Source organism: Pyrgilauda ruficollis, unplaced genomic scaffold, assembly GCF_017590135.1.
Source record: "Pyrgilauda ruficollis isolate IOZ18807 unplaced genomic scaffold, ASM1759013v1 scaffold8, whole genome shotgun sequence".
NCBI classification, from domain to species: domain Eukaryota; kingdom Metazoa; phylum Chordata; class Aves; order Passeriformes; family Passeridae; genus Pyrgilauda; species Pyrgilauda ruficollis.
In genome coordinates, this window is record NW_024529932.1 from 13,043,526 (window position 1) to 13,187,704 (window position 144,179).

Below are 144,179 nucleotides of genomic sequence, written 5' to 3' on the forward strand. Positions count from 1 at the left end.
GTAGCCAGAGTATAATTTGTGTTCAGATAGACCTAGCAGAGCATCTCTTCTAACAAGGGGGATTTAAGCAGACCAAAAAAAATTTACTGAAAATGGCCCTTAAAGATTTCAGGGTTAGCTTTTAATTTAAAAACTGAAAAATGTGAGAAGCTGGGTATTGTACTCCATCTGGCCTTGTTCTGAACCAACAGAAACAACATGAGTTGAATTCATGATTTCTAAGAGATGCTGTATATGCTATTCAGAAAATGAAGACTGTGGTAAACAAATGTTTGGTGTCTGCAATATTCTCATCATAAAGTAATTTTGCTTTGATGGATGGATGTCTAGAATTTAACTAGACGTGCACATTAAAGCAAATCCTTTTATTCTTACCAAAAAGAAACAAAATGCAGATGACAAAATCACTAATTTCTATCAAATTACAGTATCTCCCATGTGTTTTGAATATTCATTGGTCACCACTGGTTACTCACATGCTAGATATAACTTTTGGAGCATATTAGAAAAATCTCTCTAAGCTCATAACAAACCTGCTCCCAGAAGAATTTTTAGTAGTAGCAAGTAGTAGAAACAAAGAATTTTCCATTGGGTAGGATGTGAAATAAAGATGTATCATGTCCTTAATATCTCTTCAATGTCTACACAGGAATTAGTGAGTCAAGTCCTGAGATGCAATGACAAGGTAGAAGGAATGAACACTCAACTCAATACACCTTTTAAAGATCTGTCAATTATAGATTTTCCTGAACAAAGTTTGGCATTGTTAGAAACAAAGTAGAATATTGCACAAATGCTTGACACAAATATTGTAATTAGTGTGTCAGTTCCTTAAATCAATAACCTGCAGATAGCCTACTGCGAATGCTTTTATAAAATAAATTTGATGATAATAACTCACTCATATGGCTTATTTTTTTAATGAAAGTTTGGAGGAGTATTTGGAATACACATAAATGTAACAATTGAAAATGGATGCTTTCCCCACTGGAAATTCTTCATCGTAGATAAATTAATTAATGATGTATGTCTGAAGATGACTGAAGTTTACGAGAAGCTTCAGAAGACTGCATTTCTCTTGAGTAGACAAAAAAAAAAAATCAAATTACTTTATCCTATATTCTCCATTAAAAAAAAAAAAAGAAGCTTCAGAAGACTGCATTTCTCTTGAGTTAAAAAAAAAAAAGAAATCAAATTACTTTCTCCTATATTCTCCATTAAAAAAAAAAAAAAAAGTTGTTGTAGAAGAGCAGCAGCTGGAAACTTTATTACTTAAGTCAAATCAGCCATAGATATAGGTAGTTCTGACGAAGAAATACTGTCAGGAAAGAAAAAATACTGGAAAGCAACTAGCGTAACAGGTTAAGGTGGGGAGGTTAATGGTTAATCTCCAGGCGTTCCAGCTGTCCAGCTCTGCTGAACTCTTCACACCCATCCCTGTTTGCAGTCTTTGCCGATTAGTTACGGCTCAGGCCTTGCAGGGCCACATCCAAAGCCGGGCTCCCCAGCCCTGCCGAGGGGCACGGCTTTATGGGGCACCACAGCTGGGGCCGCAGCAAAGTCTGGAGCATCCCTAAGGATGACAACGATGTCACGGTTAAGGAGCGTCTGCACAGTGCTCTGAGTCACGCGCTTTAGCTTTGCGTGCTCCTACGTGCAGCAGGGCGTTGAAGATCCTTATGGGTCCCTTCCAAGTTGACATACTCCAGGATTCTATGGGCGGGAGCAGCCGCGGGGCCGCTGCCGGGGCAGGACGCCGAGGAAGGCGGCGGGCCCGCAGCAGGAGCCGGCACCGCCTCCCTCAGCCCGCGCAGGGCCCGCCTGCCCGCCGCCCTCCATGGTTCGCGCCCGCCGGGCGCATGCGCCGCGCCGGCCGGCTCCACATCGGCGGAAGGGCGAGCGGAGCCCGGTGGGGCGATGGCCGGCGCGGGCAGGGAGGAGCTGGGTGAGGCGACCCGAGCCGTGCTGCTCGGCGGCGGCGGGATGGCGGCTGGCTGCGGGGCGGGGAGGAGGGGGCGTGAGTGCCGGGACCGGCCGGCCGGTCCCTACTCCCCCTCCGCTTCAGGAGAGGTGGTTCGGCCCAGCGGGGATGCGCTGCGGTGCTCGGCGCACCGAGGCGGGCGGGATGAACCATGCCACCTGGAGTGGGGGTGGGCGCTGTGCTGCGGTGTCTCCGCCTCGCCGGGGCCGCGGAGGCGGAGGCGAGGGCTGGGTGTCCGGGGCCGGGTCCGCGGCAGCGGGGCCGGGCGGGCTGAGGGCAGCGCAGCCGGGGGCTCTGCGGGGCGGCAGGGGCCGCTCCCCCGGGGCTTCAGTCGCACCTGGCTGGCGCTCGGTTTCTTGGTGAAGTCACGAGCTCCGTAGGAGGAAATAGGTTCTCTTTGCATCGCTAGGTGATGCATTTATCTGCCATGGAGGACTGGGTTGGGGTTTCCCGGGGTGTATGTGTGTTCCTGTGTTAGCGGTATTGTATTTATCGCGTTTACAGCATATTAGTCTTTCTACGTAGATGTTCATCTCTTAGTTTTTCTGCCCATGGGTGGACGAGTTAGCACGTAGTAGGTTTAGTTATAAAGTGCAGTTGTGGCTGGGCTGGACACATGGAAAATCTCATCCCAGAACTGTGTTTCCAGAATCACAGGGTGGGTCAGGGTGGAAGGGACCACAGTGGGTTCATGTGGTCCAGCCTCCCTGCTCAAGCAGGGCTGTTCTACAGCTCATGGCACAGGATTGCCTCTGAATGGTTTTTGAGTGTTTCTAGAGAGGAGCAATCCACAGACTCTCTGGGGCACAGTCACCCACTCTATAAAGAAACTCTTCCTTGTGTTCAGCGGGATCTTCCTGTGCATCAGTTTCTGCCCATTGACTCGTGTGCTGGTGGTTGGCACCACTGAGCAGAGCCTCCATCCTCTTTAAATACTTACCTGTATTGGTGAGGTCTCCTCTAAGCTGCCTCTTCTTGAGGCTGGACAAGCCCAGCTCCCACAGCCTTTCTTCAGAATAAAGATGCTTCAGTCCCCCAGTCATCGTTGTTCCCAGTGCTGAGGGAATCTGAGGATTACAGTTCCACTGTAATCTGCAGATTTTATCCTGTCCAGTGGCAATGATAGGTCTTGGAAGACGTGCTTAAAATTTTGTTGTCCCCAAGGCTGATCCATCTTTGCATCAAGAGATTATTACTTTGGAGTAAACGTTACTGAAAGAAATTTTAGAGCTTTTTTTTCCCCCAGAAGTTCACACATGGGACAGTTTTTCCTGTCAGAACCCATAGAAACTGTATTTTCTGTGGTATTAACTGTTTATAAGTGCAGTTCCACACCTGATATGAATTCCAAAATCTTTTGCATGGTTCAGTGCTATTGAATACATAATGAAGCTGAAGTCTTGCCAATGCTTTGTCATTTAAGAGCATATTAATTGTAGATATGCGTGGCTTGGTCTAGATAGGGTAGTGCATTATTTAAGACCAGTGTCTGTCCAGAGAAATGACCCATTGTGTGTTGGGGTAAAATTGCTCCTCTGTAAGGGTGCAGTAGCTATGCAGACCTGTGTGCATTTGGTTTAATAACTGCAAGTGTGCCCATTTTATGAGCCTTCTGGATCCGACAGTTACGACACAAAAGCAAACAGTTCCTCCTGCTTATTGTGAGGTGTTGTTGACTTTCAACATTTGCTTAAAAATAACCATTCTCAAGATTAATACAGTCTACCACAAAGCTGAATAAATCTACTTTATTAAGCTGCAGTCTGTAATGGAGAGAAATAAATGATCGGAGATTTATTTTCCAAAGAGAAATAAAAAGGGATGCAAATAAGTGCACGAAACATAGCTTGGAGTTCTTGACAAACACAACAAAAGCTGATGCTCACTTTTACTATTTTAGAAAATGTAATTATTAGTATTTAGTAGTAATTTTTAAACCAGATGAGATTTTCCTTTTCAATTTTCAAACTGAATAATATATTTTCTTTTGAGCGTTTTCTTTGTTTATTTTTATGTCTCATATTCAACAGGAGTAGCTGTAGTGGAAAGTAAAAAAGGAGCTGGCTTGTGTATGGTTTAATGGGGTTATGTTACTTCCCCCTTGAGCTAGGAAAATTTACAAAGATTTATCCATCTGGGCTAGCATGCCTCTGGCAGTGCCATTCATAGTCACTTTGTCTTGCTCTGTAATTTCTTTGGAGGTGGTGGGAGCATGTGACTTATCTGATCATGTGTGCTTTGTGGACAAAGCTGTACTGTACAGTTAGATTTCTTCTGGAGAAGTGTTGGGAGGGTTATTTGTAGGCTAAAGTACCTAAATATCTGAACAGCTATTTCCTTCTGTGGTTGAGGGAGTAACTGAGCATTACTTTGAAAATAATTAGTCACAATGTTTTCTTTGTAATTAAATTTATCTTGAGTGCCCTGGTTCTGAATGCTGAATTGAAAGGCTTCTCCTCAGCACAGAGGTCATGCGTGGATCATCTGGCAACTGAATGCAGTTGCTGGGAACACTGAGCCTCTCCTGTTGTCACAGGTGTGCCTGCTGCCAGATATAAATGTTTCTTCTGTGTTAACAGTGCGCTGAAGGCTCCTTGAATGTGTCTGCTTGTTCATAATTCAGTCACTAACTTTGTCCCATAAGAGCAGCCAGCCCTGGTGACAGAAGCTCTGGGTATGCCCCCAGGATCATGAATATGACTTTTCATACCCTGTGGGAAGATATTAGCATAAACCTGCATTTTAGGCTGGTGTAAAGATGATGCGGTGCTGATTTTCTCTTTTATGGAGCAGTCAAAACAGCTGCTTGCTAAATTGAATCTTTATCCCAATTACAGTGGCATTGGATCACCCTCAGTTTAATAAACACAGTTCACAGTTTGTGAATCTTGGGCAGTGTTTCTGGCCCTGTGGGCATGTTCTTGTGTAGAGGCTGACTGAGCAGTGAAGTATGTGCAAGACCTCCTCTGCCCACTGCTTTTTGCTGAGCACTTAATATACGTGTGAAGTGTTGCTCCAACAAGACTTGTGTGTTCCCTCTCCCATAAATGAGTAAAACCAGCTGATGCAAACAATGGTATGCTATGTCCTGTCCCCCAAATCTTTATATGCTTGCATGTCAAATCCAGTTCATTCCATTTGCTGACACTGACTTCAAAAACCTGAAGGGAAAAAAAAAAACCCCAAGCAAATGAAAATCAGACCATAGTACTAAAACTGGATTTGGAAAAGGGGTTTTAGACATGAATTTGTCTGGGGCGTGACCTTCTCCAAAGGAACATTAGAAGATTGTACTTGGCTTTTATTTTTAATATCTCCTTTAGCTTGCTATGCCTGCCTGGCAAACTGCTTTTGTCACTGTTTCTTCCATAAAACGAAAATGATGGAGATCAGTTTTATCCCCTGTGGTGCTGAGTGGTTCAATTAAATTTGGCAGAGTTAATTGCTTGAGCAATATAGAAAAATTAACGAAAGTTCTTGGTGAAAATTAATTTCTTTGGTGGACTTTTGAACCAGAGGATTTCTTCAGTGTACTCGAAAAGCTTGAGAATTAAGTAAATTTAGTAGCAGTTCATAGCTTTCTTGGCAGTATGTCCATAAGTGTTGGCAAGATGCTGGCAAATTCTAGGGGATAGAGAAGTACATGTAAAGACACAAAATTGGGAATAGTACTTGTAACAATTTTAACACTAGGGATTTAATCTGTGTGTGTTACTTGGGGCCGATTAATGATTGAAATTTGGGTCTTTGAGGATACAGTGTTGACATTTATGCATGATTATAGTGTGATGTGTGGCTGTAATGAATCTCTCCAGTGGCTTAAGGAATTAGTTTCACCATTGCAGTGATAATGCTGGGAGAAGATGAAATGGAATTTGTGTTGCCTTAGTTGATAGTAGCAGTACCTGCAGAGCTTTTTGGCACCCTGCTTGCATGGGTGTTCACAGAAGAAAGTAGAAACAATGTCAGTTTAATTAACTGTTAAAGACAATCAGAAGACAGCATTTGATCTGAAAAGATTTTAGTGGTGGAACAAGGAAAAAAGAAATTCATATTGGGTGATGGAAGGACAGGGCTAAAAATTGGCTGGTGCTTTGTCTAAGTGAAAACAAAAGGGTGTGCAGAAATGAATTTCCTTATTTTTAGTTGTGCTGAATGATGATAATGCAAAATTTTCAGGGAGTTCCATGGCTGTGCAGTGGGTTGGATTATTCATAGTGTGTTTGGGTGCAGCCAGGACAGTTTGGTGGAGCATGGACCTAATGTTGGCTGAGGTGTGCTGTGTACCATGTGCTTTGTGAGAGCAATAAGACAACTTCATCTCTGTCTTCAGGTATGACATGCATGTGCTGTTCTGGTGCTGCAGTTTGAGATTTTATTTAAATTGCACATACTGGACCTTTGTAGGAAGGAATCAAAGTAAATGTGGGGGTATTCAGTGTCAGTTTTCTGGCAGTGACTGTGGATGTTCCAGAATAATTAATTTCAAGCTAGATCCAAGTATGAAAAACTCAAGCTTTTTCATCTCATGTGCTGTAGACTACAAGTTTGGACCCATTAGATGTGGGTGTTACACAAACCTGGATGTCACTGTGGGTATGGACTGTGGGACACAGCCGCAGTATTCCAACAGTAGAGATCGATTATCAAATGAAAACTCATGCTTAGAAAGTCGAGTGATCCAAACCTCCCATTAATATCTCAGTACCACTACTGTTAATGGGTTCACGTATTTAGGCCAAAACTGTACAGCAGTCATGGGATGAAGGAGGAATGGTGAGGAAAAGAAGCAATTCAGTAGCATTTTTATGGCTAGGATAGAGACCAGATAGCATTCTTGGAATGTTTTATATAATGCAGTATTTCAGAGGAACCTGTATAGTTATATAATGTGAATTGATGATGTTGCTGTAGCCTGTGTTTTAAAATTTCTAATGGAATTTATTCTCAAATGCATTATTACATTAGAATAGGAACAGTGAACTCCCAGCCTTACTGTGCATATTGGAAATGGATATTCTTGAGTCTAATTTAAGCCATTTCTTAGAAAGTGGGTGAATGGGGCAGTGGCACAGTGATAGCAGTAATCCTAGATGAGATGACTAGATGGCTTTAAGCATGGAGACATGACTTGTCAGAAGAAAAATAGCTTGTGTTGGGAAAAAAAAAAATTACTTGAAAGATGAGGGGAATGCTTCAGTATATCTGAATCTATTCTTAAAGGACTACCTTTGTGATCTGATGGTGTGCCACTTTAAAGAGAGAAAATATCCTGTGCAAAAATAATCTTTGTATTTAGGAACATGTTAAAACCTTGTCATATGGGAAGTTTGAATCATGTCTTACTTCAGAACTGTAAGCTTCTTTCTAATGCTAATGTAGTGTTAACTCTGTTGTACAGGCATGGAAGTAATGAAGCCTTTAATTGATGAAGAAGACTCAGATGGCATCTCAGATGAAGAGCATGAAAATACTTTCCTGCCAGTTAAGGCACACTACCAGCTTGATAATGAAGAAGGCATTACGTATGTGTAATCTTAAGCATCAGCTTGTTCAGATTTCTTGCCTCTGGCTTGTTTCTTATGAGCAGTTTTCTGAACTCTGAAAGGGTGTCCTTGCACGTGCAGAACAATTTTGTGGTTATACATAAGGACTTCGCATAATTCTCTCAAAAAGCAGCCCATTTTGTGTAGGTTTTCACTTCTTTTGAAGCTGACAATGTAGTGGCTGTAAAATATTTCAGGGTTCCTATTTGTAAAGTGATTCAGCTGCTCCAAGTCCATGCACTATTTAAAAAAGACTTCAAGAGACTTTGGAGATATATCTGTTTTGAAAGTTTAATTAGAAAAGCTTGTAAATGTTTTGGGTTTTTTTTTCCTTTGGATAAAGCTTTGGCTGACAGAATTGTGATTTGCAGCTGATGATTGTTTTGAATGTTACAGGTTTTAAAATAACATTGATAAAACTTAGTAATTTTGACTCTGAGGCAAAAAAACTATGAAATTGCTGTGAAATTAACATCTCACAAGCTGGAGTAAAGAACTGAAGATCAGACTTGAGTGTTCTATTGGAGGGTGCTCATGTGTAAGGATGAATAAAAACATTATTTGAATGTGTTGCACTTCCTTTAAAGTAGCTGGACCAATATAAATTTTAACTTGAAACTTACCATTTTATTATAGAGAAAAGGTGAGGTTTTGTTTTTGCCCTCTACCCCATCCATGTGTACTTCTAATGTGACATTTTATCCTCAGGTTTGTACAAACACTGACTCACCTCCTCAAGGGGAACATCGGAACTGGGCTTCTTGGTCTTCCTCTTGCAATAAAAAACGCTGGCATTGTGGTAAGAATTCTTTTTTCATAGACTAGAAAAATAATCTAGAATAATTTACAGATATATGTCCTGAAAAACTCAATGCTTCTTATTTGACATTGCCAAAATTTTTGTATCTCCTGTGTCATCCCTTTTTTTTTTTCCATACCAGGTTGGACCAATCAGCCTTGTGTTGATAGGAGTTATATCTGTTCACTGTATGCACATCTTGGTACGTTGCAGCCACTCTCTATGTCAGAGGTAAATGTGGAACTACTTATTCAGTTGCTGAGTTTGAAGTAATTTTTTTAAATTCCTCTTTTTTTTGTGATTTTTGGTCTAAAAAATACTCTGGTCCTGTAGCAGTTTCTTCTGTCAGTTTAGAATCTTCTTCTCAAATTCTTAGTGTGTGCCTAGTAATGATAGCTATGCTCTGAATTGGGGCAGCTTGATTCTTTGAATTTGTAGTGCTGAAGGAATGTGTTAAAATGATGCTATTGAGCAGATAAATATTCCTCCAAGTGAGACGTGCAGTACTGTGGGCAAGCAGTTACTCAGATTTGACTGACACAGTATTTTGATTAATAGTGACTTTCATTAAACATTTTTATTGTACTGTCAAGTGTTAAAGAGAAGCAGTGGGAGGGTCTCATGTTTCAGAATGCAATGAACTTTTGAACTGAGTAGAATCACAAAACTGTTCATGTCCCTGTAGCTGGGAAATCTATTTTACCAGATTAATATGATATTGTACTATGAACTGTCATTCCTGAATTTTTCCTGTGTAGTTTTGAATGGTCTTTAAAGTTGATGACTGAAATGACATCATTGAATCAATTGTGATTAACTGTTTATGCAACAAGAGTTGAATTCTGTTTAAGTTCTTTGTGACTTTTAGATTTGAAATTAATTTCTTAAGCTCGTATAATAAGAATATGATTTTAGAGTAGCTTATCAGAAAAAACCCTTGTTTTTTAAGAAATGCATTTAATACTGTCGAACTGTGGGGAAGCAACACTGCGTTTCTCCTGTTGCAGAGTGCTAAATAGCCCTTCCTGCAGTAAAGGAGCCCAAACCGTACCTCTGAAATTCAGCAGCAGTGTGGTACCACAGGTGACAACCTGTTATAATCATGGAAGACCAACAGTATTGTCAAAGTAGGGTTCTGGGTCATCATAGTTTCTGGTAACTCTATTATTTCTTCACTTTTTTATTTCAGGATGAAGAAGTCCTCCCTAGGATATAGTGATACAGTCAGCTGTGCAATGGAAGTGGGGCCCCTGACTGCTCTTCAGAAACGAGCTTCTTGGGGCCGGTAAGTTTCAACTAGAATTTAATTGAGTAAATTAATTTTTAAAAGTTAATGGCTACACTTGGAATGATTAGGAGATGTCTATTTTACTAAGATTTTACCTTCCTTAAAAATGCTCTTATGCAGTGTTATTTGTTATTTCCTCCTGCCAGCTGGTAGTAGTGAGATGGGATGTCTGACTTTATTAGGTATATCAATTTTCAGTTTTACAAGAGCTCTGAAGAAAATGAATTCTGTTTAGTAATATATGAAGAAATGTGTTATAACCAGAAATGCATTCTGTGTTGTCTAATGCAGTGAAGTAGTTTAAGTTTTCATACTCTTTTCCCAACATTTCTCTGCATTGCAGGTTGACACTGCAAGTGATAATTACTTTAATGTATGTATTCTGAGAGGTAGCAAAACAATTCTTTGGTTCCTGTTTAAATACAACATACAAATAATGAAGAAATATTTACTGTTTTTGCAAGAATGACATGACGATATAAATGGCTTGTTGTGTCTGTTAAATATTTTATCCCTCTTTTACAAAAAAAGCACATTTTTTTTCTTTGCCATCTGTTGCTGTTTGTAGAGATTATGGTGTGACTGCACAGTAGTGAAATTGTGAATCTGAAACACACATGTTGCTCAGCCTTAATTTAAAATGGTTTTTACCTCACTTTTGGAAGAATTTTTTATATTCCTGTTACTTTCAAGGATGCAGCATCTTGCTAGTGGGCTGGTGTTTTAGGATGTATTGTGATGACTTCATAGGGATGGAGTAGAGCTCAATTAGAGGGAAACTTGGTTTGTTCTGATATATGATTATATATAATTCTGATAGATTTTTTAAATATTCTGATATATAATTTTTTATTGCACCAAAGAGTTACAAGCCTCAAATGGGGTCTCCAGAGACTCTGTGCTGCCACAAATCCATTCTCTGGGACAGATCTCTGCTCTGTTCTTGACTCTAGCAGAATTTCATTACAGTCTGTCTTCAGGCCACCATTGTGTATCACTTTTTTCAAAAACAGTCTGAGCCACAGTGTTCTTTCAGTGATCACCACCCTGTTTTGACAGAGGAGGAACCTGCGCTGCACTGCTTGTGAGATTGATGTGGCATTTGAGTCTAGCATTTGACTACTCTAAAAAGGAGCAGCAATATTAGGTAGCAATGGGATAATTGTTTGGATCTTAAATATAATGTATGTTTTGCTTTATCTTCCTCAGGTATATTGTGGACTTTTTCCTAGTGATAACACAGCTGGGATTTTGTGGCGTTTATGTTGTGTTCTTGGCAGAAAACGTGAAACAAGTGAGTAATGCTGCCATATGAAAGCACTTATGGGTTTAGATTCATTTTCCCTCACTTTTATTTCCTATAAAGGTTTTGGTTAAAAGGGGCAGTGGGCAAGGTAAACTAAATTCAGCTCTTGTGAAAGTGTTTATTTCCTTCTGACTTGTTTGTTGAGTTTAAAAATTAATTGTGGAAATGATGGAAAATAAGGCATAAAATGGTATAGGAGCCAGTTGTCCCAGAAATATTTTTTTTGCTAGGCTTTCTGCTGACTCCCTTTTTTTTCTCTCCAAACCCCTGGGCATATTTTATCCTTTTCGCATAACTGGAATTTTTTTTTGGTTCTTGTTTAGTCCCTTCTATTCACAGAATCCACTGTATCTAAATGAATCCTGATTTTTGTTCCAAAAAATGCCTGACATTGACATTTCTACAGCTTCCTCAGTAGTCACTTCCAATGCTTTCTTTATCTGTTAGACAGCTGCTTCTTTATAGAAGCTTCAGATTTCTTACTGATATTGTAAGTTCTTTTTTTTTTCGTGTTCTAGCTATAAGTAATTTATTCTTTTCTATTTGTGGACACCTTTTATATTTTTAAATATTTTTATCCTCTCTCCCCTCTATCTAAGAGAGGGGAGACATGATGTAATCTTAAAATTGTTTTTGCTCTTCTGTGAATGCTTTGCATTTGATCACATCTCTTTCTTTCAAGTTTTATGCCTGAAGTTGCTGAAGTCAACTAAACATTGCAAATGGATCCCCACAACCACAAACACCTTTACACATTGTAAGCAACCCCAAACCTTTTAATAAAACCCAGCTACCCCTTTTCTTCCCTACTGCCATCCACTGACAAAAGCAAACAAAACCGTGCCTGGCGCTTTTGTGACACTGCTCCTGCTTTCATTTACCTTCTTTGTCTCTTGCCCTCCAGTCCTTCCAGGCTCTTTCTCATAGGGGAATCCTGTTGATGGGGTCCTGCTGGGTGTTGGTCCTTCCTCGGGGCACACTTGGCAGTTGCAGTCAGCAGTTTGTGTGTCTGAGCTCATGGTCCATGGAGGGTCAGCTAGCACAGGATGGATGCTCAAACACAAGCATGTTGAGCTTGTGGTGCTCTCTCTTCTTTTTACACTTCCAGGACACTACCAATGTGCTCTGCTGTGTTTCCTGCTCAGGAAACTATGGTTAGTCAGTTGTCATAAAGCTTAATGAGTCTGAATCTGGGCCTGTATCCATAAAAGCACTTGTGAGTCAGCACCTTGAGTTCTGTGTCCAGGTCTGGGCCCCTCACTTCAAGAAAGACATTGAGATGCTGGAGTGAGTCCAGGCAAGGGCAGCGAAGCTGTGGAAGAGACTAGAGAGTAAGTCATATGAGGAGGGACTGAGGGAGCTGGGGGTGTTAAACATGGAGAGAAGGAGGCTCAGGAATGACCTCATTACTCACTGCAACTGCCTGACAGGAGGGTGTAGCCAGGTGGGGGTTGTTTTCTCTCAGTCAGCCAGTGACAGGATGAAAGGACACAGCCTGAAGTTGTGCCAGGGAAGGTTCAGGTTGGACATCAGGTAGAATTTCTTCATGCAATGGTTTGTTAAGCATTGGAACAGACTAGGTGGGGTGGTGGTGAAGTCCTGGAGGGGTTCAAGAAACAACTGGACAAGGCACACAGTGCCATGGTGTAGTTGACAAGGTGATGATTGGTCAAAGGTTGGACTCGGTGATCTTGGGGAGTCTTTTCCAACCCAAACTTTTCTGTAGCTCTCTGATTCTATGTATGCTCCTGTGAGTAGTGAAGTGAGGAATAAGGTGTGGTAGGTTTCTGAGTATTAATTGTCCATATGGATTCTTACTCTACCCTAAGGTAGGCAAAAGGTGTCTTGGCATAGCTTACCTTAATTTAATTGGGAAGAAGGGTGTCCCCTTTGGCAGTTAGCACATAGAAGATAGTTTGGGTTTTTCATCCCCTTGTGCATGAGTATTTATATAGTGTTTAAGAAGTGTTCCAAGTACTGTGGATGAAGATCTGTCAGAATTAGGCAAATTTGTGTATTTGGAAGTTGGATACTCTGTAATTTGTATGTTGTGAGGGGCAAAAAACCAACAGCCTTTAAAACTACACTCCTACCTTCAGAATCTGTCTCTAAAGCTAAAAATATTATCTGATGTCATTTTGCTGGCCTTCTGAAATGAGATCTTTAATGCATGCTTTGTAATGTAAGTTTAAATTAAAGCCTTTCTTATCAAATACTTACCTGATCAGCTGGTTATGTATATGCTGTGGCCTTAGGTGAAAGATGAGACAGAATACTTGCTGACCTTGGCTTTTGTAGATTTGGGAAAAAAACCCTGAAATGTTTTTCAGGAAACTTTTTGCTTTCCTAAGGAAAAATTTAAAAGCTGTTACAGGACATCTGCTGCAAAAGCAGCAGCTGCAGAGACCTATAACATGGACCCGATGGATGGGTGAATTAAAGTCATTAGCAATTCTGAAGTTCCACTTCCAAATGTACTTGATTTGGACTGCCCTGTGCTTGCTCTTCTGTGAGGGAGAACTCTGGTTTGTTTCTTCCTGGCAACGTTCTATTGCAGAAATCAGTCCTGTAGAGGGCACCAAAGAACAAAAATTGGTACAGCCTAAGTCTCTAATGATTTGGGATAGGGAAAGGATGGGGAAGGTGGACAGAGGGAGTGGGGGAGCAGAAAGGGGAGAACTGAGATAAAGGAAAAGCATAGTAAAAATAGTACTAATAGCACACCTTGACCAATACATCTGCGTTATAATCTGTACTTTGCTGATCATATTTGCAAGTTGGTGTGTGCAAATTAAGCCCATTGAAACTGGTGGAAACTTATACTGAGATTTTACATTAGCATTTCCCAGACACTGTGCTGCAAGATCCTATTTTCAGTTATATTGAATAGCAAATCAAGATTTCCCTAAGGAAAAATATTTTTCAGGAGCACCAAAGAAATTCAGACTGGTAACAAAAGTTCTGGTTAACTCTGTCAGGATGTAATAAGAGGCTTATGGGTAAAAGTGTTTCAGACTGGAGAAGAACAGTAAAGCTGGAACAAAAATCTTGATGGCTGACTGCAGGAAGGCTAGGGAAGGAACACACAGGAATAGAAAAAAGAACCTGTGCTCAAAAAAACATGGTCCCCTTTCATGCCATAGTTGCTTTGCATTTCCTGCTTGGACAGCAGAAGACCCTGTGTCAAGAGTCTTGGCATTTCATAGAGTCATGGAAATATGGAGGTTGGTTTTGCAAAGATTTTTATCGAGATCAACCAATACTACCATGTTCATCAATAAACCATGTTCCCAATTGCCACATCTACACATTTCTTGAACACTTAAAAGGGTGGTGATTCCAAGACTTTCCTGGAGAACTTCTTCCTATGCCTGACCACCCTTTTTAGTGAAAGAGAATTTATCAGCTTTCTCATGAATGTTTGCTGAGTTCTCTGCAAAAAGTGTCCTCTTTCATTATTTGCTGATAAAGCTAAGAAATGAAAACACATTCTTGCTTTTTGTGAGCATTTTTTTAGATCTTTAGCACCCTAAAGATGACCCATCAGTAGCATACAATGCTACTGATGGAATGCTGGGGTTTTTTCCATTTTTTAGGGAAAAACCTCACAAAACTTTGAAAATTGTGCTTAGTCATAAAACTGGATGTGTTAAAAATGCTGAAAAGTATGGTATTAAGTTGCAGGGAAGTGCCAGAACTCAATTAGCTGTGCAACATTTATCTGGCCTGTTCATGCAAAATTACAGGATTATAGTACAATCTTTATCTCTGTGATAACGTGTTGATTTTGTCCCAGATCTGGCCTTGTGTGTTGCACTGGCTGTTGCTCTGAGCTAAGTAAGGAAGAAATTAGGAGGAACCAGTGAGTTCAAGGACTGCTGTTTTGAGGTCACTAGATGTTGAAAAGTCCGTAAAATTGCGTGACAGAGTGTGGTTTGGGATACAGGCAAGGAAGCACTGGTCTCAGTTGAAGAGACTAAGGACGTGGAATTATTTCTTGCTTCTGAGATAGTTCCTGTCAGAAGGAAGCATTTCATTGTTTCAACTAAATTTTTTGCAACCTCTAATTGTGCATCAGTTTTCTGAGTGGAGAAGGAACTTGATATCTATATTTGCACAATGTTTGATCTTGTATTCAGCTGAAGTTGGTAAATGCTATGCTTGGGCTGTGTAAATGAGTGAAAAAAACTTTTTTGGACATCACACCAGCATGGTAAATTAATGCTTGAGTAACTGAAGTAACTCCTGATGAAATCTTTTGTCTGGGGGCATCACTGTGCTTAGTGACTTCAGTGTCTATGTGCTTCCTTTCTAAAACCATAATGATATTTCCTTATGTGGTTTGGGGAAATGTTTGACACCAGATCACGTTGCTTTGTTCAGGACAAAGACAGTTACATGGAGTATTGGCTGTTCTTGGCTCAGCATGACTGCCATATGCAGTAATGCACTAGCAGAGAGCAGCAGAGGATTGAAAGTGATTATTGTCCAGAATAGGAATCTGAGGTAATATTAATTCTAATATTTAGGGGACTAGGTTAGATAGGAACTGTGTCATAGTCCATCCTAACACAATCAGCAGTAGATTTGCATGGATCTAAACAGCACGTGAAAAAGTTTAAAAATCAAAAATTCTTCCTGCTGTTTTGTATTTTGGTACTTTTGGAACAGTTTTAAGTGTTGTCTGATCAATTTCTCAAAGCAAAATTTAGGAAAGTACTTTCAAAGTCATGATGATGTTAGCCTGAAAAAGTCAGTATAATCTCATGTTCATTAGAGTTTTCCTTTGCTTTTCCTTTGCTACTCTGTTGTCAGATCTCCCACAGCCATTGCTCCATTTTAAGAGAGAGAGTAGTGATCCTTACTTTCTATAGCTTTGCATTTTGCTTTCCAACTCAACTTTCTTCTACCTGTCAGTGCCTTGTGCCTATTTGTTTAGTGCTTCCATAAGATTAACCCTTGCTGGATCTTATCTGATGTGTGTCTCTTCTGAGTTAATGTATAGGATCCCTATTTTGTCACATCTCAAAATGCACCTTTGCAGGATATTTTCTCTGGTGTTGCCTAAACCCATAAGTGGTACTGCTCTGACTGGTGGTGTTAAAGCTGCTCTCTTGATACAAAGTTGATTTAAAGGTATATATGTCCACAAAAGGGAATAAACTGTGTCCTCCTGTGCATTTTTATCAGTATAACTGTCCATGAGTCTGAATTTGTACATGATGCAAAAGCACTAGATGCCACTTTGAATTTAGCAAGTTTTTCCAGGCTGTCTCTGACAATATCCTTGTATCCAAGTAAGGTTGTTATGGGATGGATGGATGGATGAACGGACAACTAGCTGCAGTGGGGGAAATACAGCTGTTTGTGTGGTCAGATTCAGGGGGTAGTGGTCATGATGAAGAGCCAGCAATGCGCCCTGAAAGCAACAGCACTCTGGGTTGTATGAACAGAAGAATTGCTGGTAGATGGAGAGAAGTGATTGTCATCCTTTACTACCCATTTGTTAGACCATATCTGCTGAGTTTTGGTATCCTTAATACTGGAATGCTATTGACAGACTGAAGTGGGTTTAGGAGAGCCTGCTGAAATGATTGGGGCTGAGGCACTTATCCTGGGAGGGCTGGGGAAACTGGGCTTGTTCAGCTTGGAAAAGAAATGGATTTTGGAGGTCTTGGGGGCAGCCGGGACTGCAGAAGGTTTGTCTAGAAAATGAAGTCAAGTTCTGTACTTGGTAAGATCAAATGGGAGGACAAGAGAAAGTTGTAAAAAAAAACATAGAAGAAGTAGGTGCAGTTCCTATCTCAGACTACAGACAGCTGTGACTGCAAATCTGGTTAATGCAGAATAGTAATCTGTACTGAGGAGTTCAGAATTTCATCATTTGTATCTTTTTAATTTTTTTCCTCTCCCACCTAGACTGTCTTTGATACCCTGACTTCTTTCTTTAAACTGCATTTCAAGAAACAGTTCCTGCTACAGGCTCCTGCAAGTCATGAAGTTTTTGAGAATCTGTTTGGCCTCCATTTCCTTTTCCAGGGAATTCTGGAGCAGGGAACAATGTAGGGAGAAGGGTTACCACACTTACTGTACTGTAAAGCAGGTTATAGTGTTGTGATTTATTGCAGGAATATAACTCGTTCTGAAAGGTGCAAATGGGAGGTTGGAAGGTAGGGCCAGGGAGGCACAGTCTGAGAATTTTAGTTAGCTCTGTTTTGCTGATTGTGCATCAGTATCCATTCACCTGATGGAGGTTGTGGAGAGTTTGTGTGTAGCTGTAGTATGTTCTTTCTCTGTGCTTCCCTCAGTACTCTTGTGAAAGTAAAAGGCAGATAATTACACAAAGGCTATTTTGTATGACCACAGTTACCTAACACAACGTAGAGATGTGATTTCATCACACACATCATCAGGGTGGCTTATCACAGTAGGCCAAAATTTGAATATAATTTTATAGAGTATTGTATACTGCATTTACCAACGGTATGAGCCAGTAAAATCCAGCTGAATGTTTAGTTGGAATTTGTGGTGGTAATAAGAAAAAAATATTTCTGACTTCAGGCACTTTCTAATGGGGTTTATGTGTACTGAGGGAATGCCTCTGTCTTTAAGAGAAGACTGAAGTGTTTGAATGCTTGAAATTGTTTGAGTAGAAGCTGATTTATATTGTGGTATTGTAAAAATGTATTTTAGAACCTGAACTGTATCTTGCCTGCTAGTTTTTTGTTTGGTTTGGGTTTTTTGAGGAATAAATGTTTTATTAATTTTTTCTAATAGCTCATCAGGCTACAGTTATTTGTAAAAATTGAAGACATGCTGGGCTAAATATTTATTGTAGCAGAGGGTTTATGTGCTCAAATCACTCTGTGATTCTTAGAAGCTCTTTTATGTGTCCTTGTGTGCAGAGCAGCTCTGGCTACCTGCATGTGCATGCAAGCAAGTAAACACACAAGACCTGTTAAAGTGAAAGGCCTAAAGTGCTTGTTCTGCATTTCTGTTTTAAGTATGGTGGGAAAGCAGGAAACTTCCACAGAGAGCTTTACTTCATGTGGCATTAGGGAAGTAATTTGGTTAAGTGTTTGACTTACTGCTTGGCAAAGTCAAGTTATTGTAGCTGTGTGAGTTCAATTCTAAATGTAATTAGAACTACTTTGTAGCTTTCTAAAAACAGGATCTTAATGAAAACTACCAGATGTTAAACGTCTTGCAAGTGACACTTTAGATTCTTGCAAGGTAGAAACCATCAGTGTTTCCATAATGACCAGTGATGTTTTCATATAAAGTGAGATTTCTGGGAAGCATGCAGTTGCAGAATTGTATCATTCAGCTTTTCCTTTTTTACTGCGGGAGAAAAAAAAAAGTACAGTGCTTTTGGTTACAGACAGAATAGTTTTAAGTTAATCCCCTCTTTCTGAATTTGTGGATTGTTTGAAACAATGGAAATCAAGCAAGTTATTTCAGTTATATATCAGTTTAGCATTTTTGTTTCTCTCTGTGCTATAAGATTTTTTTTTTCACTGTCTAGGTATATTTTTGTAGCCATCAAGCCAAAGGCTTTATGCAGGATGAGCAGATTAAATACAGTCATAGGCTAATTTGTAAGATGGTGAATGTAATGGTAGAGAAGAAAAGGATACCTAAGGGAAACCTAAGCATGATGAGATCTAAAACAAATTGAACTGTTCTTGTTTTGCAACAAGCAGAATAACCACCAGCTCTGTATGTTTTGATTGTAGTGTGCACAGCACAGATGGCTGTGTAAATTTCCACAAAACAAATTTTTGGCAATTGCAGCCACACTGACTTTTTCCCAAAAGAAGCAGTGATAGTCATGAATAGTTCCAAACTCAGTCTTCTGATTTGCACTACATGCAGCTATTGTAATGTTATGTTCAAAAAAAACCTGATGTACCTTCACATTGTGTACTACTTTTAATATATAGGCATTAATTTGTATCAGTTTATTAGATACAGGACTCAGAATTCTCTCTGAGTTCATGGTTTTTAAAGTTGAGTTAATGTTCATTAATAAAAAAGTGAAGAGTGAAAAAAAATTCATTTTAATTAAATGGAAGACAGGCATGTTCATATTCTAACATTATTTTGTATGTATGCTGCTCTGATGTGCATGGTGAAGGCATCAGGTTGTTAGGCACTGAACTCAGGTGCAATAGCATTTTATCATCTAACCCACTTACTCTCCCTAGGAAAATTCAAACTCCTAAGATTTCGGCCCAGATCTGTCTGGCTTGATTCCAGTTTACCAAACTCTCCCTTTCTGAAAGGACTCTGATCTAAACTGCGTGTGTGAATTTCCTCTTTAGTCAGTGGTGAGGTAATGATGCTTTCAAGCCCTCATCTCATCATTTGCCTTAAGTATGAAACACTTGCTGGAAGTGTCTTGTCTTCCCCTCTGCACTGAGTACCGGGATCTCAAAATTCCTGTCACTCACCAGGTGGAGCAGAGAGACAAACTTCCCTGTAGGAAAACAGCAATGTGACCCTTTCCTCACTGCTACCACTGTTTAACATGTTTGTTTTGTTTGTTTGTTTTAATAAAGGTCCATGAAGGGTTCTTGGAAAGCAAAATTGCTCCCATGAACGTTAGTGTCACTAGCAGCTCCTCTGAGAAAAGGAATACTGATTTACGAATATACATGCTGTGCTTCCTGCCATTCCTGGTCCTCCTGGTCTTCATTCGTGACCTTAAGAGCCTGTCCTTGCTTTCGCTGCTTGCCAATCTGTCCATGGCTGTCAGCCTGGTGATTATTTACCAGTATATTGTTAGAGTGAGTATAAAAAAAGTTTATTATCTGTTTTTTTTTCAGTGTGGCAAGTAATGTTTGTTGAATGTGGCAGTTGGTTTCTGATAGATAGATACTGACTGACAATTTCTGAAAGGCAGCCTTATCTCATATTTGAGGCATCTTAATTTAAGATAATGAAAATATATATTTTGATGAATGGGAAGTGGAGCATGGGGAGAAAGGCAATAAGAGTATAGACTGGGCAAGGAAGCAGGAAAAATTATGAAAAAAAACTGGTTAAGATAGTAATTAATTGTTCTGCAGAACTTTGGCTTGTATTAAAGAGATGTTTTTTTAATGTCCCTTATGGTTATGAAGAATATCTGTGCAGTATGAAAGCAGGTTAGAAAGAGCAGTACACTAAGAAGTTTGCAGAAGATAAAATTTGAGATGTGCATTTTCCCTTCTGTTTTAATTCATACTCCCTGATACACACCAGTGTGATACTTTAAATGTGATGACAGTGATAGAACCTAGAATAAATACATCTGCAAGTTTCTGTGTGGGAAGGTGGCTATAAATGTGTATAAAGGACTAGGTTTGGCAGGAAAACTAGGAATTGTAAATAGCAACATATACACCACTGTCAACATGTAGTGAGTTTTCTTTATAATGCATCAGTCAAAATTGTAGGAAGAGCTAATGCACTGTTTTGCTTTGTTTTCTTCAGGATCTAGCGGATCCTCGGAAACTGCCACCTGTGGTTGGCTGGAAGAAATACCCACTGTTCTTTGGGACTGCAGTATTTGCTTTTGAAGGAATTGGTGTGGTAAGTGCTTTTCACTGACTCTTCAAAATCACTGGTTTTGTGCTGGGGATACAGGCAGTTTTACTCCTGTTGGTATTTTGTTGGTTTTGTTGAAGCACTAATCTCCTGTGTTGGTATGAAGAGGATTAGTTTGTCTGGTCAAATAAAGTGAAAGTTGTGGACACAACATCCCCATGGCATGGGTGCTTAACCCTGTCCCAAACTGCAAAAATGCCTTTAGTCCCAAATAGTTACTGACAGGAAAATCCACAAAAACACGTGGTTTGTTTCCAAAAACGAGACAGAGTCCTGTAACGTCACTTAAATAAAGGGAGAGTCCTCTGGGGTCACACACCTGCGGGGTTTTCTCTCTCGAGGTTTTGGAGGCCACAGCTTCCTTTTATCACAAACTCCCTGCTGCATGTTGCCCTCTTCCTTTCCCCATTGCTGAGGTGCTTGGAGGGTACACCTGAACTGCCTACCACATATTCCCCCCTTGAACGTACCATTTTACCCCAAAGTTTAGAAGTTCAGGCTTGTGCAGTCCCACTTTGTTGTTTCAGGAGTCAAGCTGCCGAGGCTCTGTAATGAGCCTGTTGCCTACAGTCAGTAGAGGCATTAAGACCATTTCAAAGATGTTAACACCCATACTTTCACCCGTCAAATGATTTGCAAAGACATTGGCTTTCCTCTTATTAGTTAACCACTTGTGTTCCACGTGATATATTTTAAAAGGTAGCTAAAGAGGCTTCTGGGAATGGTTAGGTCATAAATTGTTGGGGAAATTACTGTATATACTTTGTTATATATTTACATATTTAAGCAAGTGATATGGTTAAAGTGTATGCTTAAAATTCAAAAACAGTCAACCAACCCCTCCTTCTGTCCCCACACCATCGCTCAAAAAAACCCCAAAGAAACCCAAACTAAGCCAACTCCAAAGCAGCATACAGTTAATCTGAAATGATTGTCTGTCACTCATATAACACAGATTTTCAAGTCTGTTTTCTTTTTTGGATTTGTCAGCTCTGACTTAAACCAGATTATTTTACCTTGCTGCTGTGTTATCAGTGGCAGAAGAGCTGAATAGGAAAACCTTTTAATTTATGTTACAAAATAATGTTTTCAAACTATTTTCCACTGTTTCTCACTTATGAACTGATTGATCCAGAGGTTTAGCTACCATATATCTGAGTGTATCTGAACTTCTTTTGTCATCTGGAAGTTTCATTATAGGAAATCAGCTGTTTGTCTGAGATTATTTGATGCCTGCAGGTCTTGGGCAAAAAAACATCCCCAGGCTCAGAGAATAGACTGGACAGCACTAAGCTTGTTACTTTTAGGTTATATAGTGTGCCTGGAACAGACTACACTTGCTCTGTGTGTCATGCCCAGTAGATCTGGTGCACGTCCCAGTTTTATCAGGTTTGCTCACGTACTGCATAGCGCACAGGGAATCCCAAGTGAGAGCTCTGTAAGCTTTGGGAAGGTGGTGAAGGCTTATCACTTGGTAACAGTAGTTTATTGAATTATAGGTAGGGAATTGGTTTATGGTAATTATTTTCTGGCACATTACATCCCAAATTAGACAGCTCTTAAATTCACATCAGTAGTGGCAGCACTGACTTCTGGTGTAAACCTCTTAAAGAACTGCCCAGAGCATTTGCTTGTTTGACTCCCTGGTTGTTACTAAGGATATCTTTAAGAACACCCAATTTTTTTTCTCTCTTTTGTTAAAGAGCTTAATGATACAGGGTTTATTCTATTTGTACTTTTAAAATGTAAAAATGCTACTTTATATTATTAGATATTAGTGCTATGTATGTATTGCATGTATTTCTGCACAGGCTGTCTCTATTTTTTACTTGGTCATAATTTACTCCCTCTTCAAAGCAAATGGGAAGCATGCTTAAGTTTTCACCTTGTTATTAGTGTTTACAAACTAATTAAATGTTTATTTGTGTACTTTGTGTGTGTGCTTACATTACACAAAACCATTAATATAACATGGCTACCTTCACAAATGGAAATGAAAGTGAAAATCTATAGCTTAATGTCTGTTCATCATATGCAGAATGATACTAAGATGTCCCTGCCTCTTGGGGATATTTTGGGCATGAAGAATATTTGCTGTGCGTTCTTATGCTGTATTTGCATTCACTATAGAGAAGATCAGAAGAAAAAATTTTTTCATATATTTGAATAATCAGAACTAAACAAAGTTGTTGAAGCATGAAATAAAAAAAAAGGTAAGTGAAGCAAAGCAAGACAAGACATTTCTTCTTTATATAATTAGAATTTCATGTAATTCTTGGTGAATGATTTAATTGATAACTAGTTATTACAGCTCAGGAAGTTACCATCATAAACCTGTTGTGTAGCTGGTGTGTGGTAACTTTGTTACTCCCTGTCTTACTGTCCTTCCTATATCCATGTGGTTGAGTTGTTCTGGTAAGGAAAAAAAAAAGCTCCATTTAATTAGATTGGCTCCTTAGTCTACTCTTGTCTGACTGCAGGCACGTAAAATGGATTTACGTAATCTTGGTCTTGTTTTTAGAGACTTGATTTTAGGTTTTGTTCTGGAATGTCTTGCAAATATATTACTGTGAGGCTGTCTGAACATGGCATTATAAACAGAAGCCTTAAAGTCTTAATTCTCAGAAAAGTTGATTTTGATCGCTTAATTTTATACAATAAGTTGGCATCACAGTTATAAGGTCTCATTTTTCCTTTTCCTTGAATCTGAATGTGTTATGCCAGTTCTCATCTTGAGAGCTGCCAGATTACTGGGTGTTATGAAAAAGAACAATGAAATTTTGAGATTTTGGGCTGGTGCAGTCATCTTAAGCAGAATCTGACAAGAGAGGAAAACTGCTCTCAGTGTGTTTGTTTGGGTTTTTTTTCATCCCCTTGTTCCAAAATACATATTTCTTAATTTTTTTTTCTTTTGGTTTAGCACTTGTCATCACTTAAAATATGACTGTAGTTCATTAGTAACTAATAAAAATTAATGACACTAATAAAACAGAGGACCTGGTCACTAAGTGGAACACGTTTCAGAGAGCTGCAATGATTCAGCAGATTCCTACTAGAATTTTCTTCTTGATCTTGAGAGACCATATTTGTCTTACAGATGATGAGTGTATGAACATGGGTTTTAGTTAAAATCTGGCATTAGCTTAGGACTGATTAGCTGTCATAGCATTGTAAGAAAATTAGCAGTATGGATTTTGGAATATTGTTGCTTTGGCTATAGTCAATCCCTAAATAAATATTCTTGAAGAACCTCAATTTTACTGACTTGAGTCTGTAATAACTTAAACGTGGGCTATTTATAATGGAAATACAGGATCTCAAAGAAACCAAGGTAGTGCCTAGGAAGTAACACTTGGGTGGTACTAAGAGCTAGTTTAAACATTTCATCAGCCAGTATTATAAAACTATTGTGAGATATATTTCATTAAAATAAAAACAATTAATATGATGAATTGATGATGTTAATGTGATGAATTGAGCTGTTCATATCTGCCTGTGAGATCCGTCTAGACTCTTAACTTTATGGCAGGTTTGAGCAATTTTGGCAATTTGCTAAGGTCTAGGCAAGTTGTTTTTTTTTGTTGCTACAATTGCTGTAGCAGCAATAAGGTTAGTGCTGTTGAAGAGCTGATTAATGTTAATTCATGCTGCACTCTGAGTGATGCTTGTAACAGGATTAAGAAGTGCTGCAGTCAGTTGCTTGTGCTGTTCATTTAGTTGCTGCCACTTAGAGATGTCTGTAAAAACGGGGTTGCTCCAGATTGGTGTAAGGTTGCTGCTGCAAATGGTGGCTGTCTTGGCAGCTGGGTGGGGATCATGACTGTGTGGGAACAGGAGAAGGTGGCAGCAGGGACACCTAGTGACCCCGAGCTAGCAAACAGCAACCGAGAGCTCAGTACTGTCAGTCTTGGCATTACCATTCATAGTGCTGAGAGTTGCTTTGGGATTTCGTCACTTTTAAGTTTAGATTTTAACATAACCAGGATATCACCTTACGAAAATCCTACTGACTGGTGACATTGGTTCAGCCTGTGGAGCAGCAGTGGCAGCAGAAATGCAATGCTCTTAATTGGATGCAACAAACCACATAAGATGCTCGGTTTTAAGCCTTCAGGTGAAGCTTTTGGTTCAAGGGGCAGAATGTTGATTTTGAAGTGGAGAAAATGTATCTTCAGCCCTCAGTGAACCTTATTGAGTACAGGACTGTGCTGGGTCTGGGAGATTTGGCAGCTGCTGCTTTCCCTCTGTGGTTTGGTTCTCTCTGGCTGTGGGTTCCCTGTGACAAATGATGCTGCCTGGCAAAGCACGGGGCTGTTCTTCAGGCCACAGAACAGAAGAGAGTATCAATGCTACTCCTTGAAAACAGGAGCTGTGGGTGATGTAGTAGAGTGAAGGTGTCTTTCACAGAACATGGAACAATATTTTGTAAGAACCATGTTAGAGTGCCTCTTTCGTATTCCACAGGTGAGTAGACCTGATTTTAAAATTAATGTGAGATTTTGTTACTGAATTAAAAGTAACTTCAGACTAAGTTTGTCCAAAATGAAATTAAGAGTCTTGAATGCCCTTCTTAGAAAGGTGTAAACCAACGCCTTCAGGCTTGGCTCTGTCTGTAGCATTGCCATGTGCAGGTAATGGCTTTGCATAATGTTGTATTTATGTAATACCTGTTACACTTAATGAATATTTTGCATCAAAAGTCTGCTTGGGTTTCTTGTTCTAGATATAAAAAAAAAACCAAAAAAAAAAACAAATGCCAAAGTGATATTTTATAATAAGCTTCAGGAGGAAGAAGGATGCAATAGTATCATAATATTTAAACAAGAAATATAATTTTCCTTCGCCATTACATATAAATATGCTAAATTAACTGCAGTTTTTATGGTTGAGTATGATTTTTTTCCCTCCTGTTGAGTGCTGCAGACGGATTAGCTTAGTGAAGAGAAAAACATTACTTTCCAACATTAATTTCAGGTTTGGAAAATAAGACTTCTTATATTTTGGCCTATTACTTGAAGATGTCTATTCAAACTGCTTTTGAACTTGGATATCACAGCTTTGCAGCTGAAGATAGGGTGGTATTTGTATACCAGAAGACAGGCTCTGGAATCACATTAGGCAGCAGCTAACCAATTCCAGAAGATTTAGAAAGAGAAAACTAAGTGGATTATCATTTTAAAATGTCATTATTTGGATTTTGAAAGTAATGCAGATGAGCTTGTTAGGCTTGTGGCTTTGAGATAAAAGCCTCTCATTGTCAAAAACTCTTTTGACAGATTAGTATTGTCCCTTAAAAAAAAAAAAGAAACCCAATGGCATGCTTCCCTTGTCCTTAAGACCAGACTGTATTTATCAGAAGCAGACATTTAACAGGTAACCTGACATCATCTAAATCTACTTGTGGCATCAGCTCTTTGGACCAAGATTTCTCAATTCCATAGGTGTTCTTTTTGATGATGCAAAGGCTTGTATCCTCAAAATGTGAAAGGTGGGAGTTCTCGGAGGATGTTTTTGTATTTGGACAAGCATGTTTTTATATTTGGACTAGATTTGATGACTGTGGACATGACCTACTACTAAATGTACATGATAAATGTGGACTTGAGATGTTTTGTCAGCAAGAAGTGTGTTGTAGCTACTGTGCAAAATCAGGAAATGATTACGAGCACATGTGTTACAAACAGAGAATGTTGTTAGATACAGCAGATAGAAAGATGTTATGTCAGAAACTGTTAAAAATATACATCTGCCCAGTTCAGATGAATGTTGATAAAGTATCAGACAACTTGATATCATCTCTTTACCAAGTTAAATATTCCTTACCAGTAATCTGCACTTCCTGAGAATGGAGAAACTTGCTTTCACCCTGGAGAACCATTGTTTCTTACATATTGTATTTTTATTGCTTCTTATTTTAAAGGCAGTTCTTAATAACACAAACAGAAGACCCCTAGGATAACATTCTTTCAGGCAGCATCCCACACACATGCTTGCAACATTCAAGTGTTTCTTTTTCTTTAGAAAACCTATGATACACATACATTTACACAATCACAGAACAAAGGCATTTTAAGTTTACTGCTTACTTGCCTGAAACTTTTCTTAATCATTATGTGCTTGGTGACTTTGAAGAAGGGGGCAAAGAGCAAGTGTCAGAGTGCCAAGTTGTCGTGCTCTGCCTTGCCAGCTTATGGCAGGTGGGTTTTGGGGTCTGAGACACAGTGTCAGTGAGGTACAGAAGCTAATTTTCCTTTTAGATCTGATGCTGTCTTAGATGGAAGACTTGCCTGCCTTAATTATACATGCAGTAGAGGCAGAGTGATGCACACACTACTTATGCTGATGTTACGTATAATTAAGAGGCATAGTTAAATAATTTCAGGTAGGACTATTAATCCAGTTTATTTTGCTTTTTTGGAGCCAGATTTTTTTTTCCCCTGGCCCATCATTCTGTAAGTCTTCTAAACTGCAGCTTTTTTGAACTTAGTTGTGACGGTTGAATAGGATTTTCCTTTCCTTTTCTTTCTGTTATGTTCTGAGTGAGCACTTACCTGCAGTGTATGGAATTCTCCAAGTAGTGTTTAAAATGTAAGTCTTCATGATGTGAGAAAGGTTTTGAATAGAACACTGAAGATGGAGAAATGTTAATGACTTTTCCTGGAGAGAGCAGCTAGCTAAAATAAATACTTGCATCCTTGGTTTTATACTTTAATGTCTGTGATTTAATCAGCAGCATCTTAACTTTACCATCTATAATAGGCTTTGTGCAGGCTTTTCATTGATGAAAGTAGCATTGCAGTGTGTGCACATGCTGGTGTCTATATGTAACAATGAATAAAGTTTAAGGTCTCGTTTGCCTCTTAAATATTTTGCCAACATATTTATTTTTTGAGTTAAATCTGATGTAAACCATTAATAATTTACATTTATTGATTACAGGATGATGGAGACAACAGCTGGAAAAAAAGGTTGTTTTATTGTATGGCTGAAAATACTAAGTATTAATAAACCTATCATTTTGTCAAAGGAATTTTTAACTCAGTAATGTTCTTGAATGTTCACTGAGGAATACCTTTCCTAAACCTAAAATTTTTTAGTAATACATGTTCTCCCAGAGTTGAGAGCCCTAATAATGTACAGCTGAACACTTCTGCAGGCATCAGTAATGGCTCCCTAATAAACATTGTGGTTGAAAAATTATACTGATTTCTCAGGAGAAGCAGAAGAAAGAATCCTAAAAGAAATGGGAGAGGTGGAAAGGGAAAATGTTGTAATGGTGAAGGTATTTGGAGTGAGAAGGTTATAGCAGGAAGTCATGTGGTGTGTGTTCTTCAGCTTGTCTTTGTGTATTCTTTGCCTTGTGTTGTGCTTGAGCTGTGTGGGTGTGTCATGGCTAAGGTGATGAGTAGTGCAGCTGTGAAGGTGGCTGCTCTCAGGGCAAGCTGAATTGTAAGGAACTGTTCTAAGGAAAGTGAAATCATCAGTGTCTTCTCTTCCTTCTGTTTGGATTGATTGGGGTTTCTTTTCAGAATTGGATGGTTATTTCTTTCAGTGATGGATGTGTAAAATGTAAGATGTGACGTGCAAAACATTTCCTGTGTTGGCGTCCTGTTGTTTTTTAACTGTTGATCCAGCAGCGTATATATTTGTATTTTCAAGGCTCCTTATCCCAGGGCAGAGAAATTTCTGTATTGAGTTGTAAAATTTTGTAGGTCCTTAATCCCATTTATTTCCTGTCATACTCATTAATCCTCAGTGGAAATCATTGTAATTTATTTTTTCACTTCTGCAGTAATGAAATTTGTACAGCCCCATGCAGGACCTTGCAATATATGTATACTTTGTTCTGTGTCCTCTTAGAAACTAAAGCAACATGTGGGTGGAGGAGCATTTCAGGTAAAAGATAAAAGACCTTTTGGGAAGACATTTTATTTTAAACCATTTGCATTGAAACAGATTGAAGGTTGTAAATTTTTTCTCTTGCCTACCAAGAAGCAGGTAGGGATAGGTGAGAACTTAGTAATCATTATAACTTATTTTGAGGGGACTTAAATTCGATGTGGGTTTGATCATTGGCTGGCATAAAAAGTTAATTGCCGTTGCAGCTTTGGGAAGTTTTATTTTTACCTCCTGAGCCAGAAAGAGTCCAGAAATACACAATCATATTCTACATCTTTATGTATTGTTGCAGTAGATCGAAATATACCAGCAACACTTGCATTTCTAAGAATTTTTTTATTTTATCACTTACCTTGTGGAAATTTTGAGTCTAGCATAACTTATACGGAAAATGTTGGACCATAGTACTGTGTTGTCTGTAGGCTGCATGGGGGCTGGAACTGTCTGATAAATTAGAAATGTAATTTTTTATTAGCATTTATCTTTTGCTCAATAAAACTACATACTATTGTAAAGACCAGCAAAGAATATAACACTTCAGTGATTTTGACAGGACAGATATTTAAAAATATTTTAAAATATTGATGACTGAACAAAAATGCTGCTTTATCATTTTCAGTTTTCATTGGAGAGAAATTTCTTGGATTTGGTTCACAAAGTCACATAGGACGCGATAATACACAAACTTGCAGAACTTCTCTTAAGTTTCAGAGCAAGCTAAAGATTAAATAAATGTAATAATAAAGTGATAAATGAACTCTTGAACATAATAAAAGAAAAAACCCCTGGAGAGTGCAAAGTTTGGACAGCAAGCTAGGTAAGATTTACACAATTCCTTCAAGCATTGTTAAATCAAGGCCGTCAGAACAGGGTGGTAGATTGGGTTTGGTTTTTTTTGTGTAGGCGAGTAATTCTTTTTCCTGGTGAAAAAAGTGGAAAGGGGCTTTACTGGAGTCTGAGGATATTGGTTTTTGGAGTGATTGGAATTGCTCAGCAGATTTCAGAAGGTACTGTGTTCTGTAGTGAGAACTTGTCTTCTGGATTTATTTATTTCATGTAAAACTTTTACTATAAAAATTGATGTACAGTCACCATTTGGCTTGCATTTTTCCTTGGGTAATAGTAGCTGCCCTTTTGTTTGCAGTCATGAGGGATCTGTTAAGGAAAATTGGATTGTTCATTGTACGTGTTCTAAATAGTGATGTTCTGTAGCTTAGTAAAGAGAGTGAGCTTTAAAAATGTATCTAAAAGTGATGGAATAGAAGCCTGTTGCTCAAAATATTGCATGACCTTTTTCTGTGCAGTGGAAGAGGAGATGCACTAGGACAGGCAAGCAAACATGCTAATATAATAATGACGTATGTTGTTATTATTATTTTATTTGAGGTAACTGTACTTTTTCGGCAGACAGTTCCCCCATAGGCTGTGTGGTTGTAAATCCACCTTTCAGTGAGCAGATGAATTCATTGGTACCTTCTGCAGACAAGAAGGAATGGGCCAGGCTTGCACTGCATTTATCTGCTGAGGATTTAATATTTTGTCTTTGGAGGTTAGGTAGTAGAATTTAGGTTTTGCATATCTTGAATACCTTTGATGTCATCTCTTTTGCTTTGACTGAGCAGGGCTTTATTTTGCTGCTGTAGGGCATGTTTAGAGATTTTTTTTTTCCCCATGAGTAAATTGATAAATATATTGGTTTTAATTTTCCAAAATTCTTAAGCTGTCTCTAGCTTAAGCCAGTCAAAACTTCTATATAGCTGTCTACTTGGTATACTTACTTTAAAAGTGCAGGGGATAAAGGATGGCCATTTTAGTGGGATTTCCTGAGAAATGGAAAGGTGACTGTATGTATCTCAACATTAAGCATGTCTGCTCTTAAGCTATCCGTTTCAAGATTAGCTTTCAGTGGCTATGAAAATGAAATAAAAGTTTATCTGATTGTCTGCAGGTCGAATTCTCTTGTGGGTTTTTTTTGGGTGCAGTTATATGCAAAGTACAGTAGAGATTTCTGATTAAAATTGGGCAGTCCCCTGCAGCTTATTTGCAGGAAGACTGTGAGTGTAGCAGGATATTCAAGGCAAAGGATGAGGAGGCAATGGTATTACTGGGAATGTTTATACCTACTTCAAGCAGCTTGAAATGAAGGGGAAAGCACTTTGGATAATGGATGATATCAGATTAGCCAGGTTATTTCAAACATTCAGTTATGATTCTTTGCCAGTTAATTATGGGTAGTTTTGAATTTACTTGGTGGATGAAAGCAAGATGTACTGTGCTTGTTTTGCAATTTTAAGAAGAAGAAGAAACCAAAGGTTGATTGTAACTAAAAGAACCTAGTATTAAGTTTCAAGGAGTATAATAGTATAATAGTGATGTGTGCAAATGTCTCAAAAAATGTAGGAAAAACTCTGTGAAGCAGCTGCCAGAGAAAAATGATAGTTTACTCAGCGAGGGGAAGAAAAAAAAGCATGGAAATTAAGAAATTATGAAAAGAATATGCTTAGTCTAAAATATCTGATTGCATAGGTGTTTAGGGCTGTGACAGGGACTAGCGTGAAGTGAAGGGGAAAGAGCTTGAAGGAAGCATAGCATGGAAATCAGAAGCACAGAAAAGAGTAATTAAATAAAAAAGTTAAAAAAAAGTATCTTTGAAACTGAATCTTATCTCACCTCCTGGTTCCAGAAAGGAAGCAGTAAAACCAGTTCTAAAAAGCATTTGTGAAAAGAACCTTGTCTCTTGCATTCAGATGAAATGTTAGGTTTTCTGAAGTCATTGCAAGAGGAGCTGTGCAGGGCGTGGAAAGAAATTTTACAGTGAAGATCTATCCAGTAGCTGCCCACCAGTGAATCAGTGTCAGACCAAGCACTGGCTCACATCATATCTCCTGGCAGCCTCTGTCTCCTTGTGAACACTCCACTGATCTTTTGGATCCTGATGAGTTTCAGCAGCTTAGGGAGCTGGGTGATTTTGGTAATATACGTGTAATTGGTTGTTACTCGGTCATGCTAATCCTGTGAGTTACAGAACTTTTTAGCTTGTCTGGAGTGGGTGATACTGAATACTCTATAAAACCTGGCTCAAGTTCTTTGCATAATTTCTTTGGGGATCAGTTTTACTGAGGGAACCGTCTCCTGCAATGACAACAATGAGACTGCTGCTGCTGCTCAGAGAGGGTGCTTGAACCTGGGAAGGCTCCTGTGCTGAGCTGGGGCACTTTCACCTGGACTGAGTGATGCACGAAAGGCTGCATTAGCATTCTCATCTCTTCAGCCTGGAGGCACTGATACTAACTCAAGGATAAGCTGGGAGGAATTAGCATTTTTAAACAAAATTTCACGGTCTACATATGTTAATATGTCTCTCACCTGCAGTCTTATTATCCTGTATTTCTTTTAGTGTCACATTTTCTTAAACTCAGCAAAAATGAAAGTTGTAACATTAAAGAGAGGATGATGATATGAGAACATGAGTTTAAATGGGTATGTTTTATTCTAATTTACTCATAAGTATACAGGAAATTACATCATTGCATTTAATGAGTAAACTTGGTTTTGTGGATAGTTAAAAAGCCAGAGTGTGTATGCTTAAGAGCATTGTCCTATAATGGTTTTAAATTGCTTTAAAATTTTTTACAGTTTTTGTTTTCTTGGAGAAACATGGGTCTTCTGGGTTTAAATGCTAAACTGGTTGGGTTTAAATGCTAAAGATAAAAAAAATTCTGTATAGTTAGAAATTTAAAAAGCAAATTTCAATGCTTCCTTTGGACTCAAGAACATTGAACACAGTGTGTGCCACTAGTCCTTTACTTCATTTATGATTTTCAGATAGACAATTCTATGATAATCTTGTTGGCCTGTGAAAACAACTTTCTTAAAATATAAAAAGATTTAAAAAGCAGATATCCTGGTCAGAGTCTGTTACAGACCACGTCTCTTTCTGTATTCTTCCTGCTGCTCAACACTCATTTAAAAATGGATTTAATTTTTGAAACTCTTCTTTGTTTAAATTTTGCGTTCCCCACCAGGTCAAGTTACAGTCCAAACTCAGGCTCTTTTCTGGAGAAACAACATCAGCAGCAGAGGCTCTGAAATATATAAAGAAATTAACTTGTATAATGCGTTTTAATTGAATAGGAATGAAAATTGCCTCTAATTGTGCACCTTCATAGGGACCTCTTGGTTCCCAAGTGTAAAATTACTTTTTGGGATTTGAAATATAGGAGAAATAGGGCCATGTGGTATAGACTGGCAGTGGTGATATGCTACTGCAAGTCAGGAAGTAAATGTCAGTGGTGACTAGGAGGAAAGGAGTAATTGCTGTATAGAAAATAATATGCCAACAATTCAGAGATATCAATTTGTTAGTTAATTAGTGGATGAAATCTGATTTTTTCATAACTCGTATTGCTTAAATAGTAAATATTCAGTCAATTAAAAAGCAATTTTGTATGATGAACACTAGCTTTTACAGGGCAACCCTATTGCACTGAGACTGTTTGTCTGTATTAGCTATGACATAAGTGCTAACCAGGGATGACAAGCTTTTTTAATTAACTGTGCATCGTCAAATATAACCTGCATGTCTACTGAAAGATAAGCTGAACTGCGAACTTTATTCCACTGTCTGTATTGCCTAGATCTTCATTAGCTAATTTCATCACAGTGATGCCTTTTTGGGACTAGCTAAAAACAAAGGCCAGACAAAATGAAGAGAATTAAAAGTGGTTATATTTATTAAAGGTCCTTCAGGTGCATTTAGGGCAGATGAAGCCCCCAAGGAACTACACCCAAAAATGGATGATGTGTCATGGGTTTCCATACTTTTATAAGTTTGATCCATTTGCATATTGGGGATTAATCTTCCAATTACAGCTTCAGGTAATGAAGTAATTTTACTCCCAAGTTTGCTGCCCCCCAACTTACTTTTGTTTACATCTCTCAGGGCTGAGGTGGTAAGTCCTTGCTTCCCAGGCCTAAAGAGGAATTGTTTTGTCTGACCAAAATGGGAAAACTAAAAGTGGTTATATTTATTAAAGGTCCTTCAGGTGCATTTAGGGCAGATGAAGCCCCCAAGGAACTACACCCAAAAATGGATGATGTGTCATGGGTTTCCATACTTTTATAAGTTTGATCCATTTGCATATTGGGGATTAATCTTCCAATTACAGCTTCAGGTAATGAAGTAATTTTACTCCCAAGTTTGCTGCCCCCCAACTCACTTTTGTTTACATCTCTCAGGGCTGAGGTGGTAAGTCCTTGCTTCCCAGGCCTAAAGAGGAATTGTTTTGTCTGACCAAAATGGGAAAACAGTAGCTAACACTGTATATGGAGTTTAGAGTATACACTAAAGAATTGCAGGATTACAAATGTATGAAAAATAGGAAAGCTAAAATCCTAAGGCATCAGTAGAAGCTTGGATGTTTCACTTAGATGCAGACTTACAGTATTATGTATCTTAATCTTGGACTGTATCCCATATTCAGTATTTGAGATGACTGTACGGCTCTCCTGAAAGAGGTGGGGGAAGTGCATGTCTAGGAGTATCCATGTACCTTCGGCTGTACCTTCAGCTGATGTTTTAATGATCTGTTTTGCTGGTGAAATTGAAGGTGGGGAGAGCAATATGTGAGCTTGTCACTTGGTTTTACTGCCTTGCCTGGCAATTTTGTCTGTGTGTTTAAAAACTTCAGTTGGAGCTTACTGAGTGTATTTTGCTGAATGCTGTAGAGTAGATGTAGAAGGCAATCCCCAGCAAACTTCATGCAGTAATGGTTGGAATGCCTGTGTCTTCACTTTGAAGTGATGGCAGGTCCAGTGAGGTGACTTGACTATGTGGGGCTCAAAGCACTACGTTTAGGGAAAGCAGGGCTTAGTCTGCTTGGCCCTGTTTCTGTCAGAGAGATGAGAAAGAGCATGGGACTGCGTTCTGGTAGTCATGGACTCCAGATTCCTTACTGGGAGGACTGAGGCTGTGTGCTGAAGCTGAGCTTGTGTGTCAGTATGTTTGTCTGTAATGGGGACTGACAGTGCAGGCATACCTGACAGGAACAGGAGAAATATCCTTGGATTCTGAAAAGTTTTGTTGCCAAAAAAAATTCATTTTACTCTCATTATGTATTTTCATCTGGACACCATAAGTTTCTCTTGGCAGTTTTTCTGACCTATAAATATTGTTTTATGATTCCACATTGAAGCTTTTTTCCAGCTAAAATATGTGCTTTTCAATAACTGAGTTTTTCTGTTGGGTACAGGGAACATTGTGACCATCCAGGTGGTAAAACATTATTGTAGAATAATCTTACTTATCTATAAAATAACCTGAATTTTGGAAGTTGGCACTGAAAGAGGGGATACAAGTAGTTTTACTCTGAGAACGTAAATATGATTGAGTCTCCCTGTATTTCCAGGTACTGCCATTGGAAAACAGAATGAAGGACAGCACACGTTTCCCTCAGGCACTGAACGTTGGGATGGCAATAGTCATGGCACTGTACATCTCACTGGCCACCCTAGGCTATATGCGCTTTGGGGATGAAGTCAAAGGCAGCATAACTTTAAACCTGCCCCAGGATAAGTGGTAAGTGCCTCTGTGATGGAAAAGCATTAATCTAGAAGGCAGAAATGTTGGAAAGGTTGTCCCATGCCTCAGTGCCATCAGGGTGCTCAGACTTTTAATGTATCCACAAAAGAGCTGTGGTCTTAGCCAGTCATTTCTTCCATATTAAAAGGACTTGCATATGGAGGGTGATCAATGATGTTATAAATGCTGATCAGTTATATTATAAATCATTCCATCTCTAGAAGGAGCTATTTCCAGGACTGTTGAAGGAGGAAGTATGCAGTTTGCAAGAAACTGTCCTGCAGTTCTGAAACCAGCTACTTTTACCATGGATATCCTGGTAATATAGAGCCCCTTTTTAGTGTAATCACTGAGTTTAGCAGGTGGCCAAATGGAATAGAAGACATCAAAGATGAATAGGCTTGTAGTTCAAGTGCAAGTCCATGGATAGTGTATATGATGAGCTCCTGTCAGGAGAATGAAGCTTACATTTGCCAGTGTCTCGGGGATACTACAGTTTTTTATTTAGCTGTTTTTTTTAATGTTATGAGGGCGGCACATGGCCCATGCTGAAGATGCACTGAAGATGATTTCAACTGCTGTATAGTTAGTTTTGTATCTGTTTGTGGATGTATATACTCTAACTATTCTCTAATATAATTTAGTTTTTAAATACTTTTGTCTAATAGGCTTAAAATTAGCTACATCAACAGTGCAAAAGTGCTAAAACTGAAAACTATTTTAATGTTTTCATTCTGATCAAGTAATGTTTTACAGGTTATATACTTGCATCTACTTCTTCAGTGTCTGTTGTAGTAGCTTATTAAAGTAGTGAAATCTCAAATTACTGGGAAAAAAAACCCCTGCTTAGATGATATGAGTGCTGACTTTTTATTTGAAAAAGAGGAGAACACATGTAAAGAATGTTCTCAGTTTTTAAATGTTACTTTTTCACTTTCTTTTCTTCCTTTTCATTCCTTCGAGTCAATGTGAACGATGCATTTTTAATATTCTTAAAAAGTTTTGTTTAATTGCCAGACTGATTCCAATGTTTAATACATGAGAGTATAAAAAATGTGTCTTGAAGGATGAATGATTTTTCATTGCTAGAACTTTCATCTATTTCTTACTGGTTGTTTGCTTGCTTTGTTTTTATACTGCTGTTGTAACAACTGAGATTTGGGCCCCTTCCTTCCTTCCTTCCTACCTGCCTGCCTTCCCTCCCATTCTGATATTTGGGGATATTGCTCATGATATATATTTATATCCTTTCATGTACATACACACACACAAGAAGTTTAGCAAGGGAGGGCAATCCCAAGCACAGGTACAGGCTGAGTAGAGAGTGGATTGAGAGCAGCTCTGGGGAGAAAGTCTTGGGAGTGTGGGTGGATGAAAAGCTCATCATGACCTGGCAATGAGCACTCACAGCCCAGAAATCCACACGTGTCCTGGCTGCAGCCAGAGCAGAGTGGGCAGCAGAGCCAGGGTGGGAATTCTGCCCCTCTGCTCTGCTCTGGAGACACCCCACCTGCAGTGCTGCATCCAACTCTGGAACCCCCAACACAAGAAAGATATTGACCTGTTGGAACATGTCTAGAGGACAACCCGAGATGATCAGAGGGCTGGAGCACCTCTCCTATGTCAGGCTGAGAAAGCTAGGGGATTTTCATCCTGGAGAAGAGAAGGCATTGGGAAGACCTTACAGCACCTTCCAGTACCTAAAGGAGGCTTACAAGAAATCTGGAGAGGGACTTTTTACAAGGGCATTTAGTGATAGGACAAGAGGGAATGCCCGTAAGTTAAAGGAGGGCAGGTTTCGGTTACAAATTAGAAAAAAATTCCATAGTGTGAGAGTGGTGAGGCGCTGGAACAGGTTGCCCAGAGAGGTTGTGGACTCCCCATCCCTGGAAGTGTTAAAGACCAAGCTGAATGGGGTTCTGAGTAACCTGATCTAGTGAAAGGTACTACCCATGGCAGGAGAGTTTGAACTGGATGATCTTTGAGGTTCCTTTCAACCCAAGCCATTCTGGGATTGTCTGACGTTAAAAAAAAATAAAAACCAGAAATCTGCAAATGTTTACTGTATCTATTCTGTGTAATGCAGCTGAAAGAAAAAATTCTTCTATTTCTAATGTAACATGGCAGTTCTTGTTGTTTATAAGATTAGTGAAAAGCTTGTTATAAATGGTAGCTTTGGGTTTATTTGTGCCTTAAGAGAAGTGTTTTTGAAAAACAGGGAATGAGAGGAATGTGGAATAAGCTAAGGTTGCTACTCACTGTTACTTTTTATTGTGCTCATGCAAGCAGCAGAATGAACTTTATTCTGCATCCCTGCTGTCTAACAGAGCTGTTCACATAGGAGTTTTCAAATAGCTCTTGGCTACAGTGCAGATGTGATGATGATGATATTTGTGCTGATGGCTTTGCAGGCCTAATGCAAGGAAACAGATAATAAAAGAGATGGAAACTGGTGCTCTATAGGGTTGGAAATTGGCATTACAAGTGTAATAACTCCAAAGCTACTCAGGGCACATATCCACAGTTAACAAAGTCATCTGTTTTTGTCCTACCCTGGAGAGTACCCCAGAGCACCAAACAAAATTAGGAGAAGCAGCCAGTGGTGTGCTCAGGGATTGTGATGTACGATGCTGCTGCTGTGGAGGACTGTGGGTCTACCTGATGCAGTACTGAGGGACAAATGGTTGCAATTAACTGGGCTAGCAAAACAAATTTCCAGTGAACTGCAGGACAGTATTTTGCTATTTGGTCCTCACATAAAAAGCCAGTAAGTTGCCAGTCTGAACCAGAGAAATTGCAAGGAGCAGAGGAATTTTTTCATAAGAAGACAGACAGGCGAAAGACCTGGAATGTATCTAAGCAGTGAGACTTGGCTTATGTGCTTAATTCCAGCTGGACAACCCTTGTTTAAAAATAAGCTTTTTCTGATTAAGAAAATTAAATTAAAATTCTGCCACTTTCTGAGTTTTATTTGATGTTACCACAGATGAATTGACCAGAAGGCATGCACAGGCCCTAGACTAGTCAAGTTCTTAAGTTTAATTTAAATAGAGGACTACTTGTATTAAAAAAATCCTGCTAGATTGAGGCTTTTGGATAAATGACTTGGTGATGTTCTATTTTAGATGGTGTTTGGAAGTACAAATTGTCACTCAGCATAATATATGACTTAGAATATGTTGAAAATTGACTTAAAGAGTAGATTTCAGTATTTGCAGATGTAAATTATAGAAAATTCTGCATTAGTACTTGTTAGTACCCTTGGTTTGGGTCTCGTAGATTCATAAAATGGTTTCAGTTGGAGAGGACCTTTAAAGATCATTTGTTCTGATCCCTGTGCCATGAGCAGAGAAATCTTTCATAAGACCACGTTGCTGCCAGCTCCATCCAGCCTAGCCATGAACACTTCCAGGGGTGGGGCATCCGCAGCTTCAGTATCCTCATTGTCAAAAATTTCTTCTTAGTTCTCGTTTGGGTGCTTGTCTTCTTGAGGCTGAATATGAAGGTTCTTTCCATCACCTGTTCTTTGTTAAGACATAAGTGAGTCTGTGTGCAACAGTTCCCTTACTGTGAATCCCAAAGGTTGCTGACCATACAAACATTGGTGTATTGAAGTTCGACAAGACTTCACATGGGACTAGTTCAAGTGAAGGCTTCACATAATTATTGCTCTGTTTGGTCTGGCTGTGCTGTTCTGCAGGTTTCGTTGCACTGCTTGCCAATGTTTCTACCCTTCAGATGGATATAATGAAATCTAAAATGATGAATTGAAAAGAGGTTTAGCACATATGAATTATTTAGATTTTTATTAAAAGGTAGCCTAAGGAGTCATCTTTTTCTGATTGGAATATAATATTAAATTACTAGTAAAATCACCTCAGTCATATAAAATTATTTTTTTAATTTGGAAAGTTTTAATCCTCATAGAGCTGTAGAAAAATAGTGTAGTGGAGATGCTTACTAATCCTGTTTTTGAATATATTTTAGAAATTACTTTTGTAAAGGCTTGGGGTAGTCTGAAGCCTGAGGAGTAGAGGTGAATTCTGGGTATCTGGTCAGCTAAAATTTAACCAGCTAAAATATATCTAAACTTCTGGAATAAGGACAGTCCTGCAGAACTCTTGTTCCCTCTAAATTTCTAAAAGCTGCTCAGCAGTCAAAAAGATGTGTGTCACAAAAGCAGCAGCTTCTAAACTAGCTACACCATTATGTCAGCATGTAAATTGATGCAATAGCTTTTTTGTCCATATGAATGTGCCTTTGGCGATTCCCTGAGTTGTGTATAGTGATGGCCAGACCTTTGATACAGATAATATCAGACTTATTAGTCAAAGTGTATTTTTAGTTGAATCTTATTTTTCTTTTCTTCCTCATATCCTAGAATCATAGAAAGTATGGTGGAAAAGGGCTGAACTGTACAGATAAAAGTTTTGGCATGCCGTGCCATTTGGCTACAGGATAAGGGACCAAAAGCAGTCCTGGCTGGATTTTATTTACTAATGCAGATACAGACTGTGGTACTGGAAGAGAGAATGCTTTAAGTGACCCCTACCAGGCTTTGAGAGATAGAGAGATCAAGGTCCTATTTGTTCTTTCCCTACTCTTGCTGCTGTTTTTTTATTTTCTTACTTATGGATGTTGGCTTTGCTTCAGTTGAACATCTTTTTAAGGACTGAAGCATTGAACCAAGCCCTCATCCAAGATTTTTATAATGTCCATAGAAAGAAAATCATACAAAGACTCAATTTCTGTCAGTTTGCTGCAAGTAATGACAAATGCTTGGAATTAATGCAGCACAAATTAAAAATATATCTAAATTTTAACCTGTTGGAGGCATGGATAGCTCTTTGTAATTTGTTTACTCAGCCACAAGTAACAGTGGTAAAGATGTCTGCCCTTTATTGGAAGATTTACTCTAGTTGGCTTATCTTCTGCAATTTCTTAGGCAGTTAAAATATATTTGTGTTTGCTGGGGAAAAAAAAAATCATATATACATATATATGTATCTCCTTAGGGCCATTATCAAGTGAATTTTTTTTATGAAGAATTTGCAACTTATTTACTTACATGACTGTAAATGTTTTCAACAGGTTGTATCAGTCTGTAAAAATTTTGTACTCCTTTGGGATTTTTGTGACATACTCGATTCAGTTCTACGTCCCTGCAGAGATTCTCATTCCAGTTGTCACCTCCAGAGTGAGACAGAAGTGGAAGCTACTCAGTGAGCTTGTGGCAAGAGCACTATTAGTCTGCTCAACCTGTAAGTATGTGCAGAACATCCATTAAAAAACTTGCTATTACATTTTGTTGGGACCTGCTTATTTAAATACATGTTTTGTTGTTTATTTTTCTGGAGGCTAGAAAACCTGACATTTTGTTTCAATACTTCACTACATTTTGACTTTTACGAACAAAAATGAAACTAATGTACTATTTGTATTTTAACCACATTTGTTTTAGTAGGTATGACCAATTATTTGACAACAATATATTTTTCTGGTAATACCCTAAAGCTGCCAACTGGAAAATAAACCTTTCTCAAAATTTTTGAAGTGAGATACACATTGCTAAGATTTGTCAGCATTTATCTATGTGATCTTCAGTACATGCTTGTCATGGAGAAATAATTTCTGTTTTGTTGATCTGAGGATTAAGCCTAAAGATGTGCTGGGTATCCATAAAGTAGCATTGGCAAACTTGGATGCCTGGTCACGGAGTTCATGAAGTGACACTTATTTTAGGATAATGCTTCAAAGTAGTTTTACATCTCTACCTTCACTGCCTGTTACTCCTGTTGTTTTTCTTGCTTGTCCCCTAATCTTCCCTCCTACCGTGTCCCTGCTTTCTCACAGCTGCTTGAGATGTGCTAGTAGGAGTCAGCAGAGCTGACATTGAATGGTGAGCGTGGTCTCATCCAGGAATCAATACTCCTGAAGATAACGAACTCTGGTGGAAGTTCAGCTTTGCCTTTACAGCTCCCAGCCAAAGTGTTCAATAACATAGCAACCTTTTCTCAAAGACATTATTAAAATAATTGTTTCTAGTACAAAGCTGGCTTCTTGACTTGACCATTTGTATTGAAATATTCTGTTAATATCTTAAAAACGATCAAAGCTGATAAATAAGCAAAAAAATAAGGCACTAAACCTGGTATTTTAGGGGAAAGTATTGATGAAAGAGAAGATATTAAGTTTATTGTCTCCATTCCCTTGATGAATGCAGTAGCTAATGTACTGGATGACACCTAAGGATTGTTGTAAAAGAAAACTTTAACATCCATTGAGACCTTCTTAAGGTCAAGCCTGTTGAAAAAAACAGTTTAATGTCAGTGCAATTTAATTACTACAGTAAGCAAAGGGAAATACCATCAATCTAATAACTTGCAGCTCTGAAAAGACATCTGCTTTGTGAAACTAACAAAATAAAAAGAAAACCCAGATTTTTCTTGAATGATGAAGTACATGTCTGCTGAAGCATCACATAGCCTATGTTCTATTTCAGGTGATCAAGGCATTAACATTTTAAGTTTGAGGATATACGAGTAGCTCTTGTAATGCTTGAGAGACGTCTAGATCAAAATGCTTCAAGGTTCAAAACACTTCTTAGTGTCTCTTCAGGACACTAAAAAGTCATCAGTTAGATCTCCAGTCCTAACTACACCTTGCTGTCATGATACCCTTGACTTCTGCTCAATCTCTGTTGCCCTTTATATGCCCCTTATCACTTGCCCTGGTAATGATATCACAATAGATTTGAAAAGCTAAAAACATTGTGTATCCAAACTGTTGCTTACAGCCAAAGGCTTCAAGGCTTTACAGGTGAAGGATAGTTCCATGTATGTGTCTGATGAGAAGAGTCAGTGGTGAACAGGCTTAAAGGCGTATTTCCCTGATTGACTTGGGAAAATTATAAATGACTTCATAATATTCAGACATAGGTTCTTTCCTTAATTTTATCATTAACCTTTGTAGTTTCTAGGTAGTCTGAAAAGGGAAAACTGGGAAACAATGTCCAAGAAAAGAAAGCAGAAAAAGAAAGGAAATTAGCTATATATATATATGTAAAGATACATATATACAAAAGATATAGCTATATATAAAGATGTAGCGTTAAATGCTCTGCCTTTATGTTTTTGAAAAAAATATGTATAGTAAAATTGTACCTAGTGTATGCCATTACAACTTACCTGTGATATGAATCTCTAAAATGGAACTGCTGAAGTGTTATGGGTGTTACTGAGATATTTGAGGATATTAACTTGTTTGCTGCAAGGCACAAAAAAGTAACAGTAAAAGTTTGCTCTTAAAAGTTTGATATTTGCCAAATTGTTGTCTGATGTGTTTTGTTAACCTAATGGAATTTCAGGTTTTTTCCAAGTGGTTTCTACAACTTGTATGCATGTAGTAGCTGTAATACTTTTTCACCAACAATTGTGTAAGCTCTCATGCTTACATTCATCTTCATTTTTCATTGAAGCACTGGTTTTAAACAGAATTAATTTAAATAGCATCACTTTTCACTTAGCTGCACTTTGTCTAACTGTAGAACATGGCTCCAAAAATTATTCAGAAAGTGTTTCTTTAATAGAAAGTAAAAATCCAAAACCTTTTAAATTGAATTTTAGAAATTAAATGGTTTTGATATCAGTGACGGAGTATGCTGTAATGTCTGGACCATTCAGAGGTCATACACTGATGAAAAGAATCTGCTTGCTTGAAAATCGTTCTTTGAAAAGAGGAACTTCAGCTGTGGTGCTAGTAGCACATTAGCTTTTTAAGAGAAGACATGAAAAATCACTTATTACTAATTCTTGGGGCTTTTGCATTACTCAAAAATTGTGTCATTGTTTTATTGTTGGAGTATATGAGAAACATTTTTTGGAAGAAGCAGACCAGAAGCCTTTTTTTTTTTTTTTGTCATTTTTTTTCTGGTCTGATAAGGTTTGTTTTCAGTAATGACTTAACAACTGACTGTTTTGGGATCTAACACACACCCAAAAGCCATCTGTGTTGCTTAGGGTTTTTCATTACTTACTTGCTCACTTTTGGACACTTAGCACTGCAGAATGATCACAATAATCTTATGCATTTTTAGATTTCCGTGTTCTGCTTCCTCTGCTTTTTTCTCTATTTTGTTTGCAAACATCTCTTCATCTTTGCTTGGATTTCACTGTAGATGGTGTAGCAAGTTGGAAGATCCCACCATGCTTCATAAATCCTGACATCAGCCATTGTTTTACAAACTAGGTGAGCTTAGTGGAGGGGTGAACTAAGCTTGTGCTAAAAGTCCAGCCTAGAGCTGGAGCCTGGGTTTGATGGATGCTGAAAGCAGGTGGGAGCTGGATGTCTAGCTAGCTCAGCAGAAATAGGATTGAAAGTTGGATTAAGCATCACTATGGTGGGCTAAGTTAGAAATTAGGAACACAGGAAAATAGAAGGAGTAGGACAAGAGTCCCCGTGGGATTTGGAAAATGCTAGAAGAGATACGCAGGTGCAATTTTGCGTGGATACTGCCTTGGTATTTATGGTATTTGAATGTCAGATAACCTCAGTGCTTTGAAATATTTGCCAGGGTGAAATTTTAATAAAGTTGAAAGTATTTACCCTGATTTTACATGTTTAAAATACCTGTCAACAGATATAGTTAGGATCTGTGTTTGCAGCATCTACTTGGGTGAAGGTTGGGCATCATGCCCAAGGTTCAGCTCTTAGCCAAGCCTGTTACATGGTAGGATCGTATGTCCAGCACATTGGGATTAACTGTTACAGTGTGAAGCTTTTTTAGTTTGCTTCTGAAGGAACTGGACCATCCTGGATGAATTTTTAAAAGATCATTTAATATTTTTATGTAGAAAGAGGTAAGATTTATCTTTCCAGAGGTCAGCTTGTCTCGGAGAGCAAGAATAAAACCCTTTTTACTCAAATCAGTTCTGTTATGCCCAGTGCTTAAATAAACTGCTGTTATATCATGAGTGTTTACTCTCTCTTGCTTACTTGGCACTAAGATCGTGGTGATTCTGGAGGGGAAAATCTGGGGAGGTTTTGTTCAGCATAAGCAATTAATTCTTCCTGTATTAAAATCTTCAAAATATGCTGAGAACTTGGAGATTGAGTGATGATCTGCTAAGCTTTAGTCAGTGTTGACGTGAAATGGCATCAGACATATTAAATTCTGATGCCTTACAGTAAGGCATCAGAATTGAATAAGGTAAAAAATTTAGGATGGGGCAAGACTATTCTGTTTCCACTAGAATGAAAATGTTAATATCTCACTGTCTAGCAAAGGCCTCCTCATGCCTTCAGACTGAAGGACGCTGAAATTAAATCTGCTTGCTGAATGTGTTGGAAGAAGTATGGGAAAAAAAAAAAAAGTAGTATTGAGAAAATATTTTATCTGAAAAGGTGGCAGCAAATCCGTGAAGTAAGGGAATCAAATAGAAAGGAACAATTCTAGCATTACTTTCATTTTTAAAGAATAAGTTGTGTTTGATTTATTAAAGATGGTAGTGAAAGAATTTTTTTTTTCTGTGAATTGGTAAAAGCTGCTGAAGAATATCTGCAGATATAGTGAAGAAAACTGGAGTTGAGCATTAATAGTATCTTTCATCCACACAAGAAGTTTAGAATATTATTCTTTTAATAGCTTAATTTAGGGCTGTGTTCCTGTAGCCACGGTTTTCCTGTTAAAAGGTAAATTAAGAAATACTGTATTTGCATGAGGATGTGGAGATATCACTTGAATTGTCAGCTGTTTTGATTATTACCTTGAAATGAAAGAAATTTAATTGAAGGGCTGATCCAGCTGAGCATGAACAGAGCTGTTACTGAGCTGCTTGCCATTAAGTCTGAGCTTAGTGTGTAATTTTACCAAGAGGAGAATAAATGCATTATTCAGTTGAGCTTATCAGTTACTTTTTCTAAATATTTCCCTATTTGAACTGTATCTGGTTTTAGGAAAGAACAGTTCTTCATGCTGAACAATTAGACACAAGATAAAATTATGTTTGCCACATGTCTTACGCTGTTTATTGACATTGTGCCAATAAAATACTTGCTTAGAGTATCTGCAGGAGAGGTAACATGAAGGAGTTTTAAGATCCAATAATACATACTCTTAGGATAAAGTAATAATAATTTATATAGAAGAGGCTTATGTATCAGTTATTAGCTTTGTTTTTAGTAAGAGTTTGTTAATTTCAGAGAGTAATATTAATGACAGAAAAGTGGAATAATTAAATTAGTGATTTAGGAAAATTCCAGATGGGATATAAAATATTTATATCTGGACTACTAACAGGTCCATCAAAGTGGGCTTTAACACAGAATAATGGTTTATGAATTGTCAAAGGAATAAAATCAAATATTTGATTAATTCAGTTAATTTTTCCCCACTGTATTGCGGTTTTATCTGAAGCTTTTTTTGGATATGGGGAGCTGTGAGCATAATTCTTGCTTCAAGGTAGAAGATCCTGTACTGTGGTTTTAAGTTGAGAGATGATCATTGGATGGTTTTTTGACATATGCTTAGGCATGAGAAATAGATATATGAAATCAGATTTTTTCAACCTTTTTGAGTATCTTCGCAAGAAGAATAAAGCTCTTCATTTGAAGGTTAATATAGCCTGATTATGAGTCCTTTCTATTGATGTGCCATTACGAATTGTCTTATGAGTTGCCATTGGTATAGGCATCAATTTATGGACGTATAGTAACATACATGTTTTTTAAAAGTGCAAACATTAGAATCTTTACCCAACTTTAATATATGGATACCAGATACATGTGGTTTATGACTAACAGTTAAATGTTATGGTTTATTTGAATGAACCATAGAAGTGTTTCTTACTGCTTATTGTTGTAGAGACATTAATGTGTGAGTACATTTTCCAAATAAAGCCATAGGGACTAGCAGAATGGTCTAATGTTAGTATTCATCATTGCAAAATTTTATATTTTAAAAGCCATATATAGAAAGTTCAGGCTGTAAAGTAAATTCCTGAAAAGCTGAAACAAGTCCTGCTTTATCTGTTTGGTTTTTTTTTAAATTACTTTGGTGTATGTTGGACTTCTTCTGTTCAGGCGTTAGTTAGGATTCTGAATGAATTTTGATTTTGTACTTCAGATTTTGGAGCACAGTTCTTTTCCAACAGTATTTTATGGGAAATAAAGAAAAGTATGAGCTTGAATATTGGGCAATCGATATTTTCAAGAACTGACTGGACACAGTCCTGTGCCATGCGCTCTGGGATGGCCCTGCTTGAGCAGGGAGGTTTGACCAGATGACCCACTGTGATCCTTTCCAACCTTACTCATTCTGTGACTCTCTGATTCTGTGATTTGTGATTGAGGTGAAAAATGGAAAATTTGGAAAGATTTATAATAAGAAAATTAAAATGTAATTTAGGGCTTGTCGTGAAATTTGCTTGCTATTTGTTCTGTGACATTTGTTCCATAATTTACAAAACAAAGGAAGAACAAATAGTTTAGCAACTCATTCATGTATTCTGAAGCAGTTGATCATATTCTGGAGCAATAATTATTTGAATTCTTAAATTATTTGCATTAACTTTTAATTACTAATATTTTTAAAAGCAATTTGTGATGCCTTTTTGAAGACTCCTTTGTAAATTGTATTCACTTATGGTGAAGTGCAAGTAGAAGATTCCTAATACTATTTACAGTGTAAACCAACCTGTCAGTCGCTGCTCTGGAGATTTGAGGTCACGCCTGGCATGAATTGCAAAATGCTCCATGCATTTAGACTTTTCTAATTCAGCATGGAGAAGTCTGTTGTGTGCAGCTCTACAGCTGCAGTGGTTATCCAGGCTAGACTCCTTGGAAGCAAGAGAGAGAAGCAGGTGCTTGGAATGGCCTAATTTTGTCTGATCTGGTTTACATACTTGCTTCTGGACAAGTTGAACTGGACCACAGAAGTGCTTATTCCCTTCTTTGGCATGTTTGAAGGAATATAGGTAGGAAATATATCCAGCATTTGGTATGATGAATTCTTCTCAGGAGGAGTGAGAAGTGATGCTGAATATCATGCTCAGTTGCCTGCAGTTAAATCCCATTTTCCTGTTCTAACAATAATTTTAAAACTAATCAAGCCTGCTTTTATTTTTTAGTTCCACTTTCTATTTTCCATCTGTGTGCTTACAAATATACTGAAGTGGTGATGTGAAAATTCTTTGCCCAAATAACAAAAACAAAATAAAAATATTCTCTAGCTCATAGAAAGTGAACTTTATTTGTAATATTTCAATAATTCATGAATTTGTGTTTCTCCATTATTTTAGCCCATTATATTTCTATGCATGAACTGACTTAGAAGAGAAGGTCATTTATCAGGTTTCTTCTTAAATGTCATACACGAGCCAGTGATTTTCTGTCATGTTTATTGAGTGGAGCAGCTATTTTTGTATGTACCCCTTATGCATTTTATGTCTACTCATTGCTTCATAGACTTGAAATTTCCTTTAAGATCCAGAGTTTCCTAAGGGGAAGGTAAAGGATTCAGCAGATGGAAAAACATCAGTTTCTTAGCGCACAGTTAAGAGGAAATAGATAACAGTGCTTGGCATTTTAAAAATCTCACCATTTTTTTCCAGGACATTGGCATATATCTTCCTTCCAACACAGAATTGAAAAGTATATTGAGTTCATGGACAAACCAAAAGTAATAGCATGTGGTGCTTTGCTTAGTTGGTTAATCTGAGTTGAGTAGTGTTGAATATTAATCGGTACATTTTCACTTGATAAGGTCCCTCAGTGTAGATGTTGTGATAATTAGCAATATTAATTTACTACTGCAGAAAGTCTAAGGAGCCTCTAGCACAAATGACATCCCATTCACTTTTTAATCCTTTTGTTTTCAACATCATGTTCAAAAGATTCAGTAGTTTTCTCCTTCCTGTTGTACCCTGCAAATCTTATTCTGTCTAGATTTTTTTTTAAACCTGGAAGTTTTCTTAGAGCTGACTTGCAGTGTTGCCCCAGACCTTTGTCCTGGCACAAACAAAAAAGAGTTTAGGAGATGAGGGGAGAAAGAAGAATACTTTTACAATATATTTTTATGATATGTGAGTCAAATTAACATCTTACTGCTTACAAATATAGAATGTCTTCTCTCTTGTCTTTGGGTTTTTTTGTCCCACCACAGCACATAATTCCATATTCTTCATTATGCTAGCTCTAGCATTCAGTCAGAAAAGAGCAGATTGGCTTCACTGATCAGCACAACCCCCCTGTTCTCTGTTTAATTATTTTGTGTATTTTTTCCTTCAGCAAGCAATGGAACATACTGTGTTTTGACTTGCAGTAATGCTCACTGATAAAACTCTTCTGTTGTCACAATAATGTTGCTTTGATGTCAAAAATTCTCTGTCTTGTTCTTTGAGGTTGAATGATGTTCTTATTTAACATGTGGTGTTGTGGTAAGGTTATCTCAGCTATAGTTCTTCCTTCAGTAAAAGATACCTTGAATCATGTCCTGCTAAACTGGTATGAACCTCCTTACTGAAGACTCCTTTGTTCAAAGTCAGATCTTCAAAGGACTTAGGTGTATACAGTTAGTCCATCAACATTTCTCCCCACAAGTGGCTTTGTCTTTGCTGGAATATGATCAGATGCCATATTTTTGTTCTTACTGCGTTTTTATTCCTCTCACTGGTACATCACCATGATCTTACTGGTTGCATCTTCTGTGACCTTTCAGATTTCAACTTCTATTTCTGCTCTTTTTGTCAAGTCTCTCACTCTCGTGTTCTGTGTTTATCCACTACTTATTCAGTAACCATAAACTTTATATTTTGTAACCTTGCTGCATTTATTTTTCCACTTTTATTTCTATGCCTTTCCCTTTATTTTGTGTTGTAATTGTTGGACATAATTAATCTGTGATATCAGACAAGAAGCCAGAGAATTATTAGTATAAATGCATCAAATGAGCCATTACTATCATGTGACAAGCAACTTGACACGACGTATTCCAGATCTAAAGTCTTAATGGTGAAGGAAGCTTTTATGTGGTTTATGCAATTATGTGGTTTATGTTTACTTTAATTATCCCTATTTCATAGCTACACACTATATTTCTTGCTGGAAGGCAGAATTATTGCAAATGCTTGCTGCAAAGTGCACCACTGAGAATATGGCATGAGTTTAATTTTAAGACCTGGTACTTAAGCATATAGACTAGGCTAGAATAATTTACTGTTCAGTTAAATGTACATTGAGTGTATGTGGAGTGTGATTTAACATTTTGATCCTGTTTCAAGGTGGCCATCTAGAAGTTACTTACTTTGTGGAAGCGTCCAGTGGAATTAGGATGCAGCTCAGAGACATGAATGACTTTAGATTACAGAAGCACAGATTCTAAATTTATTACTTTTAGAAAAAAGAGGTAGTAATTTTGGACTTCACTGCATTAATTAAAGTCCTGTCTGTTCAGTTAGCTAATTTTTAACAAATTCAAGTCAAAATAATGTTTAATGAGCTAGAAAGAAATTGCAAGGCAGCTAGCTGAGGTTAAGGAAAGGTGAAAGTATCATGAAAATCATGAATGAAAACTAAAATTATTCATTTTTGTGGGTCTGTTGAGCTGGATATCTAAGATATAATTCTTATTCATCTTTGTGCCAAATAAACTGTGGAGTAGTGATAAATTAACCTGCCTTTCGAGGATATGAGAGTCTGTTGTGGAATTAGAAGAAACTGAATTATTTGGCAGTGTTAACATTTATTCAGTAGGAGAAAAGTAACCAGAATCCTTTATGTTTTGGGTTATCCCAGGTACATTTCCATGAGTCACTGTTTTAGAAACGACTTTATATCTTTTTTTAATTGCTGGAAGGAACTACTGTGCCATGTAGCTCTGGTGGTGTCTACTTCAAAGCAGAGAAGAGTACCTGAAGTGTTGGGCATATCCATCTTGATTGTAAAGATGAATCCAGTAAGTCACTGTCCTTCCTCTTTTATATGTGTATTTAAAATTTGCCTTTTTCTGTGTTGCATTTATCAAGCTGGAGCTTTTAGGTGCCGTTCTTTTGTCTGCTAGTTTTAAGGATCCTTTCCTACGCATATTTTGTTCCACCTGTTAATACAAGCAGGCCGTAATAAACTTGCAGTTATTGTACTCTTTCATAAACTAGAAAGACTGATTTTAGGAGGCATTGGAAGTATTTTCCATTACTTCATGTTTAAGGTAATCTTTTTATACCCGGTATAAAAGAATGTTAACATTCATACAATCTCTTTCACATCTGTTTAGGTTGGAAGGGACCTTAAGGATCATTCAGTTCCAACCTCCCTGCAATGAGCAGGGGATACCTTACACTAGACCAGGTTTCTGAAAGCCATGTCCTGCCTGACCTTGAGCACTTCCAGAGACGGGGCATTCACAACTTCTCTGGGCAACTTGTAGTGCTTCATTATGCTCTTGAAGAATTTCTTCCTAATATCTAGTCTAAATCTACCTTGTTTTAGTTGATAACCATTACCACTTGTTCTGTCACTCCAGACACTTCAGGAAAGTCCCTGTCTAGATTTCTTGTAAGTCCCTTTTAGGTACTGGAAGATGCTATGTCTCTCTTCTCTTATCTATCAAAGGGAAAGTAATGTAAATTGTGCTTACAATAGAGCTGGGCTCAGAAGTACGCATTAAAATTAGGAAAGGTATCTTGGAGTCACTGACCAGAGATTTCTGAAGCCATGAACTCAGTATCCACTGGCAACTAAAAGGACAGTGAAATTGTCAGAAAACAAGGTAAAGGCATAGTTTTGCTGCCATGGAAAACTTGGCTTTCTATGGTTTAAGTGTCAGTGCAGTTCTGGACTCTATTTTGACAAGGACGTACTGGGGTAAGAGAAAGTATATTGAGAAAAAGAAGTGTTCTTTGACTTCAGCCCACATTCAGCCATTCAGCTCTGGGGGAGTCAGTTTCTTATTAACACATGCTGGTAAATATATATGTCTTTAAAAGCCATTCCTTGCCAAAAGAAAAAAAAAATCTGATAGTTCAATGCAAAAATAAATAATACAGTAGCTATTTTCCCCTGTTACTCTTAAAATTTTTATTGGCAATTATCAGAGGAGTAAGAAGATAACTTACTATTTTCTTTTACTTTTTCATTCTATGCATAGTTGTTGTGTTTTGTTTTTTCATCAGTAGTTGGTTGAACCCTATGGAAAAGAACAGCTTAGTTATTAAATGGTGCATATGCATAACGTAGAGTGCTCTACTCTTGCCATGAGGGAGCTGGAATGACAATAATCACAATAAAAATAAACACACATATTGTTCTGAGCAATTGTTTTAGCTCAAATAACTGTCATTCTATATAACATGAAATTACAGGGGATAAGCACAATAGAAATAATGCCTATAATTAAATACAAAAAAAAAGTGCTTGATAGCAAAATATAAGGCAAGAATACAGTATTACTGATTCAGTTACCAAAGTGCAGGGTAACATTTTAAATTCACCAGGGATAATCAGTCTTTAACTAGTTTGCAGCAAAGGACTGTTTATAATAAAAAACATGAGAAGTTTTCTCAAAAGAATCTTGGGTCCTGTCGTTCTTGATTTTCCAACTTAAATCTAAAGGCCATGAACGTAGAGCAAGTTCATGGAGCAAGTTCAAAACCAATTGTCAGTGCTGAATATTGCCTCTGTCACTTGCCAGCACATGGAACATAGTAACAAGTTACATCCTTAGGCAGTCAAGGTTTCATTTCTACTTGTTATTGAAGGTTCTTTCTTAGATAAAAGGGAACAAAGAGAAGTTATGGCTAGCTTTTTTGTAACTTATTTATTCAGCTCTGTCACTTGGAAGAGCTACACTTTGCAAATGAAGATCCTAGAAAAACTGGTATGGTTATTTTCAGAATAGTTCATCTAAAGCTGGTTTTCTGTGTGTTATGTTTGCAAACACTAGATGTGCTGAACCTCCTTTGAAGCTTTAGAGAAGACTGGAGAAAGAGTTTTGATGTAGAATATCATTAATATTTGCTGTTCTGTGTTTTGGAAGGGCTTAGCATTTCTATAAAGCTGCCTGCTGGTTTATGTACAGCTATAAAGTTTTCCCACAAGCTGAGAATCAAAATAATTTTATCTAGTAATATTACAGAAAAAACATTGCAAAATGCATTTTGCAACAAAATGGACTATTATGTATATTCAGATATATGCTTTTGTATTTCTTAATGCAGACCACAAAACATCAGAAAATTTATGAGGCAGACCCTAACCTCTTGGTATAAAGTCAGGTTCATTGAGTCTCACACAGCAGTAGAGGGTAGGTGAGCATTCTTTATACTATAGGCTATAATGTATGGAAGAAGACTAGAAATCACTGAAATAATAGCTGGGATCAAAAAACATTCATAATAGCTAAAATCCTAGTTAGCCTTTTTCCCTGAGTGGTGGTGAGTTGCACAGCAGCTTTTCAGGCACTAAAGCACTGAGGCACTTTCTGCATTTCTCTTCCAGTAAATGTATTTCTCCTACCTGCAGACCACTTTCCTGTGACCTGTTTGAAATATCTATTGTATTTATATCAATACATTTCAAGAAAACCACTTGCTAGATGCCTCTAACAATATTTTTATCCGACACTGGAGAATTTGGATGGTGTCTGTACTAATATTATCTATGTATGTAAGAGAAAAATGTGAAGTTAGATAGTAGGGAGTAAAGACATCAAACATATTTGAAGTCATGAACAAAACCCCATGTAATTTCAGTTTTGTCACTGGCATCTTGAAGGAATGACCCATAGCTTTTCTTTTTTTCAACGGAAGGCAGTTTGGCATACCTCTGTCCTTCCACAAATTTTTTGTACTTGAAAATGGTACAGCATGAATGGATATTGGGCAGTGGGTACTGGACTGGGTAAGTTAAAGGAAAAATCGTAAATAGCAAAATACTGGCTCAAATAAGTTAATACTGTATTTTACTAACTGAGGGGCTTGTAGCTTAGTCAGTTCATTGAGAAATTCCTAGTTATTGGGCATGTAGATGATGCAGGAAATATTTTGTGGAAAATTGGCTGAGAAGTTTATGTTCTGCTTCTTTAGTCTTTACAATTCAGAGTGCAGCTCTGCTGCAGGCCGGTGGCAGGTGACAGAGCTTCTGCAAAGGTGATGTATGAAGTTAAAGTGAAATTCTAAAATTGACTTGAAAAAATCTGCAAGTGACAGAGTCCTGATACTTATGCTTATGGACAGAGTCCATAACATACATTCCTTGCTAGGATCAATTCCTTAGCTCAGTTAGGAAAGTCATGATACCTTGTTTCTCACTGATACACTTCAGGTAACTACAAAATTAGAGGACCTTGAAGAGACTTCATAGAAGCCAGTGGGTGACGGTATTACCAAAGAGGCATATGCATATTTTGGAGAGTTGGATAATGCACAAGGTGTCAATAACTGCTTCAAGAATCACTTCACTCTTCTTGGTTTGTGAAAGCATAAATCCTGCAAGGGATACTGAACATTAGGAAAATATTACCTGGGTTTTGATGCAATTCACTGGACCACAGGAAATGAAAATATAAGAATTATCTATTGCTGTTCTTCTTCTGCATGAAAACACTTGCTTTTTTAAAAAAAAAAAGCTTTTATGCTTTCATTGTCTTGTGTTTGGAACTCATGCTGTGATCTTCAGTATTGCCTGGGCTATTTAAAATTTCAACTGACTACTTGTATGTGTTGAGAGGGCCTGAGAGAGATTGTGCTTGTATGTCCTTTCAAAGTCTCTTTTTATTACTAATTTCCCAGTGTATTTTGCAATTTTCTCATCACAAAGTTAATTTGTTTGGAATCCCTACACTGTGCAGCCGTATTAAATATTTAATTTCTTTCCTGTGCATAGAACCATGGAAAATTGGAGTTTCACAGAAATGAAATAGTTTCCTAAGGTAAAATTTCAGTTTCCTAATATAAAAAAATCAGAGTTTTTGAAAATACTCTGTCATAAATACTGTTAAAATAAAGCATAGGAGAAAGTAATTTTGAAGGAGAAAGACTTTTAATATTTATAAGGATTTCACTTGCAGAAATATTAACTGAATTATTGGTAATAATAATGCATTTTGAGAGCATAAGAATTTGTAAAAACGGACATAATTTTAAGTTTTTATATCTGAGCAATTCTTCCAACCTCAGTACCAGTAGGTTTACAAAACAAAACTTAGCTCTTTTTCGCTTTTCTCCATTTTGATAGAAGTTTTTCTGTGCTGATTTACTCCTGCATTGGAGTACTTTTGAGCATGGTGTAGTGTTTAAATTTTGGAGCAAAGGAATTTATTAGAGTGTTTAAGCTGTTATTTCTATGAATGTGAACTTTTTGAGGTTGAAGATTTCATTATCTAGTTAGTTACTTTTTGAACCCCAAAGTTGCACTAGAATCTTGAGACTTGTTCAAAGACCAGTGAGTTATTTAAAATGTAATTTAGTTTGACCTTAAATTGATCTGGTATGTACAATGAAGTAATTTACTACAGCTCATGATTTAGAATTGAATTTCTTAAATGGCAGCTTTTAAAAATAACAGTATTGGGTAATTGAGTATATAATTGTAGTTCCCTTAATTTCATAATCCCATAGCCTTTTCAGAAGTTTGCAATTTGGTTTTCATTGCAGCTTTTTTAATCAGTGTAGCACTGTAATGGTGCAAACTATGACGCAAAGGAGCGAGGTATTATTTGCTCTCCAGTGGTGGGTGCTGGTGTTGGCTGCAGCACCACTGCAGAGAGCTGCAGAGTAGGTGATGTGTCTGCCTGTCCTCTAACTCTGTAAGGAGGGATGATGTCAAAGCTTGAAAAAATCCACTGGGGATCTGGGAGTTCCTGGAGCTCATGCAGGAAAGGCATGTTTTGCACAAAGGGAAATGTTGCACAAAGTAGGGCCAAACAGCTGAATGGTAGGAGAAAGATCATACCATCATTTTTTCCTGGAGACCCATTGCCTTCAGGAATGAGAGTGTGCTGATGGTGCTGGAAATGTTTCTTTCTGATCCCAAGGAAGTTCCAATCAACAGCATTCACACAGATGGAGAGACTAGAGCAGTTTGATATAGCTGTTAGCAGTTTGTGTGCTAAGCTGGTCAATGCATGCACTGATTATCTCAGATGGATTTAGCTTCTTTCTTTACAGGTTCAAATATTTCGTTGTTCTAAACAAAAATTGATTTTTGTGTGTGCTTCTACATTCCAAATTTTAATTGCATTGTCTCCTATGTTTATTTGGAAATTAAGAGACAAATTGCACAATATGTTTCAATGTTGTGCTTATGCTTTTGGGAACAAACAAATTCAGATCTTTAGTTTTGCAATTGTATATCTCATTGAGAAGTGTAGCAGTCAGGATCTGACATTTCCATAAGTAGGAAACAAATATTTTACAGCAGTGTGAATAGTGAGTAAACTTCTGTGATCTCTTCCTATAACTTGTTTTACAGATACAGGCAATAGCTTCTCATCCTTCCAAGAGGCAGCAGAGAATTCAAAACCAAGCAAAGCTTTTCCCTTTAACAGGCATTTGAATTGATTTTTCAATTGTTCATGTTGGGAATGTGATTAGATGTCTTTTCCAAAGCATTTAAAGCAGAGGCTTTCTGCTATCAGAGTCATCAAGTCCCATCCATTCCAGGATTTTCATGGGGTATGTGTGGTGATTTTCAACCTGGATTTTGAAATGTCAGGCACTGCTGTAGTGTTGTACTAAAGGCACTCCGTGTATTTCTAGGGAATGACTCCCAGCCATTATGGTCCTCCGCAGTATTGTTCGCATCTCCATCTTTTTCATGGGTGGATTTGCTCTCTCCTGAAGTTTGTCTGTAAGTGGTGTGGTACTCCTACAATCCAGGACACGGGAGAATTTTTTTTTAAATGATAAGGAGATAATCTTTTTGCAAAAAGTATATTGCAGTATGAAATGCAGAGTCCTGTTAAAGAGAGTGCCTTCACAGCACAGAAAGAAGGCAGAGACCCTAGTCAAGACCAGGCTAACACTGCACATGGCTGGGAGTGGCAGACATGCTGCAGCATCTCAATTAAGTCTCCCTGCTATATAATCAGGTAGTAATTAAGTCTCCCTGCTATATAATCAGGTAGCAATTCTGTCTTATGGATCAAATTGCAATTATTTCTCAATTTCCGTTTTATTCCAGTGACCTTCATGTGAGAAAGCTGAAAACTCTAATGTAATTGTAGGAATATTTCTGTTCTATAAATGCTGATGCTTATCAATCAATATATAGTAAAAAAACACGTTAAATAACTGAAAATTTTAATTAGATGTTTAGTAAATAAAAAAAAAAGAAAAATTTTCCTAGCCACTGACCCGATCCCAAGCCTGTGAACTAAGTGTTTGGGACTGAGCTTTCAAATGTGTGGTTTTTGTAGATCCTGAAGGATAAGATGCGTGAACAAATCTGGGATCTGTAGCACTTTCCTGAAAATGAATGGGAAATGATGAATCCTTGTTTTAGAGAAGTGAAAGACATTCATGGTTATGAAGGGAGAAGAGACATAGTGTATGTGGGATGGCGTGTCAGGAAGAAAAATGTTTAACAGCTACGAGGGGAGGTGTGGAAGTGGATTAGTCCAAATGACAAAATACTGTTGATGAAAATCAAATAATCTGATGGTTTCTTCTGAAATTGGCAGTATTGTAACTTTATTAAAGAAACATACAATGTATTAAGGCTGAAGTTTTATGATCAACATCTTCTTCATTGTGATACAAGAAGAGAGCACATAAGAATACATATGTTTGGCTAAAATCTCAATTACAACTTTTTCCTAAGTTTGTTGTTTGGGTTTTTTTTTTATACAGAATTTTGCTATGGGCTAAGACAGAACACATTACACAGATGCAAGGTTTTATTAATAAAACCTAATACTATGTGAGAATAATTCAAGTACAATGCAGTTGTTAGTAGTCCAGTTACAATTACACTAACACTCATTGCCCAAGTTAATTATGGTAGAAAAGCTATATGCAATGTGAATTTGCTGTACAAAATGGAAGGTTGCTCAGTGGGTATGGGAACTTAATAGATTGTTAACATGTACTGTAGTCTCAGAACTAAGGTAGAAAAAGTTAGGGAAAAGAGAGTTTTAGTGTTTGACAGCATCTTTTCTCCCTGAAATAGCAATGCTAGTGTGTATGTTTTGTCTTGTGGAGCTGTAAAGCATGGTACTTACACTGTCTGCATGATGCCTTGTCTTCTCTGTAGAGGATGGCCACTGAGCTTGTGATGCATACACATGCTAGGATAATTAGATGTTCTTTTGTTACCATCTTATGTTCTTGCCACCTACTTGCTTGTCCAAGTGCTCTCAAGAGATGTCCTAATCATTGGGTACTTCTGAGTTCTGGAGAATCGGTGCCATTTAGCACATATGTGACTCATTGCAAATACTTTGGTTTTGTGTGGTGTTCCCACAATGCAGTTAATGACCTGGGAAGGTTCAGGCTCTAGAGAAAAAGAAACACTCTTTGATCATTTACAAAGAGTCTCAGTATCGAGATAATTAGACACAGGGTATCTAGGACAGTGTAAAATACAGACCTCTGTGTTGTTAAAAATGCTGGTATTCACAGTGCCTGTCTTTGAGAATTGCACATAATTTACAATCATACAAGCTTGGAAAGTCTTCTAGTTCTTCTTGTGTGGTATAAAATCCATGACATTAATGGATTAAATTGGATCACTGTTTATTTTATATTAAAAATCAGATTAGTGAAAATATGCAGTCCCTTAAACGTTCATTAGCTATAATGTCACACTCAAAAAGGTAACTTTTTTATTACCAAGTTCATGCAAGTACTTACTCAGTTTAGACTTGATGAAGACAACCTTTATTCTGTCTTACTTTATGCTTGGTATTGCCACTTAAATTAGTCATGTTCTTTCAATCTCTCCATGCAACTCTGTGTCCTTAATGTGGTCAAATTTTGTTTATTTATACAGTTTATCAGCTTAAAATAAAAAACACTTAAAAACAGATTTATGTTTTTATTTGAAGCTGATACTGTTTTCTTTTACTTTTGAAAAATACTGAACTTTTGAGTTGTTCATATATCTGCGTATACTGTATGTGTGTTATTTTATTCACCTTTCCAGGCATTACTTCCAATAACAACAACAACAAAACCTGGAAAAAATTAGATAAATAACACCTGTATATAAGCACTTCCATTATACAAATAAAAACCAAAACAGTCTTTTCATGAAGACATGAAAGCAAATGTAGCGTCATAGGACAGTGGAGGTAGGAAGGAAGGCACCCTGGAGGAGTTTGTGAGCCCTGTTGTCGTGCTCAGGGGTTTTTGAGTACCTCCAAGGATGGAGACTACACAGCCCCTTTGGGTGACTAACTCTGGTGTTGACCACTGTCGCAGTGAAGCTGTTGTTTCTCATGTTCAGGAAGAGATTCTTGTATTTCAGTTGTGCCTGCTGCCTCTTGTCCTCTGACTGTGATACTTCTGGCTCTGTATGCTTTGCTTGCTCCCATGAGGTAAGTGTACACAATGACAAGGTCATCCTGAGACATCTCTTCTCCACTCTGAGCAGTGTCTCTCAGCTCTCTCATGAATAATACTCAATCCTTGAGTCATCTTTGTGGCTCTTAGTCAAACATGCATCAACCAGTATGTTCGTGAGCTATGCAGGTGTATGTCCTTTGAGTCTAAAAATACAATTTTAAAATGCATTTAAGCATTTTAAGAGCAAACTTTCTTTAGATCTCAGTTCTCCTTGTTCTTAAAGCTAATGCAATACTTTGAAAATTCAGCCTAACTCTTGGAGACTTTTGAAATAAAGAAGAGGATGGGTTCAGAAGAGTAAATATGAGATTTAGTTGAAAAAGCAGTACATTTTAAAATCCCAGTATTTCCTATATAAGATTATGAGTCACAACTCAGTGGAACATTTGATAGATAGACTGACATAGAAGCCCTTAAGACATCTTTATTAGTGAAAGAGGTGTAGGACACAAGATAGCCAGTTCCTTAAAACTCCTCATATAAACATAAGGGGGGTTTATATTTATGGCCAGTCAAATAGTAAGGTATATATGGTAGAATGTGACTAAATTATAAATTCTCCTTATTTATTGGCCAGGTTTGTAAGATGACAGCATTTTAAGGAATGAAAGGCTGCAATTAATATAGCCTAGATCTAGACAATTATCTCATTTTCTGAAGTGCTGAGCCACACAACAAATGTAACTGAAGAAAAGTGGTGATTGCTTGGTGATTGACATTTCTGACATCCAGTAGATGTTTGAATATTGTTTTCACAGTTTAGTTCCTGATACCTGTCAGTGAGGAACATTACTACTGTGAGGTTATTCAGCAAATTTGAAGCATCCAGCTATAGTTAACAAGACAGATTTGATCCTTCAGCTTCGCAGTAATTTGGAAGTGTTTTCAAAATCAATACATGCACTGAACAGCAGAGGTAATAAAAGGATTTAGCTCTCACAGGGTGCTTGCAGGTGTTGGACTCATGTCTGTCATGCTTTACAAGTGCTTGTAGTTTCTGAGTGGCTCCTGCTAGTGAAGAGTAGGTACACACTGCTTGTACATTCCTGTGCCATTAGATCTGGAGCTCCATAGCACTGTCTGCTCTAGGCTGCTCTTTCTCTTTCTCCCGGCCTCTTAAAGAGGATAATGCTTTTCCCTTCCCATAGCATATTTTTCCTTTAACTGCTGGTTCCTGTTGCCTTGAGACCTCCATAGGCAAAAATGAGTTCTGGAGCTGAATCCATTCGTTCCTATTTATGTAGGCAGTAGAGATGCTGTTGCAAGAGGAAACTAGGAATATTTTGCTACCAGAAAATGTTACAGCTTCCTGATGAGTTGCTTGTTATCTCTCAGAAAAGATTCAAAATTGCATACATAAAAACTTCTAAAATCTGCTGTTTTGGTATATGTTAGAACTCCACAACATTTTAGCTTAATTTTTTCTGAGTCACACAGATCTACCCTATGTAGCTTAAATCACAAGACCAGACTCATTCAGTTCAACATTAGATACTTCCCTGTTGTGCTAAAATAAGGAGCATCTCTGCCATCAGCATCCTTTGGAGGGGACAAATGCAATTTCAGATCATAGAGGAGCTCAACTCTGCTTTGAGGGATGTGACCTCTCACACAGGCAAAGCAGTCGTTGCAGCAGAAAGTTGGAGAAACAAGATAATAATTACTAAAGTGAAATACATGACTGCAAATAGAAAAGTACACAAACATTTCATTTTAAAAATACACCTAAAACATTCTCAAGGTTGTTTTGTTTACATAAGCATATTTCATATATATCTTGATGATGACGCAAATGGTATGTAGAGGTGCTTCTTGTGAGTGAATCAGTCTTCCAAATTCAGCCCACTTAAACTTGGTACAGGAGTGTACTCTCAGGCATATGAAAACTCCTTTCATTTTCTAGTGGTGTAGCTAGATCTTAATGTGGTCTGCTTTTCATTACATGAAGAGCCAATTCTGCTATTTTCTTCGCTTTTCTGGTAAAGTGTCTGGATTTTAATTCTTTTAACAGTTACTGCGTTTTGTCAGATGGCCATGACAAACAACAAGAGGATAGTTGGTCTTGTTAAAATGGTGAGGGTTGAAGTGCCTCAGTCACAGATTACTGAGTTCTCTCCACTTTTGCAATACTGTAATGAAATTACATTACAATTACAATTTTACAAAGGCAATTCCAGTGTGAAAAATTGATGCTTGTGCTTCACATGCGTCATGATTGTAGAGCACCTTGCAAACATGAGTTAGATAAACATCACTTTTACAATAGATGAAAGATTTGTAAAATACTATTGGGTTTGCAAATTAGCCTGCTCTCAGAAAATAGCAGCAACAAATTTCTTTAACCCAAAATAATTTACAGTACATTGTTTAGTAGTTAGGAGAACAAAACATGACGCAAGAATCTAAGTATGGTGATGATTTACATCTGATTGCTCAATTTGTAGGAACACAAAGAGGAGAAGCCACAGAAGCGAGGTGTCCATAGTGTGCTGAAGCAGAGCTGTAGTGTGAGTTTTAGGAGCAGAGTGAATTATCAATAGAAGTTCTCTGGGGAGAGATTTTCAGCAATTCTGTGAAACTGTTCATTTCAAACCCTTGTTCTCCAAATGGTTTTGTACTATCTCATACTGTGATTTTTTTTAATGACGTGAAAATCTTCATTGGCATCACTTATGCCATACACAAGTTAGAAAAGACATTTATTACAGAATATTTGTGAGATCTTTCATTGCACTCAAGTTAGGAATTCTTCAAGAAACATATGATGTACTGAGATCTATGGCATCATTGCTGCATGTTTTAATTCAGCTTCTTAAACAAATAAATGAAACTGAAAATCTTCCCAGGGATTTCTTACTCATAATCAATCATGATTTCTAAGCATATCTAGTTTAGCTGATAAAGGATACTTTGGACATTGAAATAATCATGGGCAGATCTTTCCTGCGCAAAAATAAATAAAATATAATTGAAACTAAATAATTTTCCTACCTTATCCTATTCCAGGGGAGCTAAAAAACTCATTCTGTGAAGTTCTGTGTCTTGTTAGATGAAATAAGCAAATAAAAGGATGAGAGAGAAACAGGTGATATGTATCTACCCCAGTCCTTACTAACTATAATGCTTCTGAAAGCAGAGACATTTCTCGAGGTGCTTTTGTAAAAAAAACTTAGTGATAAACATAAATAGATTTAGTATGCTTTCTATCCATCACATTCCTGTTGAGAGAAGACCCCAGAACTGCGGCATCCTGAGGGAACAGGTGTGTATAATTTGTGTATTAATTATCACTTCATTGATTTAAATTGAGTTATTTGAGAGGCTCTCATTTACATTGGAAAATGTGCTGGAAACTTATTCTTCTTGTACTCAGATGGGAAAGAAAGCTGTGATTGCCCTTAGCACTGGCTTTTCAAAGTACCCATGGAAGGCAGAACTTAGTGCAAATACCTGTGGAGGACTAAACTTTTCTAAGGTTGATAAGGAAGTTATTTAAAGCTAGTGTGAGTAGTGTAGTGATGGGAACTGTCAGTATAGATGCTTCCTTAAATTGGAAATGGGGCATGGTATTTTAGTTTTTTTTAATTGAAGCAAATGGGAAGGAAAGTGATAAATATGCTACACTTCAGTGTTTTATATTTTAATCAAATCCTGCAGCTAGAAAATGAGCATTTACCAAATTGCTCTCAAATAAAACTTAGGAATCATGATTTTTCTTAGTGTTTCTTCCAGCTTTTTTTTTCCTGTTGATTAAATACATTTTTGTCAGTATGTTAGTGTGAATGCTGAAAAATTGCATGGATTTTGACCTGGAAAATTTGGTATTATATGAAAACAGTCAAGCACATTCAATGTGCAGCATGCAGTTTTGTATTCAAGTCTGGTCTCAAATTGTGTTATTTTGTATTCTGTAGTTTTGCTATGAAGCTTTGACATTATGAAATCATGAAATCAAAATTGTCTGTACAGTCTTGATCCTTCCTGTTATCAAAAGAGCAAATTATATTCTATTATACAAATATGTATATTGCCTACATACTCTTCTGGTTGTCAAAGATTTGTGAAAAGCACTTATGTTAAAGATGGAATGTAAGAGTTCCCACTCTCACAAATGGACCACTAAGGCATGAGTTTGTCCATATTATGATTTCACGACCAGGCCCTTAAACATTCATCTATACAATAAGGATGCAGAATGCATTCCTTGCTTTATTTTGAACTTCTGCTGTTTGGAGTCCTCTCATCTGTCCCTGGTGCAGCTAACATAGGAAGGGGGGTTTGTCTTCCTATAAAAATATTGCAGATTTATTGAAATACCTTGCATGGAATGGGACTAATACCTTAACCCAAGTCAAAATCACAAAAGTCTGTTGGAGTAAGAAGCAATACTCTTTCATTTTAAGCAAATGCTTATGAGCCAAAATAAATAGGCTTATCAAGCTTTATTTTTCATTTCCTGCCCGAGTCTGTCAGGATTTTAGTCATTGAATTTTTGAAACATCATCCTCCAGAAAATCTAACTGTATTTCTACATTTTCTTTTCTCCTAGTGCAGACTAATCACTTTTCATAATGTTCTCATCACCTGTCTGCTCTGCATGTTAATTAACTGTTGTTTAAATGTTCACTATCTCTACTCAGCATTTCAAGGTTTGACTTCATTACTGCTGAATGGAGCATTCCAGTTCCTGCAATTGTCTACTCAGCCAAAGATTCAACATTCTAGAATTGGGAAAATATACCTTCCAATTTGATCTCCATAAGTAGGCCAAATATAAAAATTTCAAATATTAAACATACAATTGAGAAAGTTTAGATGTGTATGAGACAGTTTTTTTTTTTTTTGTAGTGCTTTTCTCTTGCTATCCTTGGATATTGCAGATCTTGGAGGATTTATTTTTGTTCTTCAAGTCATGCTGCTCTGTGTCTGACACTTATGTTAAATGCTGTCATTCAGACACTTGTCATGAATTATCCTTGTGCTGATACATGTAAGTCATCTTTAATTGCAGTTTATCCATAGGAAGCAATTTAAGGCTTGCTGAGGTGCCTAAGGGGTGTTTAGCTTTGACTGTATGAAAACAGCGATGTTCACATTTACACAGCCTGATACTTCGGTGCAGCATGCCAACGAGGTTTTTCTCATTAGTTTGTCTTATACAACTGCAGGTGGTCAGGCTCTGAGGAAAGCAGTCAGATTATTTAGATGCCATAACACACAGATACAATACTGAGGAGGTTTAATGCTGACTGTTTTTGAAGACCTGTGTTGGAAAATTTGGCCACAGCAAATCAGTTGGATAAAATTCTGTTGCCCTGATTTCAGTCTTTCTGCAGTTGAGTATACATCTGAACCAGCTGTGAAGTAGCTTTAATCCAATTTATTTGAAAGTTCCTAGTATTTATTATTTTTTTTTTTAATTTAAATGATCCATTAAAACAATTATCAGTGCAAACTGCTATGTTCTAAGGTCATACTATAATGCTGTTGATTTTGTCCTGCACTTTGGGGTTTTTTGTTAGCAAAACTGAGTAAGGTCAACCATAAGTACTCCAATCTGCAGGATAATGTGGTAACATGAAACTAGGTAAAGTTTAGACTATTTAATATCCAGTACCATAAAGTATTTGGTTAATTACAGAGCATCAAGAGAACATAATGAATACATGATTATGAAGGGCCACAGCCTCTAAGTTTATTTGAATTATTTTTGTTTATTTGATATAGATGAAAGTATTTGATAAAAACAGCTACAAAGTTTTTATGACTTTTGAATATGAACCTGTTGAGAAAACAAACAGATTGTGTCTCTTAATATTCAGAAAGATTTCTCTGTTGGATGTGTGTGACAGTGTTAGGGATATTGGCAGTTGTGCTTAGGCAGACTTCTTTTAAGGTACAGACTAGATAGCTGAAATTTCAACTTGAGTTGAAATTCAGTGTGATCTATGAGGGAACAGAAGAAGCAGGATGTGTCTCATCCTTAATATTATTCTCAAGCTGATAACTAAATATTAAATTGGATTTTGAAGAAAATCAAACAAGCTCATTGAGCTTTACGTTTTTTTCTGTCTTTAACATATTAAAAGCTTGAAAGATGACCAGAACTTCCAAGTTCTATTCCACTATCTTTACAAAGAGTTACTGTGTCAGCACTTAGGTTGTTGTTATTAAGTGTGCTTATTTGGAGAGTGTTTGACTGGGAGCGTTCTGCAGCTGCTACATCACACATTGCATAGTCAAGCCTCAACTAAGCAGTGCTGCAAAGTTGATTGCAGCTTGTCAAATATTGCAGGATGCTCCTCTGTACTTATTGAAGTAGATATTTTCTAAATGTAGGGGTTTCCAGCAACACCACTAGATTTCAGAGGTTTCTATTTTATACAATTTTAAACTGTATTATTATAAAGGAAAAGCCTTTCTTTAAATTGAATTTTGTTTTCTTGAATGGAGAAGTGAAATAATTTTGGATCATTTTCGATATAATTTCTAAAAGGCTTCACTTTTAGTGTACAATTTTATAGGCAGTTGAACAATAATGTAGAGTAGGCTGCCTTTTTATTTCTGACACTATATTTTGTTAGACTTGTACTATAAAAACAGTTTGTGTTGAAGTAGGCAGCCATTTTTTGTCCTGATGTGCAAATACTGCCTCTTATATGTAGCTTTTTGTTTGATTATAAATTCTGCATGGCAGAGACTTCTGGTATAAAGGAACCTGTGCAAAAACACAATTCTGCATCAATTTTATTGTATGGTAGAATTAAAAATAAAATTATGTCTTTCTCACAGTATTTCCATGTTTCTGTGTTGATACCTATTTATACTAAAACTGTCTGAAGTCAGAAATGAGATTTTTGTTCACTGAAGGCATGAGAAATTTTCTGTAAGGAAATAGACCTGTGTGAAATAAAATTGAAATTTTTTTTTTTTTTTTTGCATTTATCACAATGAACTCTTTCCACAACTATATTTTAGATGTCCAAATATTTATCATCACAGTATCTTACCTTATTACATTTATCGTCACTCTGGCATTTTCCTTCCTTGAGAATAATTTTCCTTTTGTTTCACCTCTTTCCATCTCCATTTCTTTTAATGTAGCTAATTCAGGGCTTTCAGAAGAGCGTTAGTATGGCAACAACCGAATCAGCTGATGTGCTGTTTTCAACTACTCATCCTGATGCAGCTTTGTAACTGTTTGACACTCAGTACATTGAATTGAAAGTGACAAGCCTGCCAGTAATAAAAGTGTCTGTTGAGATCAAAAAGTGAGCTGTGTTTCTCTCAGGAAGCCATTTAAACTGCAGTAGGACTACATGATCCAGTGCTCTTGATGGCCTCCATCTGGGTACACACACTTGAATGGTTTGGGTTGGAAGGGACCTGAAAGACCATCTAGTTCCAATCCCTTGCCATGGGCAGGGCCACTTTCCATTAGAACAGGTTGCTCAGAGCCCCATCCGGCCTGGCCTTGAACACTTCCAGGCGTGGAACCTGTGCCAGTGTCTCACCACCCTCACATTAAAGAATTTATTCTTAGTATCTAATATAAACCCACTCTCATTCCATTTAAAACCGTTACTCCTCGTTCTTGTCCTTGTTCACTACATGCCATTGTGAAAAGTCCCTCTCCAGCTCTTTTGTAAGCCCCTTTTAGGCATGGGAAGGTGCTAGAAGGTCTTCTCAGAGCCTTCTCTTCTCTAGGCTGAGCAACCCCAACCAATGTCTAGGCTTTTCCTCATAGGAGAGGTGTTCCATCCTTGTGATCATCTCTGTGGACCTCCCTTGGGCTTGTTCAAATAGGCCCACAGCCTTCTTACATAGGGGGTTCCAGAGCTGATGCAGCACTGCAGGTGGGGTCTCTCCAGAGCAGAGCAGAGGGTCAGAATCCCCTCCCTGGCCCTGCTGCCCACGCTGCTCTGGATGCAGCCCAGGACACGTGTGGCTTTCTGTGCTGTGAGTGCCTATGGCTGGGTCATGTCCAGCCTCTCATCCACCAGCATTCCCAAGTCCTGGGCAGGGCTGTTCTGATCTCTTCATCCCCCAGCCTGTGTTGGTACCAGAGATTGCCCCAAAACAGATGCAGCACCCTTAAAAAGACCTCCTGAGGTTTCTGTGGACCCATTTTTTGAGCTTTTCCGGGTCCCTCTGGATGGCATCCCATCCTTCAGGAGTGTCAGCTGTACCACTCGGCTTGGTGTCATCTGTAGACTTCCTGAGCATGTGTTCAATCCCTTTGTCAATGTCATCATCAATTAAAAAAAAATCTTAAACATTGTAGGAAAGATTAAAGCTATTCTGGGACAAAACCTTTTTTGTGGTGTTCAGCAGAGCACATAGTTCAGGAATAAGTTGTGCCAAACTGATTTTGGTATGGAAGTTAAAGATGGAAAAAAATGTAGTTTTCTGATGGAGAGGTTTTGATGTAAATTGAACTAAATTCGAATTAAGTATAGAATGACCACAACAACAGAGGTAAAACCAATAAAAGAATAAAAGAATTCTTTTCTAAAGATAAAGCTATGATAGTTGTACTATAATTTACATAGTGGTCTTTTAGTGGTGTCTTAGTGCAGCAGCCAGCTGAAGTGATTGCTTTTATCATGCCCAACAGGCAGGTTGGGTTTGGGATTGCATTGTTACTAATTTTCAGTGTATTCGTATTCCATTGTCCTTTCAGTGATAGGTTACAGCTTGCACTTCAGAAATTCTTAAAAATCATTTATTCTTCCTGATCTCTTGCTTTTCTAGCTTAATCCTAGCCTACACAGCTCAGGATAAACTCTAATCAATGGTGAATTCGTAACGTAAAAATGAAACTGAACTACTTGCAGGGCAGGGGTGAGTCAGCAAAGAGAAAACAAACTTCTGAAAGTATTGTACAGACAGTGTCTGATGGCCTAGGGAAATGAAGTCTCCCTAACATTTGAAAACCAGATTAGATGGCTTCTGTGAAGAGCAGGGAGCTGGGACTCGATGATCCATATGGATCCTTTCCAACTTGACATATTTTGTGATTCTGTAACTCAAAACAGATTTTCACAGAATGTGCCTGTCTTTTTGTGGAAGCCATTTTACAGCAGAAGAACAAATGGGTCCGTTACCCAGGGGATGATCTCTGCATCACTGAGTTTGCAGCACTGAATAAATAAGCCTACTTATGTGAGGCATCTCATGAAAGAAAACGTACATTTCTGAAGTTTATATTTATTTCTTTATATTTCTCTGCATAGCAGAAAATGAAGTCTGAAGAATTTACTCAATAAAATCTTGGAAATTTTAGGCATTAGAACTCTGTCTCAGGCTGTTGTATCTTGTAACCTTTACTCTGTCCCATGGTTGTGTTGCTGAATTGATCTTTATTTCTTACAAGTATGGGTTAAGGAAAGGCCCTATATATAGGTGAATTTTCATACAACTGCCTAATTTTATTAGCAGTTGTCTGAAAATTAGCACAAATTTTTTTTCCTTTTTTTAAAGTTCTGTCTGGATCTTCAGTAGCATCAATCAGCCCAGAGTGATGTGAGTGTTTGGTCAAGTGGTCTTCCCTGTGACTGTGGCTTAAAAGAAGAGTGGGATAGTCAGTTAATCAATCCCTCTATTGATTTTGCTCTTTGCAGGCAGGATATTTATGTTGCCAGTAAAGATAAGCAGGCTAATTAGTAAGTTGGGAGATGCTGAACACTGTCCTCTCCAGAGGAGCCAGTTCAGTAAAAATTTTAGTTAGGGAGTGGTGCAGCTTTGGGAAAAACAGATACAAAAACGTTGAGCAAAACCAGCTAAGCACTATTTGCTCAATGATATTCCTCTGACTAATTGTCAGTGAAGTCTGAGTACTTAATGGGGAGACTTAAAATCTTACTTAGAATATTTTTGAAAGTAATTCAGATACAATTCCAAGTCATTTTCAGATACACACTATATAATTAAGACCTATCAAGCATTCTGCTGAGCAAGGCAGTGAATGTGACTGGGGAGCTAGGTAATCTTATGAGAAAAGGAAGCTGAAAGTTATTGTCAAGTTCCCTTCAGGAGCGTATATAAAATATGGAGCAAAATGCTGAGAGATGTTGTAACCAGTCAGATTGTTACAGTCTTTGCAACTTAAACACACAAGCCATTTCTCCCTTGGAGTATGACTTTCTAACTCAAACTACGAAACAAGACAAAAAGAGAACCCTGGCTCAGCCGTGGCCTATGGGATTTAATTTCTCTTTGGATATGCTGTGCTCACAATAAGCTAGTAGAGGAAAATGGTCTGGCTATTTCAGCTAACTGGTCAGGGAAGTGTTTAAAGCAATGATGTGCAGACTTTCATGTTTTAGCCACAAATGCAGCACACAGAAAGATTTGACTGCTGAGCAAGAAGGAAATAATTCAGCTAAACATCTCCAGGTACATTTTATGTTTACACATTGCAGACATTTTGTTTTGATTTTCTGGTGGTAATTATTTTAATACCTCTAAGTAGACCAGCAAGATACTGGCTCTAGTGACAAACTGTGGTCCAGTGAATTCCCTGCTAAGGACTCTGTCCATGTGGAGAATACACTGGAGAACTGACACGTACTATGTGCTATATTTATGGCACTCTGGAGATCACTCAACTGACAGAGGGCATTTAGGTATGATTTTTTGTAAATTTAAGAGTGATAGGAAGTCTGGTTACATTTCTGTAGCAGCACTTGTTGAAGAGCAACCTCTACTTTTTCAGGAAAGGTAGGGGAAATGCAGTCAGCAACAAAAGGTATGAGCTGATGTAAAACTGAGAAAACTGAGCATACCCATCTACATTTCTAGGTTAGCATGAGAGAGCATTTAAAATTTGAATAGCTAAATACCATATTTAATGTACAGTGAGTGAAAAAAAAAAAAAATTGATTCTAAGTCTCTTAAAATGACGTCCAGCAGAACACTGCTGCAAAGTTGGCTTGCAACTTATTTTAAAAATACTTTCGTAATTTATTGATGAGGAAATACATTTTTCCTCAAGCATAGATAGATTGCTGTGCAGAGAGCCAAATGTACAGAGTTCTTTCAAAATGCCACAAATGATAAGCAGGTTGCAAGTAAGCATTTTGAAAACTGCAATGTAGCAAAAGTATTCCTTGAAAATGTTTGAGAGGTTTTCACTGCATATTGAAAATCGAAATAAATACTCAGGGCTATCAAAGTATAACTTTTGTGCTGGTTTGTATACCTGCATCCTAGTGCCTCTTTTTCTTTTCAATAAGGGTGAAACATTGCTTTGCTTTCAATTGTCTCTTAAAAAATTACTTCATAGCTGGAATTAGTCACTCCAGGCATTTTCTTTGCTAGGGTTTCAAATAAGCATAAAAGCTAGAATATTAATGATGCCTGAGTGTTACTCATGATTTGTGGCTTGATAAGCTGATCTCACAAAGGTTTTCAAAATTCTGCCTTGTTTTTAAAGGATTGGAGAGAGGTTTCTGAGTGGTAGCAGCTTGTTGTGCTTTCTGAACTGCATTTGGTCAAAACTAGCAATTTTTTAATCTTTGTTTTGTATCATCCACCCTTATCATGTGTAATAAGCAGCAAACTCTGAGTCTTGAGAAACCAATGGAGCTGTATGAGAATTAAGTCCTCTGTGGATTGATTATAATGACTGCACCAGACTGCAGAGCTAGGACTTCAAAGATTGCTTGTCATAATAAAGGCAGCTTTAAAGCGTTAGAGAAGAATAAGGAAAAATTCATAGCATATTTAAATTAATTAAATCCTTGTAGTGTTATGGTTTTGGCATTATTGCTTTATTTTGGTTTTTTATGTGTTTTTACTCCCTGTGGCTTACTGAAATACTGCAACTCACTCCAAAGAGGAGGATGCTTAGAAATGGCTGTATGACCTGCTTGTATGGATATACTTGTAAACTCATGCCGTGAAAAGGAGGGATGGATAAAACCTTGTCATTTTCTCTTTCTTCTTGTTGAAGGACTTTCTTTTTTACACTGTAATTATTGAGTGATTTGTGTCATCCAAAAAGAATCCCTTTTCTTGACAGTGTATGAAATACCTTGTGATAACAAAAGCAAGGGATAGAATCAGAATGTTCCTTAGCACAAAAACTGTTCTTCATTTCATTTGTTATAGATCCTTCAAGGTCTTTGGGAAGGGATCTCATAGACCTCTTCCTAATCTGTCAACACTTGGTGCTGTTAAATACAGAATTTCTTCCTTTACGTTTTGGTTTTTTATACAGTATCTGAAGTACTATTTTTATAATGAACTGTAATCAATATTATATAATGTATGAAAATTACATAACAACATTTTATAAAATTAAACTGTTAAAAATTATTTTGCTAATTAAGTATAATTAGTCAGTAAACATACTGAGTCTTTCCATCCATGAGGTAAAACACTAAACTTGCATTAAAACAAACATGGAGCATTACCACCGAGGTATGGATATTTTTTCGTGACACTGAGAGCAAAATTTTGACCTGCTGTGTTGTCTGACCATGTTAACAGTTCTTCAGATTCTCCATGGTGTTCAGCTGTGCCTAACCTATAAAATAGGGTTTCTTTCTGTGACTTCGTGTTAACATTCCAGATGATCCAACCATTAGTTTTTGTTTATGCCCAGAAACCAACAGTCAATACTAATCTACATTATCATAAGCCCCTTTTACTTAAATGCAGTTCTACTATAGTTTTTTGTCCTTTTATTTACGTTGGAAATCCTCCTAGTCCATTCTGATAGCATTTGATGATACTCCTGTGAGTATTTTCATGGTTCCTTTTTCTTGTTTCTTTCATCACTTTTTTTTCCAGAGGGAAACTAATTAAATTTTTGCTCATCTGATTTATAAACAGCAGTATTATCTCTTCTAATTGAAAAAACTTGTGGCAATTTTGTGTTTCACTTGTTTTCTAAATTGATTCTTACAGTGAAAATGGTAGATCAATATTCTAACTCCATGGTTATAATCACATCCTTAAATCAATATTTGCAAAGCTATTGGCAAGGAATAAAGTGGTTTAGGTTTAGGTGTGTTTAGGTTGAGAGTAAAATATTGCTCCAACATTCAGATCAGTGTTTTGGGAACACCAAAGTAATGTAAGATCTTTCCTATACTTACCCCTCAAGGTGAATTTTGTTTTACAAAATTACTCTATATTTGAATATTACATTATAAATAACAGTGTGGTCCAGAGCTAACAATTAAATCATTACAGGAATTTTTTTTGACAGTAAAAAGTTAGGGGCTTGATGAATTTCAAACATACTGGAATTTACCTTTTTTCTTTGCTAGTTTACAAGTAATTTTTGTTAAACTAGTTTACAACTAATTGCAAATAATTTTTTAGTAATATGAGGATCACAGACAGCAAATATACATAATAATTTCCACAAGAATGTTCCAATAAATTTTAATTAAGGGCAGTATTTGTATTCAAAGTATGGAGGCAGTATTACATGCTGTGAAGATTTTTTTTTTTTGGTTTGCTTTATTAATTGATATGGTGGCTATAATGTCTGCTAGTTAAAAAATGACATTATTACAAAGTAATATCTTATGCTTGATATTTGGTATTGCCTTTTATTCTGCAGGAGCTCATACTGCTTTATAAAGTATATTTACATATAATAATTTCATTGGCCACTTAAAAGCATTACCAAAGATAGAGTTGGTATGGGAAAAAAAACCACCCCTAAAACAGAATGCAAAGCATTTGAGGATAGCCAGAAAAAAAGTTCCTGCTCACACAACACAAGCCCAGTTTCTTATTTAGAAAAAAATAATTGAGAGGTCATTTTGTAGGTGAAAACCCAGTATTTGGGACTTAAACCTCAGTCCTTTGAGGAGCATGTCCAACCTGAGTTCCCCTATTCCTGTGTAACTGCTGTAAGCACTAGGTTATTATTTCTCATTTCCAAGGTGTAAAGATAATGGTGAGCTCTTTGAAAATAACAGATAAAGGATAATATGTGTTGGTACAGGCTTCAGATACGCAATCACGCATTTTTGTTGGGTAATGATTTACTTGGGTCACAAAAAACTACGAAAGAATGCCTAGGAGGGTGCCCCTTCCATGGGCATGCCTAGCACGCAGTGAGTGTTCTCAGACACGTGGCAAAGTGTGATCCCTGCAGGGAGCCCCAGCCTGCAGCGAGCCTGGCCGATGGGATGCTAGGAGAGGACAGGAGCTGTGCCTGGATTTCCCTCTGCTGAGCCGGAGGTGAGTTCACCCATGTGATGAAACAAGCCGCTCTCTTTGAACTTCATTTTGTGAGGTGAAATACCAACAAATTAAGCCTAAAAACATCTGCAGATGACTGCATTTTTTGATGGATTTGGACTGCAGTCCATAATTCAGTACTGTCAACACAGGGAGCTGAACCTCAACCAGCTACTGCACGTGATCCTCCCCAGGAAGCCAAGGCTCTTGGCAGCTTCTTGCTTCTGTGTCATCAATCAGCACAGCAGGCTTTAACTAGCCCGTGCCTGTGACACCAGCTGTTGCAAAGTATTGTTTTGGAAATGCATTGTTCATCCCACTGCAGTGTGGTTGTTAGTGATATTATCTTTTTAAGGGCATTATTTTTTAATTTACTTTTGATGCGTTGCGGCAAGCTCGCAAGTTATTTATTACTATGTCAGTAATAATAGAGTACATGCCGTATGCTATAGCTGCTAATCATACCCAAAAACTTTGCTTTTCACAGCTCAAAATAAGTAGGCCAATTCAGATATTTAAAAACAGCATGAGAATCCATGTATTTGCCTTTTATGAAAAACTTTTAACATTGTGTGAAATCAGAGTGTGGCTTCCCATTTGAAAATGGCTAAAATTTCTCTGTGGAATAAAGCATTTTGTCTTGTAAGGTACTTGGCACTGCTGTTATTTAAATAATGTGATGTGTAATCCAAAGTTATCAATAAGCAGGAATTAATATATTTTCAGCCATTTTCATGAAAGTACTGTGAAATATCACTGTTAAAATATCAAGTTTAATCTGGTTTTGAATCAGGATTAAAAATTAATGATGTAAATTAATGTTTACTTAAATGTGATGTCAGCTCACTTTCAACCCTGGTACTTTGTGATAGTGACATATTTAGATATTAGTGTTGTAGTGGCATTATAATTTTCTAGATTTAGAGAACATAATTCATGTCATCTTAAGTGATCATTTAGTGTTTTTATCAGTTACAGGAAGCTTTTACTTTCCCTGCTAGCTGTAGGATTTTTACCAGCCTCCAGGTAGAGCACAACCCATTAACAACTATTGTTTGGTCCATTGAGGTTTTTTACTTACCTGTTTTCCCTCCATTCAGACACAAGAATATTGTGGTAGACAGTGTCAAAGACCTTCCTAAAACTGAGGTAAAGGACATCTACTGCTCTCCCCTCATCCATAAATCCAGACATTGTATCAAAGGCTATCAGGATGGTCAGACATGACTTCTCCCACATAAATCCATTAATTTTCTGTTCCCAGATACCCTTTTCTCCTTCATGTGCCCTGAAATATGCTCCAAGATGACTTTGCTCCATGATTTTTCCAAGAACCAAAGTAAATATGACTTGCCTGTATTTTCCTCTATTATTCTTTTGGCCTTTCATGACAACATTTAATTTCCCTTGTCACCAGGGATTTCCCCCAAGTTCCATGACTTGTAAAAGACAATACAGAGTAGTGTTAGAAGGACATTGACCAGTTCTCTTCAGCACTCTTGAATGCAACCCTTCATGTTCTGTATATCCTTATGGTTTGAGTTGTCTAAATAATCCCTGATTTAATCTTCATCTCCTAATGGAAATTTTTCTTATTGAGGGCTTTCACTGACACCAGGGGCTGGGGGGCTGACTGAGGCCAAGGCAGCACTGGATACCTGAGCCTTTGCTGGGTGTGCTGTCACTAAATCCCACACTCCATCCAGGAGCATCCAGAAGCACTTTCTTCCTTCCAGCCTTTTGTTATCGGTGTGGTTGTAAAAGCTTTTCTTACTGCCTGTAGCATCCCTTAAATGTGTCTGTTTAGTAGAATTTCCTGAGACCATCCAGACTTCTCCATGTGATGTTTCTAAATGCCTCTTTTACAGTATGTCCTCACTTAAATCTCCTCTTTGTGGTTTTTCTTAGTACCGAGCTCTGTCATGAATTCTCAGATTAAGCAGACTGGTCTGGTGCACTTCCTTGTTTGGAAATTCTGCAAATTAATGTGTTCCTGCTGGTGGAAGCTGTAGCACATATAAACAACCCCTGCTCCCCAAAAACATGGGTTAGAGACTCAGAAGTTTCTTAAAGGCTATTTAGAGCATTATCTCCTTGTTATGTTGTTTTTTTAACATTTGGTGAGAGGAGGGAGGGCTAACTTACTCTGTTACTTAATATATTATTTAGTCCTGAGATGGTGATTAGAGAAGATAATTTACCTGGCATGATTGTTACAATTTATGGCATCCTGATTCATTCTATTACTACAAAAGGATTCCAAAATAACAGATGCTTCTTGTCATCTTAATCATCTGTTTCTTCAATTATCTTTATTAGAGAAATGTAAAATTTTATTATGAAACAGGAAAAGAAGCCTGAAGGATAAAGATAAGTAAATTTTACTATTCCTAAAGGTGTCTTTGGCAATGTTTCTCCTTCATATTTATGTATTTATGGAGCAAAGTATATTAGCTTGAGATTAAAGCTAAGTATATTCAATTTAATCTTCACCACATTATTTCTTGCTTTATGTAGTAATCAAAAGGTATATAATTTCATTTTCAGGGATAATGGCAAGACAAACTTTTTAATATAAAAAATTTAATACAAAATTATTTGAATTTATTATTATTTTTGTTATGAAACAACAAAGTAGCAGCCATGTATCCCTGCTTACTTTCCTGTGGGATAGCTTGATATATACAGTGCAGCCAAAAGAAAGATTGGGGAGTATGAGTGGTGATGGTGAATATTGGGAAATACCACTCTTCAGCATCATTGGAAGCAGCATGGCTGGCTCTTCAAGGCTTAAACACTCCTCCTGACTCTTTTCTTCACCTCTGCTCTCTGTAGCAAAAACAGTCTTGTCCTTGGATAAGCAAACATGAATTTTCGCTTGCGTGGTTCAAAACCTTTCAGCTGTCTCAGAGCCACAAATTATTTTGAGAGAGTGAGACAAAGAGGACAAAAGTTCAATTGTGGACTCATTTCTGGTGAGCCTGTAGAATCAGAAGGAGACTGCCAGTGGGAAGTGTCAGAACTATTAAGGTCTAGGATCATCCATTTGGAGCTCAGTATTACTGAGTTGTGGTGTATGCTTTGCATTCATTCCTTGAATCCAGAAATGAATGTTAACAGCTGGCTGCATTATTTCACTGGGGAATGTCTAAAAAGATTTTTTATGATAAAGTATTAGCAGCAAAGCTCGAATAAATTTACTGCAGAGACAAATTAATAAATAAAATGCTTCAGATCTGACAGGCTGAAACAGGTGCCATTTCTGACCACATGGATTGTAGTTAACTAAATGGTCAAATACATTTACACCTAATCTGGTGTGTGCTGTGCCACGCCTGTCTGCTTGCTGGTTTTATGAAGATCACTTGGTACTGCAGCTCTGGACAGACTGCAGCGTGAGGACATTCCTTGGCCTCTCACAGCCTGGTTTTCTTGGTGTGTCGCCATCCAAGGGGGTTCTTAGTAAAAACACATTAATTCTGAAGATCTGATGGGGACAGCCAGAACAGGATGAGGAGGCTAAGCTATCATTAACTACCACTTGGACATTTGGCTCAGAGAGAGAAGTCAGTCTGGGTGGTCCCAAGGAGGAGAGTAGGGGAAGAATTGCATCGTAGCTGTGTCACTGCTGCTTCATCCCTGTCCCTGTAAAGCCACACCTGCTCACACAGCCTCCTCCTGCACTGGATTGTTGTGACAATGGATTTTGCTGAAAATGGGTGCAGGTTGTGGAAGGTGAAATCTGAGCTAACTTCACTGCCTGAATTTTGGAGTTGTATAAAACACAGACAGCTTAAGGGGAGTGATTTTATTAGTGGATCAAGAGGGGAATGCTGCCTTGAAACAGGTGTCTCATACCAGTGCTAAGTGCCAGTCCTTTGCCCTGGCTGTAGGTATTTTAATTAACCTGGTAAGAAGAGTGGACTCAATGCTGCTATTAAATTGGTTTTTGGTTGGGTGTCATTCTTCATGTATCTTTCTGCTTAAGGAATAAAAATAATAAAAACCCTTCTGATAACAGTTTTGAAATCTTGGATGCAAAGTGCTGTAGAAACTGAATTTATTTACATGTTTGAGAAAAGTTGGGGGTCTGGGGAAGGGATGGATCTGCCCATTACCTGCTGTGTGTCAGGGCAGTGTCCTGTGTCACCTCTCCTTGTGAAGGGAGGATATAGAAACCATCTTCTCCTGTGTGAGTCTGGTCTTCCCTACTAGCACAGGACAAAGCAATCAAAAATGTGGTGGTGTAGTGTGAGTGCAAGTGGTGTGAAGTACTTTATGTTTCTGTCTCTCATACTGTGTGTTACAGGAAGATAGTGATGAAGGAGTTTTTCATTCCAAAGGGAACAAAGCCAAACTAATGATGTGTGTGGTTGTCCTGTGTGCAAGCTGTCCCTCTTTCTCTCCAATGTGCAAGTAGAATTTGTCACCTGGTAGGATAACTGCAATGTGTCTTCTGCTTTGTTCCTTTTCCCATTTAGTTTTGGTGTTGAGATTGAGCAAATTTAAAAGTATGCTTTTTAGAAAATTGGATGAAGAAAATTATTTTTTGTGAAGCCAATCTACATAGATTTTTTAAAAATTATCTTCTATATGTATCTTGTAGTCTTAATGTCTCAACAGCTGAGACAAACACCACCTAAAACCGTTTGTTAATTTTCATTTTTTAGCAAAAAATAAAGTAAAATTATACCAGAATCTTTAACTAAAAACCTTCTTTTAAGCTGCATGTATCAACACGTAAATTATTCACAAATGTTCTGAAGTTATTATTTGCATTGGTTTATCTGCAGATAGGTAACAGTTTCTACTTGGTCTCATATTCCTTTGTAAGTATGTATCAAAACAGTTTGGTTTCCACTGTGGAAGGCATTCTTTTTTATTAATTTATATGAGCAAGTACTCATGGAAACATTAGATTTTTTTAGACTTTGACATTTTTTTTTAAAAGGTGAATAGTTTTAATTGTGATGTAGGACTTGAGAAGATGATTTTATCTTGACTTGCCAGTTGTCCAGCCTGCACGTGTCTGCTCCTTACATCCAAACTGGCTGAGCCTTCTGGGGCAGACCATATCAGAGAAATGTTTTTCCATTCTCACAGGAGATAAAAGACAAAAAACTTGGGCAATGTGGAGGGAAGTGTTGCAGAAGAGGAGGAGGGAGTTGGAAGAAAATATGCAGGTGCTGCATTAAGGAAGGGGATCCAGGAAACACTGCAGTAGGGGGAAGGGAAGAAAAGGATGCCAGATTGAGTGGCTGAGCACTGCTGCGGTAAAGAAGGATGGACAGAGAGGGCAGCCTGGGATATTAGATTAGGAAAGAGTATTCAGGCTAATATTTTGAATTGCTATTTTACCTACAGGCAGAATTCTTGGCAATTTTAACTCCCAGAAGGGACTCTTGCCTTGCCATATCATAGACATCTGTGTGCTAAGAATACAATTTTGTTTTGTTTTTGTAAGGTCATATGGATGTCAGACACCCATCTTTAACACATCAATGTTATAGTCTGCTCTCTGGTCCTGGAAAAGTGGTACAAATAGAAAGTTTGGTGTATGCTGGCTTCCTGCAGGACAGGGGCCTCCTCAGCACTGTCACTGCCTTTGAAGAGAACTGGTTGTATGTCACTTAAGAGAATTATTTTGCTTTTCAACTACGTGAAGTTACCACTCCCTGGTAATATCCAACATTTTTTGTACTTAAGAAGCACCCAATCTTTTTGACTATGCCTGTTTATAAAACCTGCTGTTAGGACAATGTGTTTGGTCCATGCTACTGATCTGGTAGTGTATGTACTACTTCTTTTTTTTCAGATGCAACATTTGAATACCACTGACCTGTTTGGGGTTTTTTTTGGTCAGAATTATGTTTGAATACCTAGATAAAATCTAAAATGTGGTATTATCAGAAAAATAATTTATTTTAATAAGGAAATATTAAACAGCTTTATTATTGAACAAAAGGAAAATATAGCAGAAATTATTATTAGCATTTTAAATTTCAGAATTGGTTTCTCGCTTCCTAAATATGCTTATAATTTAATTAGTTCCTTCTAGAAATATGGGAATAAAGGCTTTTTTAAGTGAGCTCTGTGATTAAAGTGTCTTGATGAAGTCATAAATATGCTTTGCTTTTGAAGTATCTATGGATAGGTCCAAAGTTATATTCAGTCTTTACTTAGATCCTGATTACAGCTGTGTCCATCCTGCTCAAGGATTTAGCATGGCATATGCATTACTTTCTGATAAAAATAAGGTAGCTCAATATTTGATTACTGAAGGAAGGAAGTATTGGGATATGGCAATCACTTATTTGACTTCATTATACCTTCATCAGCAGGTATAATGCATTTTGGTTGGGTGGAGATGGCAAAACTTTGTTTCTCCCCAGCAATCTCACTGGAATTGCCTCCCAACAAGCAAGTCTAGGGAGTAACATGCTGATTCTGTAACAAAGAGAAGAAGTTGTAAAAGAAGCAGCACTACAAAATAAAGAGAATAAAATTAGGAGTATCTTTCCACTGGGGTGTTATGTCCCTTAAGAAAATCTAAACATTGTATTATAGCATTCCTCCCCTCAAAAAGTCTCAGCTGACCCAAATGTGGAACTACATAGCTGACAGAGGCTGGAGAAGCCATGAGTTGTAGTTTTTGAGATTAGGCTGCAGAGTTTAAGGTAGAAGCAATATGATTATACCTCTTGTTATCTCTGCAGAATGCTTTGTTCATATGGCCCCCACTCTTTTATTCAAGCCTAAAGACAATTTAACTGTTGACCAAAAAAAAAAGTCTTACTACTAATACAAAACTTAGATCTTCAGCTGAGCTTCCAAACCAGAAGATATAATGACTGCTGATTAAGGGTCAGAATTTCTTCTTTACGTTGTATTTTTGAAACCTACAAATGGCTGGGAAAATCGGGCTTCCTGCCTGTAGGAATGCTCCTTGTTTGCTTCTGGAAAAAGGAGCCCTTTCTTAAGTCTTGAATACATTCTTTGGTAGGTAATAAACATGCATTGTATTTCTCTTGGCTTGTTAGGGAATAAATAAGACACTAATTAAAACCTTCAAACACTTTTCCAAACCTCCTCCCACAGCAATATCCAGATTCATACAAATTTGTATGAGTCAGACAAACGTTTGATGAGATTCAAATCAACACACTGCATTTTGTTTTTCTGTAACTTGAAGCAATTACAAACTACAGTTGGATTTTTTTCCAATTAAAAGATATGAAACATAGACTCATTATTTTAATAAAGCAGAGTGTTGGAATCAAAACTATGAACTATAAATTAATGAGTGCCTTCTAAACTCTGGACACATGTGGAACTGAAAGAGGTCTATTACAGAAGTTGAAAATCTATATTTAATGAATACACCCACTACATCTATTGAATTGGCAAGATAATAAGTGTGCAGCCCTCTCTTCTACTTTAGAACAACATATTCAACATAGTCATTAGCTGAGAGTTTTACCAGACACTGCAGTACACTTCAGCTGCACTTTTCAATTACTTTTGGACTCTGTATGGCTGTGTAAGTATCACCCTTAGCAATCTGGTCTGAGTGCTCATCTTTGTTTGTACATTTGTGGTGCCTACTCTTGTGGCTTGAACATTTCTGGCTGCAAAAGTTACTGTGGTGGGTATTTGGTGACTTTCACTAACTTTGGCATAATTCCTTTCGCACTTCATTCAGCTTTGTCCTGGATAATGCATAAACATGTGACATTTCCAGTCTTCAAATGTCACATCATGTAACAGAAGAAATTGTTCGGCAATGAGTAGGTCCATCCTAACAGTGGGATAAAAAAAACCTGTCTTACCTTTTCGTGTGTGCCAGGGTGTTTCTAAGGTTTCCACTTCTGTCTCTGCCCAGTTTTTCTGTGGCTAAACAGTGCCTCTCATATCTCTGTGGAATCCGAAAGCGTTAATAAACTATAGTCATCTCAAGCAGGAGCAAGTTAATTGATTTTTTTTTTCTGGCAGATCTGTGCATGATGTGTTCCTTTCAAATAGGATGAGCCAGTGAATCCACTCTCCCTCTGCAGGTTTATTCCTTTTAGTCTTAGCTTTTTATGTGAGAACTCTATAGTTAACAGGTTTCATTAAGATGTGTAGCAAACAGTTGCCAGGTAGCAGTGGACAACTGTTGTGTTCTGTAAGTGAATTTTGAGTGTATTTTCCAGTGCAGTTTTCCCAAAGTTATTCTCAATGGAGAACATGAACAGGAACATCATTTGAGTATGCTGCCTTTCATAATCACAGTGTGTCAGAATTTCATGCAGCTGGTGCCATTCAGCCCACAGCAAAAGCACTCTGCAAATAGAAAGCACAACTTCATGGTTATGCATTATAAAGCTAATACACACCTTTTGGTTTTCATCCTCACATATTTTGTGGAGACTTCCTTCCTGCTTGTTCTATTTGTTCATTACCATAAACACTGAATAACATATGGTCAGTGAAATTGCTCTAAAACCAAACATGCTTTTATTTTGGCATCAGAGTGACGAAGGGAGTTATGGAAAAGCCAAAACATATTACATGGTATTTTTGTGTGTGCTGGTGGCATTTACACCTCTTTTCCCCTTCCCCTTTATTTATGATTGCTTCTTCATCTTGATGAGGTGTGGTGGAAAGGTGCAAACAGGCTGATGCTGTGGATGTTTACACTAATGTCTGATAGTTAAAAGGCAGTATATTCATGGAAGGGAATAAAGACATTTCTACCACATACAGGGCTCATATAGAGGCTTTTGAAAGCTGTTTTCTAATCCAGGACTGAAAACGTGACACTGAGTTAATACTAGGGGACCTTGCCAGCCAAAGCAGTTAAAACCAGGAGTGTTTCTGGTCCAACATGACGGATTCTGTTTCTGTAACTGTTGTAGTTTAAGGAGGTGACACTGGCCAAGCTTAAAAGGCTTAGTGGGCCTTGTGTTCAGACTCCTCTTGGCAGGGCCGAGTTCTCATTTAGTTAACTGGGCAGTTTACAGACTGAGTGCAGTTGTACAAACCAAGATTGTTCAAGTTTGTAGGTAAATATCACTTAAATGACTGTGTGACTGCTAAGTCATCAACAAGCGTTGTTAATTTTGAATAATTTTATGTGATTTTTAGATTATTAGTTATATAAATCAATAGACAGTAATATATTTTTGCCCACTGTCTCCTGAGCAGCATGCAACAACCCCTTCTACTCTTCCTCAGCTTTTATTCTTTCATCCTAAAAATCTATCGATAACCAAAAAAAGTAAAACATTTCCTTGCCATTTTATATCGTTCATTTCTCTATGATTTGCAGGCCAAATCTCTTTACCCTGTAAGTACAAGAACACTTTAACTTGATGCTCTGCCAGCTCATGCAGAAATTCAGAAATGAAACTATCTCTGAGATGAGCATGAAGATGTGGGTTACTGACAAATATGTGCACTCATCTGTATAGTGCACACCACATGGAGCTGGAAAAATACTGAATGATGGAGCTTTGTAAAAAGCCTGAACCACTCGGTTATGTGTTTGCTGCAGGGTTGTTTCTCATGAGGACAGTGAATCTGAAGCCTCCATTTCTCCTGTTGTGCTTTAGGTGCTGTAGCAGTTCTGATCCCTCGCCTTGACCTGGTGATTTCTTTCGTCGGAGCCGTCAGCAGCAGCACTCTGGGACTGATTCTGCCACCTCTGGTTGAAATCCTCACATTCTACAAGGAAAACCTAAGTTTATGGACAATATTTAAAGATGTTTTTATAGCTGTTGTTGGATTTGTTGGATTTTTAACAGGGACATATGTGACTGTTGAAGAAATAATTTATCCTGCATCCACAGTTCTTGCTAATGCAACAGGGAGCTTTCCTGCAGATGTAAATGCTACAGACTTGGTGGTTGGGTTAAAGTAATTAACCAGGCACTGTGAAGTACTTTGTTCCTTAACAAGAAATTCTTAACTCAGGACCTGCTTTCAACTACTGGTACTGTGTAAAGAGGTACAGTTTGTAAGATGTAGGATATACATGTGAAAATACATTATTTTTTTAGAAAGTAATTATATATCTATTCTGGACTTTGAATGAAAAGTTACAAGATTTTGTTTTGTTTATCAAAGCAATATTACTTTCATGCAAAAACATTCAACATCACACATGATAAGCAGTTTATTTTTGTACATTTTGGTAACTGTTACCCTGACCCATTTTTTTACACAATTTCTTTATCCTTGATTTCAACTATACAAAAGTATGAAATGTTGTATTTTTTATTGCCTGTGGCTTGAAGTCTGTAGACTACATATCTATATTTCTATTGGAACATATAATAATTATTTTTGCATTCTTATGTTCTGCCTTAAATAGTACCTAACATGCTCTTTACATGTTTTTGCTTCTTTTGTCTTTTTTGGAAGAAAAAAATAGTAAGTTGATAAGTTGGTATCTGGGTAGAAATTCGTTTTGTTTAGCAAGCGTGCATACTGAGTCCCTGTGTACAATCCTGATTTTCAGGGTTCATATTTGACTTTCTGTCTCACACTTCATAGATGACTTTCACTCCAAATGTTGAAGCACTATTTTTGGTCTTGTTTTCTAAAAGCCCTATAGTTTGTGCAATAACATAACTATTTATCATACTCATTCCTGTTATGAAGAAACAAATTTTTCTAAGGAATATTTTTAATCATAACATTCCCCCAAGAAATATGTTATGCCAGAACCTCTCCGCTGTAGTCATACAAATTAAGATGGAAATATATGTAATATTTTGCCTGCCTTCAGTGTATTCCTCAGAAATTTACCATTTGGTCATCTACCATTTGGCATTACAGTGCTAGAGTAATATACTGCTAAATATATCTATATTTATATTTTCTCTTAAGAATATTTCCACTGTCATCTACCATCTGGTGATTGTAATGAGCACTTTTATCTCCATGTGGATGAGGGCATTTCTGATAGGGATTTGTTACAGCATGTAGTTTAAGCTGCATGTATTTGTTCAAGCAATAGTTGTGAGTAATGCTCTAATTCTGATTTTAGCATGGACAAAGTTAAATACTTGGCAGGCACTTGGAAGGGATGAGTCTGCCTGTGTGATACCACAGATCAGCCTTTCTTATGGAAGTGCCACAGTGGAGCAAACATAGGTAGTTAGCAGAGAAGAAAAACGTAACTTCAGCTTTTCATCTTGAAGGTTTTTTAGTCTTTAAGCTGTTTTAAAAGACAGTAAATCTCAGTGTTTCCATCTGTTTCATAGTGAATCTGTTACTTACCTGACCCAAACACTACACACATATAGAATGTATTTCTGTGCAGCATGTTTTACTTGACATGAAATACTTGTGCAAGAAACATCTTTAGTAGGGACTGAGAGGATTTAAATGCAAGTTACTTTTCCTCTTGGTTTTTCATCTTTCTACTTGTGTATTGGGAGAATAAAGGGCTTTGAAGTCCTTTCATATCTGTTCTGCTTCAGTTGTGTCCTGGTGAGCAGCTCTGAGAAGGTGCTTCTACCAGGGTGCAGAAGGACTGGTCCGGTTCAGAGTTTGATGGTGATTTTGTCAGGTGCAAGTGAATACTGCCACGGTTCTGTCAATGAATATTTGCTGAGCTGGATACCTGCAGCCTACAGAGGTGGCCCTGGTACCCAGTGAATGAAACATATCCTTGTGAAAGTCAGCTAACTTGTTCAGAAGCTTGATAGGTTTGAGGGTTCTGATCTTAGCCATCAGACCTTGGAAAGGCTGGCCCAAATACAAAGGCGTGCACATCTTCCTGCTCTGACTGCAGTGCAGCCTGTCCAGGCACAGGTTTCCAGAGCAGTGAATGGCCACGACTGACCAGGTATGAAGTAGTGTTTTTATGCAGTTGGCCAGTGTAGCCAAGCCTAACAATGTTCTATCTTTTGAATCTTTAAAATGTTTATTAATGTATTTTGCACAGTGTCAATTTTCTCCTACAGTGTAGGATTTTTATAATTTTAACACTCATACATTTGCATGGCCTGCTCTTTCAGACAGAAGGAGTCAGGAATCAGAGTGTCCTGCTTTGGATAAGATTAAAATGTCATGTGGTAAAAAACTAAGTCTGACTAATGAGAGTGTCCTGTAAAGCATTGCCAAAGATTTAAGAGAAAGGAAATTCTGACAGAAACCTCTTCTGAATAAGAGTGTTCATTCAGCTTTTAAAGTGCTGTAATATTAGTTGCAAGTTAAGAGGCGGGGAATGAAACAGAGAGATTTCATAGGTATGGTTTACATTAAGGTATATATTTAAGACGGAAATGTACTTTAGCACAAGCTAAATTAAACTGCAAAATGTATGATTAGCTTATGTTCCTGACAAGGAGCAGAAAGCCTTTGTATTTATATACTGTATATAAACTTATATTTTACAATATAATATTGTTAACAGTTTTAATCTAATTTAATCATTAGCTGCACTGCAGGTAACTGGATAATTTTCATGTCTGTAACTGTTCATCCTCAAGTATTGGGCAAATAAGAGGATGGGTTTGCCTGATGTTCTGTAAAACTTTAATCTTCTGTATCAATAAAACTACAAATTACCCTGCAAACTCAGTGTTATCCTGCCTGTCTCCACTACTGCATCACTAGAAGAAACAGCTGTCCTAATGCAGAATTTATCTTTGAAGTTGTCCAAGGAATGGTGACTGACATGAGACTCAGATGCAAGATCTAGAGCTGATTTTTCATTGATAACAAATCTCATTTTAAAGTCATGTAGGCAGTCCTGAAAAATCTCACCCTCTCTCCAAGGGTTTTCACCCTCTTTTCAAGGGTTTTCTCTGAGGACAGAGTTAAATTTAGGCTTCTGCATCTTTTTAGAGGTGCTGTAGTAAATAGAGGTGCTGTAGTAAATAAGTTAATTTATAAATGTAAAAAGAGATGCAGGTGTTCCCACTGAAATTCCAGTTCCTATTTAGAAAACCACAAAGAAAAATCCAGACATTTTAAAATTGGGCAAGCCTGTATACATTTGCTGTGGACTTGACCTTATCTGTAAGGATGGAGTGCTGTCTCAACATGTTGACAGAGAAGGAAAGTGATAACTTGGAAAACTCTTGACTAGAAGTGAGGAATGAGATTAGTTAATGGACAACCTAAGAGATTCCACTCAGTTCATCTCAGGGAGAGTAAAAGGCAAGACAGACATAGTAGAAAAGTGATTATTTTATTAATTCTGCATTAAAATCTTTCCTGATGAAGGACTAGAGAAGCTGTATACATCACTCACTACCATTCTATAATTGCTGGAATGTATTATGAGCCTTGTCAGACCTCCCATTCTTCTGCTTTAATTTATTTGGGTCTGTATGGATTACTCAGTATTTCTGCTGCTTAGAGATTTCTCCAGTGACAAAGTGTTCTCTGGTAGAAAACAAGCAATACAGCTAACACCAGCTGAAGTTCATTTTTCACATGCTGTCCATGGGAGAAATGACTGCAACGTCTTGATGGGGTTTCAGGAAGGGAGGAGAAGTCTCCATGGTTTTGTGTGTTATCTACAGATGTTCTGGTCATCCTGGACCATCTGAACATGACATGAGAAGTCTGAATCTTGCCCACAGTTAGCTGAGTTATCCTCCAGACTCTCACATAGTTCTTATTAGTGTAATGTAGGTCTGTGAGCTGACTACATGCCTGGACATACATACTGAGACTGGTCTAAATATTAGTTTGTACTCAGTATTAGCAGCTCAGTGGTTTCATCTACAAGTTCTAGAATGCTTGGATGAGTAGCATCTGATAGCAGTATTTTTTATTTTTTACTCTTGGTTTAATTTATTTTTTCCTAAAATGCTTTTATTAACAGTTAAGAATTTATCTCAATTTATAGTTCCATAGATTCAGTCCAAGCAGGCAGTAGGTGGGGTGTAGAAAGCAACATCAAAGTAGAGTTTCAGCAAATTTCTCTTCAGTTTGAGTTTCTCTTCAGTTCTCTTCAGTTTTCTATTCAGTTTGAGTTCAGCAAAAGTTTCTCTGCATGCAAAAGGAGGTGCCTCTCAAATTACACAAAAACAATCTGCAAGATTATGTGGCAAAGCACTCATCTCCACGGACACAAAGGAGCACAGAGGCTCAAAAAGAGACTCACTGTGAGTGGATGAGCCCCACTTCAAATAAATTCACCTGGTTTTCTGTTCTTACAGAATAAGGGTTAATTTCAGAGGAGCAAGTTTCACAGGTTGCACCAAATGATTAGGAGCCTGTCTTGTAGCATGGCAAAGAAAGGGAAGAGGTGCCACTGGTGTGGCTAAAGACCAATATCTGTCAATGCAAAGAAATGGGAGAACCTCATGAATATCCTCATCAGAGAAATGGAGCCCTAACCTGGCTTCTTCTAGGGTTTTCACAGCACAGCAATCAGCCCATGGTCCAGGTGGGAAAATCATCAAAGAGGGTTGACTGGGGAGCATCTCTCAGGATAACTATAAACTGAGAGTGTTACTGCTTAGAGGGGCAAGGGAACACCCTGTAGGACATATGGGAAGTGCATTTTGGGCATGTACAGGACTTGTAATGGAAATTTGTAGTAGCAACCAAAAGTGGGAGAAGTGATGAATCAAAGTGTACTGGGAAAAATGGAATTTTATGATTCTGGGAATGTAGAGATAAAAGGGTCCAGTCAATCCCATGAGAGCAGGGAATGATCAATACAGGTGTCAGTCTGTCCATGCCCTGTGCCTGACCAGTGCAGTCTCTCTTGCCTTCTCACTAAACTAGGACTAAATCCAGCTGTGCCTGGGCTCCTCTCTCTGAGAAGGAGTTTAGAAAGCAAAGGGGTCCTTTCTGCACCTTGTGACTCAATGGTAGGGCTTCTTTAGTAAACTTCTTCTGAAACCTCTGCTCCCATCCATGACAATGTCCCAGTACCTCCCCTGGAGGGCAGTTTCCACACCTGAGCCAGTTGTGTAAGGGAGAACATTGGCATGAGAAAAATCATTATCCCACCTCACAGATCCACTTCTTATTGGCGTCTTCCCTTACCTGGCTCAAACCCTGCCTGGGGTGTGTTATACACAGGGTCATGTGCTTATCAGGAATATGTGCCCAGCCTCAGTGTGTGCTGGACATGGAGCTGTGGCAACCTCACTTCCTTCCTGCTACCAGCTTTGGCATTCCTGGCAGCACCCCCTCATATTTCCTGAGAAAACTGGTTTCTCTGGGGCTCAGCAGCATTGCCTCGTACTGCTGAGCTTTGGGCTTTCTGTCATCTTGCAGGTAAAAGGTACATGTGCCCCCCAGCACTCCTTTTACATAGGTAAGAGTTTCTTTAGTGAGTTTTAAACAGCTCAATTGCTTCTTAGAATTTGTGGATGTGGCATTTTGTGAGGTGTTTTTCGTGATGTCTCTGGATAATTTATGCTGTACACTATTTCTCTTGACCTGATGGATTTATTTGACTTTGAATGAGTGAGCTCAAACTACTGAAGCCAGTGAGGTCCTTTCAGTTTTGTTCTTACATATGCACTCAGAAACTAAATTTTGTTCTGGGAGCATTCCCATTTGTATCTTAGATACTTAGGGAGAATTGAGTGTTCTATATTTTAGTTTTCAGCAACTTTCCAAAATTCAAATAATCTTTAATGTATCCAGCCCTCTAAATGTTGACATATAAATGCCATTGGAAGTTTCAGAGTTTGTTGATTTTTTTGGACCATCTTCATACCTAATATAATCTCTTTGTAGAACACAACTTTTTTTTTTGCTGATTTCAGTTGCCAGTCCTGAGAGACCAAAGTCCTGGGAAACCAAGCCCAATTCTCTTTTTTCGTACTTCTCCAAGGTTAATAAAATCATTGTGAGGATTTGTTAGTCTTTCAGCATAATTTGTGCTACACCATCTCCTCCAAAGCCTATGACATTGTTACTGTTAATGGATTCAAATTGAATAATAAATTATTGGAGCAATTCTTGCCCACAAGATAGAGAATCCGTTTGTTCCTACTGCTGGGTAGGCTCCAGAGCGTGTCAGCCTAAGGCTCAGCAAAGTTATTATTACTAAATATGACCCAACTATATACAGGAATAAGTCTGTCAATGGGAACTTAACTCTTTCACCTTGTCAGCCTTACAAGCTACCCTTCAAAGAGGACAGACTTTTACAACACAGGTACTACTTTACTTTCATCTCCAAAACTTTGCTGAGACTATTTGCATGGATAGTTGGATCACATTCATCTCCTTGGCAACTCTTTGTTGTTTCCAGTTTCTGTTAGAACCCATGGTGCATATGCTACCTCTGCAGGGTTATTGCATCTGAGTGCTCCCTCTCCTGAGTCTGATCAGTCCATGGATAATTTTGTGTCTTCCCAACCTGATGTTTCATCCTATCTGTCACTGGGGGATTCCTTACTTTTCTATTTTTTAGTGAATTCTCAGCCATTTAAAGTTATATATTTCTATCTTAATTGCTGAACTCATGTCAGCTTGCTTGAAAGGACCTTTTTATATAGAAAAAGAAATACATGTCATACACATTTTTATTAAAATTACCCATTCTCTTCCTACCTAAGCTATTTTTGTGGAAGTCACTGCTATGCCTTGCATCCAGTGATCTTTCCTGGCTCAGAATGCAAGGCTATCTCTGTCCCTGGCTCTCAGTTTTAGACAAAGCCATGCTACTCATCATCGTGCTGTGAGCTGTTGTTTATGCTCTGCCTTGTTCATTCAAAACACCTGTATATCATCAATGCATATCTGAATTATATTTATTGTGAATCTCAAATTTCTGTTTGTTTTATTGAACCCAGGTGTCACAGCTGATTTTAAAAGGTGAAAATACGGGGAAGTTCAAGGATTCACTTGGCAATGATTCTAATAAACAAATGTGCCTGTGTCCAGTGGAATTACCCAAGAACTCAACTCCATGAAAGAAGCCTCTCAGGTCTGCCCTTGATAAAATCTCCTTAAAATAGCCATGGTGTTGTGAGTGCAGCTAGAGCCTCAGGTAAGCTCCAAAGGTTGCTCACGAGGTCACTCGGGCTGTATCTCAAATATCTGGAGGTGCCCTCCAGTCTCCAGTCACTCAGTTCAAAGACCTGGCCAGGGTGGGCCTTGGCTCTCTTCTGGAAAGCACGCCGTTTGGGCTGGGGTGGTGGGATGAGAGCAGCCCTGGTGTGGACCACGTCTGAACAGAAATGCAGCTGAAAAAAAGCTGAGATGAAGATCCAGGCTGGAAGCTGGGGCACCCTTCTGGACACAGTCCATGTGCATGGGGGCAGCCCAGGGAGATTATAGCTAACAAGACCTGATCTGCTGTTGAGAAAATCACCAGCAGCAAGCAGTGGCCTCAGCTCTTTCCTCAGGCCTTTATAAGCTACTCTGGGACTCAATATCAGTCCTGCCTATTTTCCACAGCCTCAGACTACACACTGAAAGTGTGCTTTGTTGACAAAAATCTGCACCAGTCAAGCTTTGTTCTTCCAGATATTTCCTTCCCCCTCTGTGCAGCAGACAGTTTCTGTTTCTATCAGATTCAGCCAGCTCAGCTGATCATCTTTCCTCTTTGCAATCACATTTCTGCCATGTTACATTTTATTTCAGTAAGATGCCTCGCCTGGCACTGTCACATGCAGTGCCAGTTGTTATCAGTTTCTATGGTTTTGTCCTGTAAATGTTGGCATCTTCTTCTGGAGGGAAAGCTATAGTTCGAAAGAAGCTTGTCAAACATTTTGTAACAGAGCTTTTTTCCTTTGTTAAATCATAAGTGCTACACTTCTTAATTAAAATGGAGCAGAGTGACCCTTCTCAATGTCCTAAATTATAATGCTCTCTTTTTATATAGAACAGGGCTATGGATCTTGTGACTGCCAGAGGCCAGGCTGGCATCACAACTCTCCTACAACAGTCATGTTGTTCAATTCGATGACAAATGATCCCTTACAGACACTGCAATGCCAGCAAAATTTGCTGCAACAACGTTATTTTCCCAGTGCAGTTTGTTTCTTTTGGGGCTTAGGGGAAGAAATGTACGGTTTGTCCTGCAGTGAGGTCAGCTACCCTGTGGCAGCAAACAAGTCTCTGGCTTGCCTGGAGATTTCAAACTGTGTAACTTCTGGCTTTGCAGTGGTTGTTGACTGCCATTTTTCAGCCCTTACTCTCACATCTCTGTATTTGTGAGAGAAATTGGGGGGTTTAAAATTTTTTTGTTGGGACAGTATGGTTTATCTCTCCCTTTCCATGTTATTTTAGAGTTAGCTCAAGTGATATGGCAAGAGCAGTAGTGATCAATAAAAAAAGTATGAATCAAAAGAGAGAAATGCATAAAGCCATCACAGTATTCTGAAATCAAACAGAAAGTTCTTACTAGCACTGAAGACAAGGTGCTGGGCTCGACAAGCAAACATAACAAATAAATCTATTTCCCTCAAGAATGTACCTGCCGTGAAGTCTGCAGTGTTCTCACTTACAGACAGCTCTAGCTCACTGTGAATTGCCTTGGGAGCATCTCTGTAAAATAATCTCCAGTGTGCTGAGCTTTGAGGAAACCGTTCAGATTTGTATCAGCATCAGCAAGGGTTTAGCTCACCATGGTAGTTAAGCAGGTGAGAATAAGCAAATGTACCTCTTTTTCTGTTTTCTTTCTTCTTTGCTGCTGAAGGATGAAACTTCAAGAGCAATAATACAATGCATTCCTATCAAAAGATCAGAACTGGAGGGGCAGTTACCCAGAACTGTCTGCAATACAAGTTATTGTTTTGCAATATCTCAAGTCAGGCATGCAGGTGAGATTCCCATGTCTGATAGCTACTTTGGAGAATCTTGGCTTATATAATTCATACTTAGAAAGGCACCATCCATCAGGGAGTTATGGCAGATGTTCAGTGCTCTGCACAGATCATGGATATGGGTGGCTCACTTTGGGCAATGTCTGCTGAAAGTTACAGGTATTTATTAGCTGCTGCCTTACCCATGCAACACATGCTCCCCTACAGAATAGCATATAAGAAGTTATGAGGGTATTGTCATCTCATGTTCAATTACCTCCATCAAAGTTTGGCACAAAACAGGATTTTCTTTTTGATTGATCCATGTCATGAACAAATGTTATTTCTCTGCATTATTAAACATCTCCCCCTAGCATTTATTTTTATCTTCCTCTTTAGTGTTTGGGATTTATTGGTTTGGGTTTTGGTTTTTGGTTTATTTTTGTTGGTTTGGTTTGGTTTTTGTTTGGTTCTTTGTTGTTGTTGTTATTTTGTTATGTTGGTTTGTTTGTTTGTTTTGTTTTGGTTCTTTTAATAGAAAATTACAACATCATAGAAACTTTTGGTAAGACTCTCCTAATTTTTTCCTAAACTCTGTTACTGATATGGGGTCACTCTGCCATTAGGAGTCTGAAAGATTTATAACTAGCAAAGAACAGTGTGCATCTCAAACCTCTGTGTCTCTTTGTCTATATCATCTACAAGTGTAGCTTCACTCTTCCTTTGCTTAATTCATGAATAATCCCTGCTCCTGCAGCCATGTGAGGAGCTCTGGGATTCTAAGAGCAGAGATTTCTAAGAGCGCCTCAACTTGTGCAGCAAAACCAGTGCCATGCAACAAAAAAGGCTCCATGCACAGCCCTCAGCTCTATTGGGCAAACACCTGCAGCTCTTGTCCTGTCATTTCCTCTTTCTTGCTTCCCAAAAGAGCATGGCAGGCACACATACATGCATTAGGAAACCAATCTTTCTGCCAGAGCATCTCAAGGAGCCATCACCTACTTGCTTGTCTCAAACATCCCATTCCAATGGCTCTTGCTTTTTATAATCCAGCTATGAGTCTCAGAATTTTCATTCTTGTTTTATTGCACTGGATGGAGATAATAGAAGAAGATATCTGTTTCTAGCTATGGGTAGATGAATAAGTAGCTACCAACTTTATATGATACAGGCTTCAAAACATTTTAATTTAAAGAATTTCTCCTTTCGCACATTGCAGGACACTCCAGACCCTGATGTACTGGCCAAATGCTGAAACACTTTAAAATGTAGACTTTGTAATGTCTCATTTCTTGGTCTTTCTGTTCTGGAGAGACATGGGAATAAGAATCTGAAACTGAAAAGTGAGATATAATGATAGAAAAGACTAAATTTCCACAGTCAGTTGTAGTGTATATTCAACACACAAAGGAACAAATTATGACTTATACCTGACTTTTTTCTATTTTCTTCCTCCTTTCTCATAAATATTTATGGTCTTCTTGGCTATTAATTTTGAGAAAGGTAAATTTATTACCTCAGGGTGAGTTTAATTTTCATTTATTTTGCAGTTATCTATGAGTAATACCTGTGTAAATGCATTCACCAGGTTCTCAAATGCTGACTTTCCATGAGGTTGCTCCTGGCAAGCAGCAAACACCTTTACATTTTCCCCCACATCATCAAATGCCTCCAACAAGATCAGCACAGCTCTGCTCCCGAGGTACTGGATCCACACCCTCTCTGGGCAGCCTGTGCCACCAGTGCCTCACCACCCTCACAGTGAACAGTGCCCTGTTTCTGTTAAAGCCACCCCCCCTCCCTTGTTCTATCACTAGACACCCTGCTAAAAAAAGTTTGTCCCCATCCTATAAGTCCCCTTTAGGTACTGGACGGTGCTATGAGGTCTCCCTGGAGCCTTCTCTTTTCCATGCTTGGAAGCTGTTACCCAGTCCAGTACCCCTTTCTGTCAGCAGATCCTGATTAAGGGTGGTTAATTGTTCATTGGGAATATATTTCTCTTTTGAGCTGAACTTTCTTTGCCCCTTCTCATCTTGTGAATCTCCTGCAGCCTCGCTGAACACTGCAGTTATCAAGTGCCTTTTAAAATGGTGTTTTTAATTGGACCCTGATAAAGGTAAATGAGTTCCAACTTTCCTGTAATAACTGCATTGCCTATAGCTCACAAATCTGAGAATTTAATTTTTTTTTTCCTATTAAATCGATTTTTATTGGACCTATAATATATAGAGAGACAAAATAAATGTCTACAAGAAATCATGCAGTTTGGGATAATGACATGCTGCTGAAAAGCCTCACAGGCAACAGAAGAAGAAACTAGCAGAATATATTTTGCAAAATGCTGTGTAAATATACAAAAAATATACTTCTGCATTGCTGGTCTCATTTTATACTTCACAGTGCTTAACTGGCATTTGGAAAAAAATATGAAGACATATATAGCCCAGGAGTATAAGTCTGGGACTAAGGCCTTCTTCAGCTTCCTCTCCTCCTCCAGCTGTTGGAACAGAAATGGATATGTGTTAATAAAACATGGACTGATTCTAGTTAGGCTAGGCAAAATATTTTATATTCCTTCTCAATTTGGCTAGAAACTGAAACAAAAAAAGGAACAGCTGTGGAAATGTAAAGATAATATTAATATATATTTGTAGAGCTTAGAAATGAAAAAGGGCATGGGGAGATCACCAAACCTGAGCCAAATGCATTACAGATGGTTACTTTACATCCAAAATCTCAGCCCTGACACAAAAAGTCATCAGGTCATTATGCAACAACATCAAGAGGCTGAAAATCCAACATTTTCTCTGGTGTTTTGCTCAGGAGTTTAGTCTCCCTCACTGCTAGAATTTTGTTTGTAGTTTCTATTTTAGATTCCTTTTTAGTTCCAGACATCTTGTTGAATTTTTGGTTTTATTCCCCACCAGATTAGAGCCCCATTCAAGACATAGAGCACTGTGTTTTCTCCCATAAAACATTCCATCATTTGAATGACATAATTGATTATCTTTGAAAACGAATTAAACTCCATTCTCTCACTGAAAAATAATCTTTTGTCATCTTTTTCTAGTCTTTCCTGACAGTTCTGCAGTGTGTGCTCACTGGTCAATATAACCCTTATTTTACTGTTGATGAAATCCCTTGATGCATAAATATTGCATTTCTTTTCCCCGGGAATATGAATTTTCACTTATTTCAATGAAATAATCTCCTCAACACCAGCCAGCACTTAATAATGTTCTGTCTCTGGTACTATTTTTCTCTCCGCTCTTTTTTGCAACATCAGCTCTACAAAACTTTTCTGCAGTTATTTTATTTTTACTCCTAGTTCATTGATGAAAATGTTAAACAGTGTCAGGTCTTGCATTTATCTCATTGGTCTCAGCTCCAACAGCTAAACCATTTTCAAGCAGACAAGGCAGTGAGCTCTGAATTGTTTGGTTGAAGGTCCAGGCCAGGAGATTTTTGGGGTGCATGTGAAGATGCTGGTGGGAGACAGTCTGGGGCAGTGTTACTTGGCAATGCTGCTACCAGAAAAGTATCTTTGTGAAAGTACTTATTACCGTTTCAAAGCTTATATAGGGACTTCACCTTCTTAGCACCTCATCTACTCTGATTGCTGCATCAGTTGCTGGTTTAAAGTTGCTCCTCACTTCTTAAAAATTGCATTTTGTTTCCAGTTTTATAGACTAGATTTAGTCTACAATCTTCGTGCCTTTTTATGGCATTTATCTGTTACAGAGGGAATCCTTTTCAGCCACTCCTCAAGGAGGTGTGAAACAATCACCCCTGAATTATCACTTCATTTTCTCTTTGGTAGAAAAACATGTCAAGTTTCTGTTCTCTCCCTGCAAAGCAGATTGCATGTGGATCTCACTGCTTCCCCTTGGTGACATTTTATCCTGGAAAATTTGAGATTTTTAGCCTGATTTGCCAAGGCAGTGCATTATGTAGTTGCATATTGGGATCTTTGCCTGTCATATCACCTTTTAATGACCTCGACACATTCAGGGCTATTCACCAGTCTGGCAGAGGGCATAGATATCACCTTGAAAATATTGTCAAAGATACTCTTTAAAGTTTTCTCAAAACTGTGACTTGGGGAAATGCATTCAAATGAACCCTGTGGAGCTGTCAGCTCCTCTGATTATCACACTTGCTCATGGAGCTGCTGCTCCAGCAGCAGCACTCCCAACCCTTGCAGGCAACCACAGCTTGCACCAGCTTTTAGTCCTTCAGTTTCTAGGAAATGGATGGGGAATTTTGCTACAGAAGGAAAGGAAACAAGAGGCTGTAAGCATCATTAAGCAGAGATCTGTGTGATTCATTAGATTTATTCTTCATGGAGGAACCTGTTTACACAGGGGACACTCTGTATTTTATTTGATTTGAGTTTGGAAGACTTCTTTGTAGTTTTGAAGTCTAAAAGCCATTCACAGTTCGAGGAGGAGGATTCAGAAGACCTGTGATGGCTGGTTAAAATGGAAGAAAAAGTACCAGGTATGATATCAACTTCTGATTCCATTGAGTATAAACTAACAGTCAGCTATTACTGGGTACATTTTGCCCTCCTACATGACCTACATGGCACCAAAGTGTGGATCATGTTTTGAGTCAGGTTTGTATTGCTGAAACCTGATCTTGCTCATGTTCCTCATTTCAGTGATTTCCCCCGGGACAACAACTCATCCTGAGTCTGTGAAGGACAAAGTACAGAAGGATAAAAAATGCTATTTTATGTGTTAGCACAAGTAATATAACCACAGCTGAAGTGTAGAACTTTTCAATAATGTAAGGAGAAGGAAGAAAAAATTAGTTCATGTCATGGAGCTGTTTACCTGTATTTGCTTCATTATTTGCTGTTTTCCTTATTTGCTCACAGTATCTGAGATCTTAAGTTACAGTGACATGTTTTTCCTCATAATATGCCTGCAAGATAGAGAAGCTGTATTTGCATTTCATGGACAGTGGGAATGGAGAAACTTTAGTGGTTTTAAATTTGTTAGTACTTCTGGGTGTCTAACAAGCAAAGGCGTCTGCGTGCTTTCAAATGAGATCCAAGGTGTCTCAAAATGAGCAGGCAGCTCCAAACCAAGAAAAAGTCTATATGATCTTTTTGAAAATTTTAGTTAAGGTCAGTATCCAGAACTCCTTGCCTCTAAAGAAGAGAAATAAATTCTGATAAAGTGTCTAGTGCGAAGCTGGCATAATGTTATTTACTTTTATGGAGGTTTTCCAGCTTAGCAGAGAGATAGATAACCAGTCTACTGGTGAAAAGGACTTGGTCCTCAGAAGCATGAGGAAAAGAAATGTCTATAAAGAATAAATCTTGCCAGATTTTTTTTCATAGAATAGCTAAGACAGTCATTGAAAGCAAAGCAGTTGATCTAGTTTATTATGCTTTTGGATTAGAACACATCATTTCCTTAAGCAGTGAGAAGGAACTGCAGTGGTTGAAAAACTCACATTCAGAAAGAATTCAGATGAGCCTGAATACAAGTTCTCCTGGGACTGAAAATGAAATTAAGAATATATAAGGTTAGCATTAAGAGTAATATTTTTGGCAGAGTGAGGTGGCAAACCAGGGATCTTTGTAATTACTGTTGTCAAGTAGTTTCTTCAGTAATGATGCAGAAGAAAAAGAAGATTGTGTGTTAATGAAGTTGAATGCCCTACACTGAGAGGAGTCAGGCAAAGACAGAGATGTTGGGGGTGGCAGTAGAGCAGAAGGAATACTAGGGACATATTGTGGAGGAGGAGGAGGAAAGGGAGAAAAAGCAACACTGGAAATAAAAACTACTCAATGTTAAAGATCCAGTGTGAGGTGGCTTGGGACATCCAAATCCAACTGCTAAAATATAAAGAAACATAAAAAATGGAACTAGAGAGACTAAAAAAACAAATATTTGGCTTAAATTTGCTATCTACAGAGGCCATCTGCCAGTCTGAACAAGCTCTTGATTATCCTTGAGGCATAAAGTAGCAAGTTTTGGTGTTTTGGGAAAATCCATTGCGAAAATACGGATTTAGGAATACTGGAGTTTCTCTGGAACTTACAGGTGAGAAGTATCCAGTAAAAATCCAGGTATTAACAGGAGGCATCTCAAAAGGAGAACTCTAGTGAAGATGTGTAAAACTTTAATATGAAGATGTGTAAAACTTTTAGAATATGGGGTAAAACTTTAAAAACGGTGTTCATAATCCACAGATAATTTTACAGTAGGAACATTAAAAAAAATGCCTCAAATCAAATTGTAACTGAAGTATCTAGTAAATTGTGAATCTTTCCCATTTGCTCTCAATGTTTGGGAGGGGTTTTTTTTTGATAGATCTTAATAAATTGATGTTTACTTAAGGGAATTTTAAATATGAGCTCTTATCTGCATGAATTCTGACTTGTCATCTCTCAATGTGTCAGTGATCTGTGATCTGAATACAGGAAAAAAGAAACAGGGTGCCATGATGTGTGCCAGTCACTGCAAGATCCTGAGAAGGAACACGAAATATCCACTCCCAAAACTACAGAGAGACTTCTGGAGGGATAAAAGAGCATGAGCAGTCCTGCCTGTGGGGAGGAAGGAGCAGCAAAGGCAGTGTGTGACAAACTCACTGCAGCACCATTCCCCATCCCCCTGTGCCACTGTGGGAGATGAGGCAGAGAAATCACCAGTGAAGCAGAGCCCAAGAAGGGAGGGCTGAGTGGAACATGTGTTTTTAGTTTTGTTCTTATTTCTCATTATCCCACTCTGATTTGAAATAAATTAAACTATTTTCCCCAAGGCAAGCCTGTTTTGCCTATGATGGTAACTGGTGAGTGATCTCCCTTGCCCTTATCTCAGCCCACGAGCCTTTTGTTATTTTTCTCTCCCCTGGCCAGCTGAGGGGAGTGATGGTGCAGCTTTGGTGGGCACCTGGCATGCAGTCAGGGCAAGGACCTGGTACACATGCACGTGTTCCCCAGTCTGCCCTCTACCATTTTGCAAAAGAACAGAGTTCTCCTGAAAACCCACAAAGGCTGTTATAAGCATTCCCTCTTTTTCCTAATTTATTTTCTATTTCTTCCTTTTTTTCCCTCTTGTTTTTCTAGACCCTTAAAATTTGAAGTTTATCACTGACAGAATTTTCTCTCCTAGTTTCAAGGCATCATCAATTCTTCAAGAAAAGGGCAATTTTTTAGAGAAAGAGCTCCTAATTTGCTTGTTTCATGTGGACCTGATTCTTATACCACTTTCTGATGCAGGTGGGAAACTGGTTACACTGCCTCTATGTAGTGAAGTGCCCCTTGAAATCTTTCAAAAAGAACACAGATTTGGATCCTCCCATCCTACTGGACATAAATACAGATCTTTAATAAATGTAGCTATAGATAGATCTTGGAATAATAGCTAGTTATTAAAAACAAAACAAAGCAAAACAAACAATAACAGAAAAATATTTTAAAAAGCAATAATAAAGCTCTGTCTTGCCACTGAAAAAGCTACATTAGATACAGAGAGCACTTTCCATGACCATTGCTGGGATGAGTTTGGACTACTCTAAATCCAGTTCTAATGGTTTCTCAGCAAAACTGCCCTTTTGCAGTGGTGTGCAAATGTTTCGTGCATTTCCTAGTCTTTTCTGGCACCCTTTCTTGAAGAATTACTTTCAGTGGACTGCATTCTTGTTCAGAGGTTGTAGAGGTGTAATTTCTCACTAGCTAAGAAAAAGTAATTTTTTATTACCTGGGGGCTTGTGGCCAAGTAATGTTGTTTCTTTTAACTAAAATAATTAATAATTTCCTGTTCCTCCTCTTTAGATCCCTTGTAGCTGGAGTCTTTTGGTCTCACTCTCTAGTGTGATATTCACTGCAGCAGGGAGAAACGAGAAGTTGATCAGACCCATTCCCTTCCGTGCTGCCTACACCTTTCTCCTTACTGAAACCTTCTTGTAATTGCAAAGGTATTGGTGCATAAAATATCTTCAGTGTTATCCTGCATGAAATACTGCATATGTGGTATTAACACCTCAGCAAATCTCTCCAGACCCATCAGCAGGCGTGGAGAAGTACAATGAGATGTGTGGTGCTTTCGAGGGGCAGTCAGTGGCAGAATCTTGAGCCTAAATTGAGAACAACTTCCTCACGGGCAGCATGCGTTCCTGTGACTGAGCAAAGATTCCATCTGGGTCCCAAAGCACATCCTGGGATGTGGCACTTTGAGACAGCCTTAGAGGCAGTGGGAGAAGAGTAAGAGCAGAGAAAAACTCAAAGAAATAGATCACTTGGCAGCAGGTCAGGGAGTTGGAGTGACCTGATCATACTGACCTCTGTAGCGTAAGTGAAGGGAATGAAGGGCACAAGTTATCAGCTGGAGAGTGTGAAGGGTTTGTGACTAATATTTTCCCCATTAAACTCCTCCCGATATTTGTGCAAAGGATTTGGATGCCCTTTGGATTGCTGCAGTGAAATGGTGATTGGCTGTGGAATTACTGCACTGAGCAGGAGGGGAATTCAGGAGAGGAAACAAGACATGGGAATGTAGTTCTGGCCTTGTGATGGAGGCACCCAGGCTGGGGCTTCCCTCAGCGCTGCTCTTGGAGATCCAGCCTGGTGCAAAGGGAAATGGGCCTGGGGTGCCCTGCCTGTTTTACATACCTGAACTGCAACACAGGCATGGGTTATGTACCCCAAAGCTGCATAACACTGAGAAAACAGGACAACTTGGGGATTTTTTCCCCCTTAGATATGCCACATGACTGTTTTGTGAAATAGTGAAAGGTTTCATGGGATGATTATAAATTTTGCAACATGCCGCCTCATTTTGTATATTGACTCAGACTGGCTTCTAGAAAAGGTTTCAGTAAGGAATGGTGGAGGAGTTAATATGAAGGAGCCCTGAGAGCCCAGATCATTGTCCTCTCTACTGGAAACAGCTCTTTGGACACCAGGAGGTGGCAGAGATATTGGCAGCACAAGGGGAAACAAACTGCACATGAAAACTAGAGTGTGCCAGATAAACCAAGTGTACAGATAAACCAAGTTTTCACTAAATGTTTGTCATCCTGTTCTCAAGAAAACCTGCAGTCTTTTTGTTCACTTTTGTTCACTTATTTTCAACCTTAGACAATTGTGCTGTGCCCCGCTAATAGCAAGAGTTTGGCTCCAGATGTGCAACTGTGCACTAATTGCCTGCAAATCAGAATTAGATGTGAAGATGCCAATGAGTTGCCTTGTAGAAAAAAAAAAAGTAATGAGAGTCATTCTCTTTCCCCCCAAATTACTGTCATTCAATTTGACTGAAATATTCCCTCCTCCACCATGCATTATGCCCAACCAAGCAGGAGTTAATAGCATTCCACTGATATAGCAAATTACCTTTTACTGGGGATGACACAGCATGCTTAAAAAATTTTGCCCCCACTTTCATTTTTTCCTATTCTTCCAACATGATTCACCCTCCTACACCTTTCTTTCCATTGCCTCATGAGTAATTTCTCTTTTATCTGCATCAAGCAAATGTAATGCTGTATAAAAGCTGGAAACAGCTGCTTTTGTACGGTAGTTACTATTAATAAGTCTCTAGTGTTAACAGTTCTCTGATCAATGCATCCTGATTTTTCCCTTGTGAAATGTAATGTTCAATTTGTAAAAAAAGGGGAAAAGATACAGATCAGATATTAATACTTGAGCAGGATCTCAGATATGCCCTTTCCTTTAGTCCATCATTGGTAAAAGTAGATTGCAAGTGCCCAGCCTTCTCAAGGTAAACATCATTCCTGCTCTTCAGTGATATTGCCCAGGTAGTAGAAGCAGTGTGAGAAAACCTACCAGCTGACACAGCAGGTACATTGTCAGCTTTCTCCACAGTTCAGGATATGAAAGGGATGTTCCATGGAACAAGGAGGTGCAGAAGACTGGGATGGTCACAAGGAGAAGACATTTGAGGTGTGTTAAATGAAGCCTGGCAATGTGGTAGCTGTGGCAAAGGAAATGGAAGCCACTCATGGGCTATTTTCACTTCATACAATGGGAGACATAGAAAAACAAACCAGTGGTCTCGCTTTGTTGTCAGTGTTAAAGCAAATCATGAAACCTGTGCGTACGACCATCTGTGGGGATGACCATTTCTCTCCCTTCAGGGTGGACAGCTGTGGGAATATGCACAAAGTTAGACAAAAGGAATTTTGCTTTGCACTGTAAAGTGAGAAACATCTGTGGAAATTTCTAGACCCTCAGTCCTGACAGAGAGTAGAAAGTTTATGTAAATGCTCTACCTTGCCTCAGCTAACTGGATGAATTTGTGTGTTTCAGCAGTTGTGAGGGGAGCACTAGCCCCCTGAAATTTCCCTTTTAACCAATGCTGATGGGAGACAGGGAAAGCTGGGAAGTATCTGCAGCTCACACTGCAAAGCTTTTTATGCAATTGCCAAATGCTTTGAGTGTTACAGATGTACATGCCTTGGACTGAAGACCTTCATGATGAGTTGGAAAGGAACATTTAATTAGTCTCTATAAAAATGAATAATTAAGTGCATTTAAATTTGTGATTACAAGAATCACAAATTCTTGTACTTTGTACTGAGATAACAATGTGGAAGGGCAGTCAAATCAGAAGAGAAGCCAACAGTTGCCATTCCCTGTTATTGCCGTGCCCTTGTACTAAGCTATTCCTGCATACCCTCCAGAAGTCTTCTACCACTTGTTTATTTGGCAAGCAAGGGAGGTAAACAGGTGCTGCATGCATGTTTTAGGCTGTTTTCACTGACTTGAAAATGACTATCGTCAAAAACTGCTCAATGTTTCCTCTCAGGAATAGAGGACTAGTCCAGTGGGACGCAGCAATCTTCGAGAAAAGTCAGTAATGGCTTTGTGGAACCATACCAGTTACACCAGCACTCAAGAACACACATTGCAGACACAGGAGAGAAGAGCAGCTCCAGCACGCTTCTAATTCAAGTCCTTTGCAGCACTTGGAAAATGGTTATGATGCTCCTAGAAAAGCCTTGCAAGCAATTATGAAGTTGCAGAAGATTTCTACCTTGTTATTGAATATAAAACAAACAGGAGGATTGTAAATGTCATGAGACTGGGTTATTAGGAGGGATTAAACTTCTTCATGAGCCTTAAATTTTTTTCTGCTTCAGACTCAGCTGGCTTATTGAAGCAACTGCAGAAAGATCAAAGGTCCACCGAGTAACTTTGAAGATGTGGAAGGGTCATCTACTGCTGGAAGTTCCAGATACTCCTTTCAAAGTATAGCAGCAGGGATTGCAAGCAAAAACCCTTTTATTTATTGCTCTGGAAAGTTTTCAGAAGAAGCCAGGTTGTGGCTGCCAGACTGAATAAGGGATGTATGAAACCACCCCTGTGACAGAATTCTACTTCTGCTACACATAAAATCGTGCAGTTGTTAGGGTTGGGAGGCACCTTAAAGATCATCTAGTTACAATCCCCTGCCATGGACAGGGACCTTCCACACGTTGCTCCAAACCCTGTCCATCCTGGCCTTGAGCAATTACAGAGATGGAGCAATCACAGCTTCTCTGGGCAACCTGTTCCTATGCCTCACTGCCCTCGTGGTAAAGAGCTTCTTCTTCACATCTAATCTAATCTAATCTAATCTAATCCTGCCCTCTTTCAGTTAAAAGCCATTCACCCTTGTACCATCACTACACACCCTTGTAAAAAGTTCCTCTCCAGCTTTGTTGTAGGACCCTTTAGGTACTGGCTGGAAGACTCCTAGAATGTCTCCCCAGAGCTTTCTCATCTCCAGGCTGAACAGCTCCAGCTCTCTCAGCCTGTCTTCACATTAGTGCAAAAGGAAGAGCTAAAGGGCTGGTTAGAGAGAGCTGAGCTGGCACTGAGTGAGCTCCTGTATCTTCATGGAAAAACCCAGTGTATGCATTTCTCCCAGAAGCAGGAGAGTTTTGCTGACTTGTTCACACACCTTCCTGAAATTAGCTTAGGGGTCTTCTGCAGTGTAGGATGTGGAGAGCTCCCCAGCATCCTAATGTCCCAGTCCCCAGCTTTAATTAGCCAGGAGCAATCTTGTCCTGCATTCTATACTGCATACAGAAACCTAAGCATTGCTTTTAACCCCACTGGAGATGAAACATTTCCAAGTTTTACGGTCTTGCAGCTGGTTTGCAAGCACAGATAAGAGGTAAGCAACAATTAACACGCCAGATGGACTAGTATTGGTTGTATTTAGGGCTGATATGCATGGTTCTGAAGATTGAAAAGCAATTTTTGAGGCTGCTTCTTCAGTTGAATTCCTGTTCCTTATGCAGGATGGAGACTAAACAAGGTGGGTGTGATTTCTAAGAGCTTTGAGTGACTGAGCTGAGCTGTATCACAAAAATAATTGAGGAAAGTGTGAATATGACTACGGAAATAAAAGTGATAGAAGTGATACAGGGTAAGATTTTACATTTACGTGAAAATAGTCTGAATGTAAATTTTTTTCTTTTGTTTTTACATTCATGTATTACACTATTTAGAAATACAACGTGTATTAACACATTAAACAGATGTTTTGCAGAAGCAGCAGAATGGAATTTATTTTCTCTTCCAAAGTTTTTGGAAAGTATAAGAAGTGTATTGAAGAGATAATTTGTTGATAAAACCCAATAAATAATGACATTATATAAAAGCAGTAAAAAGGAAAAACAGAATACAGGATGGCAAGGAAGATAAGACTGAAAAATGTAGAGGAAAACAGAGAAAGATGATGAGGAGGTGAAGTAAAATGAGAAAAAACAAAAGAAAAGTGAAAGTTCAGGAAAAATATAACATGTAGAAACTAGCGGTGTATTTTATACTATCGCAGGGAGTATAACAAGGAGGAAATGTCTTCCAGCAGAATGACTTGTGGTTTGACTACAGGACACTGCTTATTTCAAGGGTGATATACTGTGATGCAATGTCATCACAGTATGTCACAGTTTCAGGACTGAAGTCTCCAAAATGTTTAACCTCACCAGAACTCACTGCTGACTTCTCATCCAGAACCCACTGAGCCAATGCAAAGGCTAAGAGTGGAACACATCTGACCACATGTGGCTGGTCATAGGGCAGTGCCTCTGTATGCCACAGAGAGGAATGGGTCCTGCCTGTCAGAGCCATGCATCTCAAACTAGAGCAGATGACCAAAATAGGATATAAAAGACATCTGGCTGGAAATCTAGATATAGGTAAGGTGAACTTCATCACCCTGACTTCAGCAGGCCCTGGCATGGTTTGAAGGAAAAGCTGTGTGTGACATTTTGTTAAAGCATTCTGAGTCACCACTGCCTTCTGCCAGGGCTAGTGTAAATGAGCTACTACTGCATATAATCAAAACACAATTAAGCCTTTGGGGAGCATGCATCTGTAAAGAAATGATGAATGGCTTACCTTCTCTGTCTCTTTTCTTCTCATATGCCTCAGTATGAGCATTGCAATCAATTTCTGTAATAGATTTTTTTTTTATGGAAATGCACTTGTTCAGTCAAAATGGCTTTTCCATTAAGTGCAAAGCTCTGTTTCACTGACTTGTCTTGAGTTAAGAGGACCACTGGCACTTCATAGGAGACTTTGGGTAACATTTAGGAGAGACACAGTCCATATTGGCAAATGAGTTGAGGAAGAGGGAGTTTCTTTCTTCCATTTCTGCTTTTCTGTAATTCTTTAGTGAGATCAAGTTGTTGGCTTCTTTGTTCTTTCTTGTAAATCTGGAGATAGATCTGCTGGAGGCAGACGGACCTCTGACAACAGTCGGCTCAAAAGCTCCATGGCCACTACCAAAGAATGTCAGCAATCCAGAGGCTGCAAGCAGACTCCCCCAGCTGGTCCTTGCTGACTATGAAGCTGCTATTGTGGGCAAGCCTGTGTTACTGAAACTCTGACTTATGAGGATGATAAACTGATGTGTGGATGAGAACAAGGGGTTGCTAACTCCAGCACAGCACAGGGCTAGCTCTGCTTTGCTCTGTGTTTTCATGGGCCTGTGTGCCTGCTGACTTGCAGCTTTCTTAGTTAGCTATCCCTATCACTTTGCTTTTCAGAAGGTGGACAAATCCCTTAGGCATAACTTGAGGCAACCACCAAACTGTCCAGAGTCTCTGTCAAACCGTGTTGGGTGGGCACTGCATTTTGCATCTGAAGTTACATTAATAATTTATTACCTGACTTCAAACAAAAAAAACACAGACAGGTAGTGAAGACTGTTGAAGACTTAAATGAAAATCTCTGGGTAAGGAGTAGTGTATTGCAAAAAAGCAAGGGGTATTTTCAGCTCATCTTCAGCAGCTCATTTCTGTCAACAGCTGCTGGCAAAGTGGCATCAGTGAGGGACCTGCAGTGATCCAAGTTTGAGGAACAGGGGGCGATTAGCAAACCTTTTAAAAACACCTTCTCGTGCAATCAGTACTGTTAATGGTCACTGATTTTTGAATAGCCAGCTGAAGCCATGCTGCTGCTATTTGCAGTTTCCTCCTAAGACTGAATTTAAATGTGGCTGTTGCCATAGTTGTGCCCCAGTAGCGACTGGAGCACAGGAACTGATGAACCTGGATCATTCTGAGAGCCAGGCTGTGCCCAAGCACAGGTGGGAAGCAGTGTTCTTATCTAGAGAACAGAGAAGATTTAAAGCAAAATCACTACCCTAAAATGAAAGTAGTTTAGCCCATGCTCTCTTACACTGAATAGCTCCCTCACCTGGTAGAAAAGTATCTTTGAAATATCTATCAGAGTTTCAGAGACTGATCTGCAGTGTTTCCTAACCACTGAGCATCTCTGGCTCTGGGGAGAATTTACAGAGCTGAAGGACAGACAATGCAGAGAAGAAAACTGTGCTTGCAATCCCACTTACACACCGAACATCAGGTTTCTTGAATGTATCAGTGTATTTCAGAGAGACTGAATATATCCTGTAATGTCTCTAGGTCTATGCAACTACCAATCTTTTAATTATGAATAGTACACCATCTCCTCCCTTTCAGGAAGGTGAGGGCAGTATTTGCACTACCAATCTTTTATGTAATATCTTAGTGAGTAAAACATAACTAGACATGAGGGATTTTTACTTAATAACACCTGGTCCCGGCAAACCCTCATTTTATAATGGATAAACTATTCCCTGGAGGGTGGAAGAAGGAAAAAGAAATAGGAATGAAAATCCTGTTGGTCCATCTCTGGTATTTGAACCAAATTACTGTTTTTTTATTAATCTGCTCATTAGAGTGTCACAGATTTTCAAACAACGTTGGTTTTGTCCCAAAACTTATCTCGCATTTATTTGCAAGTATCACATTAATGCATTAAGGAACTGTTTCATTTTGTGCTCGCATGGTGAAAAAAATAACAGATCTGTAATTCCCTCTGCAGTCCTTTATAATGAGAAATACTTCAGGAATAGGCAATTTTAAAGAACTTTAATTGCTTCTCCCTCTAGCAAAAAATCCGCAATCACTGATGAAAGGACCCTCCTTTACTGTTAATGAACAGTCAGCAGTGCAAGCTTCTCTAGCCATCCAGTGTAGAGGCCATTGACTCATGCCAATATTCTGGTACTCTTACCTATCTTTTGAGAGAAGAACAACCTCCAGAAACAGCCACTGCCTCCGCTCCTGAAACTTTGAATTATTCCAAATCAGTTTTCTCGCATTAGTCCCTTTTAGTGGGTTTGCTTGGCAAGCTTTTGGTAGCAGGGGATCTACAGGGGTGGCTTCTCTGAGAAGCTGCTGGAAGCTTCCCCCACATGCAACAGAGCCAATGTCAGCAGGCTCCAAGAGAGGCCCACTGCTGGCCAAGGACAAGCCCAAGGGAGACAGTGGTAGTGCTTCTGGGATATTGTATTCAAGAAGAGGGGAAAAACACATTGTGCAGAAGTGATTGTGACCAGAGACAGAAAGAGCCAGAAACAGCCACAGGAGAGGAGTGAGAATGTCACAGGAACAGCCCTGCAGACACCAAGGGCAGGGCAGAAGGAGAGCCAGGAGGTGCTCCAGGTGCCAGAGCTGAAATCCCCCTGCAGCCCCTGGTGCAGCCCGTGGTTGAGGCAGCTGTGCCCCTGCAGCCCATGGAGGACCATCGTGGAGCAGAGATCCACCTGCAGAGGATCCCATTCCAGAGCAGGGGGATGCCCAAAAGAGGCTGTGACTCCATGGGAAGCCCACAGTGGAGCAGGCTCCTGGCAGGACCTGTGGGTCTTGGGAGAGAGGAGCTCACACTGGAGCAGGTTTGCTGGCAGGACTTGTGATCCCATGGGGGATCCATGCTGGAGCAGCCTGTTCCTGAAGGATTGCAGCCCATGAAAGGACCCACGCTGGAGCAGTTTGTGAAGAACTGCAGCCAGTGGGCAGGACTCACATTGGGAAGTTTGTGGAGGATTGTTGTCAATGGGAGGGACCCACACTGGAGCAGGGAAAGGACTTCTTCCTCTGAGGAGCAAGCAGTGGCAGAAACAAGATGTGGTGAACAGACCAGAGCCCCCATTTACAGTTCCCTGCACCACTGTCAGGGAGGAGGCGGAGAATAGGGATTAATGTTAAGCATGGGAATGAGGAAGGGATGCGGGAAAGGTGTTTTCAAGATTTTTTTTTGTCTGTCCTTATCTCAGCCCATGAACCTTTCTCTCTATTTTCTCTCCCCTGCCCAGCTGAGGAGGGCAGTGACAGAGTGGCTTTGGTGGGCACCTGGTGTACAGTCAGGGTCAACCCACCACACTCCTCTTCACCAGGAGAAACTCCTTCTCCCAGAGGAGATGGCAGTGCAGTCTGTCAGCCAGATGCTGGGGCTAGTTTTAAATTTTATACAAGGGAATGTGAAACCTGAGAGATCTTCCTGTTGGAGTAAAACAAGAATTACCAGCCTAAATATACTCTGCAACAGGGAGAGTTGATTTTATATTGGGTTACGTTATGCTGCTTCTTAAAGGGATAAGTGAAGGAAAAACTTAAAGGAAATTATCACAGAATGGTTTTTGCTCATTACAGCTGAGTCATATTGGGTACAACACCAGACATGAATCAATCATCCCCTGAAAAGAGATGTCAAAAGATACATCCAAAATCCTTCCCACCCTTCCTCAAAACGTTCTGACTTTGACCCATGCTGGCAATATTTGCAAATAAGGGTTTTTTAAAGGGAAGGTTATAAGAATCCATGTGTTTTCTTTACCAGAAAGAGATGCTGGATCCTTTACTTTATTATCAACCTTTCTGAGCTACCAAGAATTCCCTGCATTAGGTTTGCAGACTTTTTTCTTCAGCTTTTTCAATTCTGTAGCCCAGTGGAATAGGGTGCCTCACTGTTATAAATTATCTTGTACTGTACTCCAACCTTTTTATGAAATTTACATCCCTCTGAGCAGTGTTCAGTTGCCAACCTGTTATCTTCTTTCTCTGGCCCAATTAATTTAGAGACAATCAATTTAATCCTTGAATAGTTTGAACAGATGCTTGCCTCCCTCCAGCTCCTGTCCATCTTTCTCTGAAAGATTTCCTCTCAGTGATACATACTGTGTGCCAGACTACGTTGCACATTCAGGGGTAGCATTTTGGAAGACTGGAACTTCCTGTACTGGAAGAAGAATTCGTGACAGCATTTCAGATAGCAAATAAGAGTTGTCTTCATTTATGCAAACTTAAGCCAGGGTTAAATTCAACCTGTCCCATAGGATTGACCCAGGACTTGTACAAAACTAATGCAATAGGATTAATTTTGCTTAAATAATTTTGTTTACAGAATGGCTTTTCACACATCTTGCTATATGTTTGTGTGGCTGAATCATTGAGGAGAGAGGAAAGGAGCCAAGACAGTTTTTTTCCTTGAGTCATTAAAAAAAAAATCATGAGGCATTTCATCATGGGAAGTTGGTGAGTTCCTGTGCTCTGCAGCAGACTTCTGAAAGTATGAACCTACTGTCAGTACTTAAATGAAGTGTTCTCAAGCTGAACCTTTCAAAAGGAATTTTAAAGAAGGAATTGGTCCAGAGCCAGAAGGAGAGCAGAAAAAAGGAAAAGAGCCACAGAGTAAAAAAGCAGCATGACGCTCTGCAGTGGGTAGTATTGTGGGTAGCACTGGAACTGGTGACATTTATACAGCAGTAGAATTTAAAGGATGTAGCCAAAGAAAAGGGCATTTTACACCTTGTAAGTATGTGAAGAGCTGAGTGGCTGACAGGGGCTGACAGAAGAGTGCAGAGGGATGCACATGGAGTAGGAAGGACAATTACTATCAGCTGAACTATCTGATCATAGCCCAGCCCAGCTTGACCCTCCCATGGTCAGAACAGAGGTGTAAATTGTTGAACAAAGCATCAGCACTCCCAAAACAGTGGCAGTCTTAGTAGCTGGTTAAGTACTTGACTGGTTACTACTGGTTACAATCCCAGTCCTATGATTGGATCCCATCTTCTAAAATCCTGTCCATTCATAGAATCACTGTTAAAGATATGGACAGGAAGATGACTCCTCAATTAGCATTGCATCCAAAATAGACTGGACATGGGAAAATTAGTTTAATTTATTGCTGGTAAGTAAAAGAAAAGAATAATGAAAAAAAAAAAGAGCTTAAAAAACCCTTCCCTCTATCTCTCCATTCTTTTCAGCCTCAACTTCACTCCTGATTTCTCTACACTCTCCCAGAATGGCACAGGGAGATGGGGAATGGGGGCTGCAGCCAGTTCATCACACTCTTCATCATTATGTCTCTGCCACTCCTCTCTCTTCCGGGACAGGATTCTTCACACCCTTCCCCTGCTCCAGTGTGGGGTCCATCTCATGGGAGGCAGTCCTCCATGAACTTCTCCAGCTTGAGTCTTTCCCATGGGACACAGTTGTTCATGGGACACTACTCCAGTGTGGGTCCCTGCTTCAGTATGAACTTCCCATGGAGTCACAGCCTCCTTCAGGCATCCCCTGCTCAGACATGGGATCTTCAAGGGGCTGCAGGTGGATCTCTGCTCATTATGGACTTCCATAGGCTGCAGGGGCACAGCTGCCTCACCATGGGCTGCAGGGGGATCTCGGCTCTGGTGCCTGGAGCACCTCCTGCCCCTCCTTCTGCACTCACCTTGGTGTCTGTGGGTCTGTTCCTGGCCCATTGTCTCACTCCTCTCCTCTGGCTGCTGTTCAGCATTTATTCATTTTTCTTTGGCATTTTATCACCACCATTGCTCAGTGGCAGGTCACTCTTGGAGCCAGCTGGCATTGGCTCTGTCGGACACGGGGAAGCTTCTGGCAGATTCTCACAGAAACTACCTCTGCTGATCCTCTGCTACCAAAAGCTTGCCATGCAAACCCAGTACACCCACACAGACACAGATATGTGCATGTCTGTTTGATTAGTGTCTGCGAAAGTTCCTTGGACTGCCTTTGTTCTCACTTCTGATTTTGTGCAGGACTCTCTTTTGGGTATTGTATCTTCATTTTTAGTAGTTACACTCACTCACTTCTACACTTACTCTAAGTATGTGACAGCTGCTGTGTTCACTGGCCTCAATAAAATTCAATACAAGCTATGTAATTATTTTTTATTTGTGTTGATTTTAGGCCTAATAGCACAAAGCATGGGCCTGGTAGAGTCAGGTGCTGCAAAAATGTTTAATACTGTTCTTGCATCCTAAGAAGGTCCAATACCAAGAAACCCCCAAACTGTAATTTGAGATGGGCCACATAAAGTGTGGGAATGAGAAGAGTTGAGAAAGATACAGCAGTAGAGGGCAGAGAATAATGGCTACATTTTCCAAGATTGTAAATTCTCTCTTTGGGACCTGAAGGAAGTGGCAAGGTTAATTAAACCTATTAAGAACCAACTGTCTTAAAAATTAAGTTTTAAGTGACATACTAACATCTATCCAGAAATCAATAGTCCACTGAGGAGCTGAATCCAGCTTTTCTGACTCCTAGATAAATATCAACCTATGAATCCTCTGGCCAGAATCTAAGCCCCAGTCAAAATTCCTATTATCTTCAATGGGAAAGTTTCCATTCTCTCAATTTTTCCCTACATCTCACACAATAAATCACAAATATCCCAGGTATAATGTATACAAGATAGGAAAGAAAATTTTTCTTGGAAGTCATCCTGTGCCTCAGAGTGCAAAATCCCTCACAATGAGAGCACTGTTCTGGTAAACCACTCTCACTCATATTAACACAATATGAAATTTAAAACTCTTTTCTGCCTCCTTGCCTGTGTTTCTGTGCATCCAGCAGGAAGCCACAGAAAGCGTACAGATGACATCCTCAACAAAAGCAAGATACCAAATTATTTAACCTTACAGCTTTGGCTTACCTGTGTTGGGGAATATGGCTTGTCCTGGATAGTGCACAATAGTTGTGTTGTTTGTCAAAAAGCTGAGAAATTTCTTTAGATAAAGAATCACTGGCAAAAAGCAGTTTCACTTCTCCAGCCTAGAAAACTTCAAAATGTCATATTTTGCTGAGAGAAGAACATGACAAAGAGGAAAGCTGAATAAAAAACAAATATAAGACATATTTGTCATGAAGATTAGAAAGAACTTTCCTCAAAGGAAAAGCAGGAAGACAAGAAAGAACCTTCACCTTCTTTCCCCAAAAGCATCTAACATTTTGGAAAAGTGCTAAGCACAGGCTGGACAAAACAGTTTCTTGATAGTTTTGAAAAAATTTTAAAAACATCTTTTTCTGGTATGGGGAATATTCTTATTATCCAATGCTTGCAGTCAAGACTTTGCTAGTCTTGTCCAGGCTCCCATTATCTTAAAACAAAATGTTGCACACCCTCCCATCCCAGGTTAGGCATTGCACATGCTCTAAAACAACCTCTCTGCACCTTTGCACTTTACCATTTTTTTATTCTGCCTCAAATTACCACTGTTGTCAAAATTTGTTATGATTTTGTCTGAAGACTCCAGCTAAACCTGAACTGGGATTTTTAAATGATGTAGATTGGTGGGATTGAGTGAACTGTGTGTGCTAATTTAAACTCACAGTCTATAAAATTTTAGCTGTCCTTGTGGACAACTTTCTTCCTGATGAAGGCATTCTGCAATGGCCAGCACAGCCTTCACCATCATCATCATCCCAGTGTGTAAAAAGAAAAATCTTAACATCATTTTTTCATTGGCCTCTAGTATCTTGTGTTTTATTTCTGGCAGTTTATTGATGTCTTCAAGTCACAGTCATTGCTCCTAGGTAATTCCAGCTTTCAAATTAAATGGTACTATACTCATAGCAAAGTTATAATCACAGTATTTTTAGTCATCATTGGACAGGAAATCTTATGCTGTTATGATAATTTTATGTTAACTCAAATAAATATTCCTCTTATTCTTAAATTTCAAATAAATTAATGCATAATAAAAATTAATTTAACTGCACCTAAAATTGCAAACAAGGAAATGATAAAAAGGGAGTAATAATAATTTTTTTAAAATCAGCAGCTATCCATTTAACTGTATTGGTTTTATATCTCATTGGCCATGATATGATCTTCACTCTTTCTTGAAACATCTCAGATCTGACTTGTGCATTTTCTTTTGAAATAAATAACTGGAGCAATTGCCAGAGGGGAGATTCAACTACTGTCTGTATGGAAGTCTGTTCAAATGAGCTGCACCTTTGTGTTTCCACTGTGCTTAGCTGAGGTGGTGTCCAAGAATCTGCACCATCCTGGGCATCCTCAGGCTGTCCTTGGGGCAGGGACCAAGCTCACTTGTCAAGGACAACACAAGGGGACGTGAGACACTGTTCTATACTGTGAATTGGGAGTTGCCAGAAGTGCTTGTGTGAGTTTCTACCCCCTCTTTGAGCCTCAAGGTCCTGTTTGTAGGGTACCTGACACCGTAGGTTTTGCCCTTGGAAGAAGCAGGGCTGTAGCTGCCACTCCAGCTTGCGCTGGCATCCGGAGGTGCCGAAGCCCTCCGGTTTCAGTGGGTGGGACACACTGCTGTGCCGTTTGGTGCCAGTGCACGTAATGCTGACTGCTCTGTTCTTTCACCAGCATCCTGCTTTCGCTGTGCATTTTCTCCACTTTGCTGCTTCCTTTTTTACCCTGTCCCTTTTTTCAGCTACCACTGCAGAAGTTATCAAGAGACACTCAAGCTCATGAAAGCTCAAGAGTCTCCAGTAAATTCTTGTTGCCTTACATAGCATGCACATAATTATACATGATGATACACATAACGATTTATTTACACCTTATCAAATCAATTTGCCATGTAAACCCGAACTATTAAATAGGAAAAATATTTAAAGGGGATTTCAAGGCAAATAAACAAACAAAAATCCCCAACCATACAGAAGGGTGCAATGTATGTCACTTATTTTCTCTTATGGGCAGTGCAGATATCTATACTTTAGCTGTCACCTTAGACATGATTATTTATCGATGCTGTTTTGAACCATGCTAAGCATATTCATGACTCCCCATAATACATACAGAAAATGTGTGTATCATTACAGAAGAGACAAAATTAGTGGCTAATTAATTGACCATTTCTTTCTATAATTCTGGGTTGAATTACTATGTTTTCACAGAGAAGGCAAAGGATGTATATTGCAAAACACACAAGTCTGCTTAGCATGGTGACAAATGCCTGGCATGTATTTAAAGAGGAGATAGGGAAGATGATTCAGTGGTCAGAAAAGTGAACTGCAATGAGATTTAATAGTTCTATAGTGAGGATTCCCAAGGGATGTTTTAAGATCTAAATGTCATCTCTACATCTGCAGTGAAGAGGACGTTCCTGAAAACTGGGCATTAAAACATTGATTCCACTACAGTTACTGGGAAGCCATAAGTGTTGCCATGAGAGTGAAAAATGGATAAGCAAATCAATTAACTTTTAATTGCATTTTCTCAAGACACATTTACTTCACTATTATTAATAACATAGCTGAAAATGTATATGTCCTGCAATGTCTTTTCATGTGAGGATGATGAACCTAGTGTATGTTTCTCCTCTCTAAATTCTCCCCTGCACTGCAATCAACATCAGGGGTTATATTTACATTTTTCATTTTCAAATCTTGCTCACTTAGCAACTTAGTCAATTAGTGCATATCCTTGTACACCAAGGCCAAGGAGATGCTTTTTTAAAATGCAACACAGAAAATCATTAACCTTCTTTCTTTCTTGTTACAGATTAAAATTTCACATATTTTCATTGCACATTCAATTAGACAACAGTAAGTTTCCCAAGGAAAAGTTTAGCTATGGCACATTGCCAAGCTAATTGTTTGGCCGAATACAGGAACAAGATGAACAAGCCAAGTAATCATCCTAGAACACAGTGGTCCCAAAGAAAGCTCTGTGTTTACAGGGACCTGCATCTTCCAAAGGTAATTTGGAAAGGTTTCCTACTGTGTATTTCAATAGAAAACAAAATGCAGTTTCTAATTTACTTTCCCTGAATAAGAGTCTTAAAATGTTGACAAGTGCTGTAAATATCATCTGCTTGGGATGTGTCCTGTATACAGCGATAATATGGGAAATTTCTTTCAGAAAATTCAAAGTCTTCAACATTAGTCCAAAATGAATGGAGTTCCCTCTGCAGAACTGAGTGGTTTGGTTTTTTTTTTTTTGGTTTTTTTTTTTTTTTTTTTTGTCCACCCAAAATGTGCTATTCCGTCAATTTTTTTTTCTTAATTAAACAATACTGGAGAGAAGACAGAAGCAGCAAGAAAATTGGCATACACCTGAGTATGAGCAGAGCAGGGATTCCATTTACTAACCAGCCCATCACTCTTAGGGCTTAGGAAATAACTCATTGTTTCCAAACAAGTTCAGATTTTTTATTTTCTGGAAATCTCAGCTGTGGAAAATCTTCATGAAAATTCCATAACATTATATTGCGAAGCACCTGGAAAATAGAGAATTCTTCTACACGAATTTCTCTTATAGATAAGGCTGGGCTCATAGCTTGATACACTGAATGATGGGCCAAACTTGGCAGCCTTCTTAAATATGTTTCACTCTTCCTATTCTTTTAAAACTTCATCACTCATAAAGCCACAAATCTTCTTGCAACCATCTTCCCTTCCTGACAAGCACTCCAAAACCCTGGTGCACACACCTCTCTTGTCTGTGGTGATTTTGCTGTCTCTCTCTTTTTCACTTATATATGCTTAATAATATGTGCTTATTCCACATATTTATGGCATTCTGCTTCCAGCTTCAGGTAGCTTTCATTCTGCAGAATATAGATTTTATATAGATATATAAATGTATGTATATGTAAAGTATATTTTCCTCTATTATCTCTAATTGTGTTACTTTTAGACACAAAAAAATGTGTCACAGGTGCAAGGTATGATATTTACTGGGTCAATAATTATGCTGGGCAGATGGAGCTCAACTTTTTTCACTGGTAGGCTTCTTTTGCTTTTTCTTAAAGGTTTTGCAGGTATAAAAGAGGTCTCAATTTTAATAATAATCCTGAAGAGATTTGGGTTAAAATGTGTTGAGTTCAGACATGAGAGCAGAACTTGGTCTGCTGTCTTCAGTGGCCTTAAGGAAAGAAAGAATTTGGTGCCTATTGCTCAGATTGGCACTTAATAGAGTAAGAAACATTGCCAATAACACATTTGGTCTGAGGACATAACAGTTCTTCAGAAACACTGATAATTAGTCTCATGGTACTCTTCGGTGTAGTTGGTGCAAGGTTTTTTTATACTTATTTTACAAAATACAGCGAAACACAGAGGGTTAACCTGTCACTCCAAGAGCCTTCAAATCAGAAGGTAGAAATAGAAATGGTGTTGCCCTGACCCTTACCTAATGTCAGGGCCCATTGCAGGATGAAAAACCTGAGATTTTGAGTGATTCAGAGCATGAGTGGAGCAGTGTCATCATTCCAAGGGTCCTGCTGAAAACAAAGGGAATATCAAGAATGGACCATCTACAGGTGTCTCGCCAAAATCAGCAAGGAACTGGCCTAATGCCATTTGATTTTTTTTCCCCTGAGAAGCCCATGTTCTGTTTCCCGTGAAGCAAGATTTTTAGAAAAACCATTCAGTGCAGGTCAGCACTATATTATTTATTAATGTACTCACCATATGAAAGGATGAAGTCAAAAGCAGCAAGAGTATTGTCTAGCTTTGGCCCAAAAATTCCCCTTTCAAAAAAAATAAAACAAAACAAAAAAGCATCCCCAAAATAAATTAAAAGAACATAAAACAAGAGCAATAAGGTACTCTAGGGAAAGTTTTATAAGTCCATTACTATACACGCTTCAAGGCCTTAAGGGGAAAAAGGCCTTGTTGATGTGCTTGGAATAGCTATGGAAAATATGCCCACTTGTGCTTTACTGCGTAATTAAATGCTCTATAAATTATTGATGTACCATGATGGCACAAGAGAGAATACAAAAAAGAGTACTATATAGAACAATTGCTTCAAACCAGTTGTCTCCTTTCTCAGATTAGCTGATGTTTTCACCTCCTAAGAGGAAGCTAAATGATGTATGAATGAGGGAAGGAGCAGACAGCCAAAAGCATTGCAGTTAGTTATTTTGCTGCTGTTTTGTAAGGCATAAAATTACCATGGATAGTGCAGCTTGGGGGGAAAAGTTTATTTTCTAAACTCTGTCTCAGTATATTTTGAAGTTTAAGATGTCACAGTCTTATCCTGATTTTTTTTTTCTTCTCTCCTTCTTCTGGAAATCATGTGACTTCTAAGAAGTACAGGGATGGACAAGAAAGTGTTACAGCCATTTGTGCTCAGAAAACTTTCATTATAAAGGATTTGCTAGAACATATCTTGCTGCCTTCCACAGGATATAATCAGAATTGTCCACTTGTTAGCCATGGCCTCTGATATAAATAGCCAAGACACACAGATCACCATGAGATTTTTTTGCCTTAAGTTTGTAATTAAAAAAAACTTAATTTATTATACTTTTTTCAAAAGGAAATTAAAATAAATTTCTTTTCAGATTGCTTTTAGCTGAAATGTCCTTCTAATGGCTAAAAACAGTAATATTGTTTTCTGAAGCACTGACTTTTGAATCACAGACAATGAAGTGCATTTCTCTGTAGCACATTTCCTCTGGGGATCTCTGTTACCAGGGATCTGTTTTGTTTACTTCTGGATATGGGTCCCTGGAGACTCACAGATAATGTGTTGATTATTGTCTGTCTATGAGGTTTTTCAAGGACACTAGGGATATTTTGACAGTATTCCAGAGAATATGGTCAGGCAGTGCAATGAAGACAGATGAACTGCTTATGCATTTCAATAGCTGAAAGAACAGTGTTATTAAAATTGGAAAGACTTCTAACAATCATTCTATCAATGATTTACCTGTGCCCTATGAAACAAACAAATATGTACTTGCCAATATTGTGAATTTCATAATTTTTTATTTTGATGATGCATCTCAAAATGAAAAGTCAACATTTCCAAATGCATTCGGTGACCAAAAAAAAAACCACCAAAAAAATAATAATAATAAAAAACCCCCAACTGAACATTTATTATTGATACTATTCAAAAAAAAAAAAAAAACACCAAAATAATAATAATAATAAAAAACCGCAAAAAAATACCCCCCAAAAAAAAACCCAAAAAAACCCCCCCCCAAACACTCTCACACACAAACACACAGACAAAAAACCCAACGAAAAAAGAGAGGGTAACTTTGTCTTCTTTTATAAACCACATGTGGAAATGACAGAATTTCCCTAAACTGTTCAGATCTTCCTGTGTTTTACCCCTCTCTGTAGCACATGCTGACTGTACACATCGCAGGGGACAGACACTTGGCTTTCAGCATTGAAAGCATGGGGACCTATTCTGGCCTCACAAACACTTTTGAATACTCACTGTTCTTGCTGTGGCCATCTGTCAGTGATACTCAAAGTATTCTTTCTGTTCAGGCATTTTTAAAAATCCCATCCTTTTCTGAAAAGAAATAATCACCATCTGCCTTTGTTTTCAGAAAAAAGCTAAATGGACAAAGTATATTGCACAGTAAAAGATGGAGGGTCCTTCTAGATGACAGCTTGTAAGAATTTAATTTCAGGGACAGAGAGGAAAATTGAAATGAAAAACTAAAAAAAAGCCCAGCACTTATTTATTGTAATTTTAACACCCCCCCCACTTTGTTTTTTTTAACAGTGATTTGGGAGAAAGAGGGGTGATTCATGCTCTTCAGGTGAGTTGGCAATAAAATTACTGCAGTGCCAAATGTTCAAAGCCCAAGGAGAGGAGGGAGGGAGTGAGGACTGCAGCAGTGCTGAGCAGCCAGAGGGTTTCATGGATCAGTGGTTCATTCAGCACAAAGAAGCACAAAGAAGATAAGCAGAGATGAAACTGAGATAATAGCAGTTTTCCACATGTATGTCACATGGAAAATGATTTATCCTGGAGACGATTTTGAGGATGGGGGGATGAAGCACTAGAGATAACATCCTGACTGGAGTTTGACCTCATGGGTGCAGGGCTGAAAGAGGGCAGAGCCTTAGTTCCTGGATTCAGGAGGCTGCAGGCAGCAAGTCTGAGATGAACTTTCAGTAATACCCATGCAGGCTTTGAGTTGTCAGAGGCTAAAATAGTGACTTGTTCTTGATAAGGAGAGCTGAGAAATTTTACAGCATCAAGTCACGCACAACCTCATGGAAGAAGTGGATGGGCTTTTACTTGGGTTAATTCATAGTAAATATTTTGGTAATATTTTAAACATTCTTACTCTTGTGTAAAGGACTCATCACATCATTTCATGCCATGAGTAGTAAAAACATCCTTTGGATATGACAAAATCCATTTGAGGGCAATTTCTTGTAGCACTTTGCGGACAATTTTTCCTGACTTCATAGTTTGCAAAGAAGGGTTATTGTGAATTGATTCACCAACAGTTTCACAATGTCATTGTCTTTCACAATGTCATTGGCAGGACAACCAGGTGTGGGTCAAGAATTATAAAGCAGTGTTGAGTCAGTGTAGTTTTGTTAGTAGTAAGCTGAAATTAAGTCCCAAAGAGTAGATCAACAAGTTCTGGAGTGTCAACTCTGCCAAAAACTTTACTGGATGCTTAAATGGATGAAAATACAAGTTTAGATGATGTCTTGCCAATAGAAAGTCTGAAGAATAGTAACTAACATAAAACTCAGCAAACAGCAAATTATTTACTATAACAAGAGTTTATTTTGCCTGTCTCTTTGCCAATTCTTGCCTTTGGCTGCCTTGTGGGGTTTTCTGGGTAAGAGATAAAAATTAAGTGAAATAACTCACTCCTAATGAGCTACAGGTAATTGCAGAAATAAGTGATTACAATGAGATCACTTCTTACTGGAGAGGTACAGAATTTTGTCCTTCTTGACAGGTTAGAGGACTGAAGTGAATCCAAAATACCTTTTAGATGCCTGAACTTTCACTGACTTCACTGGAAATATGTGTGGGAGAGCTGAAATTAGATGACAAACACTTATTCAGTTCCTGACTTAACAGTTTAAAGGAATATTTCACTTCTTGTTTGGAGAAGGTGATTTTATATAGAGACTTCTCTATTATGGCCTTCACCACACTGTCAGAAGCAGGTCCTATATAAGAATATACTTGTTCCTAAAACAAGGAGGCAAAGCCCAGATTAAGCCTAGGAACTTTGCGTAAAGGAGTGAAATGCCAAACCACATCTTGTCACAGAAAACCCTCATGCCCAGGGCTCTTCAGGTGATCTTGGATGTGTTCCACACTCCTGACAGTTTTAGGGTGTGTTGTGTTCTCTGTACAGCTGCTCCTGACCACAAGGTGAGTTTAATCCCTTGCCTGCTCTGTGCCTGCATCCTTATCTGCCCCCGGGGTGAATGCTCTGGAAAAGTTGTCAGAATAACTCACCTTGGGCAGACCCATGGTGAAAAAAACCATGAGACATAGTGATAAGGGGAGATGAATTGCCTTGATGGGCTCAGGTATTCCCAGGATGTGGCAGGATGCTGTTTTTAAAGCATACATATGAGGAGCAGTTTGGATTTTCTTTTTTTCTAGGGCCATGGATAATTTTGCTATGAGATTGAATTGGGGTCAGATGAAGAATTTGCACTAACCCAGCACTCCATCTGTCTTGAGCAGTACTTGGGTTGCTCAGAACCATAAGGTGCTGGTGAACCATAGAAAATACAACTAACACTGAGAGCCAGAAACAAAACATATTTATAAAAACATATGACTTTGACAAATGATTACTTGCTCTTGTTCTGAAAACCCAACACCTACCCTTAAAAGATGCTTTAAATGCCCAATTCCTACACTTTGCCAATATAGAAGTTATTAAAAAGGAAGGAGCAGCCAAAATTGGGGTTGCAGGTTTAGAACTGTATTTTTTCCAGAAAATGTAATCCCAGACTGAGGACAAAAATGTTCTAAATATTACAGAAGGAAGAAATTAATGCCTTAAGCTGTAGGAAATTTGGACATAAATATCTTGGCTTGTGTGTAGCATTCGTCTGCATTGGATCCAGGTTTCTGTAGCCTCAACTGGAACTGGAACACTACAGAGATGTGAAGCTTCAGCACGGCCGTATGCTTTGGGATAATCGCTGGCATCATGTGCAAGGCTGCAGCCTTATTTAGACCAGAATAAACCAAAGCTCAGGATAAGACTGATTTAGATAAAGAACTATGAAATGCTTGCTTGTCCTGTGGTGACTGTGGTTGTAAGAAGACTTTAATTGATTAAGACCTCTTTAATTGCTGAATAAGCAAAGAACAAAAAATATTGTCTCTTCCCAGAGGGGTGTTGCCTGCATACCTTTAATTCTTTACCTATTGTGAGGCAGATGTTTTTAAAAATTACCCAGCACAGGTATTTCAGATGTCTCTTGAATTTTCTGATTAAATGACTAATCTATTTCAAATCATCTCATACATTAGTTTATCTTGGTAGATTTCCTACACCCTTCAGCTTTCCTTTCTGGGAACAAACATCAAGAAAAATAGTACTGAAATCTGAAATTTGGGCTAGAATTAGCTTGTATGTTATGCTGCAGAAACATGCTTTAGATAAGGGAAAAATATTTAAGAATTAATTCTAGGTTTCTGTATATGTGGTATTTACTCTCCATCCTGCCCTAAGCATTGAGGTATGAAAACTCAAAGAATGGTAATTTTTGAATGGTAATTTTAAGAAGACTACATTGAAAATACAATTTTCATTTTAATCACTGTCCTGCTCCAGATATAATCGGCTTTAAAATTCTTGTTTCCTGGAATGTGGCTAGTTTTATAGCTAAAATAATCAGGAAAATGCATATATATAATAAGAAGGAATAAATAAGACTAGGGAAAAACCGCTGCTGCTGTACTGCTGTCAGGACATAGCCACAGAAATTTCACAGGTAGTGATTATTGCATTTTACATTCTGTTGGAATGAGATAGTTTTGAAATTATAATGACACTCAGATAGTAAAACTGTGTAGAGCTCCAGCTTTTTTAAAGCAGGTAGTAATCTTCCCTTCAGTCTGATGGTGTTTGCAAAGTTGATCAACCCTCCCGGAACAAATCACTGGAAAAAACCTGTCTTTCACATTGGTTCACTTTCAGTGTGGCCACTACTCTGGATGGTGCAATGGGAGGAGCAAAGGATAAAGAAGGGATAGGAAGTGCGTAGGACAGAGGAAATTTCAGAAGAAATTGATATAAAACAAGAATTTATTGCTGGTGTAATTGAAATATTAACAGTCTAATCCAAGAAGCAAATAATAGTTCAGACCAAATAATTACATGAGAAAGAAAAATGCTTCAATGCAGAAAAACTTCAATAATAATAGTATAATAATGTTAACTATACAATTACAATTATTAGTCTCATCCTGTTTAGTTTCTAGACCCCTTCTGCCTCACTCTTTCCCGGCTCCTCTGAGTCCTAAGGCTGATGGTTTTGTTGTGGTGGTTGATGGTGAAGGGGGAGCTTTAGCTTACTACCAGCATCTGCAAGTGCAGGATTTTCATGGTGGTATTTTCCTTTCCCCCATTTCAAGACACACATGGGTCCACATTTATTTGCTAACATATATTTTCACCTTACTCTTTTTTGATTGCTCTGCAGCTCAACATTACATGTGAATACACAACATATGATGCATTTTACATGTGTTAGAAGTATTCACTCTTTATTCTCTCCATCACCCCTAAAGCCAGGTTTGGCTGGCTCCTGCTTGTCTACCTTGTGCAGGCTGTACAGGTCAAGGAAAGCTTGTCTAGGGCAAGCCTTTCCTCTGAGGCTTAAAGAGCTCAGGACAAAGCTTTTGCTTTCTTAGTGATAATGGCAGTACTGTATTACAAGTTTGCATCGTAATAATGTGTCCATTTTCTGCAGTCCATTTCCCTTGTGCAGCATTCAGTTGTTAAATTAGGGATGTTTGAAGGCACATCCTGCCTACCCTTTCAGTATCCCCCTGTGGGTCTGTTGTGAATTTTCTTTGTATAATTCCAGGGAAGTAAAAAATCTTTCAGAGAAAGTGGACTCAAACCAGTCTTTATCTTTGTTCTTTAAATCTCCCAAATTAACCGTGTGCTCCATCTCTTAAGGACCAACTGGAAAGAAAGGAAGAAAGGGAATTCACCATGTTTGTCACATATGACAAAATCCATAGAAAGGACAATTTTCTTAAATGTCTGTAGGAGACCAAGCAAATGAAGGTGCTAATGTTGTTGGAATCTTATCCAAACTAGTTGGCAGGGGAACACTAATAAATCAGATTAGACAGGTAAACCTACTGTTCCTGTCATTTTAAATGAAATTAGCTTTCTTTCTGTCTGTTGAAGATATTTCAAGGTGTCCAGTGGTGAGTCACTTCATCTCAACCACCCACCCAAAGAAGAGGAAAGACAAGATGCAGATGAAAGGGAGCACAGCCCACAAACGGCCTGTGAGCATTGAGCAGGGTTTATGTGATAAGCCCTCATAAATATAACTTTACTGTAGAATGATTCTCATAGAATAGTTTAGGTTGGGAAAAAAAAATTGTTAAGTTCAACTGTAAAACTATGCTGTGTTTTATTATTTCATTATGCCCGCGGTCCTCTGTCAGGCAAGCCTATGCCAATTCCAGCACTGGAATCTTGCTCCCGCACTACCAGCAGAGCTGGGCTGTTCCTGGCAGTGTCGGCTGGCTGCAGGGCTGGCTGTGCACACACACACACACGGGGCAGGGGGCACTGCCCCACCCATGCACAGCTGCCCCTGTTCATCCCCACTTGGATGTTGGGAGCCAGCCAGCCATTCCTCTGGTGTCCTGCAACAGCTCACTACTCTCAGTTTTACCTAACTTGTGTCCTAACCTTAACTGAGTGCTTTCTTAAAGATGGCTCAGAAAAACACCACAGGGTTGTCTATAGGAAGAAAGGGATCCAAATGAAGAAAGTGTCTTGTGGTGGTGGCACTTTCTCTCCAAAATGTCTTTTTCTTGTACACTGGTGGAAGGAAAGTGCTGTGAGATTGTGACCTGGCCCTGAGGAGGTTTGTAATTTTCCTCTCTGCCACCTCCTCTAAGCTTTTCTTCTTGGGAATGTTTCTGGCTGAAAGGCAATTGCAGCATTTATCCCACCAGTAACATTAGGGTGCTGATGTTCTTTAAGCTTCAAACCATGGAGGTAAGCACATGATAGAAGTTTCCTCATAAACAGAAGTTGTTGGAGGAGACAAGATGTAGTTAGCAGCTAAGGAGTTGCCTAAAGGAGTATGTAACAGGCTGTGTCCTGAAAGCAAGCATCTCCCAATGGTTGTGCGTCTCAGGGAGGCCTGGAATAGAGGGATCCCAGCCTGCACAGTTATTATAAGTGATCAGATAATTCAAAAGCCTGGGAAGAAATGTGAATAAAGAGGGCAGATAAAAACACCTAAGGGCTAATACACAAGAACAGGCACTCTGTTGGTATACAAGTGATGAAAAATACTAAACAGTCATCTTAGTTTTGTGTATAATGAAGAAAAATATCAAAGCTGATATTGTGCTGTCTTTACAAGCTTGGTACTCTGTGGATGGTCCCAGAAGAACGTAGGATGCAAATTCCAGAAAAAAATGCATTTCTGGAATGAGGTGAAAAAGGATTATGAGGGATAAAAGGGCAAAAACTCATGGAATTGATTACATCTGATGCTCTGAGAATAATAAGTAAATTATCTGAGCAAAAGTGTAGAGTAATTCAATGCACAGAACTAATCTGTTCATCAAGCAGGATGAAATCTAACAATCACTAAGAGATTCAGGTGATGACTGGGAGCAAACCCTGCTGCTTTCTTCGAGCTACACCAGTGAATGGTGGCTGGCAAACATTGGGATGCACTGTTAGAAGCAGGGAACTTTACACGGAGCAGGTTTGTGAGAGCAGGGGTTTTTTTGCCACATGCTGAATATGAAAGCTCATATGTTGTTACACAATACCTAGTGACTATGCTGGAAGTTTGATAGCAGTATCCTGTTGCACATCCAAATGTTTTCAAGTCATGGTAGTGATCAGTGTGCTAACAGTCAGGTGGAATGGCCTGTGCCACTTCAGGTGTCTATTTTCCTGCAAGAAACCAAATATTTGCAGCAGAGAACCACCAGGAAATCATGAGGAGGCATTAAGAATGAATTGGGGTTTTTACTTGTTATTTCAGTTAGTCTGCTTAATTCTGAATGCTGGGTGGACAGCGTGCTGGGATAGCATAAAACTCAACACTTGCAAAGATGTGCTTTACACTAGGCTGTGTGAAGGAAATACAAGATTGAATGAACGGAATTGCCTCCAGCCTGGGTAATTATTGTAGCAATGTCTATGGCATTTGGTGAAACAAGATTATATCTGGGTGACACTTTGGCTCTGGCAGGGTATCTCTAGGGGACACAGAATAACAGCCATTGCAGAGGGTTTTAGATTTCATTATAGAGAGAATTTCTCTATGCTGCTTGCTGATACAATCACTACGTGTGATTCTATCACATCCACTAGAACAACTTCTACTGGCGTAACTGGTTACAACATGCAAGGATTAATCCATGCAAGGAAAAGAATCTATGGTCTTGCCTCTGCAAGTTTTTGAGAAGCTAGCATCCAAAGTCCATGCCTTCTTTTGAGGATCAAAAGAATACTTCACAGGTAAGGACTCTGACTTTTATCCAGGTACTCAACATCTGACCCCTGATTATGTGTGAATGTAAATTGTTCCTTGATGGTAAATTACTAGGGAATTATTTTATGAACGACCAGTGGCCTAACTCATTCCCATCCCTCAGTGGGGGGCCTTGCACTTGGCTGTGGAGAATTTTTACCATATAATTTGAAAATCAAGCATGAAAAGGATTAGAAAAAGCAGTCAGACATATTTTTCCTATTAACAGGATTTAGCAGTTAGGTATTACAGCAATCAAGATTTTAATCTTTCGTGTGTATTATTATAATCTTTACAACAACCTTTTAGGTGAAAAAAAAAAAAAGAAAAAAACCCAGTGTATATGTTGTGTATTAGCATTTCCCTAAACAGTTATTTTCTGTCCTTGCAGTGTTCTTCCACCTGCCATCCACCATTTTTCCTAACAGACAGAAGAGGAAATGCAAAATCATTCCTTAAAATGTCTTTTTCTTCAGGAAATAATTTGTTTTCTCTTTTTCTGTGCATATGTAGTGAACAGCCCCCCTCCAGCTCATGACAGAGGGCTCAGTTTTTGCCTCTGAAGTGAGGTATTTTAATGCCAGGAGAGTAAGCAGATTTTTTAAAAGGCTGGGAATTTGGGGTGCTGAATTCTCTTGAAAATCTGACTTTAGTGTTTCTATAAAAGTTTATAGGCTCAGTTTTTGAGATCTTGCCAAGTGCTATAATGGAGTCATTGAAAACTCATTTTCTAAATTACCCCTTTTAAAGGCTGCCCAAACCACCAGGAATTTTGTCTCTGTTATTGATTTATTTAAAATGAACTTAATGAGTCTAACTCTGGTGTTCAAAGGTAGTCATTAATTAGCTAATGTTTTAACATAAAATGATCAATGGATTGAAGAGAATAGAAATACAATTAACTATTGATCGCTGGGATTAGGAGATGGTAAACCATGGGAGGCTTCCAGCCTGCCTCCTATTCAAAAGCCTGCCCTTGGTTTAGAGGAATCTTGAAGAGATTATCTCCAGAGTGCTGTCTGCCGAGGGGAAAACACAGTCCCCTGGGAACCAGCACTGTGTCAGTTCTGTTATTTATTTATTTATTTATTTGTTTGTTTATTTTCATCTGGGCTAACATCCTTCATTATTATAGCACATACTTCTTCACGTATGATCTATAATGAGTATATACGAGCACTTCTTTCTCAAGGATGGTTTTGGGGGTGTTTTCAGGGGTATTTAGGGGGTGTTTCTGGGGTTTTTTAGAGGGTGTTTGCCAGGTGTTTTTAACATGATTTTGGGGGTGTTTTGGGGTGTTTTTAGGGTGTTTCAGGGGTGTTTTCAAGGTGTTTTGGGGGTGTTTCAGGGATGTTTCTGGAGTGGTTTTTGGTGTTTCTGGGGGTGTTTTCAGGGGTGTTATGGGGGTGTTTTTGGGGGGTTTTTGGAATGCTTTGGTGTGGTTTTGGGGGTGTTTTCAGAGGTTTCAGGCTGACTGAAGCGCTGTGATTTTGATTCTACAGGCCGCGTTATCCCAGCTGCCGCGTTGCCCGCCGGAGCCGGCCGTGCCCGGGCCGGGCGTGTCCCGTGTGTGACGCCTGGGCGCGTTCCACGGTCGCTGTCCCCGCTCGGCCGCTGTCCCACGGTCGCTGTCCCCGTTCGGCCGCTGTCCCCTCTCGGGCGCTGTGCGGCTCCCAGCGCTGGCTCCGTGGCGGCGGCGAGGGCAGCGCCCCCGGCCCGCACAGCCCAGGGCCTCGCCTCTCGGATCCGCGGGTCCCGTGCCCACGGCCGCCTCCCCTCAGCGCCCGGGGCTCGGCAGAGGCCGCCGGGCCCCGGCCGTGTGTGCCCAGCCCAACCCCGGCCGTGTGTGCCCAGCCCAGCCCCGGCTGTGTGTGCCCAGCGCAGCCCCGGCCGCCGAGCCCCGGCTGTGTGTGCCCAGCCCAGCCCCGGCTGTGTGTGCCCAGCCGAGCCCCGGCCGTGTGTGCCCACCCGAGCCCCGGCCGTGTGTGCCCAGCCCAACCCCAGCCGTGTGTGCCCAGCCCAATCCCGGCTGTGTGTGCCCAGCCCGGCCCCGGCCGCCGAGCCCGAGCCATGGCCTTGGCGGACCTGCACAGCGCGGCTGCCAGCGCGGACCTGGCCCGGCTGCGGCAGCACTGGTGGCTGAACAAGCACCGCATCAATGGCTACAACCGGGACAGGCAGTAAGGACGAGCAGCAGGCCCTCCGCCTGCTCAAAATGTGAAATTTGTCAAAATTGTCTGAGTCGGGATGGGGTTTTTTTGTGGACGTATTTTGCCTGCTTTCAAACCTGAGCAGCAAGAAAGGAGACAATCAGTGGAACAGGCAGCAGCTAGCATCCCTTTGCCAGGGACATCCTGGAACTAACAAGCGTTAAGGATGTAGTAAATCAAGATATTGTTGTGTCAGTAGAACAGACAGCAGAAGTATCTCTTAGTGAAGGACATCTGTAAAGGTTGTTATAAATCAAGATGTTGATGTATTTCTATGTATATACATTGCCAGTCTGGCAAAAAACTCAAGGTCCAATTTATACTCTAGCTGTATTTTCTTCATTATAATACTGAAAATCACACCTGCAGGTTAAAAAGACCCCTGCTCAGGTGAAGATCCCTCCCCTAAGCATGCATAGAAGTTAGCTGTGGTTACGTAACTTGTATGGAAACTATTAACCAGTCATAGTAGAGGAGCTGTACTTGGGAAGCTATTAATTCTGAACTTCTATGTATAAATAATAGCATGGAAAGTCCCGTGGGCTGTGCTTTATTTATGAAATACCATTGAGCACCCAGGCACATCTAACTCTGAAATACATCATCAGTGTCTCTCTCAAGTATGTAGTTATTACCTTGCTGCACACCAGGTAACAAACCCAGTTTTGCAGAGAACACACCCACCCTGTCTGGAAGAGCCAGCAAAGCCCAGAATTGTGTCTGGCAGCAGGGCCAGCCCCAGAGCACCAGCCTTACAGGAGCCCTTCCTCTAAGGCAGACAGGGAAAGCTCCACTCCACTCAGGCTTGGCCTGCCCTGCTCTGGAGCCTGGGCCCTGTACCTGATCTTCTCTTTGTCCCATCCCTGTTTATCCAAGTGGTCAGGCTAGATGGGGCTCTAAGCAACATGGTCTAGTGGAAGCTGTCCCTGCCCATGGCAGGGGTTGGAATTAGATGGTCTTTAAAGTCCCTTCGAACTCAAACCATATTAAGATTTGATGATTCTATGGAGCTCATCAGCTCTTCATTCAAGCAGAGACAGTTCCTTTCCAGGTGCCAGACTGAGTGGCTTGGTTTAGGAGGGCATGGATTCGCAGAAAGTCAGCACAGCCTTCCTAGTGCTGTTAGAAGTCCCATCCCATCAGTCTCTGGGACAAAACTGATGGGGGGAGGAGGGGTTCTCAGGGTCTCACACTGGTTCTGCACTCTCTGTAGATTCCCACAGCCTCCATTGCTAAGCAGTGTTTACCCTAAGTCAAGGACATTTTCAGTGTCTCATCCTCTGCCAGTGAGAAAGTACACAAAAAGCTGGAGGAAGCTTAGCCAGGTCAACATTCTGAAATGTGATTTGGCATCAGTCAGTGGGTTGCAGGCAACTGTATTGTACATCACAGATTTCCTTGGGATTTTTTATTTGCTATTATTATTATAATATTTATTTTATTTCTTTTTTTTCTATTTATCAATCTGTTATGATTTAATTGATGTTTAAAGTTTTAATTTTGATTCTTCTCCCTGTTCCACTGGGGTAGGGAGGGAGAGGGTGGAACGAGTGGCTACATGGTGCTTATTTGCCATCTGGACTTAAACCAGGACAACTGCAAATGCTTAATTTCTAGGACTCCTCTGCATCTTGCTTGCATAAATGGCCATGCAGATGTTGTTCAGTTTCTGGTAGAAAATAAATGCAAGCTAAACCCTTGTGACAAATTGGATAAATCACCGCTAATGAAGGTATGCAGAAGGGGCATATGTTCCCTAATCTTTGATGACGCTCATACTTTCCAGTGTTGGGAAGGCGAGGGAGTTCTGGCAGTGAGAAACATAGAAACAGAGAAACATAGTTGGAAGTTATTCCTCCTTTGTGTCTTGTTTCCAGGCAGTAGAGTACCAGCACAGGGACTGTGCAGCTATTCTGCTGGAACATGGTGCCAACCACAATCACAGAGGCGTAAATGGTAACACCGCCCTTCACTTTGCTGTCATGGTTTCCAGCAAATCTCTAGTGGAGCTGTTACTTGAGCATGGTGCAGATATTGATGCTAAGAATAAGGTAAGCTTGGACTTTGGGTAAAGCTGCTCTTCCCATGTCAACTTGCTCGACTTCTCTCTGTCATTCTAAGAGAGATGATTTCTCCTTTCAGTGGGGATACACTCCTCTTACACTTGCAGTCACTGAAAACCATGAAGAAATGGTCAAGTTCCTTCTTCAAAAAGGAGCTGACGTGAATGCTCAGGATAAAGTTTATAGGTAAAGGGTTTGCCAAAAGTGCATGTGGGGCTCCTTAGCACTGTTCGAGTTGGATTGATGGGAGGCATAAGAATGGGCTTTGAAAAAGGACCAGGAGTCACCCAGAAGGATCTCCTGTGTGACTTGTGAGAGCAGACCTGGGCTCGGTTGCTCACTTTTTTCAGGGAGTGATTTCCACACTGAGGACTGCAAAAAAGCACTGTTTGCCATGCCACACACCCACATGTGCATGCACATGCAGGCACACAGGCCCTGAGTCGCTCTGGGCAGGTGGTTGTCCAGGAGACCTCCTGAGGTCCCACATGCCTGAATTCTCCAACATTTGTAGGCATTTGGCTGTGCCTTCACTCTGCCTGTAGGAGAGGGGAAATGAATTGGTTAAGGAGCAAGGAGGAATTGAAGTATTGACTAGGCAATGTTTGCAAAAGCTGATGCATTTACTCTCATATCTTGGATGCCCTAGGACCCCTCTTACGCTTGCTACTCTTTCTGGGAATAAGAAAGTAATACAACTTCTTCGTCAACATGGTGCTGTTTTTCATGAGTCAGACAAGGGACTCAACCCATGTCAACCTTTCACCAAAATGGTTCAAGATGATGTGTAAGTGTTTTACATCATTGTTAGAAAAACTGCATTCTCCTAATGTCTGTGGTGATGTACCTCCCTTTTTGGTAACAGCAGTAAGGTTTAATGAGGTGCTGAGAGCTTTGTAGAAGCTGAGCTCAGTGATGTCTTCTGATGTATCTCTTTCCATGTCAAGAGTTGATTTAGAAGTTGAGGAAAACTTTGTCCCTTCCTCCCAGCTGTCTCTGAGAATTCACCTTGTGCTTCCAAGTTACACTGCATTGGCAGCAACTACTTGCCTTTTGTTTCAGAGGGGATCTAACTGATATCCCTTGTGTGCTTTACTAGACTGAGGAAAAAAGCCCTCTTTCACAGTGATGGTAGCCAAGGGATGGGTGAATGTAGTGCATTGTTCCTGTAAGCATGCCTTTTCTAGCTATAAACAATTGCCCATGAACTCATGCCTCTGGATCTTGACTTAGTTTCTTCTTCCCCTGCCCCTTCTGACAACCTGTATTGATTGGAAGCAGGAGAGAAGGGATCTTGTGTAAACTGTGGTGTAAAAACCCCTTTAGGAATAAAGCATGTTTGAAGATTGCTCTTACAATATGTGGTGCTCATTCCTTCCCTCCAGGCTTCTGGCACAGTATAAATGTCCTGATAATGCACCATTCTGGATAGCAGCCTTGATCTGGAGAACATGTTTAATTTCTTCTCTTGTTGGATTGTTTTTTTTTTTTTTTTTTTTTTTTGGGGGTTTTTTTTGGTTTTTTTTTTTTTTTTTTTTTTTTTTTTTTTTTTTTTTTTTTGTTTTTTTTTTTTTTTGTTTTTTTTTTTTGGGGGGTTTTTTTGGTTTTTTTTTTTTTGTTTTGTTTTGTTTTGTTTTGTTTTGTTTTTCTGCTTATTAAACAAACCCAAGCCCCAGTCAGCTGAGGGTTGTTAGAAGACAACACAGGTCTTGGAATGCAAGCACAATATTTGTTGGCCTCTTGATAACCCACTTGAGAGCTCTTTAAACTCTGAGGTCCTCAGGCTAACCATAGGAATTTCTGAAGCCCTTCAAAGTGAGGACCAGGACTGAGGAGACTTTAAACCATCTGATGTGGAGAGTAGCTTCACCATTAGCATAACATCTAGCTGAGGTAGAGGCTTTGGTGATGTCAGTCTGCCAGGAGGCTGGTTAAATTCATTGGCCCTTGAAATGGAGGGGCGATTTATCAGATGAGACTGTAGCCAGACTGTAGCATGGGTGAGTTACTCCACAGATAAGACTAGGCACCTGTACTGTCAGCATGCCTGTAATGAGGATTTCAGTCTCCATTTCTCTGGGACTGCAGTAAGTTCTGTGTGTGTGTGACCCTTTAGCAATTGTCTATGAATATGGGTAGAATGGAACATGTATTGCTTTTGCTTTTCCTGCAGAGTGCATGTAAATCTGGGGGGATTTTACCTAATGCATCTTTTTCCTTTCTATATTTAGTATTGCTAATGAAAAAATTGGAAGCTCCTGCTATGAGACAACTCCTGTCATTCCCTTGGAAACACCTGCACTGGCAGAGTCATGTAAGATACTTTGCTTTCAGAGATCTGATGAGGAAAATCACTGTGGCTTGTAGCAGAATGATACCAAATCAGTGGGAAGCTGGTCTGGAGGGATGGGCCAAAGGACTGGAAAATAAACACTCAAGGCAACAACGTACTTCTTATCTTATTTTTTAGGTCATGTGCCAAAAGAAGAAGCAGCAGAAAAGAAAGACAATGGTCCAGCTGCAGACCAAAATAAAGTGTCTGTGTGCTCTATTAGAGTGCAGTCCTACAGAGGTATTTTCAGAGGGACTAGGTGGTTAACTTTGCAAGCCTCCCTGGAGTGAAGCAGGTGGAGAACAGCAGAGTGAAATAAGCACTCACAGAAATGACACGCTTCTTATCTTTTGTTAGGAAAACGCAAAGCAGAAGGAGCAGAGAAGAAGGAAGACAAACACTCCCTCTGCAATCCTGAGGTATCTTCTCTGAGGGAGGCAGTGGGGTTTCTCTCACTCCCTGGATTCTGGATTTTTTTTTCTTTTCTGCTTCTGCCACACACTTGTACTCGGACCTTGACAATGCTGCTGCTTCAGACAAGCTGTTCAGTTGGAACTGGGACAAAATGGGATCTAACTAATGTCCTGGGCCTCCTGGCAGCTGGCTTCAAGCAGGATTTCTAGTATAGCACAGAGCAGTGAAGCTCACTGTTGGTTACAGCCCTCTGAAAACTGAAAGGCTTGCATTGTGAGAATTGCTGTTTTTCCATTACGCAGCTCACTTCCCTAGATACATGCAGTATTAGCTGGTTCCCATATGATCTACAGTCCAGAGATTCATTTACTCTTCCTAGGTTCTCTCCAGAGTGAGCAGGTGGACTTGATCCTGCTTTGAAAACTGCTGAGCAGTGATCCAAACGCACTGGCTGTGCTTGCCCTTTCTGTCCTTTCCATCACCTGATCCCTCTCCTTAGGCCTGCTGGCTGAAGCAGAGGCTTTGAGCAGGGAAGTGGGTGGAGAAGCAGCCTGTGCCAATTCTCATGTGTGTCTTTTAAATAACACAGACAGATCCTAAAGGTCGAGGGAAAGGTCGGGCCCATGAGCGGCACCCTGCTGCAACCAGCACCAGGTCGTGTGCGCGCTCTGCTGCAGCAGAGCGTGGCAAAGGTAATTTCAGAGGGACTAAATGGTTACCTCTGTAAGCCTCTCTGGAGTGAAGCAGGTGGAGAAAAGCAGAGTGAAATAAGCACCCACAGAAATGACATGCTTCTTATCTTTTCTTAGGTATCTTGCCAGCCACAGCATCAGTAGGAGCTGGAAAGGAAGATAGTGATTCCTTCTGGGGTTCTGAGGTACCTTCTCTGGGGGAGGCAGTGGGGTCCCTCTGGCTCACCTGCTTCTGAACTCGTTCTGCTTTGATGCTGCTTCTGTCACACCCTCCTTCCTTGGACCTTAACCAGTTGCTGCTTCAGATAATCTTTTCAGTTAGGACTGGGACAAAGTGAGGTCCAGCTGAAGTCTGGGGCCTCCTTGTGGCTGATCCCCAAGCTGGATTTCTCGGAGAAAGAAGTAACTCTTCCTTCTGCTTACAGTCCTCTGAAGTCCTAGAAGGCTGGCATTGTGAGAATTTTTTTCCATCTCACAGCTCTCTTCTGTGGATCCAACCAATGTCAATGTTGGGCATGACCCACAGTTTAGATATTTATTTTTCTGCCTAGGTTCTCTCAAGCTTGTGCAGGTGGACTTTATCCCGGTTTGAAAAATCTGCTCAAGAGGGATGCCAAATGCACTGGCTGTATTTGCCCTTTTTGTTCTTTCCTTTACCTGATCCCTCTCTTATTAGGCCTCTTGGCTCAAGCAGAACCTTTTTGTGTGGAAGTGTGTGCACAAGGAGCCTGTGCCAGTTCTCACGTGTGTCTTTTAAATTACACAGCAGCTCAGTGATCTTAGAGACAAAGCGATTAACCCCATGCAGCGTCCTGCTGGAAAACACAGTAGAGTGGGCGTGCGCTCTCTTGCTGAGAAGCGTGGCAAAGGTAATTTCAGAGGCACTAAATGGTTGTGTTCGTGTGTTTCTCTGGAGTGAAAAAGATTTGGAAAAGGAGAGTGAAGCAAGCACTCAGATCTATGATGAGCTTCTTATGTGTTCTTAGGGGTCTTGCAACCAGCAGGAGGAGCAGCGAAAAAGGAAGACACTGGTTCTCCCAGGGATTCTGAGGTACCTTTGCTGAGGGAGACAGTGGGGTCCCTCTGACTCACTGGCTTCTGGGCCCATTTTCCTTTGCTGCTGCCTCTGCCACACACTTGTAACTTGGACCTTAACCAGATACTGCTTCAGATAATCTGTTCAGTTAGGACAGGGACAAAGTGAGGTCCAGATGATGTCATGAGCTTCCCTGTGGCTGACCTCCAAGCTAGATTTCTTTACTGCACAGAGCAGTAAAGGTCCTCTGAAACCAGTGAAAGGCTGGCATTGTGAGGACTGCTGTTTTTCCATCACTCGGATTACCCCTTGTCCAGTCCTGCTGTAAAAGGGGAGTTGGGGAGGATTCTTTTTGATAGATTTCTCGGATGAAAATAAAACACAAGTGCAGCAATATTATATCTGAGAACTGTTTATTTATAAAGAAAGATAAGGGGGATAGAAAAGAGCAAAGAGGGGAAAAGAGAGATGGGGAGAGAAACAGAAGGCAGGGACAGATCATTACCTTGTACTCCAGACGGCCTGTTGGCACCAGCTGGGCAGACAGAGTGTGTGTGCGGCAAGCTGCGACGAGTCTGCGTGGCTCCCGTGGCGGCTAGGAGCGAGCCTCAAACCACAGCTGGCTGTGTGTCCCTTCTGTGGGCGAACAGGCTGCCGTGGTATGGGCACACGGGTGGAGCAACTGTGGCTTCTCAGGGTTGGGCTGCTGCCACTCTGTCGGGGCAAACAGCAGAGCGCTGGGTTTCCGTGGCGTCGAGCTGCCTGTGGGAAACTGCGAATTGGGGCAGGTGTGGGCAAGGAAACAGACCTGCAGGAAGAGAAAAACAAGAGTTGGGGGGCAGCAAGTGAGCTGACCCTCCAGGTGAGCTCCCGCTGCCTCAAAGAAACCTGAAGAAAATGTTGTGGTGCGGTTCACTGCTTTTGTGTGCTCAGGCTCATCCCATAGCCCAATTTCCTGGGCATTTTTTCCTGGGCATCCGGGGATCTGCTTGACTGGCTAGTGGTGCGGTTCACTTGCAGCCCAGACATGGAACTTTTCTTTCTCCTGATCCGCTGCCAGGTGAAGACTCACCAGGGTTCCCAACAGGTATACAAACCCTAAAGTTGTTTTTCACCTCAGGTACAATATATGCTCAGGCATTAATAAAAATCAGATTGGTTTCTCTCACTTCTCTAGGTGTGGTCAACGTCAAACAGTTCCCATATGACCTACACTTTAGACAATAATTACTTTTGCCTAGGTTCTCTCCAGCTCAGAGGGGTGTCCTTGACCATATTTTGAAAACCCTGCTCAACAGAATGCTGAACGTGCTGGCTGTGTTGGCTCCTTTTCTTTTGTCCCCTGATTCCTCTCCTTGGGCCTCTTGCCAGAAGAAGAAATTCCTAGCAGGGAAGTGAGTGGAGAAGCAACCTGTGACAGTTCTCATGTGTGTCTTTGAAATTACACAGACAGATCCTAAAGGTCGAGGGAAAGGTCGGGCCCATGAGCGGCACCCTGCTGCAACCAGCACCAGGTCGTGTGCGCGCTCTGCTGCAGCAGAGCGTGGCAAAGGTAATTTCAGAGGGACTAAATGGTTACCTCTGTAAGCCTCTCTGGAGTGAAGCAGGTGGAGAAAAGCAGAGTGAAATAAGCACCCACAGAAATGACATGCTTCTTATCTTTTCTTAGGTATCTTGCCAGCCACAGCATCAGTAGGAGCTGGAAAGGAAGATAGTGATTCCTTCTGGGGTTCTGAGGTACCTTCTCTGGGGGAGGCAGTGGGGTCCCTCTGGCTCACCTGCTTCTGAACTCGTTCTGCTTTGATGCTGCTTCTGTCACACCCTCCTTCCTTGGACCTTAACCAGTTGCTGCTTCAGATAATCTTTTCAGTTAGGACTGGGACAAAGTGAGGTCCAGCTGAAGTCTGGGGCCTCCTTGTGGCTGATCCCCAAGCTGGATTTCTCGGAGAAAGAAGTAACTCTTCCTTCTGCTTACAGTCCTCTGAAGTCCTAGAAGGCTGGCATTGTGAGAATTGCTTTTTCCCCCTTCGCAAATCTCTTTTGTGAATTGTTGATGTCAAATGGTTGTGTATGACCCACAATTTATTTCTTCTGCCCAGGTTCTCTCTAGCTTGTACAGGTGGACTTTGTCTCATTTTAAAAAGCCCTGCTCAACAACAATGATGGCTCAACACTGGCTTTGTTTGCCCTTTTTGTTATTTTCATCACCTTATCCTTCTGTGGCGTGTTGGCTAAATCAGAAACTTTGAGCATGGAAGTGGGGCAGAAGCCACCTGTGCCATTTCTTATGTGTTTTTTTTAAATCATGCAGCCTTTTTCTGCAACTGTAGAAGAAGTGTTTGCCGGCGGGCAGCGTCCTGCTGCAGGCCGCAGAGGAGGGGGCGTGCGCTCTGCTGCAGCGGAACGCAACAAAGGTAATTTCAAAAGGACTACAGGGTTACCTTTGTAAACTTCAGTGAAGAGAATCAGATTTGGAAAAGGAGAGTGGCACAAGTACTCCGAGCTGTGACAAGTCTCATATCTGTTCTTATCTGTTAGGGGTCTTGCAACCAGCAGGAAGATCAAGAAAATATGACAATTCTTGGGATTCTGAGGTACCTTTTCTGAGGGAGACAGTGAGGTCCCTCTGATTCACTGGCTTCTGGGCTCATTTTCCTTTGCTGCTGCCTCTGCCACACACTCATATCTTGGACTTTGATGACATTCTGCTGCTGCAGACACACTGTTCAGATGGGACTTGGACAAAGTGAGGTCAAGCTAATGTCCTGGGCATTCTTGCAGCTGATGTCCCATGTAGATTTCCAGTAAGGATTGTGTAGTAAAGCTCCATGTTTGCTACAATCCTGTGAAAACTGTGCAAGGCTGGCATTGTGAGGATTCATTTTTCCATCAAACATCTCTCTTCTGTACATGTAGTTAACAGCAACTGGGTTCCCCTATGACCTATAGTCTACAGATTAATTTCTTTTGCCTACATTCTCTGTGGCATGGGCAGGTGCGCCTGGTCCCATTTTATAAACAATGCTCAATAGAGATGCTGAATGTGCTTGCTGTGTTTGCCCTTTTTGTTCTTTCCATCACCTGATCCCTCTTGTTAGGCCTCTTGGCTGAAGCATAGCCTTTAAGTGTGGAAGTGGGTGGAGAAGCAGCCTGTGCCAGTTCTCATGTGCGTCTTTTAAATTACACAGACTGATTCTGAAGGTGAAGGGAAAGTGTCAGCTGCTGTCCAGCTTCCTGCTGCAAACAGCAACAGGTTAGATGCACACTCTGCTGCAGTGGAACGTTGCAAAGGTAGTTTCAGAGGGACTAAATAGTTGCATTTGTAAGCGTCTCTGGAGTGAACTGGATGCAGAAAAACAGAGTAAAATAAACACTCATAGCTATTGTGTGCTTATCTTTTCTTAGGGGTCTTGAAACAATTACGGAGAGAAGTGAAAAAGGAAGACAGAGTCTTGCAGCCAGCAGAGAGGGAAGCAAAACAGGAATACAATGATTTTGCCTGGGATTCTGAGGTATCTTACAGTGGGGGTCCCTCTGGAATCACCTCCTTCTGGGCTCATTTTCCTTTGCTGCTGCTTCTGCCACACGTTCATCACTTGGACCTTGACATGCTGCTGCTTCAGACAAGCTGTTCACATGGGACTGGGACAAAGTAAGATCCAGCTAATGTCCTGGGCCTCCTTACAGCTGACATCCATGTGGGATTTCTAGGGCAAATAAGTAAAACTTCCTTCTGGTTACAGTCCTCTGAAGTCCTAGAAGGCTGGCATTGTAAGACTTTTTTTCCCACCTCACAGATGTCTTCTGTTGATCCAGTCAATGTCAAATGGTTGTGGATGACCCACAATTTAGAGACCTATTTCTTCTGCCTAGGTTCTCTCAAGCTTGGGTGGGAGGACTTTGTCCTCTTCTGAAAGATCTATTCAAGAGAGAGATGCCAAACATGCTGACTGTGTTTGCCCTTATTGTTATTTCCATCACCTGATCCCTCTCTTGTTAGGGCTCTTGGCTGAAGCAGAAGCTTTGAGGGTGGAAGACGGTGTGGAAGCAACCTGTGGCAGTTCTCATATGTGTCTTTTAAAATATGCAGACTGATTCTGAAGGTCGAAGGAAAGTGTCAGCTGATGTGCAGCTTCCTGCTGCATGCCAGAACAGAGTGGGTGTGAGCTCTGCTGCAGTGGGGCGTGGCAAAGGTAATTTGAGAGGGTCTACATAGTTACCTTTATGGGCCTCTCTGGAATGGATTGGTTTTGGAAAAGCAAAGTGAAAGAAGCACTCACAGCAACAACACTCTTACCTGATTTTTTATCTCTATTATCAGCTGCAAAAGCAGAACAGAAGGAACATTTTATGTCCTCTTCTGAGAATAAGGTACTTCCTGAGCTCTTACACTACCCCAGGCAGAAGTCATGTTTCTTCGTGCTCTCTGCTTGAAGGTAGTGTGATGCTGCAGTACTGCCGAGGATTCGTTTCCCAGCTGTTTCTCTTTTTTCTTGTTTGCTTAGCTTCCTACATTACAGGGAGAAGATCTTCAGCTAAAGGTTGATTCTTCAACTCAAACAAATTCTGAGCAGGACAAACAGGTGACTCTTAGAGATGAATGCAAATATCCCTAAATAGAACCTATCAGTGTAAGCACATGTACTCTTGCTCTAGTGAGTATATTTTGAAAGCTGAGAGGAAGTAACTAATCTGGACCTGAGCTGTATTTTGGACCTAATTTCATATGTATTTGAAGCAGAAGGACTGCAAAAAGAGGCTGCTTGAAGTCCCATTCAGCTTCATTTTGAACATGTCCAGGGACAAGCACAACTCCTCTGGGCAGCTTGGTCCAGTGTTCCATCACAATACTTGGAAAATTTTCCCCCTTATACCTAATCCAGATCTAAATGTCTTTTCATTTTAAACCATTGCCCCTTGACCTGTCACTACAATCCTTGCTAAAAATATCTCTCCTTATTTTTATATTAAAAGGCTGCAATAAGATCTACCCAGAGCCTGCTTTTCCCCAAACTGAAAAATCCCAGTCCCTCACCCTTCTTCCATGGGAGAGGTGTTCCACGCCTGTGAATGTCTTTGTGGCCCTCCTCTGGCCTCTTTTCATCAGGTCCATGTCTGCGTTGTGCTGGGGGCCTCAGAGGGTGACACAGTACTTCACGTGGGGTCTCACAAGAGCAGAGTAGAAAGGGAGAATCACCTTCCTCAACCTGCTGGCCAAGCTATCCCTTAACCTGCAGACCAATCTAATGATGTAATTTCAGCAGTAAAAGCATCACTTTTGTTGTCACGTTCACACTGATTTTGCCATGCTTATGAAACACCATTTCCTTAGCCATTGACCAGGCAGAGGCTTGACAAAATTCTCAAAAAGGACTCCCTGGAAGGAGCTCCTCTTGGAACTGTGAAGAACAGCAGGAAAGAACAGAAACTGCTGTTGGAGAAACTGGAGAGGTGTAAAACTAAGGTGTGGAAAATGCCTGTTTCTTGGCAGGGTCCCAAGCCTTCTTTGTAGTAAACAGAGCAGGGAACTGATCATTCCTTAAAACTTCTGTGTAACATGGGGTGGTTCAGGGGAAGGAACAGCGCTGCTGCCTTTGATGTTTGCCTGTTGACACCACCTGAGGTAACAGTGGAGGGCTGCACTGAGGTGGTCTTAGTACACTACGCAACTTTGCAACAGGAGTAAGCTGAGTGACACATAGCTGACCCGACTGATTTTATAAATAGTCTGGTGAGTACAATTAAAAAAATCACTAGTTGTGATGTCACTTGGTCCTCAATGGGAGAAGGACATGTATTCCTTCCAAAAAGCTGTTCCCCACGCTTCATGGTGCAGACAGTATTTTCTTCTCCTCCGTGGTTTCACAAAGTGGACTGTGTGTTGGCAGAGAAAGAATAGGTGGCAGTTCTCATATGTGTCTTTTAAAATATGCAGACTGATTCTGAAGGTCGAAGGAAAGTGTCAGCTGATGTGCAGCTTCCTGCTGCATGCCAGAACAGAGTGGGTGTGAGCTCTGCTGCAGTGGGGCTGTCGCCTCTGCTGCTGTTGGAGGGTCGCGCTGATGTTTTGTAGTATTTCTTCCCCCCATCACCGTTGTTATGGAGTTGTAAAGTCACTTGAGGAAGAGGAGGAGTTTCTAATCACAGTAGCCAGGAGGGGGCATGACTAGGGCCCTGAGGTTATTCTATACCACCTCAGGTCATAGCTGAGGACAGGAGATGGAGGAAGCAGGGTGGGGTGGTGGGAGCAGGAGGGAATGCAGTGCATGGGGAAGGGGAAAGGAAAGGGAGTCTATTCCCTTGCGGTTGAATTAGTGTGGCAGAGGGAGTGGTTGGGTAACACCGGTTTGAACACTTTGCTTATGAATCTCTTACTTCCCTCTTGAACACTTTTCTTATGAATATTGTTGCTGCTGCTGTTTTCTTATCTCATTGCTGTTTCTTGTAATTCTAAGTAAATTGTTCTTAACTGAACCTGTGACCTTTACCTTTTGTGTCCCCAGTTCTACTCTCCTTCCTGTCGCAGGGGTGAGGGAGAAGAGAAGGAGGGAGCAAGGGAGCAGCAGTGTGGTTTGGAGAATCTCAGTGGGAGCATGAATTTGGGGAATACCATTACTAAAGCATGACACCAGAACCGGCTACAAAGTGTGTTCAGAGTCCTTGAGAGAGGAGAGGAGAAGAAAACTGTTATGCCAGTCTTTAGGAAACACTCCAGGAAATCAGTGTAGGAGAGGGCCTACTATAAAAGATGAAGTAACACAGGTTTTGAAAGTTAACATCAGAATCAAAGCACTTTACTATTTTTTAATGCATAAAAGCGTTCTACTGGGGATTGTTCTTGTGGTTTGACAGCTCAAGGACCTGAAAAAATCTCTTAACAAGAATGAATATTATGCTGACTCAGGGAAGAATGCCCAAAAGGAGAAGGTAATAACAATTTTGAGGAACATGCAAGGCATCCTGGTTGATTCTTTTGATTCTTCAGCTGCAGCTATCCCCCAGCTGGAAGAACGCATTCAACGGTAAGACAGTGGAGCAAGGCTTCACTTCATGTGATTCTGTGAAAACAACAGGACTGTCATCTTGCATCCCAGTGAGCTACTAATACATGATTTTTCAAAGATGCTTTTTAGATGAGGTTCTTTTGTGCTATTCTTTTGGGATTTGTTCTCTTGTGGACTTCTGTGACAAGGCCTGTACTTTTTTCAGGCTCCAAATGCAAACGGCAAGGCTGGAAGCCACAATCCAGCAACAAGCCAAGACTATTGAAGTCTTTGAGACAATCCAGCAAACTCTTACTCCAGTAAGTGACTCAGAGCCTTCCCTTTTCATGACCTATAGAGCCTAGTTCCATATTCATGTGGAAAAATTTTAAAATTTTCAGGTTTTCCTAGAGGGAAACTAGGAGAGATCAGACCATATAGCTAGATAACCTGAAAGATCCAATCATATTCTAGAAGAATGGGTGTGGGGATATTTGTTGGAAGGAAGACATGTAGTAGGTGGTTTGGGAAGTTTGTACATTCTTAGTACCTCAGCCATTGGGGAAAGGAGGAGGGCAGCGTGTGGTTGGGAGTTCAGGATAAAAGGAGCTAGATCGTCCAAAAACTCAAGAGACCCCACAGGGATATGGCCCACTAGACTCTGCCTTTATTCAGCTAAAGTTGATTTTTGCAGGACTCTTCTGTGGACACCATTCTTTGGCACCGTGATTTTCCACACACTATCAAAAATGGTTTTGGAGTGAAGTGTGCAAAGTGAGCCAATCTCTGGGACTGGGTCACCCTGCGGGTGTTTCTGCCATTTTGGGTGTCTCTTTGTTCCCATGAGATTTGTGAAAATTAGCAATTTTGTATCTAGTGATCACTATCTAGTGATTACTTATTGTTATTTTTTGCCTGTTGCTGTTTCACTTGTCAATAAATTCTTACCTATTCTTTTATATCTGCTTGTGTTTGTTCCTTATTTGTGGAAAGAGACTGGATGGAACTAAGGGGTCACTCATTTTAGAGTGTTCACCTCTTTAAACTGTCTTGGTTTAAGACATATTTTTTAGAACTTCCCTGGGAAGATGGTTATTGGTATTGTTCTTGGTGGATAGCTTTTCTGGATGGCCAGAAGCCTTTGTCTGTCGCACCAACAAAACTCTAGAAGTAACAGAAATTTTGTTAAAGGAAATTATACCCAGATTTGGGGTACCACTAGGTCTGTCTTCAGACAGAGAATTTCATTCTGTAGCTGAAACAGTTCAAAGTTTATGCAAAGTACTTGGGAGTTACATGGAATTTCCACACTCTTTAAAGACCTCAGTCCAGTGGAAAAGTAGAAAGGATGAACTGAAACTTGAAATGGCAAATAAGTAAGATTTGTTAAGAAACTTCACTATGATGGCCTCAGGCTTTTTCTTTGACCTTATTAAGGTTTAGAATACAGCCTAGATCTAAAGAAAGATTAAGTCCTTACAAAATTATTTAAGGCATGCTGTATAAACTAGCTATCTCAGAAGACAGCCATGTGATAGGAAATAGTAATAAAAAGAGTATGTATTATCTTTGGGAAAAGAGTTCTCAGTTTTGGATTGGTTTGTTGTTTAGCTTCCTCAACAACCTTGGACATTCAGGTACATTCTCATCAACCCAGGGATTAGGTATATGTCCACATGTGGAATGATGAAACACTTAAGGAAAAGGGGAAAGGACCATTCCAAGTTCTCCTGGCTACCCACATGGCTGTGAAAACTGTTGGCTGAGACTCCTGGGTTGACTACACCTGGACAAAGCCAGCCCCAAACTGGAAAACACTTCGCTGGGCTGTTCAGCAGACAGCAAATCCTTTACAGATAAGAATGAAATGAAATATTTAATAAATTGTACTTGCGATCATGTGACTTTTTTGATGGTTATAGAGTGCATGATAGTGTTTGCCTGAAATGAAAAGGTTAATGAAGATCATATTTCTATCCTTTGTAGAATAGTAGCTCAAAGGGATATAGCTTCCTCTGGAGAAACTGGGAACCTCATACTAGATTTAGTTCAAGGGTTTGGCAAAATGTGCAATTTGAGTAATATCATCACCTGTATATCTATCACTGAGTCAGTGAGCCAGACAATTCCCCAAGGAATTACAACAGACTGCAGAGACTAATCAGCTAAACAAAATTCTGCAGAAAATTGGGAATTAGTCACTGAAGGGTTGGCTACACTACTTGAGGCCTTAATCTGTATTATAATTGTCACAGTCATTGCTGGAATTTGTTTAGGATCAATTCAGTGTCAGACATCAATTGAAAGTAATATACGGAGGTAGAGAGAGAAAACCTCTCTCCTTCCCAAAAGGGGGAATTGGCATAAATGCTCAAGAGCCAGGACTATAATCAATTGAAAAAACAATGCTGGAATAGGAGATCACTAAAACAACCCTTTGGTGGGATTGGCTTACCTCATGGCTAACAGATCTTAGATGGCGTAGAAAATTTCTTATAACATGTTGGAATTGTTGCAGCTTGAATCAAGCTTTAATCTCAGCTTCAAGAAAAAAATAAAATAAGTGACTAAAAGTACTTAAATATTCAGTGTTTTGTAAAAGAATGAGCTGAAAGTGGAAGAAAGTACATTTGTGCCTAGTCAGTAAACTCCTACACATGGACTTTGAAAAAGTTGTAGTATTTAATAGCACTGCAACTGTCTAGATGTGGATTACTTGGACTGAAAGCCTTCTATTTAATTATTTTTCTGTAGTTCCAGATTGGCACGTGTCATAGCTGCTTTTGGAGACTATTATTACAGAAACTATGTAAAAACATAATGAGGTCAAAGAATCAGAAATTTTTGAAGTGTTCACCTCAACTTTAAATGTTAACCTTACTTCTCCTCTCCTCTGTGTGCTGCTTTGGCTGCAGGGCTGTGTCCTCCTT

General features: G+C 39.4%; 1 protein-coding gene across 1 annotated transcript; it reads left to right on the forward strand.

The window, feature by feature from the left end:
• The first annotated feature begins 1,837 nt into the window (after positions 1–1,837).
• SLC36A4 (solute carrier family 36 member 4) lies at positions 1,838–85,309 on the forward strand. The gene is given in 12 exon segments (XM_041487421.1): positions 1,838–1,859; positions 1,862–1,945; positions 7,383–7,506; positions 8,236–8,326; positions 8,469–8,557; positions 9,516–9,611; positions 10,824–10,908; positions 19,482–19,709; positions 20,398–20,496; positions 34,818–34,987; positions 40,082–40,251; positions 82,350–85,309. Coding segments are annotated over 12 exon segments (1,566 nt in total). The 3' UTR covers positions 82,658–85,309.
• The last annotated feature ends 58,870 nt before the right edge of the window (positions 85,310–144,179 follow it).